Here is a 123,998-nt window from a genome sequence, read left to right as displayed (position 1 = left end):
GCCTGGGGCATAATGGTGATCTTTAAGTTCCAACCCATCTCCACACAGCCTTCCTTTTCTTTGAAGACAACTAGGCCACTTCTGCCAGCTCTCATCTCTCTTATTTCATGGTAGTATTTGAGAGATCACAAATCTATTTCAAGCACAGTTTTACAGATGACAACAGAAGACTTAGAAATATTCTTTGATTTTACCAGTAATACATGGCTAATTTGTGACAATACATGAGAACTAATCTCATGATTCCCAGTTCTGATCTGGGTGGCTTGCAGTGTGACTGACCCCAGAGCACTGCAAGAAAGGAGGAGGTTAAGAGGAATGTGGGTCATGGTAGACCAGGGATAATGAAAGAGTCTATGTTATCAGACCATAAAATCAGAGAAAGGGAAAGAGGCTTCTCACCTGAATCAGATACCTGGGAAGGTGAGATATAGTTGCAGTTATGCACTGGTACCCAAATAGGTCTGTGGAATAGGAAAGAAGCCCCAAGGAGAGTTCTGAAGTGCGGAGTTGAAGGAAGGGAGTACAGAAGGGAGAATCAGGAAGCCCAGAGGATACACAAAATGCCTGACAAACAATTAAATGCAAAGTTCCCCATTTGATTTTACTGATGGATCTTAGGAATGGCCAAACTTCCTCCTACGGCCCTGGATAGTAGCAAGAACTGGGTTGCTTCTGTTTTGCTTCATGTTTCCAGAGACTGATGCATTCTTATGAAAAGCTAGTGATTTACATCCAACCTGATCAAAGATATAAACAAACAGCCCTGCAAGTCACCTAATCACAGGTTTAAAAAAAGAACTTTAAAAGAGTCTTTTTTCACTAGTAATAACTGGAAAGTAGAAAAAGGGGACTAGAAGATCATTGAGTTTAGATTCCAATTGATCACATGTATATCAAATACAAATGCCAAGTCTTTTAGCATCAGTTTTATTCACCCTTCCTCACTTCCAGTCCTGTATGGATGCTGGCTATTCCTCCAAAGCCACACTCCACGCTTCTTCACCCTGCTGTGTGCCTCAGATGATGTCCCTTGGTGTCCTTGCCCTCTAGTTTCGGTTGGGTCCAGCCCAGCGTGGGGCCGGGAAAGGAGATTTGAAGATGGAAATTAAGAAAGTTTGGAGGTTTGGGTCCCCTTGGCTCCCTCCTTGCCTTGCTGGAACCTAGCACTGGCCACATTCCTCCACTGGGGATACAGTGCCCAGTCACCTTCTCCTCTCCATAGCTTCAGTGTTTTCCAGATCCAGGAACAGCAAACACACTGCCTCTTCAGGCCTGGGGTGGTAAAGGCGCTCTGCAGCATGGAGCTGGCGGGGGAAGGGGTAGTTCATCATCCCTTGTTACTTCCTTTAACCTTTTCACACCTTTATAAATACAGTAGTCCCTTTAGTAAACTCTCTCTGGTGACCACTTCCAGCAAGCCACCCATTTCCTGGACAGCCCCTACTGATACAGCAAGCTTGCAAACATGGAACATGCTTTTGATATTGGAATGGCTCACTATTTAGCCATCTTTTTGTCCCCAGCTTTCCATTTCATTTTTGTGGGAAGCTTTTCCAACAAAACAACATAAAATTCCAATTAAACACATGTTCAGCCCTACTAGACTCTGAGAGCAAGCATAATAAATCATTCCCAAGTAAGCCATTCTTGATCTAAAATAAGAGTGGACACTAAAAAAAAGTTATTATAAGCCCAAACTGCTAAATTATACTTTCATGACTGAACACAACTGTAATCCATATTATTATTTTAAATTACACTATAAAAAGCAGTCATTTATCGCCTTTCCAAAACACAGTGATAATATATTACCAAATTATCAAGGGTTCTTTATTAAATCTCTTGAATTTGATTTATAATACACAAGGTAGCTTATCCTTGAGAAAGATCTACTAAAAGGTATACTTAGTCTTAAAGCTAGTGAAATAAAATTTCCCTCTAATCAGCTGCCAGAAAGCTTCCGCTTCAGTGCTTTGTTGATACTGGTGTCAGCAGGACATTAAAAGCTTGAAGCTTTTTACGTTTGATCAAATACCAACATGATGCTGAAGCAGAAGTATTAATTCATAGAGTAAAGCTTCCAGAACCTCTCCAGCTCTCCTCCATCCTTCCTCACCCCACCAAAAAGGTCGCATCAAATCAGGGATTCAGGGACAAAAGAAAGACGGGCATTTTGTCAGTGTTTCATGTACACAAAACCACTCTAGAACCCAAGGGAGAGACAAGCACTAAAATATACTTTTCTAAAAATGCCAATCACATCTAAGAAAGGGGAAAGTAACTGGTGCTGAAAAATAAGAAGGTGACCTGGTTATTATTCTCATCTTATAATAAGAAATGGAGCACCAGAAAGGGTCAGGAATTTGCCCCAAATTTTCAGCTAGTGTTTGGGGAAGCTGGGATCCTTGTCAATCAGATCGTATTACTACAGTCCCTTCCCGAACAAAATCTCTCAACAAAGAAATAGGAAGCCTCCAAGGTTAAAGAAAAAATCATTTTTTTCCACAACTTTTTTTTTTTTTTTTTTTTGCTTTGATTCCAGGCCTTCTAAAAGAAAGTTTTTATTATGCTGCCAAATTCACAAAAATGCTCAAGGGAACAGATTGAATTTTAAGTGTGTCTCAGAAACCTGCAGGAAAGTGTCAACAATAAAAACAATGTTTTCAGAAGATTATTTATACATAAGAGCCCAAAATGTATTTATATTGACATCTACGTAGTTGCTCTAAATGCTAATATCAGTCATCTTTTACATGGCTCTCTCGCCCTTGTCAATACACACGTACACACACCTACAATGGAGAAGTAATGCGGACACGGTGCAGCCTGTAAGATGCCTACCATTGCATCTTAATTGTGTTGTGTTACAACACAATTAAGACATGCAAGATCCTAATTGATGGCCGGGCGCGGTGGCTCACGCCTGTAATCCCAGCACTTTGGGAGGCCGAGGCGGGCGGATCACAAGGTCAGGAGATCGAGACCACGGTGAAACCCCGTCTCTACTAAAAATACAAAAAATTAGCCGGGCGTGGTTGTGGGCGCCTGTAGTCCCAGCTACTCGGGAGGCTGAGGCAGGAGAATGGCGTGAACCCGGGAGGCGGAGCTTGCAGTGAGCCGAGATCGCGCCACTGCACTCCAGCCTGGGCGACAGAGCGAGACTCCGTCTCAAAAAAAAAAAAAAAAAAAAAAAAAAAAAAAAAAAAAGATCCTAATTGATTATCTGATTTTTTTATAACAGACTGACTTGGAAAACAAGAGTTAGCACCATTATTTTTACCAGGTATACAGGTGAGAGGGGCTGGAAAATTCATTGCTGACATGGAGAAATACATATGTATCAGGGAAAGGGGACAGATACAAGAAGGATCATTTTGGTTTGTTTGAAAATCACATATCAGAGTGTTGAGGAAACAGAAGTTGTCCACATTGTATTGCCCAAGTCCTTATTGCCATAAATGTATTGGACAATGTGGGGCACCACAGGCATAACATGCCTCAGACCAGATAGGAAATGGGATGTACCACGACATACAACCAAATGTTATTCTTAACAAAATATAGGATCTAATCGAATTGTCCATACTGGAGTCTGGAACAGATATTTCCTGGGAGCAAAAAAAGAACAGGACCCTAAATCCATTTCTCATGTTTTTACTTTGGTTTTTTCGTTTGTTTAGTTTTTGTTTTTGTTTTTGTTTTCACCACCACCACCTCCACCCCCATCCCAGAGTAAAAGAAAATTGTTTTCTAGGTGGATGGTCTTTCCTTAGCAATGCTTGCATGGCTTGACATTTGGTGCCCAAAGCATTCAGCAATAGGTAACTTCTTTCAGTTTAAAGATTCTGGCTGGTCCATTACATAGAATTTCATTTTTATGTATCTTTGAAGACTATTTTACTTGATATTTGAGATTCATTTTGGTTGCTTTCATCTTTGAACACCTTTCCTAACATGAAGCTACTTCCCAGCCTCCCTTGCAGCTCAGAAGCAGGCATTGGACATGGGCTCCACCAATGAGATCTGTACAAGTGAGACTTTGATTCAGAAGCAAATGACACTGTCCTAGGCTGAAGAGTAGTCCCTACAGATATCAGATCTTAATCCCTGGAATCTGAATGTTACCTTATATGGTAAAGTCTTTGCAGATGGGATTCAGTTAAGGATGTTGAGATGAGGAAATTATCCTGCATTATCCAGGTGGGCCTCACATGCAATCACATGTATCCTTAAAAGAGGGAGGCAGAGGGAAATTCAACATGCATGCAAATAAGGAAGTCATATAAAGATGGGCCAGAGAGGGATTTGAAGATGTTGGCCCTAAAGATTCTGGTTATGCAGCCACAAACCAAAGAATGCTGGTAGACCCCAGAAGCTAGAAAGGAAGAAATGGGTTCTCCTCTAGGGCCTCCAGAGAGAGAGCACAACCCTGCCAGCACCTTGATTTCAACCCAATGATACCTGATTTTGGACTTCTGACCTTCAGAATTATGAGAGAATAAATTTCTGTGGTTTTAGGCAACCAAGTTTGTGGTAATTTGTTACACACTGAAAACTAACACAAACGTAAAGAAGTAGGCCCCATACAGAATGCATTCTAACGAGGTTGGTGGCAGCCACATACAGCTTTCAGAAGCAGCAGTGGCAAAGTTTCCAGGACTACCTTCTGGTTCACGGTGAGCTGCAGAGTCTATGTCCACAAGGTCTGGCCACGTAGTGCTCCAGCATAATCTGTGCTTTGCTTTTGCTGTGTTGTCTCTGACCCTTTCTGCAATCCTGTGAGCTACTGAGTATACTTTAATAAATTACTTTTCTGCCTGAACTATAGTGCATTCCATTTTTTACAATTGAGAACCCTGGCTATAACAATAATTAAATTAGCATTAACTTCAACATGTTGGGCCATCCTCACCTATGGTAGATCATGTGTAGGTCATCTCCTTCTCCCAGATATTTATCCATGTGAAATCCAGTTAAACTAAGAAGTAAGCAAAACCATGTGGTGGGAAAGAAAAGGAGGTGATGTCAGAAGCATATTCAATTAAGATAAACTGATCAAGTGACTGTATTCAACAAAAATAATGATGAATGAAGCCCAATCCCTGTGTTCAAGGAGGCTAAATGGGTACTGTAAACATTGTAGAATATTGTAAGTGAATACCACATAGTTCCTGTCCTGCTGTCTTGCCCTGTGGTTTAATAATAGAGCATGCCTCACCTTAGGGCCTCACGACCCCAGGTGTGTCCAGGGACCTGTGGCATCACTCAGGAACTTGTTAGAAATGTATTAATAGACTCTCAGACCTTAACCGAGACTTATAAATCAGAATCTGCATTTTAACAAGATGCTTAAGTGATTCATATGCACTTTAAAGGTTGGAAGCTCTTTACAAGGTTACAAGGTGACAAGGAGGAGGACATTTTGGAGGAGATGACACCTGAGTTGCAACTTGGGTTGAACTGAGAGAAAGACACTCCAGGTAAAGAAAATACCCTGAACATAGGCATGAAGGTGGGAAAGTATGGGACATGATCAGGGATCGTAAGGTGTTTTATAAAATTCTACATATAAGATAAATAAAGGGGAAATAGTTTAGGATTCGGTTGTGGAAGGTAAAGGTGGGGTTTCACCTTAGCCTGAGGCGTTGAAGGTGTGTGGAGGGGCAAGTGGGAGGGTGACATGACTAGAACTGTGTTTTAGGAAAATTACACCGACCACATGTTGTCAAGTTGACCCAGAGGGACAGCTAGAAGCAGGCACTCAGAAAAGAGCATACTGCAATTGTTCAGGCAAGAACAAAGTAGTGACAGTACATGAGAAAAGAAGAATGTAAGAGTTACTGGGCAGGAAAACATAAACAAAACTTGGTACTGTTTGTTTGGGGATGTAAAAGGCAGAGTAGATTTTAAAAATTTAAAGTCTGGGTGTCCAGCAAGGAAGACAGAAACTTGGAGGAGAAGTAGGTGTATCAGCAAGATGAAAACTGGTGAGTATGAGTTTTAGTCCTGTTGATTTTCATGCATCAGAGGACATGCATGGGAAGTGCATTGGAAATGTGAGATTAAACCAGCGCTCAGGAGAGAGGTGGAACCTGGGAAAAGATTTGGGGGAAGTTGGTGCAAAGGTGGTAACTGATACCCAGAAAATAGATTAACTTTCTGGCTAAAAGAGTGTGGATGGCGGAAAAAAAAGAGCCAGGAAAAGAACCACTGGGAATACTCTCATTTAGGAGATGGAGGAAGAAAATGTGCCAGCCAGGGATCTTAGGAGCAAATCACAGAACACCCAACTCTGGCTCATCTAAGCTGAAACAGGATTTACTGATGGGATATGGTCTTGCTCACACAGAGCCAGAGCTGGAGAACCAGGCTCAGAAAACAAGAGGCAACCAAGTGAGGCAGGCAGCCCAGAGCTGCTACAAGCCCACGCCGGCCACAGGAGCCTTTGGTGCGAATGCCACCACGATGCTGCCTGCCCGGGGAGCTCGCCAGGGCTGATGCTGCGCACTCGGCCCCGAGACAGCGCTGCTTCCACCTCCAGAAATGATTTCTGACTGTCCCAGGCTGAAACCTCTGACTGACAGGGGGCAGGTCACATGCCAGCTCTCCAGCAGGGAAGGAGCGGAGGGGAGTGGGAGGGAAATGGCCCCTACTACCTTCCCCCGGGTCCTGCCTGCCTCACAGCCCTAACCCCGATGATTTTCCCAAACAGGCTAGGAAGGAGAGGCCGAGCAGCAGAAAGTGACCACTGTTCAATAAAGCAGTGAGGAAGGTGGGAACCCCGAAATATCTGAGACAGGTCTCAATCAGTTTAGAAAGTTTATTTCGCCAAGGTTAAGGACGCATCTGTGACACAGCCTTCAGAAGAGCCGGATGACATGCCCAAGGTGGTCGGTGCACAACTTGCTTTTGTTCACTGTAGGGAGACATAATACATCGATTAATACATGTAAGATTCACATTGGTTCTATCTGGAGGGTAGGACAACTCAAAGCAGGGTGGCGGGGCTTCCAGGTAGATCTAAAAATTTCCCAATTGGCAATTGGTTGAAAGAGTTGTTATCGGTAGAAAGGACTGTCTGGGTTACAATAAGTGGTTGTGAGAGTAAGGAGAAGGGGGTGGTGGTGGTGGGAAGTGTCGGGAACAGACAGGGAAATGAGGACAAGCAAATCCTGGAGGGGCTCCTTTAATACAAGTTAGTATTTAAAGGTGTTTATCATAAGCAAGTGTTACTCCCACAACTGTGGGGTGTTCAAACATGGAGAAGACAGGTCATGACTTCAATGAGCTGATGAGCTACCGGGCATCGGAGTAGATGACCTTTAATGTTCGTTCAACCTTAAATATGCTAGAACTTAATATTTTTAACGCAAATATCAATACAAATCAAGTGAGGATTTAATAAGGTCAAATAATAAAAATTGCATTGGGAGTTCAGAGCAGGAGGCAGACACTTCCAGCTGGGAAGGTTTCAGGGAGGAAGCGGAATCTTAAAGGATAAGGAGACTTAGTGGGGACAATGAGCATTTGGAGGGTTTGGCAAAGAAAACAAAAGGTACAAACTATGACACACACACAGAGACACACACACGTATACAAACTGGATGTCAGAGTACACATTTACCAGTTGTGAGGCTTCCCAGCATTTGAATCTCTTGTTTGAGGTTCCCCATCTTATGAGTCACAGCTATGACTCTAAAAGCTGAAAGATCAGATGCTCACTTTCCCTGTCATCTTTAAGTCTAGGGCACAGGGGCACAGCTTAGCTTTCTCAATGAGGGACACTCAGGGGCCGGGCGCGGTGGCTCACACCTGTAATCCCAACACTTTGGGAGGCCGAGGCGGGCAGATCAAGAGGTCAGGAGTTCAAGACCAGCCTGGCCAACATGGTGAAACCTCATCTCTACTAAAAAAATACAAAAATCAGCTGGGCGTGGTGGCATGTACCCGTAATCCCAGCTACTTGGGAGGCTGAGGCAGGAGAATTGCTTGAACCCAGGAGGCGGAGGTTGCAGTTAGCTGCGGTAGCACCACTGTACTCCAGCCTGGGCAACAGAGTGAGACTCTGTCTTGAAAAAAAGAAAAATAGGGACGTGCAGCCTCTGAGTTCAACAGGGGCAGTTGCTGCCCTGGTTCTATGGCATGATTTTGCTTGTGTCCCACTTTCCCTAGATTCATTCTCACTGCCTGGTTCTCCACCCTTTCCAGCAATTCTGCAAGCTTTCTGAAATCCTTTCATTAAATTTCTTTTCTTTTTCAGTTAGCTGTATTTATTTTCTGTTGCTGGCAACTAAAAATACTGACTGATAGAAATGTGATCATCCTGACTGATGAATGTGATCATGGAAAAGCTCATGATCCAGCTTAATTGAAAAATTGGGAGGATATATTAGCCAAGGTTATATTAGAGAAACAGCTCTCTAAATATGTCAAGTAAAACATATTTAATATGGAAAATTAGAAGATTATACAGTCTGGAAGGTCCAAGGGAGCAAAGATCTGAGAAACCACTGTTGCAATTCAAGAAATTTAGGGTTGCATGGGTTGCAGAAACTACTACTGAGGATCTCAGCTCTGCAGCACCAAAGTGATTCTCAGGAGCATGCCTGGAAATCTGAGGGAGGTCTTCCCAGATGTCTGCCATCTGCCAATGCTGATGAGCTTGCCTCTAGCTGCAGCTGGAGAAAAATGACTTCTCCTTTATTACCTTGCAAATCTCATGCAAGTGTCCCCCAGTCAGTAGATACTAAACTGAAACTCCACTGACAAAGGGAGTCTGGGAAATGTAGCTTTCCAATTTCCAGCCCTGCCATAAAAGGAAGAGTTTAGAAGGATGGTCACCGGGAGAATGGGAGATAACCGTTCCCCTTCCAAGGTGTGGGGTGGGGCACATGCAAAAATGCCTGGATTCAACTCTCTTCTCTTCTTTAAGCTTCCTCACTCTCCTACTCCCCCTACATCTGCCAAACCAGTAATTTCATTGAGGCTTCCAGACCATCGATACCCCAATTTTCTCTAGTCCATCAGCTCCTTGCACCTTTCTTGCAGTCTTCAACTCCCTTGCCACCTTTTCTTCTAACAGTTGCTTCTCTATGCTGCATAACATCCTAACGTTGTTTCAATCTACCTGTTTGGTTCTTAGGTACAAGCTGGCAGGCATCATTGGGGGAAAAAATCCTATACCATGAAGGTTGGTGTCATTCGTAGTTTATAGCTTCTAACCAGTCCCAAGTAAGCTACAGTTCTCATTCCCCACAGCTACTGTTTCAAGTTTAGTAATATACCTATCAAGTCTGACTATCCCGTCTCCTCCCCAGCCTGCACACTCTCTAAGCAATGGCCTTGTCTCCTACTCCACAGGGAAAATAAGTAACCTGCACTTGAACTCTTCCATGTGTTCCCTTCCTCCCCCGCACGTAAAACCTACATACTTCTCTGTACAGTTTCCAGTCTTACCACTTTCCTCCTTGTGGTGGAGGAGGCAGCCTTCTCCTGCTTAAGGCTGAATTTCCCATCTGTGCTATAGATCATTGGCAATCTTCCTTTTTTTTTTGAGACGGAGTCTCGCTCTGTCGCCCAGGCTGGAGTGCAGTGGCGCGATCTCGGCTCACTGCAAGCTCCGCCTCCCGGATTCACGCCATTCTCCTGCCTCAGCCTCCCGAATAGCTGGGACTACAGGCGCCCACAACCGCGCCCGGCTAATTTTTTGTATTTTTAGTAGAGACGGGGTTTCACCGTGGTCTCGATCTCCTGACCTTGTGATCCGCCCGCCTCGGCCTCCCAAAGTGCTGGGATTACAGGCGTGAGCCACCGCGCCCGGCCATTGGCAATCTTCCTATCAGTTATCACCTCTCTTGCAGAATTGCCTCAAATGCTCTCTCTTTCCTGCCTCAGTTCCTTCACTGTATAACAATGCTCAATTCATGCACGTCTTTTAAGAAAGACGGGAGGAGGGAATGAGGGGAAGTTCCCTTAACTCTATGAGTTCCCATTTCCCTTTTTTCCTGCTCTTACCCATAGGCAAGCTGCCTGGTTTCCTGGCTACTCAGAAGAGTCATTGTCTACATTCAGTCACTGTCTCCACTAACCTCACGCTGGGAGACCTTAGAGCATATTATTTAAGAGCTCAGTTTTTGAGACGGTCAACGTGGGTTCAAATTCTGCTAGGATCACTTACTTAGCTTTATGACCTAGTACAAGTCACTTAGACTTTGCAAGTCTCTAATTATTATCTTAAATTAGGGATAATCATAACTTCTCAGGGTTGTATGCAAAGTCCTAAGCACAGTGTCTGGAATGTGGTAAGTATACATTCAATGTAACCTGCTACTATTTATTCCTTGAACCTCTACAACCTGGTTGCTCCTCTTCTACTGTTGATACTGCCCCCATGAAGGCCTCCAGTGATCTTCTAGTTGCTAAAGTTTATTAATGTTTTTCCATTTTTAAGACAATATTTTATTTAGTTTCTTCAAGATGTTACATACTGTTGACTCCTCCCTCTTAAAACCAGTCTTTTTTTTTTTTTTTTTTTTTTTGAGATGTAGTCTCACTCTGTCACCCAGGCTGGAGTGCAGGGGCGGGATCTGGGTTCACTGCAACCTCTGCCTCTCGGGTTCAAGCAATTCTCCTGCCTCAGCCTCCTGAGTACCTGGGATTACAGGTGACCGCCAAAGCACCCGGCTAATTTTCGTATTATTTTTAATAGAGACGGGGTTTCACCATGTCAGCCAGGCTGATCTCAAATTCCTGACCTCAGGTGATCTGCTTGCCTTGGCCTTCCAAAGTGCTGGGATTACAGATGTGAGCCACCACACCCGGCCTAAATCCAGTCCTTAAAGTGAGGCACAATAGAGGATCCACTGGGGTGTGGGAAGAAAACAATTTCTATTGATTGTAAGATGTGCCATTACTATACCAATCTCTAAGAAGGAAAAACACTGCTAATTAAATGAAACAGTTTCCTCTGTCATTTAGAAGTTTAGTTAATATTTATTACAAGAATTATTTTAGATGTATTTAAACTTATAAATTTATTTAAACTTACAAATAATGACACTATGATTCATTGTGACTAAGTTCATGTATGCAGAGATACAACATCATCACCATTCCCTTATGGACAGACAATAAAATTGGGAAAATAAGCATTTTACAGTAGAAAAGATATATTTAGTTTATGTCTAACTTTGTAAGAAATTGAATTTTACTAATAGTTATTATGTGGATTAAAATATATATATAACTTGTAAGTATACATATATGGAATTTTCTCAAAAAAACTTTATTGATTGGGTATCAATTTAAAAGGTTTGGAGACCATCAAACCAATTAAGTCGGCCATTAAATCAATGGTCTCCAAACCTTTCAAATTGTAATTCTCCTCATGGTTTCTTTATCCACTCCAGTGTTTTCTTCTTGGCTGCCTTCTTGCCGCCTCGTCCTATCTCTTTTCCTGACATGTTAGTATTCCCCAGATTCTTCATTGTTTAGACACTCCTAGAACTTATCTACTTCTGTGCACTGATAATACTCAAATCTCTGTCTCCAACATAGTTCTCTCCTGCTTTCCAGACTGAAGGGATTAGTGAATTTTTATCGTATTCATTCAGTGTATATCTAAAATTCCTCAAATCTGAAAAATAAATGTACCTTCCTTTAAATCTTCCCCTCCTCCTGAGTCCCTCATCATAGCAAATGGCACCATCATTTACCAGTTGGCCACTTCAGAAGCATGGAATGCATCCTCCCAACAGCCATTTATACTTCTGGATATTATACCTTCCAATAGCTCTAGAATATGTCACCTGCTCTCCTTCTCCTCTGGTACTGCTCTAATTTAGACCTTGGCTGAAACAGAAAATAAGTTATAATAAAGGCCAATAGCTCCATCTACAATGCAAAATTAAAATGAAAAAATAATTTGCATCGTTAATTCATCATGCTAGAGTTACCAAGATAATCAAAATGGTCCAAAACAAAGACATCTGCTATGAGCGGGTATGTGCCAGGGCTCAACACAATATTGTTTTAAGCCCATAATTACCTGGGATGCTGAATTGATTGTTTTTATCCCATAATTTGGTGTCTAGTGACTTAAGTATCTGGCTATTAGAGAAAATCCCATTACTGTTTGGCAAACTATTTCAGACTGGATTGATTAGCCATGAAATGAATGCAAGAGACTTGCACGGTTTAAACATGCACTTAATAGTTTAAATATGAGATGACGTTGACGGCTTTCCAAATAGTGCTGATACTCTAATAGAGCGATTCACTAACATATATCAGTATACTCCTTACATATTCTCATTACCATCCCATTTTTTCTTTTATACTTCTAGAATTCTCCATTTTTAACTTGACAGTATTTCTAAATTCTTCATTCTGACACCTTTCATGGACAATAAACTATGGCAAATACAAGCTAAGCTACCATGATCATCAAGGGATTGCTGACTTTATTCTCCTCTTCCAATTTTTACAATATAAATGGAGACAAGTGTAGTTGGAAAGTGCAATGAAACCCAAGAGCACAGTATACAATTTGAAGAGAAATGTAAGGAGTCTCAATTGTACATGGATTGATCATCATTAAAATGAGAAGTTTCTTTAGAATAATCGGGAGAGTCTTATTGTACCTTAAATATCAGTCATATCTCTAACCTTTTCAATAGCAGCTTATTATAGCCTATATCCTACTAAGATTTCTCTTACCTCTTATCTCACCTATATCCCATTGATACTGTCCTAGTTAACTCTCTCAACATCATCTCTTGCCTGGCCTTTCCTAATAGTTCTTCCAGTCTTATCAACTTTAAAGGTATCCACAACTGCCAGAGTTTTTGTGTAATCTTTTTAAGTTTTACATCTGATTATATCTTTTTGGGTGGGGGAGGTCAAAACCCTTCAATGATCTGCAGTGTACAGAGGATGAGGACGAAGCCCCCTAATGTTGCACACAGGACCTTTCTTGACATGGCTCCACCTTACCATCCAGTATCACCTTTGGATGTTACTGTACAGGCAGACCTTGCTCCACTGCTAGGTATCCATCCGCTCACAGATCCCAAGAGCACTACACTGTGTCATATCTCCATGACGCTACATATTCAGTTAATGCAACTACCCCATATGCCAACCTTCCCAAGTTCCCAGTGTCAATGTGCTACCCCATGGCCTTCCATTCTGGAAAATCTGCCATGACATACTCAAGAAAAATTAGCCAGTCCCTCCCTTAAACTGTGACCCTAACTTCAATATGTCTCTTTTGTTGCACTAAATCCTACCAAATCATAAATGCTCCTTCATACATCTCATTTTCCATTAGCCTCAGAACTACTTGAAGATAGGGAGATATCTTGTCTATTTCTTATCGCTCCAATGCTAACCTTAATAGCTAACAATAATAATAAATATCAGTTATTACACACCAGAACTATGTTTCAGATTCTGATCTAAATGCCTCCTTCATTTAATTCTCACAATAACTTTATGAAGTGAATATTACTATTAGTCCAAATTTATATATAAGAAAAGCAAGACATAGAGTAGGTGCTCAAAAAATGCTAATGAATGTTGTTGCTTTTTAAAAAAATGTAATGTAGTCCTATCATCATTACTCCTGGGAGCTCCCAGATACTATTACAACTGGAAGTTGAAATCTTGGTGCAGGTAAGGTGTGTGCAGTGATATGGATACAGCTACTTGGTTTTAGAAGGAGCTAGATTATCTGCCATGCTGAAGGTCCATGTGTACTGGGCCTCAAGGTTAATTGTGTTGTTTTGTTTTTGTTTTTGTTTTCACATGCTGTACTGGCATTGTAAATCACCGTTCCCTTCCCCAATCTCATCTGGACCTGACCATTATCTACATGAAAGGTTACATGAAGTCTTACTTATGCATTTTCTTAAAATGTCAGACACATAGATAAAGTTACTAGGCCTGGGCAGAAAAAATGCTCACCTCCATATCACAAAGTGGGTAGTCCTTGCACTAATTTAATGTTTATCTACTTGAAGTTCTCTCTCTGGCAAGTCACTACTAAGACAGATTTGAGGGTTACTCTAGATTATAAAAAATAATTGTTCTGTGGAACCATAGTTTTGCAATTTTTAACTGTATCATCATACATGAGCACATGAACTTAGATTATTAACTGATATGGGTCATTTCCAGGAAACATTTGCATGAACATAATAAATGAGAAGCTGGGGGCTGGGTAAAAGACCAGAAGTTGAAGTACTTATAGTACAAGCCTTGGCACCAATTCACACAGTTTGTAGGCAACTGCTTACTACCCACCATGAAGCTGGCCCTTCCAGTGAGGTAGAGAAGTGTTACAAGCACCTTCAATTTCTAGACTAATTCTACTGAGACATCCATAACTCATACTGAAAAATCACAGAAGGTTGAGTTCAGTGATGATCTATACCTCACCTGACCTAGACAAGTAAGGAAGAAACAGAAGGAAGTGGAATAATAAAGTAGTTGAACCCAAGGATTTGACCACCTGGTTCTTTGGGGGAGTCATGCCTGCTGTCCTAACTTTATATTTAAGACATTCTGTCATTACAAAAGGCAGTGATAGAGTAATGAAAGACCACTGCCCAAGGGGAATTAAAGAGTGCAGCTGAGCGAAACCAGGGCACACCCACGCACGCATAACAGTACACTTTTGCTTCTATTCTTTTTAACTCCTTGAGTTTCTTCATGCTCCTAGATGCTGCTGCTTTATTAATTCTTGCTAAATGTGTAGCTCATACCCAAAATCCCTAAAAGAGAGGATTTCATTAGTTCCAATAATCACAGTAGTTTCTGCTGAGAAACCTCTCATACTGGGCCTATAGAACCCGGTGACAAGGCTCCATGCAGATCCCCTCTGATGGCTGTACTCTTTGTGTACTTCTCTTCCAGCATGCTTTTACTCCCAACAACCAGCACCTGCATCTCTTTGTCAGAGGGCTGCCCTCAGACTGCGTGAGGCAGCTTTTTCTGCATGCAGAGATAGCAGACAGTGCCTGGGAATGCATATCCCCCCAGGTTCAGCATTAGCCAATGATTGACAAGTATAGAAGTGTAAATACCCCAGCTCCCTTAGCCCTGGTGGAACTGTCTATGATGTGACCCCTGCATCTCCAGACCCACTCCCTGTGGAATTGAGACAGTTACCTTCCACAGCGCTTTGCTTGATTCCACCCTTGTTTGTCTTACTTTTCTTTCCTGTTGCATGTTCCCCACTACCCTACTAGTGGTTTTCTGGGAATATGTCCTACCTCAAGAGTCCTGTGGCAACAAGACAAACTCCCTGGATTTTATTTGCAGATTTATTTTCACCAGGGCCTGTTTATACAAATCTTCATCCCAGTACCTGCTTCTGGGGAACCCATCCATCTCAGAAAAGGCCATTTCATATTCTGTTAAGCCACTTAGAGATTGGCTTGTCTTTCAGGCAAGCACCCATCCCTCATCCAATCAGCTATGATGAGGGTTGAGGGTCATGTGGAATGGAGAATTATAATATGTGCCTCATCAGGGGCTTTGAATATGGGCCATGGCAACCTCTCAGAGTATAAGAAGCACAAGGCAAGAACCAGAACTCTCTCCAGATAATGCATTCATATTCATTTGGATAGTGTCTGCTGGGCTTTAGAATGGCAAAGTGATAACAAATGCAGGCAACAATTGTGAACTGAGTGTGTCAAATTAAAGAAACTAAAGTACTCTCTGTATCCAATGTGGAAATGACAATGTGTCAATGTCATTTAAATATGAGATGAATTAAATATGAGACATATTTTGTCTCAAAATATGAGACAAGAATATAAGAAACAAACCTGGGAATATAACTTCAATAGGAAACACACACATAACACACGCACACACATAGAAAGCCTCCATAAATCAGCCTTTCTCACTGAGAACAATGTGAGTTGAACCACGCTTAAGAACCTTAATAATATATTCTTAGTTTTTCATTAACTCACAGGCGAAGTCTGAGCACCCATGGGACAGAAACCTATTACAGCTATTTACATGGTAGACAGGATACACTTTTATTTATGATTGTATTCTGTTTTTAATTTTTGAATTGTTAGGTATCTATCTTTCATTCTACAAATTGCATACAGTAATATGGTAGGTGATTTATACCTTACATTATTTCACTGTAAGAATAATAAAACACTAAAAAAATCCTTTAAACCAAATAACTATTGAACTCACACAAATGTCATCATATACTAACAACATTATAAAACAATAGAACAATCGATGAAGTCACAAAATATACAAGGTGTCTTTGAAGGAATTGAGGATAGAAGGACCCATAAAGATTCTGCCCAAATTCGCTTGTAGTGGCCTCATTTAGCACAGTGGTCCAGACCCCACTCCCCAAAAGGGAGAAGAAACACCCAGTGTCATTTATAGAATAAACAAAGGTTTCCATTTTTATTCTTGAGTGATCATCCATTGTTACTCGGTATTCTTTCACTTGTATTAAAACGAATTGTGCCAGAGAGTAGGGAATAAAAACGTAAGACTTGGTGCCAGCTCCCATGTGAATGACAAGTATCTACATAATTGTCATACAAAGGAAAATCTGTCAGGCATCCTCATTCTAACTGATAGAATCAGGGTTGGCTTCATGGAAGAGGTCTATTTGAACTAGAATTCAGGGAACAATATAATTTCTGAAAAGAAGCAGTAGGGAGGCTGGGCGCGGTGGCTCACGCCTGTAATCCCAGAATTTTGGGAAGCCGAGGTGGGTGGATCACCTGAGGTCAGGAGTTCAAGACCAACCTGACCAACATGGTGAAACCCTGTCTCTACTAAAAACACAAAATTAGCCAGGTGTGGTCACAGGTGCCTGTAATCCCAGCTACACGGGAGGCTGAGGCAGGAGAATCACTTGAACCCGGGAGACGGAGGTTACAGTGAGCCGAGATTGCACCACTGCACTCCAGCCTAGGCAACAAGAGTGAAATTCCACCTCAAAAAAAAAAAAAAAAAGGAGAGAAAAGAAAAGAAGAAGAAGAAAAAGCAGTAGGGAATAGGATGCTCTAAGGGCTTATTCCAGTGATTATCATTTTTCACTATCTCAGGTGAAAGTAACCCCTGCAAGTCTTAGCATCTTTTTCTTTCAGAGCTTTTCATTCATCTGTCTTTAGGAAGAGAAGCAGGAAGGCTGATTGGCTCTTTTTCTTACAAAAGAGAGCAATTATGTTATTTTTGGAAAGTCTCTCACAGCTATCTTATCTCCATTTCCACTGCAGCCACTAAAATTCAGACTTCCATTATTGTTCCCCTAGACCTTTGCAAGAGTCCTGATCGATTTCTCTATCTCTTGTCTCCCATCAAATTGCTACCACTTTCAGACCAATATTATCAAAACAAGGCTCTCATTATGTCATTCTTTCCACTCAGAAACCTTTAGTGAGACCCAAACAACTGCCAAATCCGGTACCTATCCCCTGTTTAGCATTCAGACAGATGCCAAAGAAGACCAGACTGAAGAAAGAGCAAGGCCAAGATCACAAAGAACGAACGACCGGCATCATTAAGATGTTATCTTTCTCAAATTAGTTCTTAAATTAAATGCAGTTCCAATGAAAAGCCAAAAAGGTTTTTCATGAAAGTTGGATGCACTGATTCTAAAGTTCAGATAGAGGAGCAAAAGGGCAGGAATAGCCAAGGTAATTTGAAGAGGAAAAACAAGTGAACTGTTTCACTCTACCAGAAATTGAGACTTATTCTAAAGGTATAATATATAAAAATATTATGCTACTATTGGTGCAAAGATGGGGAGAAAACATTTTAATGAAGCTATATACAAAGCCCAGATACTGTCCCATTAATTTATGAATGTGTATGTACAACAGAAGCAGACTATGAATCAATGTAGAAAGGATAATTTGGGATAATTAAACATTTAAAAATTTCTATTTTTCATCATAAAGCCAAATGTACCCCAGGTGGATTAAAAATCTAAAGGTGTAAAGGAAAATGTCTTAATGTTTACAAGAAATTATAGGAGAATAATTTTATGATCTTCAAATAGGAAAGGAATTCTTAAACAAGGATGAAATGCATCATCACAAAGAAAAGATTTATACAGGTGAATAAATCAAAGCTTAAAATGTCTATACAATAAAATACACCACAAAGAAAAAAGACAGTCCTCAAATCTGGATTGCTTGAGCCCAGGAGTTAGAGACCAGTCTAGGCAACATAGCAAAACCTTGTCTCTACAAAAAAAAAAAAAAAAAAAAAATCAGCTGGGCATGATCGCATGCACTTGTAGTCCTGGCTACTCAGTAGGCTGAGGTGGTAGTAGAATCACCTAAGCCCCAGAGGTCAAGACTGCAGTGAGCCAAGATTACACCACTGCACTCCAGCCTAGGCTTTGGAGTGAGACCCTGTCTCAAAAAAAAGATTTTAAAAAATGGTACATCTATATAGAGCATTTAGAATTAATGGAGCTTGCCAGACTAGAAGTTGTTTGGGGTGAGTCAATGAGTGAGTGGTGAGCAAATGTAAAGGCCTAGAATATTACCATACGCTACTGTAGACTTTATAAACATTGTACACTTAGGCTACACTAAATTTATGAAAAAGTTAAAGTTTAAAAATAAAACATTTAAAACATGTATAGCGTCTCTGTTTCTCTGAGTCATGGAGAGGGAGAGACTAAAAAATACTAGAGAGAGGAGGAACATGGTTGGGAGTACAGAAGTTGCTTTGTTAAGACAGGAGGGATGCGGGGCATGTGCACGCCTATAATCCTAGGACTTTGGGAGAACAAGGCAGGTGGATCACTTGAGTCCAGGAGTTCCAGACCAGCCTGGGCAACGTGGCGAAACCCTGTCTCCACACACACAAATAAATACAAAATTTAGCCAGGTAGGGTGACACGTGCCTGTAGTCCTAGCTACTCAGGAGGGTAGGGTGGGAGGATCGCTTGAGCCTGGGAGGTCTAGGCTGTAATTAACAGAGATCATGCCACTGCACTCCAGCCTTCGCAACAGAGAGAGACTACAAAAAAAAGAAGAGAAGAAGAAGAAGGAGGAGGAGGAGGAGGAGAAGGAGGGAAGAGAAAAGGAGAAAGAAGAGAAGAGAGGAGAAAAGAAGAGAAGAGAAAAGAAAAGAAAAGAAAAGAAAAGAAAAGGTGGCTAAGATTTATTCCAGGGAGGTGAGGATGGTTCAACATATGCACATCAACAAACATGAGCATCACATCAACAACATAAAGGACAAAAACCATATGATGATTTCAGGAAATGCAGAAAAAGCATTTGATAAAATTAAACATCACTTCATGATAAAAGCTCTCAACAAATTAGGTATAGAAGGAACATATCTCAACATAATAAAGGCCATATATGACAAACCCACAGATAACATCATACTGAATGAGGAAAAGTTGAAAGCTTTTCCTCTAAGAACTGGAACAAGACAAGGATGCCCGTTCTCACCACTCTTACTCAACATAGTACTGGGAGTCCTAGCCAGAGCAACCAGGCAAGAGAAAGAAATAAAGGGCATCCACACTGGACAGAAAAAAGTCAAACTGTCCCAGTTTGCAGATGACATGATCTTATATATAGGAAAGCCTAAAGGCTCCATCAAAAAATTCTTAGCACTGATAAACCAATTCAGTAAACTCGCAGAATACAAAATCAACATATAAAAATCAATAGCATTTCTAACACCAATAGTGAATTAGCTAAAAAAGAAATCCAGGATGCAATTCCAATACACACACACACACACCCCCCCTTAGAAATAAATTTAACCCAGGAGTCTAAAAATATATACAATGAAAAATTTGAAAACTCTGACTCAAAAAGTTGAAGAGGACACACAAAAAAATGGAAAAATGTCCCTATTCATGGATTGTAGGAATTAATAGTGTTAAAATGATCATACTGCCCAAAGCAGTCTACAGATTCAATGGAATTCCTACCAAAATACCAATGACATTCTTCATAGAAATAGAAAAAAATCCTAAAATGTGTATGGAACCACAAAAGACTCCAAATAGCCAAAGCAATCCTGAACCAAGAGTGCAAAGTTGGAGGCATCACACTACCTGACCTCAAAATATTCTACAAAGCCATAATAAGCAAAATAGCATGATACTGGCATAAAAATAGATACATAAACCAATGGAACAAAATAAAGAACCCAGAAATGAATTCACAAATTTATAGTCAACTGATTCTTGACAAAAGCTCTAAAAACATTCACTGGGAAAAGGACATCTCTTCAATAAATGGTGCTGCGAAAACTGGATGTCCATAGGCAGAAGAATGAAACTAGACTCTATCTCCCGCCATATAGAAAAATCAAATAAAAATGAATTGAATATGTAAATATAAGTCCCAAAACTATGAAACTATAAGAAGAAAACATAGGGGAAACGCTTCAGGACCTTGGTTTGGGCAAAGATTTTATGGATAAGGCCTGAAAAGCACAGACAGCAAAAGCAAAAATAGGCAAATGGGATTATACCAAACCAAAAAAACCTTCTACATAGCAAAGGAAACAAGCAACAGAGTGAAGAGACAACCTACAAAATGGGAGAAAATGCTTGCAAACTATTCATTTGTCAAGGGATTAATATCCACAATATATAAGGAACTCAACAGGAAAAACACAAGAACCTGATTTAGAAATGGGCCAAGGATCTAAATAGGTATTTTTCTCAAAAGAAGACATACAAACATCCAACAAACATATGAAAAATGCTCAACATCGCTAATCATCAGAGAAATGCAAATCAAAACCACAATGAGATGTCTTCTCACCCCTGTTAAAATGGCTTCTATCCAAGACAAACAATAACAAATGCTGGCAAGGATGCAGAGAAAGGGGAACACTCATAAACTGTTGGTAGGAATGTAAATTGGTATGACCATTATGGAAAACAGTATGGAGGTTCCTCGAAAACCTAAAAATAGAACTATCATATGATCCAGCAATTCCACTACTGGGATTCCAAAGGGATGAAATAGGTATGTTGAGAGATATCTGCACTCCCATGTTTATGGCAGTACTAGTCAAAATAGCCAAGATGTGAAATCAACTTAAGTGTCCATCAATAGATGAATGGATAAAGAAAATGTGGTGTACATACACAATGGAATATTATTCAGCCATAAAAAAGAATAAAATGAAGTCATCTGTGGCAACACAGATGAACCTGGAGGACATTATATTAAGTGAAATAAGCCAGGCACAGAAAGATAAAAACTGCATATTGTCACTCATAAATAAAAGCTAAGTAAGTTGATTTAAAAGTCAAGAGTAAGATAATGAGGCTGGGCATGGTGGTTCACGCCTGTAATCCCAACACTTTGGGAGGCTGAGGTGGGCAGATCACTTGAGGTCAGGATTTTAAGAGCAGCCTCACCAACATGGTGAAACCCCGTCTCTACTAAAAATACAAAAATTAGTTGAACTTGGTGGTGGGTGCCTGTAATCCCAGCTACTTGGGAGGCTGAGGCAGGAGAATCGCTTGAACCCAGGAGGCAGAGGTTGTGGTGAGCTGAGATGGTGCCACTGTACTCCAGCCTAGGTGACAGAGTGAAACTCTGTCTCAAAAAAAACGAGAGAGAGAGAGTAGGATAATGGTAACTAGAGACTGGAAAGGGCAGAGAGGAGGGGGACATTTGGAAGGGGAATACAGAGAGGTTGGTGAATGTATACAAAATTATAGCTACACAGGAGGAATACGTGCTAGTGTTTTGTAGTACTGTAGGGTGACTATAGTTAACAATTATTTATTCCATATTTTCAAATAGCTAAAAAAGAGGATTTTGGATGTTCTCAACACAAAGAAATGATAAATGCTTGAGGTGCTAGATATGCTAATTACCCTGATTTGATCATTATACGTTGTATACTAGTATTGAAACATCACACTCTACCCCATAAACATGTACAATTATTATGTGTCAATTAAAAGTAACGAAAAGAAAAGAAAGGAAAATGAAAAAGACTGCTGGCTCTTTCTCCAAGATTGAGAAGCAGACGAGACTACAGAGAGGTGGTGAACTCACATCAGGTGGCCTTGAGCCTATCAGCAAAGTAAGACCTGAAAGAAGCCCATAGGGAGCTGGAGCTGGGTCTTGTTTTGAACAGGAAAAGGATTGGACCATCTGCCTCAGAGAGAGATATTGGGCAGGTCAAGAAAAGGCCCACAAATGGCAACATTGATAAATACAGTAATTTCGTGATGTCATACTTCTCAGTGCTAAAATTTTGTAGTAGGCTCTCACTATTACCCTTCAAAAATGTTTCTAAAAATCAGGAATTCAGCATTCAGCTAACAGGTTAGGTGGTCCTGAGACTTGACACTGGGTTATGAGTCCGCTTGGAAGAGGGTCACATCACACTCTGATTTCCAAAACTAGAAAATCTGACCTTTTCTATCTTCTGTGAAAGTTGGGAAAATAACTGTCCTAAAGCGCAAACCTGATCAGTATTCCCAAGGAGCAGAGACTCCTGGGCTTTGATTATTTATATTCCAACTGTTGTTTTCTTGGAACACATATCAGCAATGAATTTAGTTCATCCTGAGGAAAGAGCCTCCAATTACATAAGTAAAAGGCAAACACATCACCCCAGTTCTTGCCTCTTTGCCAAAATATGATGAATAAATGTCTCTGCCAAAGTAAAAAACTTGTCTCTTCATCACATTTCTCACATCCAGAAAATCCTCTTTACCACTGAAATTGTTTCCTTATTCTCCAAAACATGCACATGGGATGAAAAAGTCTCCTAGAGAATTCTACCATGCTAGTGATATTACACTCCACCCAAAACACATTATTGATCCTTGTAACACACTCTTACCAACACCAGCATTTTTTTGACCTGTGATCCACCATTGGGTGCCCAAATTTCACTTCTACCCTCATCAGAAGCATGAAACTAGCCCTAAGATGCTCTCATTGGTACTTCTGCAATCTTTCCATCAATCTCAGGGGTCTACATCTAATCTCTCTAATGCTTCTCATGTCCACAGTGGTCACCAAAATTTCTGCACCTCAGTTTCCCTGTCTTAAAGGGAGAGGACAAGGAATAGACTAAGTGAATGAGTCAACCACATCTCCTCCTTGTCCAGTCTCTGCTGTCACTGTTCGGTAGATATGCTAGTTGGGTATTTGCTTGTCTGAAATTCTTTCTAAAGTCTGTGGAGAAAGTTCAGTTTATTCTAATAAGATGAGTTGCTCAATTGTTTTTGTTTTGTTTTTGTTTTTTAAGTGGTTGAATTATAACCTTATATTTGCCCTTTGAGGTCTACATCCATGACTACAGTCCTTAAGAGTTTACTTATGACCAGGAATAAATGCAGATCTTAATTGTTGTGGTGTAGTGGGAATTGTTTAAAATTTATTATTTGACAAAGTCCTCATCTGGGCCTCCGGGTCCCTTCTTACTAGACCTGGAAAAATCAGTGGGCATCGTCATAATTGCAGTTTATGTGAATCCCACACTGTTTCTCTTCATGCCACAACTCTCCAGGCGGTTGAATATGTTCCATGTGTTATTTCTCTAGTCCACATCTAACTCAATTTTGGATGCTGTCCCAAGGTACTATTCTGTTGTATGTAAAATCAATATCTTCAAGGTCCAATAAAGAGAACAAAACCCATTCTAGGTAGTTCAATTGAAGAAATTTAATATAGGGAAATACTGAGTTACAGAAGTGCTGGAAGAGCTAAAAATAAGTGCTTATGAGGCTACTCTGAAAGCAACGACTACAACAACTACTGTCGTCCATGGGGCTTGAGGACAGGGAAGGGATGTTATCAGTGTAGGAACCAGGGATACACTGTAGGAGCTAGAACATTGGAGAACCCAAAAGGAGCTGGTAGCAGGGCAGGGGTTGCCTGGTGAGAGTTGGAACACAAAGGTTGGGGCTTCCAGGCAGGAGCTAGAACCACAAAGAGGCACAGCCACTGCTTGGTCTTCTCCCAAAGCAGAGAGGAAAGAAATACCCTGGGTTCTACTCCTCCCAAACTCCCATCTCAGGCCATTGGCTGACCCTAACCAGAAGGAAACAGGTAAGGGGGGTCTGGGAAATGCAAGGTAGCCACTTGGGATTCAAAGCAGAAAAGGGCAGGGAACAGATCTACGAGAAAACAGGCAAATAACCTGTACAAGAATGTGAAAAGGAAATACCAATAACCAATACACAGAGAAAAATATGTCCAACCTCATTAGCAATCAGGGTAATGCAATTTTAAACCACTAGGAGATACCACTTTACACCCCACCAAAAATTTTACAATGCCAATGTTGATGAAGATGTTTAGCAGTGGGAATGCTTACATACACCAATGGGAGTGTAAATCAGAAAGCACATTGGCATTGTCCAGTAATTGTAATGCTACACATACCCTATGCTCCAGGAATTCCACTTCTAGGACCATATCCTCAGGAAACTCTAGCAATGCGCACCAAGAGACAGGTACAAAAACTTCACAGGAGCATTAAGAGCAGCAAGCTACCCAAATGAAAACTACCCAGCGGGAAACTACTCAAACATCCCCCAACAAGAGAATGCATAAAGTGTCCTTTATTCTTATAATGAAATGTTACATAAAAATGAATGTACTACAACTACACACACCAACACAGAAGAATGTCACAGACAGAATTGAGAGCAAAAAGACAAGTGACAAAAAAACCCAACCCTTGAAATGATTCATTTACATAAAATTCAAAAATATGTAAAATTATAGGTACTCTTTAAGGAATGAATGATACATGGGAAAACTGTAAAGAAAGAGTGATGAGTAATTCAGAGGAGAGGTTACCTCGATGTGGGAGTAAGGTGAATATGATCACAAAGGCCAACAAGCATAGCTGTTCTTTTTTTGGGTATGATTTATGTTATAATTAAAAAATATGACTTCAGAGGTTCTAAAAGCTCCTTTACCCCTCCTCCCTAATTGTGATTGGGAATAAAATATTACTAACACTCTCACACACTCATTCAAGTTCTATAGTTAGATTTCCATCATAGTGTCTTCACTTGTGGCTATTAACCTGGTCTAGGTATCAGTCTTCTCTGTGTTCTCTTAGTTTCCACATTTATAAAATGAGGATTATAGGAATACTTACTTTGTAGGATGATTCCTAAACAAGAGAGTACATGGGAAATGCTTAGCACATGGCCTGGCTCCCAGTGGGTGGCAGATGTTTGTAATTTGTTTACACCATTGTCTCAGCTTGTAGCATCCTCATTGCCTCTATCTACTGAATGCTTCTCATCCAAGGACATCCAGTTCAGTGCCTGATAACTGCTGCTCCCACCCAAGCCAATTTTCCCCTCTTTTAAATGTCTAGACCTTCCATTGCCTACATCATTTATGAGGCATTACTATATATTTACTTATTCATTCATGTAGCAAATCATGTGCCAGGTATTAGGGACACAGAAGTGAATGAAGCAGGCATAGTCACTGTCTTCATGGAGCCTGCAGCCTGGTGAGGGAGATACACATTAAACAAATGAGCAAGCACAGAATGATCTACTCCAGCTGTGCTAAGTGCTATCAGGAAGAAGTGTGGAAAGCCTGGAGAACCTGTTATAAAGGAAGCTCACCTAGACCATAGAGTAAAAAAGAAACAAAAAAAAAGATTTCTTTGAGAAAGTAACATCCAAGGTGAGACCTGAAGGACACATTGCTTTTTATTGTCACCATTGACAATATTTACTGAGAATCTATAACCTAGGTGAAATAATCAGCGCACGTCCCTGAAGAAAAAAATCGTGGCGAGAGGTAATACATGTTAAATGCCAAGTGAACGGAATGCACACTATTATGTAGATTTTTGGAAGAGGGTTAACCCCTTGATAGAAGTGTTTTACATAAAATGTCAGATCTAAACAGAAACTTCAAGAAAGGTTGGAACTAAGTACAGGGAAAATGGCATTCTGGATATGCATATATGGGCAGAGATAAGAAAAGGCAAGATAGGTTCAGACAGGTAGCTTGAACCAAAGTGACATATGAAGGCAGTAAAGAGAAAGGGTCAGATTAGGCCAGGCACAGTGGTTCACAACTGTAATCCCAGCACTCTGGGAGGCTGAGGCGGGCGAATCACCTGAGGTAACGAGTTCAAGACCAGCCTGACCAACATGGACAAACCCCGTCTCTATCAAAAATACAAAATTAATCTGGCTGTGGTGGCACATGCCCATAATCCCAGCTACTTGGGAGGCTGAGGCAGGAGAATCACTTGAACCCAGGAGGTGGAGGTTGCGGTGAGCTGAGATTGCGCCATTGCACTCCAGCCCGGGCAACAAGAGTGAAACTCCGTCTCAAAAAAAGAGAAAGGTTCAGATTATAGAGGTACTTGCTTTTTGTCTTAGAGTTTTCTTTTTGTACCGTGGGCTTCTCTGGGATTCTCATGAAAGCCTTGTACCCTTCTTCCTCCTCCTCAAAAAACAGTGCATTTATAAAGCTGCATAAAATTTCAGGGTTTCATAATTCCCCTTAAGTAGCATTTAGGAACTCCTGCTATATGCAAATAGCACTGAAAGGATTTGAGTAGAAAAGTGGCATGTTCCAAACAGTGTTTAGAAGGATTCATTTGCCAGAGAGGATAATAACTGTTGGCAGTAAGGTCAATTGAGAAATTATTGCAATATAATGCAAGTAGGAGCTCATACAGCCCTAGGCTAAGGTGGCGGCCCTAGGAATCCATTCCTTGATTAAACTAACATTTATTGAGAGCTTACTTTGGGACAGGCCCTGTGCCCAGTGTTGAGGATGTGATAATGAATACGGCAAGACCACTGCCCTCAAGGATCTCCAAGCTGGGCAGGATCAGAAAGAAAGGCAGGCAGCCACAGAGGCAGAGGGGATCAGATCAGTGGCAGGTTCTCCTACTCAGAAATTCCCACCATGTGTTCCTTAGAACAAAGTCAAGGCCCTTCACAAAACAGACACAACTCACCTTTCTGCTGTCATTTCCACTGGGGCCCCCACCACAACTACTTTGATCTCTCTCGAAGGCACACACCCTGCAGGGCAGCTACCCTGGACTCTTGACTGTCTTCTGACTCTGCTTGCATTTTCTAGTCTCTGCCCTGTCACTAGTTTTCTCCCACCAGCTGTGCCTGCTGAAATTCCTACCCATTCTTTAAGACCCAGCTAAGATGTTGCCTTCCTTCAAACTTTGTCAGAGTCTCCCCATTCATTCTGCCCTGTGTCACTGCGTGTGCCTGTATTAGGGTTCTCTAGAGGGACAGGACTAATAGGATACATGTATATATGAAAGGGAGTTTATCAAGGAGTATTGACTCATACGATCACAAGGTGAAGTCCCACAATAGGCTGTCTGCAAGCTGAGGAACAAAGAAGCCAGTCAGAGTCCCACAACCTCAGAAGTAGGGAAGCCAGCAGTACAGCCTTCAGTCTGTGGCCGAAGGCCAGCGGTCCCCTGATAAACCACTTTTATAGGTCTAAGAGTCCAAAAGCTGAAGAACCTGGAGTCCAATGTTCAAGGGTAGGAAGCATCTAGATGAAGATGAGGAGATGAAGGACAGGAGACTCAGCCAGTCAAGTGCTTCCAGCTTCTGCCTGCTTTTATTCTAGCCATGCTGTCAGCCGATTAGATGGTGCCCACCCAGATTGAGGGCCAGTCTGCCTCTCCCAGACCGCTGTTAATCTCCTTGGCAACACCCTCACAGACACACCCAGGAACAATACTTTGCATTCCTTCATTCCAATCAAGCTGACAATATTATCCATCACAGTGCTCCAGTCTCCCCAGTATTAAAGGGAGGGCAGAGATGTCTTTTTGTCCTCCTGTTCCATGGAGTGCCCAGATCCTGGGATGGTAGGTGCTCACTATATCTACGGAACTGAAAGGCCAGACCCTGGGGAGAGGACAGAGCCAAGGCAGGTTTGGGAGCCGTCTGTGAAGCCTCAGCAGTGGAAGTCAGGAAGAGCAACTAGGTCTCTGCGTCCTCATGCAACAAGGATAGAGGCCACCTCAAGTACACATTATGTGTTCAGCAAAGACGGATTTAAAAGTATAAAACATTCACTTTTGAGCAACTTAGGTCATTAATAATTTGGTCTCTTTTTAATGATAGCAGTGTCCACAGGAAGAGAGTGGGACATGAAATTTCTGGTTCTGCGTGCAGACTTCTACATTTCTACCAGCTAATTATTATTATCATTAAATTATTACGCAAAGAGCTTACTCGCAAAGCTCAAATTGTTATAAAGCGTAAGTCATCCTTGGAAGTGTCGTTTGGTCACTCTAGTAATTCTTGCTTTTAATTCTTTAACAACTATGGGTAGAACTGCAGTATACCATTTGCACTATCAAAATACCCAAGACGTTGCCAAGGACGACTGAATTCTTAGGTTTGGCCGCAGTCACCCACGCGGCAGGTGCTCACTTCCTTCTCCGGGGCAAGAGACACCGTGGGTCTCTTTCCAGTCCAGGCTGGAATGGAGAAGTCGTACCTGACCACAGTGAGCTAGGCAGAGCCCAAGGTTCTAAACTGACAGAACCCACCCACCAGGGCGGTGCCAAGTCCCAGTAAGGGCCGCATCTCCCCAGCTTGGCTGATGAAGAGGCGGGGACCAAACCGTCCAGTGCAGGAGCCTGTGCGGTGCCTGGCTTTCCCACCGACCCGCACGTCCCTCTTCCTCGCGGGTCCCACCCCACGCAGGTATCTAGCGCCCCGCCCTGTTCATTTCCCACACCCGGCCCGCTACGCCCCGGGGCCGAGGAGACGCACGTCTGATTGGTCGGGGTCGGCGGGGGCGGGGCCGGGGCGCCCCGAGAGGCCTGATATAGGAGCGGGCGGGGCAGGCCGAGCTCAGCAGGAGGGGCCGGTGCCGCGTGCGCCCGAGGACCCGGCCGGAAAGCTTGCGCCTGCTCAGGATGAGGACAGACTGGGCGACCCCTCGCCGCCCGGCGGGGCTTCTCATGCTACTCCTCTGGTGCTTCGAGCTCGCGGAACCCTCTGGCCGCGCAGGTAACCGCGGGCGCCTCCGCCCCGCAGTCCACTGGGTGCCTCGACGCCGCAGCTCTGCCGCCTTCCAGCCAGGAGCAGGGCTGCGCCCCCGGCGCAGGTCACGGCTGCTTTGCTGTTGGGGGTCTCTGGAGCCGGACGAGTGAGCCGCAGGGGAGGTCTGGCGGAGTAGGCGCCCCAGTGCCCTCGGGAGCCCGGAGGAGGGCGCGGTGGATGTGGGAGGACAGGGCCCTTCTGGTGCAGAGGGGACGCGGTCCACCGTAGAGTAGGCTCACTGAGGCTTTTTTGACTAGGTGCCCTGCTCCGTCGTCTGTCTTATAAAATGTTGCTGGAGTATGGGGTTCCCCATCTGCCCTCTGCGTCCTGTCCCGCCCGTTCTCGCTTTTCCTTCGCCCCTTGGTCACCTTGGCCACAGGGCCAAGAGGAGCCTCCACCCACAGTGCTAAGGATTCCCAACGATTCCCGGATTTCACTGCGCCTACGGTGCGCATCAGAAAGGCAGTCAGGTTAAGTAAACCATCTCCTCTGAAAGTGACCAAGACCAAGAGTCAGCTATGATGCCGCCACCCACCGTCTAGAGCAGCAAACCTTTCTTCTCTTTGTTTTATCAGTTCCAAACGACCCCGCTCCCCCAAGGCTGACAGCCCCACGCTGAAGGGCAGGTCGCCTGGCTGGGGACCTGCTGCCTCTCAATGGGGAAGCAGGACCAGTTCACTGATGTTCAGGGTAGTGCCAGCGCCACCCCACCACACCCCTTGGCAGCAACCGGTTGCTTTTACTTTCTCTTTTTGCCTGGGCGAGAGGTGTGCAGAGGACTTTGTTTCTTGGTTGGGCCGCATCATAGGCACTCAATGGGCCACCCGCCACCGGCCACTTCTGTTATCGTGCCTGTATGAGGAAGGAAAAGACTGTCCAGGCAGTTTGAAAAACACTAAATTGCTGGTGGCTCTTATTTTCTTTGCAGCTAAGCTAAGTTACCATCTGGTTTAGACTTCGTTCGGAGAGTGATGGGAAGAGATTTCTCAGAGTGTGAGTGCCATCATCCTATCTACAGCAAGGACCTGTAAATGAACCCTGCTCTGAGTCACACTTCTCTATTCTCCTTTGACCCTGTGTGCTATTAACTACCAAAGGAATCATTTAAAATAAGATCCTTTATTGCCTTGAGAATTTATCTGCCTGCCCCACAATCCAAGGTGGAAAAGTTCACTGCAACAACTAACTACAGTGAAAATGCACTAACTTTTCAATCACTAACCTCTTGGTTCCCATCTACATCTGCTTCAGTCCTGTTTTTATCTCCTTCACAAATTTCAAGGTTTCCTTAATTCTTGCAATCTCTGCAATCACTGCCCTTTATCACTGACCCAAAGCAAAAAGCACCAGGTTTAACTCTATTCGCCCTGTGCTAGGTCTCCACAGGTTTTGTTATCCTGTATCCTTCCTTACTCCTAGCAGCTACTCTGATCGATGTTCTCTCAACCTCAGAGCAGACTTGTGGCCTTGTTTGGGGAAGCACTGGAATTTTGAACCCCCAGCCATTTGGGTCAATTGTTTGGCAAGAGTGTCAGCTTCATGATGCTGGTGATGGCATGCACCTCGTCACGTGCATGGCTAGGCTTGTGCAGGTGGCCTCTATCACCCAAACACTGAAGGAGCACCTCTGTGTCCTTGGGGAGATGCCAGGTGCTTAGTTTACATTTTTGCTGCTTGGAGAGCTAACAGCTTGAAGTAAACCAATCCGTCAGGGACTCCTGAGGTTTTCACCAACCAACACCACCCAATCATGCGTGAAGACTTTCTGACTCCCTGGACATTGCCATGGACTCAGCTGTCATTTCAGGACCTGCTTTTGAACTAACAAACCTAGACTTCTGATTCTCTCTTGCTGCGCTTACCTGTACATTCTGAACACATGGTAGAGACTCTACAAAATGCTTAATATGTGATCTATGGATGTTCCCCTGAAATTATAAATGCTGCCATCTTCATCCTTCTTGTTTTCCCAAGCTATTTCCCTATCCATTTGTCTATGGCTATATATGTCAATATCCAGCTCCTCTTTGGAATGCGTGAAGCTATTTGGTCTAGAGTTTATAAGGCAGGAATTATTTAGTGATCAGACAATAAGAAAACACTGAGAGAGATGATTTTCCTTTGATGGATGTAAAAATACTAAAAATTTATTTTCAATTTTTGGTAACGCTACTTAGCCATTTTCTCTCAAACACTGGAGAATTTATATCAAATGAAGCATATACAAATGTATCTAGAGGGTAATGAGGCTTCTTTTCATCAAATTCTGCCTTTTAGATTTGCCCCAATGTTGTATTTGGAGGTAAATACTAAAACTCCATTGAGGACTGGTATAAAGTTGTAAAATGAACAAAATCTAATAGGAAGCTATCTGTAAAGAATCTATTTTATAAAATAAGTTTTATAAAATAAAATCTACTCTGTAATTACCTTTTCAAAGTATAATATATTTCTAAAATAGCTTGTATGCCCTTCTATACCAAATTTTCTAAATAAGGGATTATGTTCACTCTTTCTCAGTCCTCCTTCCGGCTCTTCAACCTACTATCCCAATAAGGGTCGTAAGACTGAGGCAGTTTGAACAGCTCCTGCTAAAGGTAAAGAAAGATACAGGGAAGCATCATGAAAGGATAGGACTCTCCCTATCTAATATATGCATATACGTACCTTATATATGGAGGCTAATAAGTTTCCTTTAAGTATATGAATAATTAAGATCTGTACTAAGTGACCACTATAAGTGTCAAACATTGAAATTGCATACTTGGTTCAAACAAGGGGTTAGTCTGAGAAGAACGTCTATATTCAGAGATGTAGCAGTTTGTTAGGAAGTTTGGCAGCTCCACTTTAACAGAGCTACTCCACACCTCTCCTGCAGTGTTTTAATATTTCAATCTAGGACTCCTAACTCCTGCTTTTTCCACTGTACAAAGAAATGTAGCTAATCCATTGGATTCTACAAAAACTTTGAAAAATGCAGAATTGCAAACTGCAAAGGAAGGCAAAGCTGCTGCTTCCCCAGTTCACCTGTTTGGGATCGAACGCACAAAGCAGAATGCCCGGGAAAGACAGCAGCAAGACTACAGGGCAGGAGAGGGGATGTTTCCAACAAGGGTGATGGGCACGTCTCCTGCAGGAGCAGACTTCTTTTTTCTTCTGTAATTTTTGATACTTTGGAATGCAAGATTTATTTTGGAGAGGCAAGAGAGAACAGTTTAGAAAAGATGTAGATCAGAGGTCTGAGTAGCTATTGAATTGTGGGAGAAGGCCATGAGAGAAAGTGTAAGTAGTAATCTTATAGTACATTTTCTTTTGTTGACTGTCCTCCCAGCCTGTGTCCATCAAGCAGAAAGTGGCAGAGGACTGTCAAAGGAGAAACTGTGAGGGATGTGGCCGGGCACAGTAGCTCATGCCTGTAATCCCAGCACTTTGGGAGGCCGAGGTGGATGGATCACCTGAGGTCAGGAGTTCGAGACCAGCTTGGCCAACATGGTAAAACCCTATTTCTACTAAAAATACAAAAATTACCCGGGTGTGATGGCAGGCACCTGTAATCTCAGCTACTCGGGAGGCTGGGGCACAAGAATCACTTGAACCTGGGAGGCGGAGGTTGCAGTGGGCTGAGATTGTGCCACTGCACTCCAGCCTGGGCAACAGACCAAGACTCCATCTCAAAAAAAAAAAAAAAAAAAGTGTGAGGGAGGAAAGCTGCTATGGCAAACATCAAACATCCTTAGCTGCAACCCTGTGGAATACTTTTAAAATTCAGATTTAAAATAACTTTAAGCTTTAAAGGATTTTTGTTGCTGTTCTTGTTGTTTCCCTTGTTGTTGCTTCTGTTATTGAAAACAAAACAAAAAAAAAATCCTTCCAAAGTTCAAGCTGCAGTCAGACTTAATTTTATAGTTATTATTTACATGGTAAAAATCCCCTCAAGTCACCAGTCCCTGGTATGGGAATTTTTAACTCTGAAAGCCTTTGAATTATTACTAGGAAAAGCATCTGGTGTTAGTGAAACCAGTGACTGTGACGCTGGTATCAAAATGAAAGTGTCTTTGGGGAACCAAAATTTTATAGGTCTTTCTGCTGAACTCTGGTTCATTGACAGTGATTGCTTAAGCTTGTCTAAAATATTTCAGCTTTACTCTTATCAACATGATGATCTCTGCTATAATTGTTTAAAATTTTCCTTTGTAAAAGAACTAACCAAATTATCCGATTATAGTTTGTTGTAACAGATGTGAATCTTACTCCACAAATTCAGGTGTGCAAGAAACAATGCATTACTTTATTTTCAGAAAACCAAATTAAATTTGGTGCTGAGCTCCCATTCCACCAGGTTGCCAGAACTTCAATAATTGTCCTTATTGGGGTCTTTCCCAGCTCATGCAGAGTGCCAGGGGAACATTCAGGGAAGATTCTTCTTTAGTCATTGGATCCCGCTGGTTACCTCTGGGTTTCCCCTTGTCCAAACCCACAGGATCTTGAATCTGGTGGCTCAAGACTCATCAGCCATCACTCTGGTAGTTCCTGGAGTTTGGGGTTCAGCCTTCTTAGGTGATCCACACAGTCAATCCCCCAGGCTTTCCCCAGGTCCTGTCACCTTCCTGAGGGTGCCACAATGCAGCTGGCCACAGGTTCCCCTACCCTCAGAACCCAGATCTCTATTTCTTCTTGTTTCGGTACCCCCATTGTTCTGCTGCTCCCCCAGAAGTTTCCCCGTTTCCTCTGACATACCTCAATGAATTTAGTCCTCCAAAAAAATATCTAGGGGGAAGTGGTCTTTAAGAAATTTGTCCTTAAATTTTCCTTTTTAGTGGCCACACTAACTTGCCCTAAGGCAGAGGACCACAGAGGCCTCACTATGTACTTAGATCTGAAGAAAGGAACATATATATAGTGAACATGCTGTGTTAAGCATCGACTTTTCATGTAATAATTTACCCTGTCATAGTAGCTAACATGTAAGCAGGCAGAATTATGGTCCCAACTAGACTTTTCATTGAGATGAAAACTAAAGAGCTTCTTTTATCTCATTAAATGAGAAGGGAAATATCTTTCATGAAATAGCAACAACAAATATACATGCTGCTCTACATGCTTTACATGGATTAGCTCCTTTCATGCTCACACCCATCATAGGAAAACTGGAGCACACAGGTTAAATGATTTGCCCTGATCATATGGCTAATAAGTAGCAGGAGCAAAATATGGACTCAGGTGGACTGGCTCCAGAACCCGTGCTCTGACCCTACAGACTGCACTGCCTCTCTGCTCACCACTGTCCCACCTTGTGTAGTGCCCTGCAGCTTATAAAGAGTGGGAACAGTCTGAGGATGGGAACAGTCCAGTAGTCTCAGACTCTCCTCAGCAAGTAGGGAGCAAGGCACTTCAACCACATAATCCACAATCTGTCTATCCATTTGACTCAGCTAATGACCCCTTCACCATCGTCCATGGAAATACGGGCAAGTGCATCAAGCCAGTGTATGGCTGGATAGTAGCAGAGGACTGTGATGAAACTGAGGACAAGTTATGGAAGTGGGTGTCCCAGCATCGGCTCTTTCATTTGCACTCCCAAAAGTGCCTTGGCCTAGATATTACCAAATCGGTGAATGAGGTAAGAATGTTCAGCTGTGACTCCAGTGTCATGCTGTGGTGGAAATGTGAGCACCACTCTCTGTACAGTGCTGCCCGGTACCAGCTGGCTCTGAAGAATGGGCATGGCGCAGCAATCTCAAATGCATCTGATATCTGGAAGAAAGGAGGCTCAGAGGAAAGCCTTTGTGACCAGCCTTATCACGGTGAGTAGTAGAGAGGGACTTTGACCGATTTGCTGTTGTGCTTGTCACATGTGATATTGAATGTGCACAATTTAGTAAAAATAGAGTCATACATTCGTAAGGGCAGTGAGTGAGCTCTTCAGTTCCAGGCACTGTGCAGTTACTTTGAGCGACATTCTTATGAGTGCATATTTGCCTCTACTTTGCAGGTAAGGCTGAGAGAGGTTAAATGCCTTGTCTGAGGTCACACAGCCATGTTATGATAAACCTGGGATTTCATCAGATAGATATGTAGTTCTTATGATGGTCTTCTAAAGCCTAGAGGAAAGGAAACATTTGATTAACAGGAAATCTTTTTACAGGCTAAAAGTCAAATGATCTAATAATGTTGATCTTATTCTAAGTTTTAAAAGAAGAAGAAAGGCCAGGTGTAGTGGTGCGTGCTTGCAGTCCCAGCTTCTCGAGAGACTGAGACAGCAGGATCACTTCAGCACACAGGAGTTCAAGGCTGTAGCGTGTAATGATCACGCCTGTGAATAGCCACTACACTTCAGCCTGGGCAACATAGTGAGACCCCCATCTTTTAAAAAAGAAAAGAAGGAGAAGGGGGAAAAATGTATTTTTTCTTGCCTATGGATTTTGATAAAATGGGAAAATTTTGAGTGGATTTTCCTATTTATTTTCATTTTTGGCATAGCAACCAAATTTTGATGTTTATATTTATGATTCAGCGTTTTAAGAGTGGAGTTTTTCAGTTGCTTCCAAAAATAAGTATATTAATATTGCCTTGTGGGGAGCTGACCATGGACTTAGCTCTGAGTCTAGGCACTGGACTACAACTAATTTCCAAGTTAAAGAATGAGTAGATTTATTTTTTTAACCACTAAACGTAATTAGCTATCTCCCAAGCAAATATTTTTCATTGTGTTGCTCTAAATTACACCAGATGTCAATATGCATATAATTATGTCCTCTAAGTCCTATTATTTCTCCTTGCCTTTCTTTAAAAATTTCCCTAGCTTTATGGTGGCTTTCTTCTTCTCTTAAAGATCATTGAAGCTAAATTTGACCTCAAAGGCAGGATAGCAGCTTTGCTATCCTTTATCCATCCACACAAGTTTTTCTTTCTAGTCTTTCTATTTCCTAGTGAGGATGCAGAAATTATTCTGAGAATGTCAAGTTCTGTTATGGAGAAATATTAGAGAATTAGAGATGGGGTTTTCCTTTTCATCAATCCCTAACCTTTGAATAGTTGACAGTCTGTTTCTGCGAGCCAGTTTCCTCCTAAAAGTAAAGCAGTTGCTTTCTGGATATGACTTAATGGCAAATTTAAATTCTGTGCCACAAAAGCCCTTCTCTAACTTGCCAACTAAGAGGAAACACAGAGTCAAAAAAAAAAAAAAATGCCTTTTAATTGGATTTAACTTGTTTCATTGTATTTGTCCAGGGATCAGAAAGGATAATTTTCTTGACAGTGTTCTTTTAGCCTCCTGATCTAATTCTTTTGAGGGGCATAGTTGTAATCTTAAACTCCCTCAGTTCCCAGAGTGTCTTCCTTTCAATATAACTGATTTTCCTTTTTATCCTATGTGTTTTATTTATGCATTTCTAATGTTCTTCTAAGACGGGGACTATGGATTTCACCCAGCTGCCAAAGAGATCAGTAGCACAAAAAAGGTTAAGGACCTACCCAGGGGACCACCCAGAGAGAGCTAAGCAACGCCACCAGCATAGCCCACAGGCATGAAATGTTTCTTGACTTTTTCAAATATAATATTTGAAACACTAAATCTTTTTTTTTAAAAGCATACACAGTTGTGACTAGTCAAGGCATACTTCAAGTTTTAATTTGCACAGAAGCCAAAGCCAAACCTGCCACCTCTTCTCTGTTTCTGTCGGGGTGACTGGTACCATCTAAGTTCTACATGTCAGAAATTAGCAAGTCACCCAAGAGGTTTCAGGCTTGCCTCTTCCACCACTCCAGTATAATCAAACATGAAGTCCTGGCAATTCTACCCTTTTCAATTTATGTATATCCCTTCTGTTCTTAGGTTAGGGACTGTTGTCTTAAGTTAGGGACCTTCTCTAGGACTCCTTTACTCAGACTCTCAATACTGATTGTTGTCCCCACCTTCTTATCTAGCAGTATATAAACAAAACATACAAGACAACTGAGTCCCAACAAAGTGAAATCCAAGGTTACCTAGCTTGTTACAGCAAAGCTAGGGCTCAAAACCAGTATTCCTTTCCCCCAAACAGCTTCTTTCTTTCCCCCTTGGCTTTAGCAGTATAAACAAAGTTTTCACTTGTGATACAAGAACATTAATTTATCACTGTGCCTTGGGTTGCCTCTCACCCCAACTCCCATCCTGTGTGAGTCATGTTCATCTCAGAGAAAACTGAAATTGTATAAATTTTATGAGTGAACTGCTTTTACCTAGCACCCAGGTGTACATTTATACCATTAAGATACCTTGATCTCACTAGGACTTTTCAAATTTTGAATGTTTGGTGAATCATGAAGAGGAAATGGACTTTTTGTGGTAGGGTGGCTGCAGAACTATCAGAATTCTGGGCAACTCTTAGAAGCCTGCCAACAACCCCTTTATCCATTGAAACTATTTTGTCTCACGTTACTGATGACATTAATTTGCTAGTTTTCTGCATAATCACCTCATCTCACAAATTTGTACCTATTGCATAATAAAGCTGTTGTTTTAAGGATGCTATCACCATAAATTTGCACATTCAGAGAAGAGTCTTCCCAGGAAAGCCTGTCTTGCTAAGGAAGCCCATGGCATGTAAGAGGTCCAGCATCAGCAAAGAATGTGTGGGAGCAAAACGCTTAGTGAACAGTTAGCGCAATGTAGCTGCTTCTGGTGTGGTGGTTGTATGCTTATCATTCTTCAAAGCATGTATTGTGACTTAGAGAGCTTATTAATTGAAGCCCAGCTTTGAGCTGTGAAATTTAACTTGAAACTTGAGAAGGCACCCACTGATGTCACAAGTTGTCCTTATAGGTCAAGAGTCCAATCAGAGAGAGCCCATTTTCATCCCTGTCACTTGCGGCTGAGTGCCTGAATGTCTCACTTGACTACTCTGCAAAAATGGGGATTTCCCAGACAAATATAATACTTCCCCTATGATCTCACAGGTTTATGATAAAGAACAAATGACAGAAGTGTATACCAAGGCACTTTGTATTCCAAAAATCAAAGGTTTTAGAAAAGAAAACTGATGGTTCTACAAGGAACAGTCCTTGTGTTCAGGGACTGTCCTCTTAGGTTTGTAATATGGGAAGAGAAATTGGTCATGAGCTATTGGGGGGTTTTTGATGCAGTTAAACTGAAACATAGGTAATAAGCAGAATCCTTATAAAATGTAAGGTCAACATACTCTTTAACAGAAGTACCCTTTTGAAACTATTTATATGACATAGCAAAATAAAGCCAGTGATCTTTAAAAGACTATTTGTGAAGAAAAGCATCCAGATTATTACTACCTTTTGCTATAGTTCTACTTAATACATTCTAAGCTGTTAAATGGCCTCACACTTTAGTTAGACAGATACTTGAGAAAAAGAAAGTAGAATCAAATACTGTCTTAAGCACACTTTTAAGCACATCTGTGAGACATTTTGGGGAACCCTAATTGCCTGGTAAAGGGTGATAAGATTTGATTACTATGATTTATCTAATGACCATTACTTGATCTGTTAATGACTGAGGTTTTTAGCAAATTGAGGATTTGGAAAATTGTGGCAGAAAGAGATACAGAGTTAGCCGTTCTACAAAAACACCTTTCCAAGAGAATTAGTATTGATATAAGTATCAAACACTCTTTCCAGCATTTCCAGGCATATTTGAGGTTGGAATCACTTTTCAGTTCCTCCCCATGTACCAGGGAAAATGATTAAAATAAAAGCCAAACCTACTACCTCACTGGCCACCAGCCAGTCACATGACTGCCCCATTGAAGTTGCTGCTGCTTTCACACCCCAAATCACCATGCCCTGTGCCTCCCCAAGAATCTACTCAGAAATTCAGCAGCTCTTCCTTTTACTTGCTTATAAACCACAGTCTCAATTCTACTTCCAGTCTCTGAACAATGGGACTATTTGTCCATCTTTCTAATTCCGCAGGTGGTTCCAAAGTCCACACCCACCCTTAGTGGTTCCAAGGTATTTTTCTGGCTCCAGCACTTTCTAAAGAAAAGAAAATAAAGGTAAATGTAACCTCAGCCAGGGCACCCTTTCTGGTGAAGTGCTCTGCGGCCCACAGCAGAGTTAGTAGACCCTCACCTGACCAAGCCAGGCTCTTTCAGCTCCTCATTACACCACAGTAAGTGAAGCTTCACATGGATGATCACTGAATGCTATCCCCAATTTGCAAAAGCAGAAACAGAGGCTACCAGAGGGTTGGATAGCTAGCCCACAGGCAAACAGTGGGTCAGCAGGGAGCTGGCATTCATGTGCAGACCTGACAGCACCCATGCTCCGAATTCCTACATTCGGATATTGTATTCTAAACAACAATGTTTGTTTTTCAAAGAGTTTTAGAAATGAGCCAACTGAAGCTGACTACCCAGTTTTGTTTTGTTTTGTTTTGTTTTGGTTTGGTTTGGTTTTGACTACCCAGTTTTTAACTCTCTTTTCCCCAACTTCCTCTCCAACCCAGAGATCTATACCAGAGATGGGAACTCCTACGGGAGACCTTGTGAATTTCCATTCTTAGTTGATGGGACCTGGCATCATGATTGCATCCTTGATGAGGATCATAGTGGGCCATGGTGTGCCACCACCTTAAATTATGAATATGACCGAATGTGGGGCATCTGCTTGAAGCCTGGTATGTATGGGCTGGTAAACTTTATGTGGAAAGGCAGTACATTTATATGAGGCAACAGGGAGAAGGAAGAGTTCAAAGCGACTCAAAAGTGACTGCAAAAATATCATCCTGGATTAAGGAGTGTATGTTTGGAGGAGAAGAGAGAGGTAATGTGTAGCCATGAATTTGCCTTCAGAAGCAGGCCTGGAAGTGAACCAAGGCGGATGGTGTCATGGAGGAGAAGGAGGGAGTGTTCCATAGCACAGACACCTCAGGGAGAGGAAGTGTGGAAAAGGCATGCACAGTTAGGAAATTGCTGCTGACCTTTAGTAGTTTCAGAAGACTAGAGGGGGTAGAAGCTGGGTTGTAGTGGAATGAAGCATGAACAGAAGGAAGTAAGCCTCGCAAGTTTCACGGAGCAGAAGAGACAGTTGGCAAAGGACAAAATTGCAACAAATTTATGTAGTTACAATCTCATTTGGCTTTATTGCAATTCTAGAATCAGGCAACACCTCATTTCATAAAAGAGTACTATAAGTATTCCAGTTCGTTGAACAGAGAGGATTGGCTTTGTAGACAGAAAAAGGGCTGAAGAAAGCAAAGACAAAAACCAAAGAGTGGATTGGTCGTTTCAAAGTAACTTTCCTTGTAAGAACAATAGAGAAATAATCGATTGGTTAACATCAGGTGAGTTCAGGTTAAGCATTAAAACAGAGGGAACTTCATTTTAATTAGGCCAATTAAAGATTGAAACTGGCCTGTTTGGGAAATTAGGCAGTTCTCTCTCTCTCTTGATTTCTCAAAAGGCCGGATAACAACTCTGTTTCAGTTTGGTGAGTGGAACTTTGGCATGGGTGACTCTGTTTTGATTTTTGAGTCCTAGATCAGGAGCTTAGTCCAAAACAGTGACCTCCTGTAATTTTTATTTAAAAATGCAAAGGGTAGTTTAAGAAAGAGATCAGTTGAAAAACACTTTTAGAATGGTGAAGTATTAAGCATGTTTATGGCCTGAAGCAAAGAGCAGGAAAGAGAAGAGATAGATCTTCCTGGGGCTCTCAAAATTGGTAACACTGTTCCTTCCACCATTCCTGTGTGTTTGTCAGAGTGCTTTTTCTCATTACTTCTTACCAGAAGCAAACTGAGAGTTGCTAAAGAATTTGCTGTTCTTTAGAAAGACAGAGACCAAAGTAGCAATTACATCATTGTCTGGCACATAACAGAAACAGTTTCTTACCAATTAGGTGAGAGTTACAGGGGATCATGGTACCTGACATGTGATAGGTACTCACAAAATATTACTTAATAGACAATAGATTGAAAGAATCTATAGCAAAGAGAAAGGAAAGAGCTCCAGACCTAAGTAATAATAGTTAATACTTAACAGGGCTCTGCCAGGTGTCAGATACTGTTTCAGGCTCTCAATATACATTAACTCATTTAATCCCCCAGCAACCCTGAAAGGTACCATACTTTATTCCTATTTTACAGATGATCACAGTGAGGCACAAGGGAGCTATGTAACTTGCCTAAGATCACATAGCTAATAAATATCAGAACTAGGATTCAAACCCAGGAAGCCTGGCTATGAAGTCCTTGTCCCAAACAGCCACACTACACTGACTAATTGAGCAGCCAGCCAGGTGGTATTAGTAATGCTGATCCCTCCTTTGGGAATCTGAGCTTCAGCATGCAGAGTTCTAAGCAACTTGAAGAGATTATACTGGGTTAAGACTTCAGATTTCAGGGTGCAACAGAATTACGTGCAGAGTTTGTTAGAACACAGGTATCTAGGGCCCAGAGATTCTGATTCAGTAGATTTTTGGTGGCACCACCAAATTTGGCAAGTTTCCAGGTAGTGCTGATAATGCTGGTCTGGGGACCAGTCTTTGAGGATTATGTATCTAGTTAGAGGCTCAAGCTTCTCAACACCTGTAACCTACCTACTAAAATAGAAAAAGCCAGTATTTTCTTCAGCTGTAATTGATAATAAGCAGAGTTTGGTCAACCAGGTATCAACTTCATTTAACTCTCCTTATTTGGATCAGAAATTTAGATGTGAAAGGTTGTTTAGAGGTTATCCAGTGCAAAACCCTGTTTCTCAGGGGAGAGGCAGCAGGCCCAGATCCATGAAATGGTCTGTCAGGATCAGACTACATTTTTGTGGAAACTAGTGAAGGATTCCTTATCCTCCTTCCCCACTGTACATACTTACCCCCACTGTACCTTGCTGCCTTGACAGGGATGTGTCTTGGTGCCTTTAGCCTCCTGTGGGTGTTGTGTGTGTGCTGGGGGTTTGGGGGTGTGACACATACAGTGTTGTTAATGCATGCATACGCTTCCTAGAGTTACTTTTTATGGAAGAAGCAAGACTGAGTTTCTCAAACCTGAGGGCTGCTAAATCATGGAGGTCATGTTGTATAGTGAACACACGGCCATCCCACTCCTGGAAGCTTCTGGATTTACAAAAGTAGGGCCTCAGTGGTAATAATGAACCTTTAGACAATGTGCTTTCAAATCCACCCTATTTTGTTTTTACCAAATGTCAGAATCTCTGTTGCTATTTATGCCATAGAAAAATGGCTAAAGCAGCAGGATGTGCCATTCAGAGGATCAACAAGACCAGTGCCCTCATTATAGCTCTGCCACAGTCACTTCTAGATCTTTGTTCGTGTGTGTGAAATGAGGACATTAGACAAGATGATCTCTAAAGGCCCTTCCAGCTTATAGGATCAGGAGTATAACATCTGATATGTAAGTGGCTATAGGAGGCCTTTTGGAAAATCCCCCAGTTGGAGCCTGGGATGCACTTGACACAGCCTGCACTGGACTTCCCCTCTTGTGGGGTGTACACAGAAGGCTCTGAATATATTTTGAACCAGTTGTCAAAAAACTTTTATATCTCATTCAGGAAACAGCTTGCAGTTTCTTTGTCTGAAATTATGTATACTCTACAAACACATATGTATACGTGTTTGTATGCACATATATACACACATATACATGTATAAATCATATGTAATGTGAATTATATATCATATATTCGATTCTTTATTAAAATATTAAGGAGAAATTTGGACATAGTTTCCCAAATAAGGCAGTCACTTGGGCTCAATATCTTGGCCATTTAAGCAGCATGTCTGTGCACACACGTACACATACGGTGGTTTCTATGCAAGCTGTGGGCAGACCCTCTGTAGTCTGCCACTATGTTCAAATGAGCTTGTTTTCCATTAGCTCAGTGTTCACAACATGTGCACACTGAGACTCATCTCAGGCAGAGGGCAGGCAGGGACATGGGCGAAAACACAGCATTGTAATTGATAGGGATAAAAGGAGAGTGGAAAATAAGAAAGAGTGGAAGCTTCAACCAGCCTGAGTCATTTGGTGTGTTATGATTCCAATTGTATTGTGATCAAAATATGGTCTAAACGAGTGATGGCAGTCTCCATTTGGGCATATCCTAAGAGTATGCAAATTGACTTGCAGTATTTGTAAGCATCCTAAGTAATGGAAAACATTATGTCCTTACTTTATGATCACTAACGTGTCTTTATCAACAGAAAACGGTTGTGAAGATAATTGGGAAAAGAACGAGCAGTTTGGAAGTTGCTACCAATTTAATACTCAGACGGCTCTTTCTTGGAAAGAAGCTTATGTTTCATGTCAGAATCAAGGAGCTGATTTACTGAGCATCAACAGTGCTGCTGAATTAACTTACCTTAAAGGTAGATTTTATTTGCATGTGATAGAGCAAATTGGCTAAAATTGTAAAGGTACTTTTCTGTTTTCATATCCAGATGTGTTTCTTTGTATGTATCTTTTCTGGCCTCTCTTGGGATTTAAACTTCTGCACTGAAACCCATAAGCAAAAAAGTACCAAATGTAATCATATTTCACCATTGTGAAATACATCTTGTGATGGAAAGTAAAGAGAGATTGATGTTCAGAAAACAAGTTTGGGTAGCAAGATTAGACTGATACCCTAATCCTAAATGAAAGGATTTTTCAAAAAGTGAACAATTAAACTCTTTGAACATTGAAAAATAGAGAATTAAAGGAAGGGAAGGAAGATGGTTACGTTATACTATATGGCCTCAGTAAAGGTCCTCCCCCTGAGTGAAAGGGTACAGTCCTCGGGGCAAGGAGTGTTTTACTAAATCTTAAAGTGGGTTTAATAACATGGATACAGAGTGGATAGGACTTTGTTTTGTTTTGTTTGGGGGATGGTAGTGGTAATTTTTTAATTTTTAATTATGAAAACTTAAATTAATAGGAATAAATAAAAACTTTAAAAGACCACTTATCCTTCCATAAGAATTTAAGGATCACCTTGTTAATTTCAGTAGCAAACCCTATTGTAACTTTAGTTGGAATCGTATTGAATTATAGATTCATTAAAAAGGAATTGGCCGGGTGCAGCAGCTCACACCTGCAATGACAGCACTTTGAAAGGTAAAAGCAGGAGGATTACTTGAAGCCAGGAGTTTGAAACCAGCCTGGGCAGCCAAGTGAGACCTAGTCTCTACCAAAAAAAAAAAAAAAAAATTGGCTGTTGGCATGTGCCTGTAGTCCCAGCTGCTCTGGAGGCTGAGGTAGAAGGATCGCTCGAGCGTAGGAGATTGAGGCTGCAGAGAGCTATGATGGCATCACTGCACTTCAGCCTGAGTGACAGAGCAAGACCTTGTCTTAAAAAATAAATAAATAAATAAAAGGTATTGCTGTTTCAATATTGTCTTCTCAACCATGAAAATTATATGCTTTTCTATTTATTTAGGACTTCTTTTATGTACTCAGTAAAATTCTATAACTCTTTCCAGAGTCTTGTATATCTTTCAAAAGAAACTATATAAAAAGAAATTTTAATATTATATTTAAAAATCAAGGAACCCAAGTTACTGAGTCCGTGATGAGTTATTCTTTGAATGAAAGACAAATAATTATAATATATGATAATGATGATGTGCCAGACAGACTACTAAATGCTTTTTATACATTATCTCATTTCATCCCCATCTAACTACCTTATGAGGTGGACGTTATTGTTATCCTCATTTTGCCAATGAGGAATGCGAGGCTCAGAGAGGAAATATAACTTGTCCAAAGTCACCCACAAGTATTTATCAGAGCCTAAATTTGAATAGTCAGTTTGACTTGAAAACAAATTGCATCAGACATATAAATGGATTCACCTTTTATAAGACTGTAAGTTCTTTGCAGGCAGAAATGGGTCTCATGGGTTGTTTTTTACTTTTGCACAAAGCTGTAAGCTTTATTGCTATATAGTAAACAAGCATGTATTGTCTAAGAATTCAGATATATTCTGTCACACTATTTTATAATAACTGGAAATATTTAATAAATGCTTACTGTAAGCAAGCCCTACTTTCTCCAGATAAATCCATTAATCATTACTACAACCTCATCAAACAAATGGTTTATCACTAGATAAGGAAATTGATCCTCAGAAATAATATACCCAACAGCATACAGCTAAGAAGTATCAGATTGGGATTTGAATATCGACATATAGAATTGCAGAACCCTATTTATTTATTTGAAACAGGGTCTCAATACGTTGTCCAGGGTGGTGTGCAGTGGATATTCACAGGTGTGATCAGAGCACACTATAGCCTGGAACTCCTGGGCTCAAGCGATCTTCCCACCTCAGTCTTCTAAGTAGCTAGGACTACAGGAGCACAGGATTACGCCCAGCTTTCTTTTTTGTTAATACTACGTACCCCTCTTAGATATCTTTATCTCTTTTTATCATTAAAAGGCCACAAGCCTTTTGTCATTCTTTTTGTTTACAGCTTTATTCAGACCTCGTTTCTTACTCGTAGCTTTACCCCTTTCTTGTATTGTTTGGCACTTGAATATTCAGATCTTTAGAATGAAAATCTGCCAAATAAGCCGAATGGGCTAGTGTTTGGCATTGGAGTTCTATTCCAGACCTCGCTGAAGACTTACAAAAAATATTGTTGAGAATGAAAAGTGCCAATAAATTAAAGATTCCTAGAATATTGACATTTGGAAACTGGTGACTTCAATCAAGGAGAAAAGTGCCTAAGTGTGACAATCAACATCCTACTAAACAATCTAATGATGCATTTGGAGGAACAAATGTTGCCTGATTCTTTATGCATCCGTTTTCTTTAATAACTAATGAAAGTAAGGTAATATGGTAAAGGGCCTTATTGCACCCTACTCCTGGCCAGACATGCCCCATATTTAATACATACCATTAATTTTAGAAGTATATCTGTTTCTAATGTTTCAACTTCCTTTTCCAGTATGAAAGCTTCTTAGGCATATCAATATGCCTAATTATGACTATTGGTTTCCCAAGACCCAAGAAAACTGTGTTTTAACCTCTAAAACTCACAATATGCAAATCTGGAAAAGAAATTTTTATTAAGTGCCCCTTTACTGAAAACTACCATGTGTAAATACTGATCTAGGAGTAGTGACTTCCTAAGCAGTATCGAAAATCATTACCATCATTTGCACATTCTTTTTCCAATATACAGGAACCCATACCAACATGATTGCATCCATTTTTTTGTGGGCATATGCACATTGAATCGCGTATCAGAAACTGGCCTCACTACCTAAATTATATCTGCTTTCCATCTTTCCTTCCTTCCTTCCTTCCTTCCTTCCTTCCTTCCTTTCTTTCTTTCTTTCTTTCCTTCTTTCTTTCCTTCTTTCTTTCTTTCTCTTTTCTTTTCTTTTCTTTCTTTCCTTCCTTCCTTCCTTCTTTTTTTTTTTTTTAGACAGAGTCTTGCTCTGTCGCCTAGGATGGAGTGCAGTGGCATGATCTTGGCTCACTGCAACCTCCGTCTCCTGGGTTCAAGCATTCTCCTGCCTCAGCCTCCCGAGTAGCTGGGATTACAGGCACATGCCACCACACCTGGCTAATTTTTGTGTTTTTAGTAGAGACGGGGTTTCACCATGTTGACCAGGGTGGTCTTAAACTCTTAACCTCGTGATCTTAAACTCTTAACCAGGTGATCCACCCACCTTCTATCTTTCTTAATTGCTGATAGCATCTGGTCATCAAATAATAAATTTGAATGATCTATCTCCATTGTACCACGTGTGTGTGCATGTGTGTGTGCATGCATGCACATGCGTGCATGTGTGTGTGTGTGCACGTGTGTGACTCTCATTCTGTATCTGTAGTCTAAACTGGACCCTTTGGGACCTAGAGCCATGAGTCATATATATGTATTTCATTATCTATGAAACAGCTGCTATACATATTTCTGATCCAGTCCCAGAAAAACTTGATCATTTGAGGGATCCATGTCTGTCTCCTTCTACTAGATTGAAATTCTCATGAGGGCAGGGACTTTGTCATTTCAGTTTTTATATCCCTAGAACCTGGCAAATAATATGTGTGCCTAATGAATTTAAATTGTCGGTCTAGAATCCAGTCAGATCTTCCAAATCTAGAAGTACAATGGAAACTGCTTTTGATAAGTCTTCTATGTTAATACAAGAGGATTAAAAATAGATAGTGAAACAGCTAGTCTAAGAAGCTTCTGTTCTTACCTTAGATGAAAGCGAATTTGACAAGCTAATAGGAGAGAAGAATTGAATTAACTTATCAGCCTTTGGGTTTCTCAATAGTCTGAAGACTTTTGTCTATTAGCATTGCCTGCCTTTGATGTATAGACAGCCTCCTACAGGGACTGCTGCCTTACAATCAAGGTCTGCACATTTGTTTGTTATTAGTAGAATAAGTCTAATTTAGATAATAACTTAGGCAACTTTGTCACTTTTTAAAATTTTTTAATTCTTACAGAAAAAGAAGGCATTGCTAAAATTTTCTGGATTGGTTTAAATCAGCTATACTCTGCTAGAGGCTGGGAATGGTCAGATCACAAACCATTAAACTTTCTCAACTGGGATCCAGGTAACTGCTCCTTCCCCACCCCTCTGCACAGAACAAATCTTCAAAAAAGCAAAAGCTTCTCACTCACCAATAGCTTAGAAAAGTTTCACATCTTGGCAACTCTTACTATCGTTACCTCTCAGAAGAATGTTTTCTTCCTAAACCATTCTTAATTGTGATACTGTTATTGCCAAGCTGAACCACACCATGGACAACTGGGCATTTGAACCTTTAGACCTTTAGAACAACCCTGCATTTTTATGTAAGAGCAGAAGGAGCTCCACCACATGGCCCAGAAGCCATTCTGTGTCCCTAAAGGACTTGGCATGGCTGTGACTCACCCATGCTGTGTTTCATCTGCAGCTTAACTCTAATATGGACATATCCCTTCATTTTCAAACTCCTGGGGTCTCTCCCCACTATAGCATGCAAGTACTGACAACATCATGGTTGTATTTTCTAATACAAATAAATACTTCAAAGAGAGTCTTTTAGGGAATAAAACAAACAAAATGCCATTTAGCCAAAAGATTTTCTCCCCAAAGGAAGGATTAGACAATTTTGAAAAATAAAATAAAATCTTTGACTTACAACAAATGTAGAACCTAAAGTTAACACTGATTTCAGTATAAAACTGCTCTGTACACATATAGGAAAACTGAGTTAAGAGCAATAAAATTCCAATTAGTCACTTTAGTTAATTTAGTTTGCTAAATTTCCTTATCAGCAAATGAAGTAATACTTTTATTATTTCACTAAATAGAATCTTTAAAGATAATTTAATCTTTAACTCAAGGCCTTAATGGCATGACAATGATAAATTAATATTTTTATTTTATGGAGTAGCAGATTAAGAGCTACTAACCATAGAATATGACCTGGAAGTCATTTAAGGAAAAAGTTTTTGTTTTTGTTTTTAAAATTAACTACAATGTATCATAATATTTTCCCCTTAGATCCTATATTTTAGAAGAAAGACATATTTAAGCACATAATTATTCATTGAGGCTTATACATTTCAATTTAGCTAAGTTTTAACTATACTATGAGTTCCCATAAAAGCATAAAATTAGGAGTACAAATTATTCTTTATGACCACCATCCTGGCCCTAACTTTCTCATTCTAATGCTTTGAAAAATGTTCCCTTTTAAGACAGACCCAGTGCACCTACTATAGGTGGCTCCAGCTGCGCAAGAATGGATGCTGAGTCTGGTCTGTGGCAGAGCTTTTCTTGTGACGCTCAACTTCCCTATGTTTGCAGGAAACCATTAAATAATACGGTGGAGTTAACAGGTATCTTTCTTACATGCTTATACAAATAGGTCTTAAAATCATAGTTTTGTGAAAACAAGTAAATCTTTTCCGACATCCATTTCCACCTTTCCTTCTCCTGATACTGATAGTACCAAAAAGTACTTGATTTTTAACCCTGTGGTTAGATGTTATCAACCATATATGAGTAAAGCTTTGGTTGAGGTATTTAAAGCTTTGCCAGCAGGAAAATACAAAGAACAAAACCAAATGATATTCCTACTTATCATTTTAATCTTGTAAAAATATTAAATAAAAGGATGTACTTGCCCAGAAGAAGGCAGAGATATTCGAGATAGGAAATATACTTCTGTTCGTGTGTGGCTCTTTTTTCTCCAGAGCAGCGGTTCTCCAGGGGTGGTCCCCAGACCAACAGCATCAGCATCACCTCTTCCTGTTAGAAATGCAAGCTCTCAGGACCCACCACGGATTTGCTACATCAGAAACTAGAGGATGGGGTCCAGCAATCTATGTTTTAAGAAGCTCTCCAGGTGGTTCTGATGCATATTCAAGTCTGAGAACCACTACTGTCCATGCCTCCGTAACAAGGCAAAACCTATGGACACAGGAGTAATCCCAGGCTTCTTCACCCTGTGCCCCACAGCACCCAGCCCTCTTCTGTCCTTCTCTACCAGGCAGGTCTTTGCCTTGAAAAATCAAGTAAAAAAGGAGAGATGCAGAGGGACAAAATGTGTACAATGAGGGGGGTTTTCCAGGGAGTTTGGGGATGAAAGAGACATAAGAACAGCTGAAGTTTTTGAGGAGTGGAAAGGTGTGAGGAGTTTTTGAAAGAATGGAAAAGAGGAGTGCCTTGACTGTCAAGCACAGGGCCTGATGTATACCTGGTATTTAATTACATCCTCACCAAATGAGAGAAACTAATACTCAAAACTGGAGGGGTGTATTAGTCCATTTTCATGCTACTGATAAAGACATACCCAAGACTGGGAGGAAAAAGAGGTTTAATAGACTTACAGTCTCACATGGTTGGGGAGGCCTCACAATCATGGCGGAAGGCAAGGAGGAGCAAGTCACATCTCACATGGATGGTGGCAAGCAAAGAAAGAGAGCTTGTGCAGGGAAACTCCCCCTTATAAGACCGCCAGATCTCGTGAGACTTATTCACTATCACGAGAACAGCACGGGAGAGACCTGCCCCCATGATTCAATTACCTTTCACCAGGTTCCTCCCATAACACATGGGAATTTAAGGTGAGATTTGGATGAGGACACAGCCAAACCATATCAAGGGGAAAGGATGATTTTTAAATGTCCTGCTTTAAAAGGAACTATGAGTGAAGGGAATAAAGCATCCAAATGTCTTGTCATCTAAAAAGGAGCATAGAGCAATTTTTAAGGAAAAACTAGATATAAAATAAAGAATGTAAGGGGATATTTTAAGATAATAGGGGAAATGAACATTTGTCTTCCAAGTTGATTCAAACCGCATTTAGTCCATACAACAAAAGGCATAATAGAAAAGCCAGCACAAATGAAAATAAGCTAGAGCAATTGATGATAGATTAAGTAAATATCTCGCAGTAGCAATTATTAAGTAAATCATGATGTTCCCACATGATTGAATAATATGCATTTACTAAAATAACTGTGCCAGCAGGAAAATACAAAGAACAAAACCAAATGATATTCCTACTTATCATTTTAATCTTGTAAAAATATATATTCATTGAGACAAAGACTAGAATATGAAAATGATTGCATTAAGTTCCATTGTGGGTGATATTTTTCCTCTGTTCCTTTATCATAATTATAAAATATAACAATAATACATGCTATTTCAGAATATTAAAGTTAATTGAGTTATCTTGCAAGTGTAAGAGGTTAGCTGAATCTGAATCACTTTATCCTTCAGTAAGAAAACAAACTGTCCACATTTTTAAGATGCTGTGCATTCTTACAACAGATATTCCAAATGGTTCTGAATCAGTGAAGTCTGAGTAACCAACTCACTTTCTGGTTTTGTTAACAGGGGTAGAAGTATTCCGTAGGGTTTTATACTTCATTATTTTTTTCTAATCTGGAAAAATTAGACCTTTGATTGTGAGCTTTATCATGGTCAAAACAGAATCACTAATTCCATGAGGTCCATCTGTCTAGCAGAGGGAAGGAAAGAAGTGCAGGGGTAACCTTTGCCCTTTCCCTCCATTGCTGCCATCTCTTGGATGCGAAGTATATAAACGTCTTATTCTGTCCCTTAAATCTCTGCCTGTTCTTTGTTCAACAGTGAGCATTAATCTACATCCCCTTGCTAAGCTGACCATACAAGAAAACGAGGCTCGCCCTCTTACAATCTTCTCAAGGACAGAGACTGGAGGGAAACCTAACAAATTCCATACCCAGGAAAAGATTTGTCAGAAACTGACTTAAGGCACGTCTTTCTGCTGTCTACTTGGACTAAGGGCAATCTCTCCCTTGATTGTGTCCAAACCCTTTAATAGCCTGTGCTCAGCCATATAGGGCATTGAAGCACGTTAAAGTCACATCATTTTCTGAATCCCAGTGGGAATTCCTACGATGCCATATATACCTCATTTATGTGATAGGCACCACATGAATTCATGTCACTGTAGCATCTGACATCACATTCCCCAGTTTTCCAGGACCCTCATTATTCAAGAAAAAATAATTTGCAATGTTATTGATTCAAATAGATGTATCTTTACTGGAATATAAATAGCTGCTTTTCCCCCAGATGTCTGGACATACTCAGATACCCGCTGTGATGCAGGCTGGCTGCCAAATAATGGATTTTGCTATCTGCTGGTAAATGAAAGTAATTCCTGGGATAAGGCACATGCGAAATGCAAAGACTTCAGTGGTGACCTAATCAGCATTCATTCTTTAGCAGATGTGGAGGTGGTGGTCACAAAACTCCATAATGAGGGTAAGTTTTTAAAAATATCCTATTTGAAAGGCTTAAGGCATTTTAAAGTATCCCTGGTTTTAGACTCTTGGTGGGAATGAAAAGCTTACAGTCTGATCCCACAGGTCAGCACTGTCAGATAGGATTGTCTCTGGTGATGGAACTGTTCTACAATTAGCACTGTCTAGTATGGTGGCCACTAGCCACATGCAGCTTTTGAGCAGTTGGCATGTAGCTAGGGCAACTGAGGAACTGAATTATTACTTTTATTTCATTTTAACTAATTTAAGTGGCCACATGTGCCTAGTGGCAACCAATTTGACAGTACTACCATTGATTGAATGATCTCCCTCTTCTCATGAGCTAAATTTTATTTAAGTTGCTCAGAAAACTTAAGTGATAATTACTTCACTTTTGTAATTACTTGAAAGCTAAATACTGGTAAAGGAAAATATACTAGACTGACAGTATTATGATCTCTTCCTAGAATTCACTAATAATAGCTGAGAGTAGATACCTACTCAGTGCCAGCCTGGTGCTCCTTGTTTCACTTGTGAAGGCAGCAGAGTCATACCAGGGCAGCAGTGGACAGTATTTCTGTTCAAACTGGGATATGTATGATTGTATTTGTAGAATTTCATTCATCCCACAAAGCAAAGTTTATCTACACCAGATATCAGGAACACTCAGCCTGCAGATGTTCTACCCGTGTACTTTACTGGCATAAGTGACTTAAAAAGCCTTCATTACCCAACCTGCCTGTCTTATCAACATATTAATAACCAAATTAAGAGTACTACAAAGGCTCTTAAAACTCCGTATCAGAATGTAAAAATTCGTATAACAATATAAATATTAAAGTATGTAATTGAGCAAAACCAAAGAAATAAAACATTTTTCTTTTAGATACCAAAGAAGAAGTATGGATAGGCCTTAAGAACATAAATATACCAACTTTATTTCAGTGGTCAGATGGTACTGAAGTTACCCTAACATATTGGGATGAGAATGAGCCAAATGTTCCCTACAATAAGACGCCTAACTGTGTTTCCTACTTAGGAGAGGTAGGAAACCTCCTACGGTTTCTTTATATTCTTATTGTTTCACTTAATGATAATATTAAGATTTCTTTGGTTGGGAAGTTTGTGTATAAGCTGGAAAAGAAAAGGTAAGAGCCCTCTGGATCAGGGTACAGGGCCACGGACCATTACCTGTTAAGAATCGGGTCGTTGGCCGGGCGCGGTGGCTCAAGCCTGTAATCCCAGCACTTTGGGAGGCCGAGATGGGCGGATCACAAAGTCAGGAGATCAAGACCATCCTGGCTAACACGGTGAAACCCCGTCTCTACTAAAAAATACAAAAATCTAGCCGGGCGAGGTGGCGGGCGCCTGTGGTCCCAGCTACTCGGGAGGCTGAGGCAGGAGAATGTCGTAAACCTGGGAGGCGGAGCTTGCAGTGAGCTGAGATCCGGCCACTGCACTCCAGCCTGGGCGACAGAGGGAGACTCCGCCTCAAAAAAAAAAAAAAAAAAAGAATCGGGTCGCACAGCAGGAGATGAGTGGCGGGTAAGCAAGCATTACTGCCCGAGCTCCCCCTCCTGTAAGATCGGCAGCACCATTGATTCTCATAGGAGGGCGAACCCTATTATGAACTGCACATGCAAGGGATCTAGGTTGCACTTCCTTGTAGAACAGTTTCATCCCAAAACTATCCTCTTCGCCACCCTCTGTGGAAAAAATTGTCTTCCACAAAACTGGTCCCTGGTGCCAAAAGTTGGCAAAAAATAATCTCAAGTCTAGATTGTCTTTCTGGTAGTTACTTTAAAAAGGTAAATAAAAGCAATTACTAAGTAAGCAACCTACATCCTATCTGAGAGCATCTTTTCTGGTCTCAAACAGATACAGAGAATCCCTTTAGAACTCAGATTCTTGTGCCAGACTGATTCTAGCAACCTGCTTTCTCTCAGGACCAGGGCCTCCACCCACCTTTCTGCCATCAATGTGATATTTGGCTAACCACAATTTAACCTGAAAAATCCCATCTTCCAAATTCATGTTCAGATTGTTTTATATCGATACTACTTTGAAAAGTGAAAAAAATGATTTTATTTAAAAATTAGGCCTAACATCTTTCAGAAACCATCTTACTCCTATAGAGTGCTCAGCCTTAATAATCCAAAATAGGCTGTGTCTTGAGCAGAAAAGATATATGTACCTCTATGTTTTGTTTGTATCACTTTCCCGTGGACTCCTAATTGGTTATTGAAAGTGACTGTGTCACTTAGACATCTAAAGAGACCTAAGTGGAAGCAATAAATATTATGTGTGTTTAAAAGAAATTTAGAAAGGTGTCACATTTGAAGCTCTATTCAAAATGATATCCAACATGTCTTTAAAAGAACATCAGAAATGGAAAGGGGTTCCCATGGGCAAGAGTGAACTGATGGCATACCTAGACAGCATTCCAATGTTCAAAACTGACCCTTATCACAATCGTCTTATTAAAATTTAATTCGAAGAAAGCAAAGTGACTTAGTCAATTAAGCAAATTAATGTTAAATAGCATATTTGAAAGAGAGAATTTTGAAGTCCAGGTTGAATTAGAGTTGAAAGAAACTTTTGACCTAGAATTCGTGGAGAATAGCTATTTTAGCCACCGTCATCATTTTACACGTGAGGAAACTGAGAAAGGGAGGTTGATGATGTGCCTAAAAGTTTCAAACTTTGGCTGTGCCTTAGGGAAGAAGATTAGAATGCTGAAACTGCGGGCTGAGTTCTTCTCTCTTCAGCTTTTATACTAAGTGTCCTTTGATGGTTTTATTGCTACTCTTATAAGAAAATGAAATTTATCCACAATGTGACCTGGAGGTGATGCTGAGGTAACTGGTTGTGAGCCATCGCTTTGCAGGCCTGTTGAGTAGCATTTTCTAGCAGTGTGTTCTCACATTTGATAATTCATTTATATTAATTCTCTTTCTCTCTCTCTCTTTCTCTCTCTCTCTCTCTCTCTCTCTCTCTCCCTCTCTCCCCCTCTCTCCCTCTCCCTCTCTCTCCCTCTTCCTCTCTCTCTCTTTGTCTCATAGTTTTTGTGAGTTCAGTTTTGAATATGCGGTAAATAATTTCCTTTCCAAGCAAATGTTTTTGTCTCCTTTCAAAGCTAGGTCAGTGGAAAGTCCAATCGTGTGAGGAGAAACTAAAATATGTATGCAAGAGAAAGGGAGAAAAACTGAACGACACAAGTTCTGATAAGATGTGTCCTCCAAATGAGGTAGGTGAAATCCCTATGTAAATTTTCTCAAGCAGTGTTACAACTTCTTGGTTAGAAATGGTAGCTGAGACTTAAATAATTCAGACTTATAAAATTGAGGAAACTACTAGTTTCTGTTCATTTATGTTAGAACAAGCCAGAAGGCAGTGAGTTACAGCATATTGCTTCTTACAGAAGCAGAAGTTTGAAAATTTCTATAAATATTTGTAGAATTACTAGCCTCAAGGCCGATGTCTTTACTTCCCCCACTAATATTATCAATATTCAAAAATAATTCATCCAGTGACTATTATACTCTTATGATGAGCCAGCCTCCAAGGATAAAGAGAATTAACCCATACCTTTTGTCTGACACAGGCTCACAGTCTTGTGGAAGTTATCTGTGAAATTGCATCCCACCCCCATCACATGTGTGAATTCAATAGCCATGTCCTCAATTTCCACATGTTCTAAGATGCTATCAATGTAACAGAAACATGCTTGACAGACGGGTCACCATCAAGTCTGGCAAACAGTTTGACAGTATTTTTCCTCTGATTTAGGGCTGGAAGAGACATGGAGAAACCTGTTACAAGATTTACGAGGATGAGGTCCCTTTTGGAACAAACTGCAATCTGACTATCACTAGCAGGTGTGACCATCAGTCAACTTGTACTCAGAAACTTTCAACTCTGAGTTCTTTTGCTAAACAGTCTTCATAAGAAAAAGGTGCATCTTCAAATAGAGTCAATCATTGTGAAACGCTTGCCAATTTGATTCTTCTTTTGTAGATTTGAGCAAGAATACCTAAATGATTTGATGAAAAAGTATGATAAATCTCTAAGAAAATACTTCTGGACTGGCCTGAGAGATGTAGATTCTCGTGGCGAGTATAACTGGGCAACTGTTGGTGGAACAAGGCGGTCTGTAACCTTTTCCAACTGGAATTTTCTTGAGCCAGGTGAGTGTGTTAATCTTTTTTTATATATATACTTTAAATTCTAGGGTACACGTGCACAACATGCAGGTTTGTTACATAGGTATGCATGTGCCATGTTGGTGTGCTGCACTAAAGTAGCAGTATACTGTGACTAGTGAAAGGCAGCACTCCTCTCAAAGGTGTTCCTCACTTACTTTTGAAATGTGAGGGACTCGATGATCTTCAGGATTGGAGGCTATCTATGGAAAAATACACAGAAGCACTGGCTGTGTCTTCCCTATTATGTCCTTGAGAATAATCCAGTGAAAGAAGTTCAAAAACTTAGTTCTCCCAAACCACCGTCTAATGGCTCAGAGCTAGAAGCACCAGTGCGAGTTTTTAAAATCTTTTCTGTGTAAATCTCAAATAGAATCTCAAAGTGCCCACGTGGGGCTCTTTACATTTTCATCTCTCTGCTTCCTAACCTTTTATCAAAGCTCAATGTGTTTTCTTCCATTATTCTCAATGGGTAAGAATTATGGAGGCTATCTTGCATTATTTATTTTAATACTGTTTCATACTTTTAATACTGTTATGAATACATAAAATTATGACGGTCATAAAATAAACAGCAAACAAATGTATGTTACCACATACCTCCTTCTATCTTTATTATACCAGCTTTTCCTTTGGATCAGAATCTGGGAGAGTTGTGTTTTGAGGTTTACTAGGTTGCTTAAAAACTGCTCAAAGTTGTTAAGCTAATTTGAACCACTATCCTAAGCAGCAATAGTATTTAGGGTACAGCTCTAGAAACAGACCACCTGGGCACAAATCCTGGGGGCAACCACTTACTAATTCTATGACCTTGAACAAGTCACTTAATTCTCACTGTACCTCAAATTATGACAATAGAATCCCCCCTATAGGTTTGTTGTGAGGATTAATCTTTTTCAAAAAGTACTTTACAAATAGTAAACACCTATCATTATTATTCTGAACAACACATTTCTTTCCTCTCTTTGTTCCATGTCTTTTTATTCTCTCTCCCCAACTTGGCTGAAATAAAGAGTAGGAACACTAGAAGATGTTTGAACTTTAACATTTTAATTGTTAATTGAGCTTTCCACTTCAATCCCAGCTTCCCCGGGCGGCTGCGTGGCTATGTCTACTGGAAAGTCTCTTGGAAAGTGGGAGGTGAAGGACTGCAGAAGCTTCAAAGCACTTTCAATTTGCAAGAAAATGAGTGGACCCCTTGAGCCTGAAGAAGCAGCCCCTAAGCCTGATGACCCCTGTCCTGAAGGATGGCAGAGTTTCCCCACAAGTCTTTCTTGTTATAAGGTAAAGTGACATTCTCATTCTATCCTTTAATGAAGTTATTTTTCCACTATCCTAGTTCGTGTCCTTGTACAAATTATGCTCTTCTCCATAGTCCTATGTAACCTAACTAAAGTGCTCTGGAGCACAGAGTCCTTGGCAGGGCGTCACCGAACCTCTGGCATGAGGTGGTCAGCCCCACACCCTGCACGTGTCCTACCCGAAAAGGCAGGCCCAAGAACTGGCTCCTTCCCAAAGTCTTTTTTTCCCAGTAAGTTGGTATACTATATGCCATACTGCCGCTCTGCCTATGATCCTCATATTCCTCTAATTCTTGTTGTCAAATTGATAGCTCCAGCACTGTTTATAGTGTAAAAAATTATATATATATATTTATATATGTATTTATATTTATATATTTGGGTCTGCATCAGTCAGCTAGTCCCACAAACAAACCATTAGATGCCACCCCAAAATTCGGTGGCTATGACAACAAACATATAGCCTCACATTCTCACAGATCTCCAGGCCATCTAGGGTTTGACTGATCTAGTTCGGTGACCTCTGCTCCCAACTTCAGGTCAGCTGTGCTGGACTCCAGCCCTTCATTCTAGGGCTCAGGCTGAAAGGGCAACAGTTTGCAGGGGTTGGTTATTCTCGTGGTATATCGCTGGAGCCCAAGAAGGCAAGCCAACCATATAAGCACATTTCAGGCCTCTGCTCACTTTACCTCCACTAATATCCCATCAACACAGTAAGTCACATGGCCAAGCCCCATGCCAAGGGACAAAGAAGTGTACTCCACCCACCAGGGGGTTGTGGCAAGACCATCTAATTATATTACAAGGAACTGAAAAATTGGGACAAATGTAATTTGGCCTGTCCTTGTGTCATCATCTCTTCTTCCGCCTCCTCCTCTTCTTCTTTCTTCTTTCTTTTTCTCCTTTCTTCTTCTTTTGAAACAGCCCAAGTTCCAGGTTTACTTTTGCCACTTTCTGTCAATGTTCACACACCAGTGCAGACTGCTCTTTGGTTCTTCCTCGTCAGAACATAGTTCTATTTCTGTGTGGGTCACAGTGTCTTATATTCAAAATTTCTATTGTTAGCACATTTCTTTGCCAAAGCCTACTCCCAAAGCATGTATATGTATCGTTTACAGCCTTGCCTACTGGTTCATTTTATCTTTCAAGATCCTAGGAATACGGGAGAACATGGATCTTGTTGGACCACTTCCCCAGTCTGGCTGAGGAAGGCCATCCATCTGACCACAGCGACTGGCATCTGTGCTGGCCCTCAGTTGAGTTGGCACTTTCAGCCGGACTAGTCTGTGTCTCAGTATCTGTGCATTTACCTGTGCCTCCATTACACCTTTCAGAATTCATTTCAGGGGCCCACACATGTGACAGTAATTGACTTTAACACTGTGAAACTTTAAGATTATACCAGAAAACAAATTAACGTTATATTTTGCTAAGGTATTCCATGCAGAAAGAATTGTGAGAAAGAGGAACTGGGAAGAAGCTGAACGATTCTGCCAAGCCCTTGGAGCACACCTTTCTAGCTTCAGCCGTGTGGATGAAATAAAGGAATTTCTTCACTTTTTAACAGACCAGTTCAGGTAATGCTTTTAGAATGAGAATTTCTATGCTGAATTTGATGTCCTCTAGATATTCAAAATTGGCACGTCCTTACCCTCTCTCCCTGTTGGGAAAAAAAAAAAATGGACATGTTTTATTATCTGAAAGGTCATTTGTTGCTTAGCAGTCATGCAACATCAAGCACTCTTAATATGCAGACACTATGAGGAATCTAAAGGTGAATGAAATGTATTCCCTACCCGTTGTTTAATAAAGTGCAACAGCAATGTGTGGCAGAAAATCTAGAACATAGGCAAGGAAGGGCCTCGGGAATTCAGAGGAGGGAGGGAGTGTTTCTGGGAGTATAACCAGGAAAAGTGTCATAAAGAAGGCTGATTCTTGGAAGGTAGGTATTATTTCAAAAGGCAAGATAGGAGAAGGAGAAGGAGCCAGAAAAAAATCAGAACATAAGCAAAGGAACTGAGACCAGAACGTACAGATATGGTCAAGGAGAAATGAGTCATACAGATTAGCTAGAGGCCGGGCACGGTGGCTCAAGCCTGTAATCCCAGCACTTTGGGAGGCCGAGACGGGCGGATCACGAGGTCAGGAGATCGAGACCATCCTGGCTAACACAGTGAAACTCCGTCTCTACTAAAAATACAAAAACTTAGCCGGGCGAGGTGGCGGGCGCCTGTAGTCCCAGCTACACGGGAGGCTGAGGCAGGAGAATGGTGTGAACCCGGGAGGCGGAGCTTGCAGTGAGCTGAGATCCGGCCACTGCACTCCAGCCTGGGTGACAGAGCGAGACTCCGTCTCAAAAAAAAAAACAAATTAGCTAGAAAATGGGATTTGGATATGAAATTGGAATGTCCTTGTTTGCCAGGGAAGGAGTTTGATCTTAAGTCATTAAGCACAACCAAACAAAAAACAAAAACAAGGTGCCTGTGTGTGTATTTATATCTATACACACTCACATATACCTGCATATATACATATATATACAGAGAGGAAGGAGTTTCACCATGTTGGCCAGGCTCGTCTCGAACTTCTGACCTTAGGTGATCCGCCCACCTCGGCCTTCCAAAGTACTGGGATTGAAAGCATGAGCCACCACGCCCAGCCCGTTTTCAGTTTTGATGAAGTGCGAGTCTGCAAATTTGTTCAATAATAAAGTCTGCGCTTTTGAAAGAGACTTAAAACAAAACTTGCCAATTAGTACTTATCCAGCTCTAAGACTATAATGTTCTTTTCCTGGGAGGAAGGGGCCACAAAATACTACAAAATTGTGAAATTCTAATAAAAATCCTTTAAAAATTAAATTTTTAAAAAAATTTTTTAATTTTAAAAATTAAAGCAACTAGCAACATTTTCATTATGCAACAAATAAATTAGTACTGAGTAGCTGGTGGCCTCCAGAAATGGGTCTGACTCTCCAATTTGCCATGGTCTCTAATTTATTACCTCTTGTCCCCACTTCCCTTGCTTATGTTATGTGCTTGTCTCATATGTACTCAAATAGCAATTGAGTTAATAATCACAAGTCATGTGATCATCTTAATAGGTGCTGAAAATGCATCTGGTAAAATCCACTATTCATTCCTGGTTTAATACATAAATATACACTTACATTTAATAAATATAACATATATAAATTCTTATTAGAATAGAAGAATAGTTCAAATTAATAGCCATATCACACTTAATGATGAAGCATTGTTAAGTGCATTTCCCTGAAAGTCTGAAAAAGGTAAGGATCCCTATATCATCACTATTGTTAATCTTGGTTTGAAATTCATCTCCTGCACATTAAGATAAAAATAATACTATAATGCGTAAATGTTTATATATATTAAGCAGAGGAAAAGATAAATTATCAGAGTAAAGCGTATACTATTTACACTTAAACTAGACTTCAAAAATATATCAAAAAGGGTAATGGCTATTATATCTCTAGGAAGTAAGATTTTGAGCGATTTTTAAAGTCTTTTCTTTGGGCTGGGTGTGGTGGCTTACGCCTGTAATCCCAGCACTTTGGGGGCCTGAGGTGAGAGGACTGCTTGAAACCAGGAGTTCGAGACCAGCCTGGGCAGCATAGGGAGACCCTGTCTCTATAAAAAAACAACAACAAAAAAACCCAAAAGATTAGCTGGGCATGGTGGCACACACCTGTAGTCCTGGTTACTCAGGAGGCTGAGTCAGGAGGATCACTTGAGCCCAGGAGTTCAAGGATACAGTGAGACAAGATAGTGCCACTGCACTCCAGCTTGGGCAACAGAGTGAGATGCTGTCTCTAAAAAATAAATGAATAAAATATTTTCTTTGGAAATTTCCATATCTTCCAGATTTGCTTTTTGTTTTGTTTTGTTTTGTGTTTTGAGACAGGGTCTTGTTTTGTCACTCAAGTCCAGTGGTGTAATTACAGCTCACTGTAGCCTCAACCTCCCAGACTCAGGTAATCCCCCTACTTCAGCCTCCCAAGTAGCTGGGACTACAGTCACATGCCACAACACCCAGCTGATGTTTGTATTTCTTTTGTAGAAACAGGTTTTTCCATGTTGCTCAGGCTAATCTCAGATTCCTGGGCTCAAGCGATTCACCTTCCTTGGCCTCCCAAGGTGCTGGGATCACAGATGTGAGCCACAGTGCCTGGCCCAGATTTGCTCTAATATAGCTTCTGCTGTGTTTTTCTCATTAGAGAATGTAGTTTCACTACAGTGTACTGGAAACCTAATGTAAAATACAATACCTGTGTTCCATAAATATTTATTTATTAAGCATCTGTCATAGAATCTCAGGTATTCTAGACATCATTGTCTAGTGTTAGAAATTAATATACAAAATTTCACTGCAGACTGACCCAAGGTAATTTGTATATACTAAATACCAACTCTCGGGTTCTTTTTGAGGTGAGTGTTAGCTATTCCCTCAACCTTGAGAATAGATTATAACAAATACAAAATTCAGACCAAAATTTTCCATACATACAGACGTTTGCTATGCAAACATTTATTGAAGCAGACACAAAACATCTTATACAACCTGTTTTGTAAGCTTGACAACATCCCAGCAATCTGTCCTTTTTGGTGTTTTAACTATCACCTTGCACAGGTTTACTTGAGCAGATGTGGCAGCATTCTGTTCCCATTGTAGTGAGTATCAGGCCGTCACAGTCACAGGACCCAATGACTGGATGTGGGATTGTTTAGAATCAAGCCCTACTAAGATACAGGCTGTGGCCTCACAAAATTCTAATATATTCTTGAGAAGTGTGAGAGTTTCTCTAAATATTTTAGCTAATCCCCGCATCTCAAATAACTTATATTTCACCAATGAGAGCCCAATCCTACTATCATGCCGATGAACAAGCTTCCAATTTCAGCGACATTAACCCAGTTCTCACATTCACTCTGCTCATGACCAAAGCTTCCAGCGTGACTTTGGTGATCATGGAAGTCCTCATGATGGCCACCTCTGGAGCATGGCCTTTCTTTTTTTTTTTTTTTTTTTTTTAATTGTACTTTAGGTTCTAGGGTACATGTGCATTTTTTAAAATTATACTTTAGGTTCTAGGGTACATGTGCACAATGTGCAGGTTTGTTACGTATGTATACATGTGCCATTTGGTTTGTTGCACCCATTAGCTCATCATTTACATTAGGTATTTCTCCTAATGCTATCCCTCCCCCATCCCTCCACCCCATGACAGGTCACGGTGTGTGATGTTCCCCACACTGTGTCCAAGTGTTCTCATTGTTCAGTTCCCACCTATGAGTGAGAACATGCAGTGTTTGGTTTTCTGTCCTTGTGATAGTTTGCTCAGAATGATGGTTTCCAGCTTCATCCATGTCCCTACAAAGGACTCGAACTCATCCTTTTTTATGACTGCATAGTATTCCACGGTGTATATGTGTGGGGCATGGCCTTTCTAATACACCACCAATACTTCCTGACATGTAAGTTTCAAGCAGGGCAACTTAACGGCCCTTAGATTTCAAGCTTGACACAGACAATATCATACTATCCAGGTAAAGTATTTTTAAGTAAAATGCTGATATAAGGTCTAGATTCCAAGCAAGCGGTTAGTAACCCTAACTGGAACGAAGAGCCGTGGATAAGTACTAAGCAATGAGGTTGTAGATATTTGTGAGAAACAATAAGCAGAAAACATTGGAACATCATATGTGATAGAAATGACCATTAAGAGCATCCATATACAGAATGAATTACACCAGGAAACAAAACATGAAAGGAAACTTTTATGATTTGTTTCTTTGTTTTGAATCACACTTGTTGAGCACTCCCTTCTTTAAAAAATTAATACAAGTTCATTATATAAAATTTGGAAAAGATAAAAACAGATAATGAAGCAATCACCTCAAATCCTAGCTCCTGATTATAAACATAGTAAACACTTAATGTAAACCCTTTCCATTTACTTACATCTCTACACATATAGCTTTTACAAAACCTATTTTCCATAGAATGTACTATGTTTAATTTTTTTCTAATAAAAATAATGTATATTGAATTTAGAAAACAGAACAGCACAGAGAAAAAACAAATCTCCATAATCCCTTCACTCGTAGGAACTGTGTTTTATTTGTACTTGGATCCTAGCAGCTAACACAATGCCATAGTAAGCATACTGCGTTGTTTGCTTAATAACTTCTCCATAATAAAGAAAGTGTTTGCCTGTGCTGTGCTTACAGAACATATTCTAAAACCAAAATTGTAACTATGGCTTAAAGGAAAGAAGGAAGCAAACCCATTTATATTAGAAAATGATTCTAAAGCGTACTCCTTGATGCCTTGGCTTTTTATTGCAGGAATTGACCTTTCTCAGCAAGATATCTATTGCCTAAATTGTGTATTGCATGCCAAGGAGTTAAGTCAGATTACTGCTGTACCTCTCACAATCTAAGTTCCACATCTCTATTTGTATTTCAGGGAAAAAGATTCATGGTGCACCAAATCATTAAGGCTCTAAGATCTTTGCAACTCCTAATGGTAGCCCAACAGGGAAAGCCATTGTAGGGCAGAAATAGCCATAGGATTAGAGAAGAAAGCCTTGTTTGCGATGCCATTGCTGCTGTGTACACTGCCTCCTGTGATGTGGCATGAATGGATTTAGACATAAATCTAAGGCTTTGTAGAATAAGCACCCTCATCAAATAGTATTTATTGGGGCTTATGGCTGAGATACTGTTTTCCTTAGCAACCAGATGCAGCAGGAAATTTGATTGAGAATAGGAATTTTAACACAATTACACATATTAACCTTTTATGCAATCTCTTCATAACCCAGTAGTTTTAAAACCATATACTTAGTGCTTGGAGTCCCAGGAATTTGTAAAGAGAAAGAGGGAATCTCAGTTTGACTTGATTCCCTGGTTATGATCGGGTACAATTTTTTCCTTCACATTTTCTAAAATTAACATTGGAAGTGTGCAATGATTAATGTGATAGCCAATTTCTTCTTCCCTTTATCTTCCTACAGCTCAACTAGGTCAAACCAGGAATGAGTTACAATTGAGGAAATATTTTCCACTTCTGATCCCGCACACACAAAAAATACATACACGTAGCTATTATTTTCTGTATTTATGACATGTTAGAGAGTTCTTTAAAATGAAGCTGAAATCTGTAAATTTCTGTGTTCAAATGAAACTCAGTTTCAGAAAGTAGTAGAGATTAGAAATTTTGGACAATCGAGCAAACTCTTCTCTAGGAAACTGTCCTCTGAGATGCAGTAAAGGAGCCAGAAATGGGCTTGAAAGCAGAGATGTTTCTAAGTAGAAGGAAGGGGAGCTATTAGCTGAGAGAAGACTGGGTAAGGGCTTAAGGAGCCTAGAAAGTTGAGGACAAACCTCTAAAAAGGCTGCCAGTGGGAGCCTCTGCAATGCAGGTGACAAATGATCTTTGATTGTCTTCCTGGTTGTATTGTGGATTGTGTAAAGAAGATAAAATAGCTAAGGCTTACTTTAGGGAAACACAAAATTCTACACGAATTCCCCAGGCCCAAATATACAGTATGCAAAGATTTGGGAGAAATGAAGTTATTTCCCCCAAATAAATATGAGGAAGAATACTTAACTGACTCTCTATTTTAGCCGTCTGGCTCTAACTGTGCTGTATATGCCAGTTGTCTAGACCCTGTGGTTTAGAAATCCAGCACTCGGGTGGTCTGATACACTCAGAAGCCTGTAAGAGAGCTCTGATGAGCAGAAGGCATAAACTGCAAATTCCTCTTTAGCTGCTAAATTTAAACTGGACTTGATTGTCTCCACTGGATATATCTTAAATCCACAAATTGGTGGATCTTTCTCTGTGGAAGAAAACAGTATAACAATGAAAACCAAAACAGGACAGTCCTCATTCATATTCCATTGCATTAAGTCAAAAACCTTGAGGTTGAAAAGATGAAAAAGTACTTATTGTTGTTAAAATACGAGGGAATGTTGAATAAAGGTAAGAAATAAAGAAAAGCAATTATTTATTTAAAAATAAGAAATTAGTTTAAAATTCTTTGTTTCAGCCTTTGATTCACTAGTACATTTTATTAAAATGAACTTATGATATTTCTCTGTAGACTCGTAGCTATATGTTCCATATATTCCATATATTCTGCTGAACTTGAGAATATGCATTGTTTTTAGATTTGAAATCTACCCCTTCTTTAAAATGTATTCTATATTATACTTACAGGCATATTACATTTATATATGTATACACACATGTACTGATCATACATATGTGCCAACAAAAAAGGTTAAATTATATGGATTATTATTTGTCACCCAAAAGTGTAATAAATTTTAGAAAATATTTTCAAATGGAGTTAGAGGCAGAGAAAAATTTCTATGCTTATATCACGTCTACTTATGCTGTATATTTATCCCTGGCCAGAGCATAAATGTATTTGAGGGGAAAGATTACTTAGATATATGTTCCTGCCTCCATATGCTTGTGTAGATAGTCTTCCTTGGAAGGCCTACCCTTCTTCCTCTTGGCCAATCTGATTACTGGCATTCGGATCGTGTCCAGAAAGAAATGTTAACCATCCCTTGAAGAATATCTTTTGTCCTACCAACCTCATGAAGTCTTTCTTCATTTTCTGCAGTCCACAGTGACCTCTCCTTTCTCTGAACTTTTGTATCATCTAAAATGTGTACAACTCATTTGATAGCTTTCATAAATGGCCTTTAGTTTTTTGTTCATATATATCTTATCGCTATTTCATATTACATTTGAGGGTAGATGTAGGTCTTAAACTTCTCTGTGTCATCATTGCTCCTAGCTCAATGCCTTTTACATAAAAGTATAATACTTATAGATGATAAGCATAATCACTTAAATGATTACTTAATATATTTTTCTGGTGTATTTCTTTGGCACATAAGCAATACTCACATTCTTGTTTACTTTAAACTTGGTGGGTAGTAGGAACTCAACTATGTTTCAACTATTGTTTAACAAAAATTTAGCCAAATAGTTCTGCATTTTAAAGAAGATTATTTGATAGTGTTATAGACAAACACTTTAAAGAAATGCCATTGTTGCTTTTGAGTGTATCTGAAAATATTCTTTAATATTCAAGCACTACAGTAAAAGTCTTTTTTCCTCTTAAAATTCAAAGAATGGTTTTTGCCTTTCATATGAAGAAAACAGCTTAAAATGTAGTTTTAAAAGTATGGTACTTTTTATGTAGCTACCCCATATTAAGGACTTAGTTTCGTTTCAAAAGACTTCTTTATGTTGCTTGAAACTGTGCTTTTCAATTAGTGACGCACTTTAGACATGTGAGTGCTAAATATTTTTGCCAAGCATTGTCCTCGTATTTTTAACACTTGCTTTTTACATAGTGGCCAGCGTTGGCTGTGGATTGGTTTGAATAAAAGGAGCCCAGATTTACAAGGATCATGGCAATGGAGTGATCGTACACCAGTAAGTTAAAACATTTTTGTTTTAGGTAGTATGGAAGCACTGTTTCAATAACAAGTTGTTTGTTAAATAATACAGCCACACCTAAAATTTATATGGAACCAAAAAAGACCCTGAATAGCCAAAGAAATATTGAGCAAAAAGAATAAAGCTGGAGGCCACCACACTACCTGAGCTCAAAAATATACCTCGAAGCTATAGTAACCAAAACAGCATGGTACTGGCATAAAAACAGACACATAGACCAACAGAACAGAATAGAGAGGCCAAAAATACATCCACATATTTATAGCCAACAGGTTTTCAACAAAGATACCAAGAACACACAATGGGAAAAGGACAGTCTCTTCTATAAATGATAGTGGGAAAACTGGATTTCCACAGGCAGAAAAATGAGATTAAGCCCTTATCTCATATCATATACAAAAATCAACTCCAAATGCATTGAAGTACTAAATGGAAGGCCCCAAACTGTGAAACTACTAGGAGAAAACATAGGGGGAAAGCTCCATGACGTTGGTCTGGACAATGATTTTTTTGGATATGAACTCAAAAACGCAGACAACAAAAGCCAAAATAGACAAATGGGATTACATCAAACTAAAAAGCTTCTGTACAATAAAGGAAACAATCAACAGAGTGAAGAGAAAACCTACAGAATAAGAGAAAATATTTGCAGAATAAGAGAAAATATTTGCAAATCCTATATATATATATATATATATATATATATATATATATATATATATATATCTGATACAAGATTAATATCCAAAATATAGTCATGCATCACTTAACAATGGGATACATTCTGAGAAATGCATTGTGAGGTAGCGGTTTTGTGCAAACAACATAGAACATACTTAAACAAACCTAGATGGTATAGCCTACTACACATAGGCTACACATCTAGGCTCTGTATTGCTCCTAGGCTACAAACTTGTAGAACATGTTACTGTACTGAATCCTGTAGGGATTTGTAACACAATGACAACATAGAACAGGTACAGTAAAAATATAATCTTGTGGGAACACATCTTCAAGGGATGGCTAACATTTATTTCTAGCCATGATCTGAATGCCAGTATTCAGACTGGCCTAGAGGAGGAAGGATAGACCTTCCAAGGAAGACTATCTACACAAGCATATGGAGGCAGGAACATACATGTAGGCCATCTGTGGTTGACTGAAAGGCCATTATGCAGTGCATGACTGTAGATAAGGAACTCAAACAAATCAATAGCAAGAAAACAACCTGATTTAAAAATGGCCAAATGACTGAACAGACATTTCTCAAAAGAAGACTTACAGATGGCCAACAGTCATATGAAAAAATGCTCAACATCACTAATCATCAGGGAAATGCAAATTAAAACCATAGTAAGTTATCACCTCCCACTTGTCAGAATGATTGCTATAAAAAAGACAAAAGATACATGTTGGTGAGGATGTAGAGAAGAGGGAACTTTTGCACACTGTTGGTGGGAATGTAAATTAGTACAAACATTATTGCAAACAGTATGAAGATTCCTTAAAAAATTTAAAATAGGCCGGGCACGGTGGCTCAAGCCTGTAATCCCAGCACTTTGGGAGTCCGAGATGGGCGGATCACGAGGTCAGGAGATCGAGACCATCCTGGCTAACACGGTGAAACCCCGTCTGTACTAAAAAGTACAAAAAACTAGCCGGGCGAGGTGGCGGGCGCCTGTAGTCCGAGCTACTCAGGAGGCTGAGGCAGGGGAATGGCGTAAACCCGGGAGGCGGAGCTTGCAGTGAGCTGAGATCCGGCCACTGCACTCCAGACTGGGTGACAGAGCGAGACTCCGTCTCAAAAAAAAAAAAAAAAAATTTAAAATAGAACTAACCACATGATCCAGCAATCCCACTACTGGGTATATATTCAAAGGACGTGAAATCAGAATGTTTAAGAGACTCACAGGATGACTGCAGCACTATTCACAATAGCCAAGATATGAAATCAACCTAAGTGTCCATCAACAGATGAATGGATGAAGCAAGTGTGGTACATGTACACAATGGAGTACTACTCAGCCATAAAAGGGAAGGAAATCCTGCCATTTGTGACAATGTGGATGACCCTGGAGGACATTATGTTAAGTGAAAAAAGCCAGGCACAGAAAGACAAATGCCATGTGATGTCACTGAGATGTGGAATTAAAAAAAAAAAATGGATCTTATGGAACTAGAGAGTAGAATGGTGGTTTCCAAGAACTGGGGCAGATGAGGTGGGGGACTGGGGAGATGTTGGTCAAAGGATACAAAATTTCATTTAGATAGGAAGGATAAGTTCAAGAGATCTGTTGTACAACAAGTTGGTTATAGTTAATAATATGTTAGATTCTTGAAAAATGCTAAAAGTGGATGTTAAGTGTTCTCACCACAAAAATGATAACTATGTGAAATAATGCATTTGTTAATTAGCTAAGTTTAGTCAATCCACAATGTATATATACTTCAAAACATCATGTTGTGTATGATAAATGCATATACTTTTATCTGCCAATTTAAAAAATAAAATAAATACATTCACATATCATACAACCATTAAAATTATGTGTCAAATGAAAATAGAGTCATATACAGGCAGTAAGGGAAAGACAAGTTACAAATCTTCTTTTTATTTTTAAAAACTCATATGTATAGTCTTTCTATATATAGTCAAAAAGTAATAAAGCTATAAATATAGTAGTCATCTTTGGGTAGTATGAGTGATTTTTTTCTTTTTCAAATGGGGTCTCACTCTGTCACCCAGGGTGAAGTGCAGTGGTGCGATCTCAACTCACTACAACATTCACCTCCCAGGCTCAAGCGATCTTCCCATCTCAGCCTCCCCAGTAGCTGAAACCACAGGCGCCCACCATCACACCCAGCTAATTTTTTTTTTTTTTTTTTTTTTTTGAGAGGAGTCTCGCTCTGTTGCCCAGGCTAGAGGGCAGTGGTGTGATCTCGGCTCACTGTAAGCTCTGCCTCCCGGGTTCACGCCATTCTCCTGCCTCAGCTGCCCGAGTAGCTGGGACTACAGGCGTGTACCACCACGCCCAGCTAATTTTTGTATTTTTTTTTGAGACGGAGTCTTGCTCTGTGCCCCAGGCTGGAGTGCAGTGGCGCGATCTCGGCTCACTGCAAGCTCCGCCTCCCCGGGTTCACGCCATTCTCCTGCCTCAGCCTCCCGAGTAGCTGGGACTACAGGCGCCCGCCACCTCGCCCAGCTAATTTTCTTGTATTTTTAGTAGAGACGGGGTTTCACCATGTTAGCCAGGATGGTCTCGATCTCCTGACCTCGTGATCCGCCCGTCTCGGCCTCCCAAAGTGCTGGGATTACAGGCTTGAGCCACCGCGCCCGGCCTAATTTTTGTATTTTTTAGTAGAGACGGGGATTCACCATATTGGCCAGGCTGGTCTCTAACTCCTGACCCTGTGATCCACCCGCCTCTGCCCCCCAAAGTTCTGGGATTACAGGCGTGAGCTACCGTGCTCAGCCATGCCCAGCTAATTCTTATATTTTTTTGTAGAGACGGGATTTCACCATTTTGCCCAGGCTGGTCTCAAACTCCTGAACTCAGGCAGTCTACCCATCTCAGCCTCCCAAAGTGCTGGGATTACAGGTGTGAGCCACCACACCTGGCCACAAGTGATTGTTTTCAAAGCTTTCTCTTTATGCTATTTATTTTCATTTTTATAGTGAGAAGCTATTCTTTTTATTATCTAAATATGGAAGAGTAATACAAAAAATAAAATATCTTTTTTTGGGGGGACTAGGTGGGGATGAGAGTCTCGCTGTCACCCAGGCTAGAGTGTGGTGTTGCCCTTGTGACTCACTGCAGCCTCAACCTCCTGGGTTCAATTGATCCTCATGTCTTAGCCTCTCAGGTAGCTGGGACCACAGGCACATGCTACCACATCCAGCTAATTTTTGTATTTTTTTGTAGAGATGGGGTTTCACCATGTTGCCCAGGCTGGTCTGGAACTCCTGGGCTCAAGCCATCTGCCAATCTTGGCCTCCAAAAGTGCTGGGATTACCAGCATGAGCCACTGTGCCTGGCCAAAAGTATCCTTATTGGAGGAAATTATTTGTTTGAAGAAACCTCTAAAAAATCCTTGCTATTATTCCACATGTTTATATTATCCTAAGGAGATATTAATGTAATGGTTATAGGAGCAAGACTATTCTCAGATATTCAATATTTACTCCAAATTACAGTTGTGTCACCTCGTTTTTTATTCTTTCTAAATGTAAAACTCCTTGAATTTATTTTTAAATTGGAGCATACCTGAGATTAGTTAATCAAATAACAAGCATTTCAACACGTGCAAAAAAAAATTGAGAAAAGCATTTTGCAAGCTTGATTCTCTATGACTCCAGTGGCGAACTTAATACACCATTAACCTCAACTTCTGAAACTGTGGCTTCCATTGTTTGGAAACTTATGACATTATGCCATTTGCTAAGTCCTCTCATGATTCAGCATCATGATATAAAAAAGAGATGAAAAAGTTTTCTTTCTGTGGCATATGAACACACTTGAGTGATTAAGGCTGCCTAAATTACATCTAAATTGCAAATATTTATACATCAGTCTTAAATTCTCAAGCGTCTCTTGTCTTTTCAGGTGTCTACTATTATCATGCCAAATGAGTTTCAGCAGGATTATGACATCAGAGACTGTGCTGCTGTCAAGGTCAGTACAGTGCTGGAAAATCTGCATATTTAAAACATAAATCCATCATCATATGCAATCAAGTAATGGATCCATGGAGTGTCTTTGTGTGTGGAGCATGATGTTAGATGTGGTGAGAGATAAGCACACCCATGGCCTGGCCCTCAGCAGCCTAACTTACACTTCATTTGAGAGGATAAAATTCATATTCAAGAAAACCTCCCTCATTACCATGCAGTAATAAGCTCCTAATGAGTGGGCTGAGGAAGGCTAATGAAATTCAGAGGAGGAAGTGAGTCCCATGGCCATTTCCAGAAAGAGGTAGGACTTGAACTGGGACTTTAAGGATGGATAGAGTTTCTACAGATGGGATAGAGTAAGGCTTTCTCATGAGGGGATGGTATGAGAAAGTGGCATAAAATAAGGTGGGAGTGGAAGGAAGAGGGCAGTGAGGAGAACAGCATACAGATCAAGAAGTGTTCATTGGTGCTGTCCTTGATAACAGTATTAGGAAATCAGATTGATGCCACGTTCAGGAATTTCTATACTTCTAGATAGGCAACAGGGCATTTTTTAAAGTTTCTGAGTAGGGAGAGTCACATGAACTAAGGAGGGTATGAGGAAGATTCATCTTGAGACAGATGACAACATGCAACAGGTAAGATTGGAAGGCATAAAAGACCGGTTAGGCATCTTCCTTTGCAGAATGCATTCATGTATCCATTTCATAAACAGTCCAAGGGGTCAGTGAGGCACTGGGGGATAGAACAGTGACAAGGTGCAAGGCATAGCCATTGTCTTCACAAAACTGAAGTCTAGTAGAAAATAAAGACAAGTAAACAAGCAATTACGACACCATTGAGTAAGGACTTTGCCAGGCGAAATACAAGTTTTATGCAAGAACAAGACTATTATGAGACAATAATAATGATGGTGATGGTGATGGTCTATGGTGGTTGTGATGATGATGATGGCAGCAGTTAACACTGATCTGATTAATTCCTTTATCAGGCAGCCACTGTACTAAGCATGTCACATATGTCACACAGCACATAAGCAATCTTGTGAGGTAGGCACTGTTACTATATTCATCTCACATGGAAATTCGAGCTGTGAGTAATTTACTTCAGCTTACATGGAGTAAATTTAAACTGAAAGAACTGAGATTTACACCCAAGTGTGTCTGGGTGTGGTACTCTTAACCACTATGCTATATGACTAGGCATTTATAGAAATAGAAAGGGTACTGATTTATGGAGAAAATTGTATGTTTTAGTTTAGATATTTTGAATCCAAGCTAGCTATAAGATGTATGCTATGGTAAGTTGAGATCAAGAGTCCTAAGTTGAAAGGAAAATGTATATTTTTAAAAAAAAAAAAGGGCCAAGAAGTGAATTTGGAGGAACTGCCAACATATAGAGTGAAAAAAGATGAAGATGGAGGAGACATCAGGTAATATCTTTGATTTGTAGTCCAAGAAAGAGATTGAACAAGGTGGCTGACCAGAAATGTTACAGGAAGGCTGAGGCAAATAAGAACTCAAAGCCACAGGAAAGCACGATTTTCAAAGTAACTCTTCTAGTAATAAACTGTGTAATACATGGCATTTTTATAGATTCCCAATTTAACATAAGAAAAGGTGAGAACTTCAGAGAAGCTTATGGAATTTTTAGGAGTGTTGAGAACACTGGTACAATAAACTGTTCTAGGGAAATAGAGTTGCCAAGTATGGAGAGATTTGAAAATCTACCAAATAAATAAAGAGATATTAATGCAACCTGCATCAGGAACAAGCCCAACCAGGGCAGTGTTCTGTAAGGAAAATCTTACCTCACCTGCCACAGAACCCCCACAAACTTGGTCTTGAGAGAAAATAGTCCAAGAAGTGATGGATGCTCTCCCGAGTAATGCCTTCCCCTATCCTTTTTCTCCTACTTGTTAACTGGATTTGTAGTGAGCCATCCTGGAGAAGGGCAAAATCCTAGAAATGGCATGGTAACACCAGAGAAGGAGCCTGAGCCGCTGAGGCTGGACTTTTATGTCACTCTCTGATCTAATTTGATCACAGCTTGGTGCTTGGATAGCTCTGAAATAAATATCCTAACCAAAATTGTCAGGCGTGGGGGAGAAAATTTGCATTTTGGACATAAACATGACCTTACAACATATTTCCCTTATTAGCCCCTTTGAAGGCTCTTGCTCAGGGTATTACTGTTTAAATATTACATTCATTCATGTGTTCATTTATTGAACAAATATATTAGGTGCTAGAGCTAAAATACAGATCAAGATCATAGGGCTTACAGTTTAGTGTTCCATAAGGGATGTATCAACTTCAAAATATTCTGCAATACTTTTCCTCTTTTAGGTATTTCATAGGCCATGGCGAAGAGGCTGGCATTTCTATGATGACAGAGAATTTATTTATTTGAGGCCTTTTGCTTGTGATACAAAACTTGAATGGGTGTGCCAAATTCCAAAAGGTAAGTGGTAATTGTTACTTTTCACAACCTTCTCATGTTAACATTGTGAATGCTTAGTTCAAAGTACCTAGGGGAGCATTGTGATCTATAATTCTAAGGTCTAAAAGCCTATGATGATGCAATTGATATGTGGAGCACCCCCTGCCTGACTCTGGCTTCCAATAGAAGGCTAGCTTATTGAAATTTGGTGACATCTTACTCTTGATCATGCAAAAATTTGCATAGAAGATAAAATGTAAGGTTCATTTAGGGAGATTAGATTTTGGATGAAATTATTTTAAGCAAAAGGAGAAATGTAGAATCATTTTAATTTTTATTTTGATGCAAAATGAAAAAATAAAGATAATCTTGGGAATAATAAGGCAGAAGTCAAGAAATAAAAATGTGGCAGGTCCCTGTAAAATTTAGAAGCAATTTTCAATGAACTACAAAACTGCTAATACTTTATATAAATTCAAATTTGAGAAGCCAGTTAGATTGATAGTATAGCCTTTGGTAACAGAAAGGAGAGTGGGGAGAAATGTAGATACCATTTTACTTCACTTTTTCCAGGAAAATATGAAATATTAAGAAAAATGTCAAGAAGATCTTAATTCTCAAATTATTATTATTATTATTATTATTATTATTTTTAAGACAGAGTCTCACTCTGTCTCCCGGGCTGGAGTGCAGTGGCGTTATCTTGGCTCACTGCAGCCTCTGCCTCCCAGGTTCAAGTGATTCTCCTGCCTCAGCCTCCAGTATAGCTGGGACTACAGTCACCCATGACCACACCTAGCCAATTTTTGTATCTTTAGTAGAGTCAGGGTTTCATCATGTTGGCTGGGCTGGTCTCGAACTCCTGACCTCAAGTGATTGGCCCGCCTCAGCCTCCCAAAGTGCTAGGTAGGATTACAGGCATGAGCCACCTCACCCAACCTCAAATTATTTTTAAGCAGACATTGGCTATATTAAATTAATTAGCAGAAAACCCATAGAAGGTTTTAAAATAAATCTCTGAACTGAATGTAAACAGATCGTTGAAACTAAAGGTGTATCCTCCTACAAGTTGTCAAAGAACCCGAAGTTCACATCATGGAAGTGACTATTAGAAGACTGTTTTCCCTAAAATAGTTAAAAGAGCTTCAGATGTGACATCAGGTAGTAGCGAATCTCTTTCACAAAGGCAAACTGTCAAACCATTTGTAAAAGAGAGAGAGAGAGAGAGTTGTGTTGATGGGTTTTTCTAAAGGATAAATTATGCCTGAGTTATTCTTGATTATTTTATTAAACCCGAAAAAGGGACAAAGGAAAACCAGTTTGGATATCCTTTAAACAAGTGGAAAAGTAACTTGTACATAATTAATTCGGACAATGTCTCTGTTTTGAAGTGTTAATGTAAGCCTCCCATTACTCTCTGGCATTTGTTAGCATTCCACAGACAGTGTCATTGTTCCAACCAAGGTGCCCTCGATGGGAGCTGCTACCCCCACCTCCTGTTTGAGCAGCGGAGCAGACCCCAGAGTTTAAACAAGGGCAACCTTAGAAATGGCAAATTAGTCACCACAGAAAATAGTATGAAGGGCATGTGGAGGAGTATATATATTTTTAAACATATACTTTTAACAAGAGAGAAAGGAATTAACCCACTTAGCAAATATAAATCAATTAATCAAACAAACCTAAAGAATTCCACCTCTGTGATCCCCATGCAGAAAGAAAATAAAATACTAAGCTCCTGTTCTCAGTCTGTCTCAATCACTTGAAGCAATCAATGATTGCTTGCTCCAGGGTTTAAATGCTATGTTCAACCTTTTTTGACTATACTGTATAACTTTCTAAGTTATGATGTGATGCATTCAGCTGGTTGGATATTTTCTTCGTTATTAGAGCAGCCTAAGTTTTCTCAACTTGTATTCATCTGTATTTTCTGGTTTTCTTAAAGAAGTTTTCCTCTTATGTATCCTAAATCACCATGCCTCTTCTCTGGCTCTTCCTTTTTATTACTTGGTTCTAATGAATCCTGTCTTCCCTAAAAGAGATATTTTGACAACCTGTAAATTTGAAGTAACCTCAACCACAGTGGATATTTGTACTTTTTAAATATTCTTTTTTTAATTGAGAAAACTGTGTCAAAAATAAGGCTCATAAAAGTGTTTTTAGGAATATTACCTATGATGCCATTACCCAAACATAGCTATTTTTATTGTATTTCTTGATGCCTTATACACACATACATGTTGTAATCTTGTATAAAAAACACCTTGCATCCTACTTTTCTCACAATTTAAAGATATTTAAAGGTTAGACATAGCTTTCCCTCCCCCACACACAAATAATCAGAAGCCTTTGACAAGATTACAGACAAGAAACTATGTACATTTTGAACTGACTTGCAACGTTATTGTTGGAAATTATCCAATACGAATCGAATTGGCTCAGAGAGACTAAAGATGCTGGCTATGCAGGCAGTCCTCTGAGTCGGGTCTTCTGATGCCTGCCTGAGGCTCACATGCCACACCAAAATTAAGACTAGCTATTTTACTCTGTAATTTCTAAAATTAAGCAAATGATGTCTTTGACTTGAAGCCAATGTGATCTGTGGCCAGAATGAAAAGGGGGAGGAAAGCAAATAGGCTCCCATGGGGAACTGCTCTGTGCCTGGCCCTGTGCTGGCCGCTTCCTCCAGGGCGTCACATGTGACCTCACTCTCTGTGAGTCAGGTAGCCATCTCGTTTTCATAGAGGAGAAAATCAAGGCTCAGAGGGAGTTAAGCAATTCATCGGAAATACCATAGCAGCAAAATGCATAAGGGCATTTGCACACTGACCTGCCCAGCTTCCAACCCGGAATTCTGTGTAGCATGCCATATTTCCTCCATTTCCATCTGAGAATCCTCAGTGACTTTTATTATTTTCCTCTCAGTTATGTCTCATCTTCTCAAAAGATTCAACATTGGAGCATTGTACGTTGTTTCCAAGGATATCTTGGAAGACAATAGACTCTATCAACCTAAGTTTATAGAATAGTTATTTGTTTCATTAGATGGAGAAGTGGTTCCTGAATAACTTCACTTTACAATGATGATTATTTTGGTTCCTATTTCTTATGCTTCTGTGTGACACATACAATATCATTATTTACTTGTTTTTACTTTCTAATTCTTAGCTATGTTTTATCCATCTGCACTTCTTTTGTGACCTCTGTGACACAAGGTAAAAGACTGCTAGAAATACTTCATTAATATTTAACAGATATGCCTTTTGGATTGCTCCTAAAGCAGCTTTAGCATCGGCCCCACAAAATACAACTAAAGTGATCAAAACATGAAATGGCTTGGCTAGAAATGGACAAGCCTCAACAATACTGCAAGTCCTTTTGAGCTACATTAAAGGCCTTACTTATGGTATACCCTGATCAGTCATTGAGTACTAATGCCACTTGCTTTCTTCCTCATACAGGCCGTACTCCAAAAACACCAGACTGGTACAATCCAGGTGAGTTAAGAAAACTGAAATTTAATGAAAGCTGCTTGTCACTAATGCATTTAGTTAATTATTTAAGTGCCAGCTTCTTCTCTGTACATCTTCAAGTGAGACAAAATTTCTCCAGGCAAGGAAGGTAAGTGACTGGTATGGGATGAGGTGATGAGAATGGTTTCTTCTTTCCCTGTGAGTGCAGGGGAATGGCAGAGTCACTGGCTCAGGAATCTCTTGTTCCTTGTAGTCAGTACTGCCCCAGCCAGAGAGGGCTAGTAATCTGAATTACTATTTATAGTTCTGAACATTAACTCATGCTTAGAGGACACAGTTTGCTTTGCATAGTCATAACACTAATCTCTTTCTTCTTCTTCTTTAGAGCGTGCTGGAATTCATGGACCTCCACTTATAATTGAAGGAAGTGAATATTGGTTTGTTGCTGATCTTCACCTAAACTATGAAGAAGCCGTCCTGTACTGTGCCAGCAATCACAGCTTTCTTGCTACTATAACATCTTTTGCGGGACTAAAAGCCATCAAAAACAAAATAGCAAATGTAATTTAAAAGAATCTATTTTAAATATATTTCTTATTTTTATATTTATTCCATTTAAAAATATTACAAAAATTTTGCCACAATCTACAAAAGTTAAATTTTTCTTTAATGTCAGATCTGCCTCACAACATCCAAATTTATTTCATGTTAGAAAAATTAAGTAGAATTGCTTATGTTTATAATATACAAGATTAATAATAAATGTCACTTTATAAGGTAAACATCAGTAGATAATATAAATGATTCTAATTCCCTGTCACATTTTTTACTAAAAGTCAACTTTACAGTTAACTTGAGTTTCTGTTTCTACTAATAAGTAACTTTGCAAAATAGCCTTTGGGAAGAAAAATAATTTCTGTATTTTTAAATTTACAATTAATTGCAATAGGATACTGTATGCCCACTTAAAGTATTAGTCTAACTAATATATGCCCATAATTACAGCTACCATGTTTCCTGTACCCACAATAGGATCTGTAAATATACAGAGAGTTTTCAACTACTCTTTGGCACAAGGTCCTGGTTTGTATAATTTTGAAATCTAAGTAAGGAATGTCTAGAAATTATAGTGGTTAGTGATTACAGTAAGACAAGGTATTTGAATCAAAACCCTCAAGAAAGCTCAGCACATATAAGCATGGATGTTTGGCTTGTTTTTCAGATATCTGGTGATGGGCAGAAGTGGTGGATAAGAATTAACGAGCAGCCAATAGATGATCATTTTACCTAGTAGGTGACATCATTGATTCTACCTTTGTGAAGTTATCACTTAAAAGAAGCAGTTCCTTTTACTAAATGGATTTCTATTTATAAGTAGTTTGAACATTAATCCATAAACTGCCTGAATTAGAGAAACCAAGCCCTTTTGCATGTTAGCATCAAGAAAAAAGGGGTAGAGAATGATGGTATTAACATTAAATTTAGAAATAAAATAACTTACAGTAAAAAGAAAAAAAAATGAAACACCTAATTACATTACGAGTTGTCAAATCTGTCATTTTCTTTTAGCTCACGATATCCATGGCACCGCTTTCATGTGACATTTGGAGAGGAATGCTTGTACATGTCTGCCAAGACTTGGCTTATCGGTAAAGTTAATTCAAATCCTTTAATGCTGATTTTGTAATATGTGAACTTCAGGTTCAGTTTCTAGCTTCATCTTGTTTTCCTTTTGATTATATGTTTGGTCACTTCATCTTATTCTGATTTATTATTAACAACTATAGCTCAAATCCCCAATGCAAATAAAGGTACTTTTCACTGTGAATATTTTAACTTCCTTTATCCTAAAGCAGTTACTTAGAAATAAACTTACCACTTTCCTAATTGATAAGTGTCTAAGCAAATTTTCAAAGATAAGCAGGCAGCAGTTCTAAAATATAGTTTAGGTCCCCTTCCCCTGATTACACTGCCCCTTCGATTTCCTACCTCCTGCCTTCACCCTGGGATGGTATGGTAGTCACACAAAATGCGTGCTGTTTCATAGACAGTATTGGTATGCTGTAACCTACAGATAAAAATAATCATAGAAGACAGAAGTGGCTAGAGAAGAAAGGGAATATATCTTAAGCATTTGGGAAAGATTGATTTCAAGAACCTTTCTTTACTACTGGGGTTGCTTTTAAAATGTGCTGACTTAGCCAGGCGTGGTGGCTCACGCCTGTAATCCCAGCACCTTGGGAGGCTGAGGCAGGCAAAACACTTGAGGCAAGGAGTTCGAGACCAGCCTGGCCAGCATGGTGAATCCACGTCTCTACTAAAAATACAAAAACTAGCCAGGTGTGGTGGCATGCACCTGTAATCCCAGCTACTTGGGAGGCTGAAGTACGAGAATCACTTGAACCTGGGAGGCGGACGATGCAGTGAGCCAAGGTTGCATCACTGCCCTGCAGCCTGGGCAACAGAGCAAGACTCTGTCTCAAAAAAAAAAAGCACTGACTGAAAAATTCTCACCATAGTAATGCTTGCTTTTCATTTCTCAGACTTAAGTAAACCAACAGACTGTAATACCAAGTTGCCCTTCATCTGTGAAAAATATAATGTTTCTTCATTAGAGAAATACAGCCCAGATTCTGCAGCTAAAGTGCAATGTTCTGAGCAATGGATTCCTTTTCAGAATAAGGTAAAAAGAGAATTGCTACATTATGCAACAATGATTGCTTCCATGCTGGTTATATAGCCTATGGCAGAATGGCAACCCATTAGTGACATCATCACTGAGATAAACTCTACATGTTTCAGGATCCCACCTGGCCCTCTGTGTTGCCAGAAACCGTGGATGATATCAATAATTAATTCTCAAGTTGGTCATGCCTACAGGTCTTTTAAAGTGCAGCATTTCTATTTTGTTGCTACCAACACTTAAATTGCTCAAGTTGATCTGTTGATGGATTGGGAGGCATTGAATAGTCAGGACTATCTCTATGGCCTTGTAGGAAGCTGACTTAATTTCTGGCTTGTGTTTTCTTTTTCCCCTCAAGGAGAACATCCAAGCAGCATCTGCCAATCAAATTAGACTGGCATTTCACAAACTACTTTTTGGGGACTACACATATGCTACAAAATGTTAATCATTGATCTTGCCTCCAAATGGGGGTTTCATGATTAAATAGGTTAGAGAAATGCTGCATTCTGTATCTGCCTCTTCGAGATGCATAATCCATTTTGGTATACGTATCTATTAGGAAATGCATTTGGCTGCTGAAAAGAGGTTGCTACAGTATGTTAAAACATTTATTCTGTCACATTAAAGACATTTGAAGATAAGCAGGTTTGTGTGGAAACACCATGAAGTCTTCAAAATCAGGCTTCTTGTGATTTTGCTCTGCCATCCTTAATATAAGGCTTCTGAGCTTAAATTCAGGGTGTTCTCTCTAGGGTCTTTTCTAGAAGTTACCCGATGAGGTTGTCCATGTTGGGTAGCTTGGCTCATTGACCACTCCAGTCTATAAGAAAGCTGGAAAAAAATTTTTTTGTAGGATGTTTCAAGGAACACAATTTGGGACATACCACTCTATACCGAGGTGATCATAATGTGAAAAAGGGAAAAAAGATGTGTCTGACAGCTGGAAGGATCTGTAGTAAAGTTAGGGGTACATTTTAACTTTTTAAAATTAGGACAATCTTTTTAATTCCTTGAGGTAATAGTACTGTGTTAATTTGCATAGCTGATATAAATTTGAATTAATATATCCTGCCAAAGATGAATTTTTCAGCAGTGTTTCTTGATATAAGGAGATGATGATTAAGGACACAGATTTTGAAATCAGGTGGAACAGAGTATAAATACTGACCTTACTATTGTGTGTCTATTTCACTTATGGATCAAGTTATTTAATGTCCCTGTGCCTCAGTTTCTCTCTCCGTTGTGAGAATTAAATGAGATAATACTACGCAAACTGCTTAACACATAGGAAGCACTTAATAAATGAGAGATCTTTAAATATATATATTTAAAGATATTATATATAAAAGATATTATATGTTCTATATGTGTCTTATATATAAGATATGATATATATTTATATATATATGAAAGTTTGAAGACCGCTCTTTGGTTGTTTCAATTGAGAAGGTAGCTTGAGCCTAGGAAGCTCAAGGTTACAGTAAGCTATGATTGCACCACTGCACTCTGGCCTGTGTAACAGAGAGAGACTCTGTCTCTTAAAAAAATAAAAAATTAATGAGAGCATAAACTTGATTTCTTATGGTACTACATTGCAAATTACCATATCTCACAGACCGAAAATTAGCAGCCCTCTAAAAGATGAAGCATTTTACTTCCTGTGTGAGCTTTCCTGTGTCTGGAATCTCATGTTTCACATATGTCTTTGTTTGCAGTGTTTTCTAAAGATCAAACCCATGTCTCTCACATTTTCTCAAGCAAGCGATACCTGTCACTCCTATGGTGGCACCCTTCCTTCAGTGTTGAGCCAGATTGAACAAGGTACTGGAATTATTTGAGAAACATGTTTTATTCTGATCTGGGGCCAGGTTAGTTTTAGGAGGCTATGAGGAATTAATATACAAAAAATCTTATTAAACTTCTTTTTTTATGGAACAGATAAAAGACTATCTTGATAGATAAACAAAAGATATTCATTGGCATTTTTAGTATATCTTTAATTTGAATAAATCAAATGCTTTTTAAAAATCTCTTTCTAACAGACTTTATTACATCCTTGCTTCCGGATATGGAAGCTACTTTATGGATTGGTTTGCGCTGGACTGCCTATGAAAGGATAAACAAATGGACGGATAACAGAGAGCTGACATACAGTAACTTTCACCCATTATTGGTTAGTAGGAGACTGAGAATACCAGAAAATGTAAGTTTTTTTTAATCAGTACTCTTTACACCTCTGTGAAATACTTGAGTCTTTCATACATTTAAATGATCTGATCAAGGTAATTACCATATTCCTCACTTTAAAGATTTATCATTTCTTTGTAAAGATAACATTCAAAACTTTCTCCTCTATCTATCTTGAAATATACACTACATTGTTCTTTGCAGAGATCATACTCTAATGATAAAGGAATTTGGTGCAACAGTGAAGGGCCCAAGCTCTGGAGTCAGATTGCCTGGGTTTGAATTCCAGTTCAGCCATTTACTATGCCTTTGGAAGTTTACTTAACTTTTCTTAAGCCTCAATTTCTTATCTGCAAGCTCTAATACTGTTGTACTACCTCATAAGGTCAACATAAGGATTATATAAGATAATTTATTTAAAGTTTTAACAATAGTACCTGATAGTATAAAAAAAAATAGCCATTATTAATTTTCCATTTCTTTCAAAGTCATTGGTACATTTTGGTGTTTCCACTTTTCCTTATGACAATTTTGCTAATTGGCATTTTTCAAGAAAGTTGTCTATTTAATTTAGATTTTCAAATGTATTGAAGTAAAGTTGCTTATGGTATTTTACAAATCTCCATTATCTTTGCTTGCATTTTTACTTTGCATTATTTACATTTTTACAGAACAGATGCATGTTATTTGTTTTGTTCACTCTCTTTTCCACCCTCTACTCCTATTGCTTGACCTGTGTTATGAATACTATTTCTACCTTTTTCTACCCCATTTTTCTTGGGGTTCTGTTTTTGTTCATTTTCCAATCTTCTATATGAAATTCAGTTCATGTTCCCTTTAAAAAAAGAGAATACATTTAATAATACACATTTGGCTCCACATAAAGTTCTACCCATACCTCTTTTTTTGACATTTCTTGTTTTATTCTTTCCTATAATTATTTTCGTTCATTTTTGGTTTCCTATTTATTGAGTAGCATTTTTTTGGTCAGTATCTCCTGATATAAACTTACTTTTCTTATTTTTCTAAGTGCAATATGTTTGAAACACACAGAAAAGTATAGGGATAATACACTTAGAAAAAATTTTCATATCTAATATTATTGATTGCGATCAGAAAATGAAATCTAGATACTTTTGTTTTAATATATGGAGATTTTTATAGTGACTAGTATAGGATCAAAGCTTTAAGGTATATTCTGTTATGTGGTACGCAGCTTATTGTTACAAAAAGTTTGTAAAAATCTAATAAGTTGAATCATTATGTTTTGCTTACTTACACTGTAGTCGAGTGTTAAATGTGACTGGAGGTGTTTTGTCTTATTTCTAACAGTTAATCTGTTTTAAAAATATGTTTATCAAGATTGCCACTATTTTGTTTTTTATAAAGTTAATTGCCCTTTATCCATGCTTTGAAAGTTTATTAAGATTTTCTAAGAAATGTCATGGTCAGGTCCTTCATGGAATTCTTTTATAGGGGGACAAATTCAATCTAGAATCTAAACTTTTCTTGCTAGGATCTCCAGACCATTGTTACATGATTGCATCTATGTATTTACCTTTTCGTTTAGTTATTTGAGGAAGAGTCTCACTACCACTGTGCCCTAATTCTCAACCTCCAAAAATCACCGTTTATTGGGACGTGGAATTTTACATCCTGCAGTGAACGCCACTTTGTGTCTCTCTGTCAGAAATATTCAGGTAACAATCATTATCTAGATAACTATGGTACTTTATGCTATTAGATATATACAGTCACTTACTATAGGGAGGGAGGGGAACATGGGTTGAAAAATTACCTATTGGGGCCTGCCTTCCTTCCTTCCTTCCTTCCTTCCTTCCTTCCTCCCTCCCTCCCTCCTTCCTTCTCTCTCTCTCTCTCTCTTTTCTTTCTTTCTTTCTCTCTTTTCTTTCTTTCTTTCTTTCTTTCTTGCTTGCTTTCTTGCTTTCTTGCTTTCTTGCTTTCTTGCTTCCTTTCTTCCTTTCTTCCTTTCTTTAAAAAAGAAAGAAAAAAAAAAGAAAAATTACCTATTGGGTACTGTGCTTACCACCTGGGTCTAATACACCATGTAACAATCCTATGCATGTACCCCCTGTATCTAAAATAAAAGCTGAAAAAAATTTTTAATACTATAAGTGAATTTATATTAATTTATAATCATATGGCTTAAAATTTCAGCATGGCTAAATCCATATTGGCTTAGTGAGTCAGAGTTTATCAAATGGGATGTGATTTTTTTAAAGGATCTTTGCTATAATTTAATTAATTAATTGTATCTGATGGAATTTGTTAATAGGAGTTATCCCATGATAGTAACTGAATTTTGTTCTTTTTTCTACTCTGGCATTTTTCAGATTTTACATTTTATTATGGGAAAAGGAGAAGAAAAAACTTCATATTTTTAATTGAGTGCAGTATTGAGCTTTAAGTCCACTAATAGTATTCACTGTTAAATTTAGCATTAAAAAATAAACAAGTGGGGATTTGAAACATTATAAAAAGATCACTGTGCCTTTCCATAATCCAAATAAAAGTAGAATGCATACTTAAAAGTATAAATCATCCATATTTTGAAAAATATATTTTTTAAAAAGTATTACATTATTTTTCATTGATCACAATGTGTTTTTAAGAAATGATCAAGAAAATATTTTGTCATGTAATGAGAACTGTAAGTAGATATTTCATGTGCTTTGGCGGAATTTTTTTTGCTAAATTAATCTTTACCCATTTTTTCCATGTTTTTAACTAACTCCTTTATTAGCAAAGTACTACTATAAAGCAATAATTCAAATACCTCCTCTCTGGATGGTTTCTTACATTTCTCCATGCTAGCCCTCCCAGGTGAAAACTTTGTAAGGAGATATCTTAATACATTTACTTCCTTGTTGAAGTAGTTCAAACAAAAGAGGTATTTAGCACCAACACGACATGATCATGCAGGTTACATTTATTTGCAGATTTTCTCTTTTGTAAATCAGACAAACGAAACAGAATTTTGTTCTGAATGGCGTAAACCCAGGAGGCGGAGCTTGCAGCGAGCTGAGATCCTACCACTGCACTCCAGCCTGGGCGACGGAGCAAGACTCCGTCTCAAAAAAAAAAAAAAAAAAGAATTTTGTTCTGATTTTAGAAAATAAACGTTGCAGCTCACACATTTTACTTAAGTTATACAGTAAGACATACCTAATTCTGTCACCCAAAATATAAAATAAATAGGTAAATAATATCTAAAGTAGATTCGTATGGGGAGAAATGTGAAAAAAATGTCCCATAACTTGCAGAGTGTGGGGAAGGGTTTGTTGTTGTTGTTTTCTTTTACATGCAGAAGTTAAAGGCAGACAGACCTTGCAGAATGCTTCAGAAACTGTAAAATACCTAAATAATCTGTACAAAATAATCCCAAAGACTCTGACTTGGCACGGCGCTCAAAAGGAATGTCTGAAAAATAATATGCAGCTGGTGAGCATCACGGACCCTTACCAACAGGCGTTCCTCAGCGTGCAGGCGCTCCTTCACAACTCTTCCTTATGGATCGGACTCTTCAGTCAAGATGTAAGTTTTCAGTCCCAGCTGCCAGGACTGGGAGATGGAAAGCAACATTTTTTATTGTGCATAGCGTCTCTCATAGCAGACTAAAACAAACAGGAGACCTGAAAATCTTACTCCAGTAAATTTCATGGAATATGTCAGGTTTTTTTTTATTTTGTTTTGAGACGAGAGCTCACTCACACTGTCGCCCAGGCTGTAGTACAGTGGTGCGATCACACGTCACTACAGCCTTGACCTCCCAGGCTCAAGCAATCCTCCCACCTCAGCCTCCTGAGTAGCTGGGACTGCAGGTACACACCACCATACCTGGATAATTTTTGTATTTTTTGTAAAGACAGGGTTTTGCCGTATTGCCCAAGCTGGTCTCAAAGGCCTAGACTCAAGCAGTCTGCCCACCTCAGCCTCCCAAAGTGCTGGGATTACCAGCATGAGCCATGGCACCTAGGAGCAATATGTGTTTTTTTTTTTTTTTTTTTTTTTTTTTTGAGACGGAGTCTTGCTCTGTCACCCAGGCTGGAGTGCAGTGGCCGGATCTCAGCTCACTGCAAGCTCCTCCTCTCGGGTTCACGCCATTCTCCTGCCTCAGCCTCCCGAGTAGCTGGGACTACAGGCACCCACCACTTCGCCCGGCTAGTTTTTTGTATTTTTTAGTAGAGACGGGGTTTCACCGTGTTAGCTAGGATGGTCTCGATCTCCTGACCTCGTGATCCGCCCGTCTCGGCCTCCCAAAGTGCTGGGATTACAGGCTTGAGCCACCGCGCCCGGCCGCAATATGTGTTTTTTAGAGACAATTATCTTTCCACTATTGAAAGATCTAGTACTTTATTGTTTAAATGAGGAAAAGGTTCTAGTGGAGATATATATATATATATATATATATATATATATATATATATATATATATGTATATATATATTTGAGCACTTCTTTTTATTAATTCTAATCAAAGACTGAGCTAAAATCTGAAGCTGCCATATCTCTTCAGCCAATGAAAAGATAAGAGAAGAATTTAAAAATCAGATGTGGTTGGGTGTGTGGAAGCACTATGGATAGTTTTAAAGAGTCCTTTCCATCCTTTCACTTTTTTTCTTTTTCTTTATCTTTTTTTTTTTTTTTTTTTTGGAGACAGGTTCTTGTTCTATCACCCAGACTGGAGTGCAGTGGTGCAATCTCAGCTCACTGCAACCTCCACCTCCAAGGTTCAAGTGATTCTCATGCTTCGGCCTCCTCAGTAGCTGGTATTACAGGCATGTGCCAACATGCCCGGCTAATTTTTGTATTTTTAGTAGAGATGGGGTTTCACCATGTTGGCAAGGCTGGTCTTGAACTCTTTACCTCAAGTGATCCGCCTGCCCCAGCCTCCCAAAGTGTTGGGATTAGAGGCGTGAAACACCACACCCAGCTTCCATCTCTTTCAACATCAGCAGCACTGCTGGGCACCTGGTGTACACCTGTAGTCCCAGTTACTCTGGATGCAAGAGGATCACTTGAGCCCAGGAGTTAAAATCCAGCCTGGACTACATAGCAAGACCCCAGTCTCTAAGAAGACAAAATTCAGCAAAGTAAAATTAAGCAACTCTGAAAAGGAAGTTGAATAATGTTTTCCTCCATCTTAAGTGCTGATCCTAGATAGATGTCTCAGGGGCTTCTCATTCATTTCATAGCCCAACAAAGAATGCTAGTCTCGAGGCAGGAGAATTACTTGAACCGGGACCTAGGAGGCAGAAGCTGCAGTAAGCCAAGATCGCGCCACTGCACTCCAGCCTGGGCTACAGAGCAAGACTCTCTCAAAAAAAAAAAAAAAAAGAAAAGAAAAGAAAAAAAAGGATGCTAGTCTCCTATTAATTCCCATCACTAACCTCTGCACATGTAGCACAAACTGGAATCGTTACACAGCTGAAGTTTTGGCTATAATTAAATAAGGGATTTTTAAATAAAGCTGTGGTATTCCTATTGGCATTATAGGCCACCTTTTTTCTCAGCCATGGTATATCCCAAAGTATACCAGGGCTGTATATCTAGGGCTGCATGGAAAAAATGTGATTGAAGACTCAGAATTGAATTGAAGAATGGGTGGAAAAACAAGAATTGTTATCAGAAGCTCAATTAAAAGTAGCATTTAGGAATAGCTTAAAGAATAGTCTCTCTGAGTCATGGCGTATTCTAAAGTTAACCCAGTTTGGCCAGGCATGGTGATTCACGGCTGTAATCCCAGCACTTTGGGAGGCCAAAGCGGGTGGATCACTTGAGGTCAGGAGTTTGAGACCAGTCTGGCCAACATGGTGAATCCCTGTCTCTACTAAAAATACAAAAATTAGCTGGGTATTATGGCAGGTGTCTGTAATCCCAGCTACTCAGAAGGCTGAGGCAGGAGAATCACTTGAACCTGGGAGGTGGAGGTTGCAGTGAGCCGAGATTGCACCATTGCATTCCAGCCTGGGCGACAGAGTAAGACTCCATCTTTAAATAAATTAATTAATTAAATAAATAATTAAATTAAATTAACCCAGATCAAACCAGGAGATTGGAAGGCTGCTTACCCAGTCCTCACAGTCTCAACTGTTTCATAGCATTGCTTTACTTGCTTTATCTTCAGTACTGGAAATTCTGTGAAATGCGTCATTGTGGCTGTTGTGAGGAAGCAATGAGTGATTACATTTCCTAGTTTCAGTCACCCCAAATCTTTTGAGACAAAAACAATATTGCAATGTAGAAAATTTGTCAGTAAATTAAAATAACAAAATTAAAGTCACCTGTAATCCCAGTACCTAAAAATAAACATGATTCAATATTTTGGTATGGATCTTTCAAGTTATTTTTCTATGTGTACCTATTTATTTTTTAGATAGCTGGAGTCAGACTATTTTGTAACTGCCCCCAACTTAATGATTTGGGTCTTACTTCTTATCCTATTTCCAACCTTTACCTATGGTTCTCTTTTCTCTTTCACCCTTAATTTTAACATATTCTGTATAGCTGTTTAACTATATATCCTAATAGCTGCCTTAATTCTTTGAAAATGACAGGATGTTAATAAATACTTTACATTGAAAGCAATGATAAGATACTGAAAGATTTTAAACATAGTAGTAACAATATAAGACTTCATTTAAGTAGAAGACATTGTGTGGAAGGCTGGGGAGGACCAAGCAGCTGGAGAGAGGGAGAGCAGTTATTTTTCTATAAATTCATGCAGGAAATGATGTTGGCCTTTACAGTGTCTGAGGGGAGGCAGCTCTGGGTTATGTAAAGTGCAGAGTGTGGCCATGCAGTGGGTCACTCAAGTACCCAGCTTGAAGAAGTAAAAATACATAGAATTAAAGGAAGTCAAGAAGGCTTGGAAACATGAACACAGGCATCCCAAGTTAATGGTAGGGCCGGGAGGACAGCAAGAATTGGGACATCTTAGTGAATGTCAGGGAAGAGCAGGGCGACCAAGTCCTCAGTGAATGTCATGGGGAGTTTGCAGTGATACAAAGGGAATAATCCTCAAAGGAAATAAAAGGAGATAAAAATATCCACTACTCCTTTCTCACAGCCCCTGTGGTATCTGAGAATAGAATCTCAAATAGCCTTCCCGTGGGTGCTGAAAGGAGATTATTCCCTTGGAAAAGCCAGATTTATGTATTTATTTAAGATTCAGGGGGTACATGTGCAGATTTGTTACAATACATACACCGTGGGATGCCGAGGCTTAGGCTTCAGTTGAACCTGTCACCCAAAGAGTGAACACAGTACCCAATAGGTAGTTTTTCAACCCTTGCTCCACTCCCTCCCCACTTTTGGAGTCCCCAGACACTATCATTCCCATCTTTACGTCCATGTGTACCCAATATTTAGCTCCCACTTATATAAGTGAGAACATGTGGTATTTGGTTTTCTGTTCCTGCATTAATTCACTTAGGATAATGTCCTCCAGCTACATCCATGTTGCTGTAAAGGACATTATTTTGTTCTTTTTTATGGGTGCACAGTATGCCATCATGTATGTGTGCTACATTTTCTTGATCCAATCCACTGTTGATGGGCATCTAGATTGATTCCATGTCTTTGCTGTTGTGAATAGTGCTATAATAAACATTTGAGCCCAGGTGTCTTTTGGCAGAACGATTTCTTTTCCTTTGGGTGTATACCCAGTAATGGGATTGTTGGGTTGAATGGTAATTCTATTTTTGTTCTTTGGGAAATCTCCAAACTACTTTCCACAGGGGCTGAACTAATTTATAATCCCACCAACAATGTGTGAGCGTTCTAGCCAGAGTTAAATTAAGATCAATTAAGATCAAGAATTTAGTGAAAAGATGTTTATAGTCTTAATATTTTGTGTTCAATGAAAAGATAAAAGGTGTGGGATGATTTATTTAGATGGAATGGAAATTCCAAAGGATCAGGGACAGGGTTAGGTGGGGAGTGCCTCAAAGGGGAAGAAATGCAGGGCAGTATGGATGAGTGCAGGCAAAGTCGCACGGCCTCCACACCGGAGGCCACAGTGGCTTAGGCCCTGACTGGGTTAGGGTTAGGGGCTAGGATTACAGCTGGAACTCTGGTCATGAACATTTCAGAATGAAGCAGCCAGTGGTGTTGAAGCTTGACTGTGTTGCTGTTTATGGTTCACTAAGTGTGGCTTCGTTCAATATTTCAAATAAACTAGTGATGTAGATTGTCTTGGGATTCAGGAAAGCTTAGCTCAGTGGGTCTGTTAGGCCAGCACCAGACTCAGCAGTTGGTATGTAAGGCCCGGTGCTCTGGCAGCACCATGGGGAAGCTCAGACAGGCCTGTACCCCACAGTCCATCTCCTGTACCTAGATGGGTGGTCAGGACCTTGGCAGGGTGTAAAGGCAGATGTTCACAGACTTCTAGCACACAGCAGAATCTAGTGAATGAAGAAGCTTCTCTCCCCAACAAGTGTGAAAACAGCGGTGTGACATCCATGTGCCTGAGGACTTCAGAGGAAGGGAACCACCAGCTCTCTGTGTGCCAGCTAGCCCCTGAGTTGCAGGCTTTACACATTATCCCATTAATTCCAGCCCCACGAAGTTAAGTGTCACACTGGTTTCATTGATGGGGGATGGAAATTTGGAGACGTGGCACACAAAAGCTAGTAAGTAACTAAATCAGGATTCAAAACCATGTGGGCTTAGCTCTGTAGCCCATATTCTTTCCACTATACCAGTTTGTCTCTGATCTAATCAGTGCCGATAGTGATCCTCATCCCATTTTAGTTTTCTGATTTCTGATAACCAGCGGATCCAATTATGTGTGAGACAGCATAGCATAATGGTTAGGACATAGACTCTAGGGACTGACAGCCTGGAAGAGAGGCCCAGCAGTGTGGTTTGTATTCGTGGGACTTTGCAAAGTTGCATACCTTTAGTTTCCTCGTCTTTAAAATGGAGATAATAATAGTACCTCCCTTATATGGTTGTTACAAGGATTAAGTAAGCCAATATTTATGAAGCATTTAGAACAATGCTTGTCATGTAGTAAATGGTATGTAAATGTGTGTTAAATATAAAAAAATAAATAAAAATCATTAGATTGACCATGGGAGTCAAAATAATACAAAGGGATAACATGAATATTGCCACTTGAAATGTATTTCTGCTCCTTACAGGATGAACTCAACTTTGGTTGGTCAGATGGGAAACGTCTTCATTTTAGTCGCTGGGCTGAAACTAATGGGCAACTTGAAGACTGTGTAATATTAGACACTGATGGATTCTGGAAAACAGCTGATTGCAATGACAATCAACCAGGTGCTATTTGCTACTATTCAGGAAGTATGTGAATTTCAGATATTTTAATTCTTAAATTATTAACAGTCTCATAAGTGGTAAAATTTCTGAGGAGTGGTTTTGTAAAATCTGGTTTTTGAATTGTGAAGAAATTATAGTCATGTCTTTTTGTAGGAACATTTGTGAAAATTTGTATTCAAGCAGAATTATATATTAAATATATTATTATTAATGGGTTATTTTAAGCATGTTTTATTTTTACGTTAGCCGACAATGGGGATTAACACTTTAAAGTCCCATTGTTACTCTACCTCTTTCTGCATATCTTTATACTTGTAGAAAGCTTACACTTGTGAGAATTCTTTTGTGATTCATAACATCACAACTAACATGATTTTTGTGAGTCACTCTTAAGATTCAGTTGGTTGTGGCCGGGTGCGGTGGCTCACACCTGTAATCCCAGCACTTTGGGAGGCAGAGGCAGGTGGATCACTTGAAGTCAGGAGTTCGAAACCAGCCTGGCCAAGATGGTGCAACCCCCTCTCTACTAAAAATACAAAAAATTAGCCGGGCATGGTGGCACATACCTGTAATCCCAGCTATTCCAGAGGCTGAGGCAGAGAATTGCTTAAACCTGGAGGGGCAGAGGTTGCAGTGAGCCGAGATCACACCACTGCACTTCAGCCTGGGCGACAGAACGAGACTCTGTCTCAAAAAAAAAAAAAAAAAAAAAAAGATTCAGTTGATTGTTAAGTAACAGCAACCACCTCAAGCTAGCTTAAAACAAGGGGAAATTCAGGATCCGCAAAACGGGGATAGAGCTGAACCTGTAACTGGAGATGAGTTGAGACAATTTCTAAATTTCACTTTGTAAATCCTTAGAGAAAATCTCATGAACTTAGCCTGAGTCAGGTGTGCCATCTCTAGCCCAGTCAGAGGAAGTGTTTTTGCAACTGTCAAGGTCACATTTGTGGGTTTGTGGTAGAAAGAAGACACTGCTTCATGGACAGAGGGACTTATTGTGATCCAGAAGAGATACTGAGTGATCTCTGCCACATATTAAATCCGTTTAATTTATTTGAGTGGAATATGTTTATGTTTGTTTCTTTGTGAATGTATGGCGTTTTCAGAAAATGGAAAAAGATCATAATCAGATACTGTAGATGTCAGATTTTAAATATTATTTCTGTTTTACTTAGTTAAAGCAATAACTTACTTAGAACATCAAGTGTTTCATTTAAATGTTCCTTTAAAATTAATAGTGTCAGTAGACAGAAACTTGAAAATGAATTCTCAAAGTTATAGTTAGGTGACTTTTAATAATGAATGTGTTTGTACAGTATCTCTAGGGGTGGTCCCTTGTACTTGACATTTGGTAATGCAGGAAGACAGAAATTGTATTTAACCTAATAGCACCTCACTTTTTACATTCTTCCACGCCACAGCAGGGGTAAGAAAATTGTGTCAAGTAATTTCCTTCCTATAGAAAGCTGGCTTTTGTGTGCTGTATCTGAGTATAAACAGAGATAGGCTTCACTAGGATATTACTTCTTGGCTTCCTGAATATTTCCTACAAATCAAGCCTAATGACTGCAAACAGGATTTAACATTTATATCTCAAATTAGAATTCTTACCATTAACTCTTTTTCTAGATGAGACTGAAAAAGAGGTCAAACCAGTTGACAGTGTTAAATGTCCATCTCCTGTTCTAAATACTCCATGGATACCATTTCAGAACTGTTGCTACAATTTCATAATAACAAAGAATAGGCATATGGCAACAACACTGGATGAAGTTCATTCTAAATGCCAGAAACTGAGTAAGTATTATATTAGTCCATTCTCACGTTGCTATAAGGACATACCCGAGACTGGGTAATTAATATAGAAAAAGAGGTTTAATGGCCTCACAGTTCCACATGGCTAGGGAGGCCTCACAATCATGGCAGAAGGCGAAGGAGAAGCAAAGGTATGTTTACATGGCAGCAGGCAAGAGAGCATGTGCAGGGGAACTGCCCTTTATAAAACCATCAGATCTCGTGAGACTTACTATCACGAGAACAGCACGGGAAAGACCCATCCTCATGATTCAGTTCGCTGGGTCCCTCCCATGACACTTGGGGATTATGGGAGCTGCAATTCAACATGAAATTTGGATGGGGACACAGCCAAACCATATCAAGTATATTGTACTGTCATTACTTATTGTATTTTGCTAATTAAAAAAAATTTTCTGTGTTATAAATGTTTCTAATTAGCACTAGTAACTAGATGTCAAAAATATTCGTCTCCTAATATCTACATTATCAGTGACAAAGTATTAAAATTTGTGTTAGTTAAAGTGGAAAGTATAGGCATAACTCCTTTCTTTACTCATCCATTCAAGAACTAGTCTATGTTTGTAAGGAAGGTGGGTTCTTCTTTAAAAGGAAAAGAAATGGGCTAGGCACATTGGCTCATGCCTGTAATCCGAATTCTTTGGGAGGCTGAAGTGGGAGGATGGTTTGATGCCAGGCATTCAAGATCAGCCTGGGCAACATAGTGAGACTTTTTCTCTGCAAAAAATTAAAAGCATGATGGCACATGCCTGTAGTTCTAGCTACTTGGGAGGCTAAGGAGGGAGGATGATTGAGCCCAAGAGGTTGAAGCTGCAGTGAGCTGTGATTACACCATCTGCACTCCAGCCTGGATGACGGGAGACCCTATCTCCAAAAAAAAGGAAGGGGGAAAGAAATGGCACACAAGAGAGGAAGTGAAAATAGGTTAGTTGGAGCAGTCAAAAGCTTAGACACACCACAAAGCAGCAGCTAAGCTTAAAGATGTGCACATTTCACACTTTGAGCTCTCAAGAGTCTTCAGATAATTCCTATGAGATCCACTAAGGATTTGTGACTTCCGAATGATGGAACTGTTGGAACCAATGGAACAAGGAACTTAGTGAAAGTTGCTATAGAAAATATCAAACCATTATTTCCCAAAGCATGCTCTATATAACATTAGTCTTGAGAGATGTTCTGCAAAAAATCCTTAGAATAAGGTTGAAAAAAAAAAACCAATAAAAAAGAAAAAGATTGAGAAACACTAGACACCATAGCTTCCTGTTGGACATTAACAAATGTACATTAACATATACCTTAAGAAATACTGGCATAAATAAACGAGTTTAACTTTGTTTAAACCAATGTTTGCAAACTTTTTAAAAAATCCATGTAGATCTTTTCTGGAACCTCCTTGTTAATTTTGTGAGGAACACCCTTTGGGAAATATTAAGCCTTTTAACCCTCATACTGATAACTAAGGAAAAGGAAGATCTGTCATATAGGTCAGCAGTCCCCAACCTTTTTGGCACTGCCAGGGAGGGGTGGATGGTTTCAGGATGAAACTGTTCCACCTCAGATCATCAGACCTTAGTTAGATTCTCATAAGGAGTGTGCAAGCTAGATCCCTCGCATGCATAGTTCACAAGACAGTTTGTGCTCCTCTGTCAATCTAATGCCACTCTGCTCTAACAGGAGGCAGAACTCAAGTGGTGATGCTCGCTTGCCTGCTGCCCACCTCCTGCTGCATGGCCCAGTTCCTAACAGGCCTGGTTCCTAACAGTACCAGTCTGTGGCCTGGGGGTTGGGGACCCCTGTTATAGTTCATCTAAGAGGTTTTAATTATTATAGAGTAATCTTTGACAGTCTATCATTACTATGGGTGATTTATACCAACTGAAAATCACCTTTAAATAGGGGAATGTGAAGTGAGTCAATGTTTTAAATTCTCTACTCAGCTACTAGTTTTCTATTATACCATAAGACCAAATTTAACATCAAACATTTGAAAACTCCTTAACCTATTAGTACAATGGCATAATTTTATTTTACATATCTTTCTAATTGTCCGATATTGTTTAAGTTTGAAGTATATTAAAGTGAGAATTAAAATGTTTTAAACCTATCAAAGTGTTCTAGATAAGTAATTATTAAAATTATTGACTATTTTTTATTTAACAGATCCAAAATCACAAATTCTGAGTATTCGAGATGAAAAGGAGAATAACTTTGTTCTTGAGCAACTTCTGTACTTCAATTATATGGCTTCATGGGTCACGTTGGGAATAACTTATGAAAGTAAGTTGTAAATCTGCCAGTTTTCTCTATTTGTTTTTGTGCTTCATTATAACATAATTATCAAGCCGTAGTTCTTCAAAGTACATGTCTATCAATACATGAAAGTATAATGACATACTTAACATAACTTACATAAATACCAAGACAGTTTTTGTGTCTCTGCTCTGCCGTTAACATACCTTTAGAGTTTAAAGTTAAATGGCAGAAAATAATTTTCTGAATTAGTTTGTTCCCACACTCCTATAAAGAACTACCTGAAACTAGGTAATTTATGAAGAAAAGAGTTTTGAGTCACAGTTCCGCAGGCTGTACAGAAAGCATGGCTGGGCAGCCTCAGGAAACTTACAATCATGTCAGAGGCAAATGGGAAACAAGCAGATTTTACTATAATGGAGCAGGACAGAGAGTGAAGGGGGAGTTGCTACACACTTTTGAACAACCAGATCTCACGAGAGCTCACTCACTATCACAAGAACAGCAAGGGGGAAGTTTGCCTCCATGATCCAGTCACCTCCCACCAGGCCCCTCCTCCAACACTGAAGATCATAATTCAACATGAGATTTGGATGAGGACACAGAGCCAAACCATATCAATTTTCTTTTACCACTCTTTCCTCTAGCAATTCAAGACTTATCACTCTTCCATCCAGCAACTCAAGACCAACTAAAAATGATCACCATCCCATATAAATCTTCAATACTTACTTTATGTTTCCACTGACTATGTGAGATGAGCAGAGAACTGAATCACTCTTCTATTAGTGTTGCACCTTTGGGTTTATAACCCTGACTTGGGTTATATTGGCTCACATATGATAAGCATTAGAAAAATGAGACACATGGCCAGGTGTCATGCCTCACGCTTGTAATCCCAGCACTTTGGGAGGCTGAGGTGGGTGGATCACCAGAGGTCAGGAGTTCGCCACCGTCTCTACTAAAAATACAAAAATTAGCCAGGTGTGGTGACATGTGCCTAGTTACTTGGGAATCGGAGGCAGGAGAATCACTTGAACCCAGGAGGCAGAGGTTGCAGTGAGCCAAGATCATGCCACTGCACTCCAGCCAGGGCAACAGAGCAAGACTCAAGACTCCGTCTCAAAAAATTTAAAAATGAAAAGAAAAATGAGATACATGGTCTGACAATGGGATCGAATATTTGGAATGTGGGCTAAATACCACGAATTCAAAATATGATCGATATGAATTTTTTTTAAAACAGAGTCCAGTATAGAGGAAACAAGACCAATTTAGAAAGATGCTCAGAAATGTCCTGAAAATCATAGACATTTTGGAATTAGGAAAACCTTTCCATGGCCATAGAGCATCAAAAGCATACATTTACTCTAAAAAGGGTTTGATAAGGGGCACAGGACAATGATAACCAGGGGTAGGGAAGGAAAAGAAACTAAATTAGTTTCTGTCTGTTTTAAAAATAGGCTTCTCCTTTGCTCTCTAACCCATCTGTTTTGTGGGGTTACCACTGTTTTCCTGAAATGTTTATGGTTTGCAGAAGGGTTAATGAAAATTAAACTACCAAGCAATAAAGACTTGGTTTACCAGGTGAGGATAAGTTCATCATAGTAGGACTTAGTTGGCCCAAGCCTTTTCTCTAATGACCCTTAACTACCCTTGAATTAAAATGGAGAGAAACTAGCTGGAAAGTTCTGAGGCTTCACCTGAAAGTGACTGAAGAAACAATGGTCTTGTATTGAGCAATGGAGACCACACCCAGTACAGAAATTGAAATTGTACCCTTTGATATACATTATATTATCAGAAACAACTGAAAATGTGTTATATATTCTGAAAAAGCATTTTTAGATCAGAAGACTCCCTTGTTTTGTTTTATCTTCTTTTATAAAATGTTTGAGTAATAAAATTTCTATTAAAATATACAGACATATACATATAGAAAGACATTTCAGGCAAGTTGCAAATTTGGTTTGAATCTCATTCTTACTGACTTAATTTACATCTGTAAGGTACTGTTTTGGGTTATTTTGATATACTTATAAATATTTAATTTATTTGCCCCCGATGCAAGGAATTCTGTTTTTTAAAGCAGTTTTGGCTTTTCAATAGCAGGGCCATGAATAGAAATCACTGTAAGTCACTGTTTTTGGTTATGTTGATATACTTATAGAATATTTAATTGTATTTGGCACCTACACAAAGAATTTTGTTTTTTTGAAACATTTTTGACTTTTCCATAGCAGGGCCATGAATAGAAATTACTATGAGAAGCCACAGTATGTCAACTGAGAGATACATTAAGCCAAGTGAAAAAAGTGACTTTTTCTTAAAGCAACTTTAGAAATCTACCATTACATCATATTGGTCAGAAAATTGATAACTTTGAAGTTTGGGAGAGGGGAGGAGGAACTGGTAGGCATGAGATAATACAAAGCAGCAAACAATAACCAAATCGTGTGTGCAGTGCTTCTAACGTGTCATTGCTGCAAGCAGATGTTTAGGGGTCTTGCCTTGGGAGGTGGTAATCAGTGAAAACCAGAAATAACCAGGACAACATTGGATATGTGTAGGTAGTGATGGCATCAATCTTTATACCAATTTATAATTGTAATAGACCTAGTACCCTTTTTTTAAGCCTTATTGCAACCATCACTACCCTAAAAAGAAACACAATACCCATTAGCATCCCCTCCCTGTCTCCCAGTCCTCAGCAACCACTTGCTATCTCTACAGATTGCCTGAATGTAAAATTCTGGACATTTTATGTAAATGAGATCATACAATGTGTGCTTTTTGCGTGTGACTGGCTTTTTCCATTAGCATAAAGATTTCAAGGTTTATCCATATTGTAGCATGTATCAGTACATTATTCCTTTTTATAACTGAATAAAATTCCATTCTATGGATATAATACATTTTATTTATCCGTGTATCAGTTGATGGACATTTAGGTAAAACAACCTAGATTTTAAACCATTTTTAGTTATTATGTATAATGCTTCTCTGAACATTCACATACAAGTTTTTGCATGGACATATGTTTCCCTTTCTCTTGGGTAAACCCCTAGGAATGGAATTGCTGCATCTTTTGTTTAACCCTTTGAAGAACTACCAGGTTGTTTTCCAAACTGGCTATACCATTTTCCATTCCCGGTATATGAGAGTACTGATTTCTCCATATCGATGCCAACATTTGTGTGTTTTTCATTATAGCCATCCAAGTGAGTGTGAAATATCTCACTGGGATTTTAATTTCATTTCCCTAATGGCTAATGATATTAAGCATCTTTTCATGTGCTTATTGGATATTTGTATATCACATTTAGGGAAATCCCTATTCAGATTTTTTGCTCATTTTTTAAATTGAGTCTTTTTATTGTTGAGGTGTAAGAATTCTTTATATATTCTGGATATAAGTCTTTTATCCAATAAATAATTTGCAAATATTTTCTCCCATGACTTGACTTATACCACAAAACTGTTTTTCTTTTTTTTTTTCTTCTTTTTTTATTGTACTTTAAGTTTTGGGGTACATGTGTAGAACATGCAGTTTTGTTACATAGGTATACACATGCCATGGTGGTTTGCTGCATCTATCAACATGTCACCTACATTAGGTATTTCTCCTGATGTTATCACTCCCCAACCCCCCAACCCCCGACAGGCCCAGTGTGTGATGTTTCCCCCTGGCCCTGTGTCCATGTGTTCTCATTGTTCAGCTCCCACTTATGAGTGAGAACATGTGGTGTTTGCTTTTCTGTTCCTGTGTTAGTTTGCTGAGATTGATGGTTTCTAGCTTCATCCATGTCCCTGCAAAGGACATGAACTCATCCATTTTTATGGCTGCATAGTATTCCATGGTGTATATTTCTTTATCCAGTCTATCCCTGATGGACATTTTGGTTGGTTACAAGTCTTTGCTATTGTGAATAGCGCCACAATAAACATACGTGTGTATACATCTTTATAGTGGAATGATTTATAATCCTCTGGGTATATCCTCAGTAATGGGATGGCTGGGTCAAATGGTATTTCTAGTTCTAGATCCTTGAGGAATTGCCACACTGTCTTCCACAATGGTTGAACTAATTTACACTCCCACCAACAGTGTAAAAGTGTTCCTATTTCTCCACATCCTCTCCAGCACCTGTTGTTTCCTGACTTTTTAATGATTGCCATTCTAACTGGCATGAGATGGTATCTCATTGTGGTTTTGATTTGCATTTCTCTAATGACCAGTGATGATGAGCATTTTTTCATGTGTCTGTTGGCTGCATAAATGTCTTCTCTTGAGAAGTGTCTGTTCATATCCTTCGCCCACTTTTTGATGGGGTTGTTTGTCTTTTCTTGTAAATTTGTTGAAGTTCCTTGCAGATTCTGGATATTAGCCCTTTGTCAGATGGATAGACTGCAAACATTTTCTCTCGTTTTGTATGTTGCCTGTTCACTCCAATAATAACTTCTTTTGCTATGCAGAAGCTCTTTAGTTTAATTAGATCCCATTTGTCAATTTTGGCTTTTGTTGCCATTGCTTTTGGTGTTTTAGCCATGAAGTCTTTGCCCATGCCTGTGTCCTGAATGGTATTCCAGGATTTCTTCTGGGATTTTTATGGTCATAGGTCTTACATTTAAGTCTGTGATCTATCTTGCGTTGATTTTTGTATAAGGTGTAAGGAAGGGGGATCCAGTTTCAGTTTTCTGTGAATGGCTAGCCAGTTTTCCCAACACCATATATTAAATAGGGAATATTTTACCCATTGCTTGTTTGTGTCAGATTTGTCAAAGATCAGATGGTTGTAGATGTGTGGTGTTATTTCTGAGGGCTCTGTTCTGTTCCATTGGTCTATGTATCTGTTTTGGTACCAGTACTATGATATTTTGGTTACTGCAGCCTTGTAGTACAGTTTGAAGTCAGGTAGCGTGATGCCTCCAGCTTTGTTCTTCTTGCCCAGGGTTGTCTTGGCTATGCAGGCTCTTTTTTGGTTCCATATGAAGTTTAAAGTAGTTTTTTCCAATTCTGTGAAGAAAGTCAGTGCTGGCTTCATGGGGATAGCATTGAATCTATAAATTACTTTGGGCAGTATGGCCATTTTCATGATATTGATTCTTCCTATCCATGAGCATGGAATGTTTTTCCATTTGTTTGTGTCCTCTTTTATTTCCTTGAGCAGTGGTTTGTAGTTCTCCTTGAAGAGGTCCTTCACATCCCTTGTAAGTTGGATTCCTAGGTATTTTATTCTCTTTATAGCAACTGTGAATGGGAGTTCACTCACGATTTGGCTCTCTGTTTGTCTGTTATTGGTGTACAGGAATGCTTGTGATTTTTGCACATTGATTTTGTATCTTGAGACTTTGCTGAAGTTGCTTATCAGCTTAAGGAGATATTGGGCTGAGGTGATGGGGTTTTCTAAATATACAATCATGTCATCTGCAAACAGAGACAATTTGACTTCCTCTCTTCCTATTTGAATGCCCTTCATTTCTTTCTCTTGCCTGATTACCCTGGCCAGAATTTCCAATACTATGTTGAATAGGAGTGGTGAAAGAGGGCATCCTTATCTTGTGCCAGTTTTCAAAGGGAATGCTTCCAGTTTTTGCCCATTCAGTATGATATTGGCTGTGGGCTTGTCATGAACAGCTCTAATTATTTTGAGATATGTTCCATCAATACCTAGTTTATTGAGAGTTTTTAGCATGAAGGGCTGTTGAATTTTGTCAAAGGCCTTTTCTGCAACTATTGAGGTAATCATGTAATTTTTGTCATTGGTTCTGTTTATGTGATGGATTATGTTTATTGATTTGCATATGTTGAACCAGCCTTGCATCCCAGGTATGAAGCCGACTTGATCCTGGTGGATAAGCTTTTTGATGTGCTGCTGGGTTCAGTTTGGCAGCATTTTGTTGAGGATTTTTGCATTGATGCTCATCAGGGATATTGTCCTGAAGTTTTCTTTTTTTGTTGTGTCTCTGCCAGGTTTTGGTATTAGGATGAAGCTGGCCTTATAAAATGAGTTAGGGAGGAATCCCTCTTTTTCTATTGTTTGGAATAGTTTCAGAAGGAATGGTACCAGCTCCTCTTTGTACCTCTGGTAGAATTCCGCTGTGAATCTGCCTGGTCGTAGACTTGTTTCCGTTGGTAGGCTATTACTGCCTCAATTTCAGAACTTGTTATTGGTTTATTCAGGGATTCGACTTCTTCCTGGTTTAGTCTTGGGAGGGTGTGTGTGTCCAGGAATTTATCCATTTCTTCTAGGTGTTCTAGTTTATTTGTGTAGAGGTATTTATAAGTATTCTCTGGTGGTAGTTTGTATTTCTGTGACATCAGTGGTGATATCCCTTGTATCATTTTTTATTGCGTCTATCTGATTCTTCCCTCTTTTCGTCTTTATTAGTCTTGCTAGTGGTCCATTTTGTTGATCTTTTCAAAACGCCAGCTCCTGGATTCATTGATTTTTTGAAGGGTTTTTTTATGTCTCTGTCTTCTTCAGTTCTGCTCTGATCTTAGTTATTTCTTGTCTTCTGCTAGCTTTTGAATTTGTTTGCTGTTGCTTCTCTACTTCTTTTAACTTTGATATTAGAGTGTTAATTTTAGATCTTTCCTGCTTTCTCTTGTGGGCATTTAGTGCTATAAATTTCCCTCTCTACACTGCTTTAAATGTGTCCTAGAGATTCTGGTACGTTGTGTCTTCATTCTCATTGGTTTCAAACAACATCTTTATTTCTGCCTTCATTTTGTTATTTACCCCATAGTCATTCAGGAGCAGTTTGTTCAGTTGCCATGTAGTTGTGTGGTTTTGAGTGAGTTTCTTAATCCTGAGTTCTAATTTGATTGCACTGTGGTATGAGAGACTGTTATGGTTTCTGGGTTTTTTTTTGTTTTGTTTTTTTTGTTTTGTTTTTTTTTCTTTTGCTGAGGAGTGTTTTACTTCCAATTATGTGGTCAATTTTAGAAAAAGTGTGATGAGGTGCTGAGAAGAATGTATATTCTATTGATTTGGGGTGGAGAGTTCTGTAGATAGCTATTAGGTCTGCTTGGTCCAGAGCTGCATTCAAGTCCTGAATATCCTTGTTAACTTCCTGTCTCGTTGATCTGTCTAATATTGACAGTGGGGTGTTAAAGTCTCCCACTATTATTGTGTGGGAGCCCAAGTCTCTTTGTAGGTCTTTATGAACTTGCTTTATGAATCTGGGTGCTCCTGTATAGGGTGCATATATATTTAGGATAGTTAGCTCCTCTTGCTGCATTGATCCCTTTACCATTATGTAATGGCCTTTTTTATCTCTTTTGATCTTTGTTGGTTTAAAATCTGTTTTATCAGAGATTAGGATTGCAACTCCAGCTTTTCTTTGCTTTCCCTTTGCTTGGTAAATATTCCTCCATCCCTTTATTTTGAGCCTATGTGTGTCTTTGCCCGTGAGATGGGTCTCCTGAATACAGCACACTGATGGGTCTTGACTCTTTATCCAGTTTGCCAGTCTGTGTCTTTTAACTGAGGGCATTTAACCCCTTTACATTTAAGGTTAATATTGTTACGTGTGAATTTGATCCTGTCATTATGATTTTAGCTGGTTGTTTTGCCTGTTAGTTGATGCAGTTTCTTCATAGTGTCAATGTTCTTTACAGTTTGGTATGTTTTGCAGTGGCTGGTACTGGTTGTTCCTTTCCATATTTAGTGCTTCCTTCAGGAGCTCTTGTAAGGCAGGCCGAGTGGTGACAAAATCTCTCAGCATTTGTTTGTCTGTAAAGGATTTCATTTCTCCTTCACTTAGTTGGCTGGATACGAAATTGTGGGTTGAAAATTCTTTTCTTTAGGAATGTTGAATATTGGCCCCCACTCTCTTCTGGCTTGTAGGGTTTCTGCAGAGAGATCCACCGTTAGTCTGATGGGCTTCCCTTTGCGAGTAACACGACCTTTCTCTCTGGCTGCCCTTAACATTTTTTCCTTCATTTCAACCTTGGTGAATCTGACGATTAGGTCTCTTGGGGTTGCTCCTCTTGTGGAGTATCTTTGTGGTATTCTCTGTATTTCCTGAATTTGAATGTTAGCCTGTCTTGTTGGGTTGGGGACGTTCTCCTGGATAATATCCTAAACATTGTTTTCCAACTTGGTTCCATTCTCTCTGTCACTTTCAGGTACACCGGTCAAATGTAGATTTGGTCTTTTCACATAGTCCCATATTTCTTGGAGGCTTTGTTCATTCCTTTTTATTCTTTTTTCTTTAATCTTGTCTTCTCTCTTTATTTCATTAAGTTGCTATTCAATCTCTGATATCCTTTCTTCTGCTTGATCAATTCAGCTATTGATACTTGTGTATGCTTCATGAAGTTCTCGTGCTGTGTGTTTCAGCTCCATCAGGTCATTTATGTTCTTCTCTACAGAGGTTATTCTAGTTAGCAATTCATCTAACCTTTTTCAAGGTTCTTAGCTTCCTTGCATTGGGTTAGAACATGCTCCTTTAGCTCAGAGGAATTTGTTATTACCCACCTTCTGAAGCCTACTTCTGTCAATTCATCAAACTCTTTCTCCATCCAGTTTTGTTCACTTGCTGACTAAGAGTTGTGATCCTTTGGAGGAGAAGAAGCATTCTGGTTTTTGGAATTTTGGCCTTTTTGCATTGGTTTCTCTCCATCTTTGTGGATTTATCTACCTTCGGTGTTTGATGTTGGTGACCTTCGGATGGGGCCTTTGAATGGACATGCTATTCATTTCTGTTTGTTAGTTGTCCTTCTAACAGACCCCTCTGCTGCCAGTCTGCTGGAGTTTGCTGGATGTCCACTCCTGACTCTGTTTGCCTGGGTATCACCAGTGGAGGCTGCAAAACAGCAAAGATTGCTGCCTGTTCTTTCCTCTGGAAGCTTTGGAAGCTTCTTCCCAGAGGAGCACCTGCCTGATGCCAGCCAGAGGTCTCCTGTATGAAGTGTTTGTTGGCCCCTACTGGGAGGTATCTCCCAGTCAGGATACATGGGGGTCAGGGACCCACTTGAGGAGGCTGTCTGACCCTTAGCAGAGCTCGAAGTCTGTGCTGGGAGGTCTGCTGCTCTCTTAGGGCCGTCAGGCAGGGACGTTTAAGTCTGCTATAAGTCCCTGACTGGGGCTGCTGCCTTTTTTTCAGACACCCTGCCCAGAGAGGAGAAATCTGGCAGTCTGGCCATAGCAGCCTTGCTGAGCTACAGGGGCTCCACCCAGTTCGAACTTCCCAGCAGGTTTGTTTACACCAGAAGCGTAAAACCGCCTACTCAAGCCTCAGCAATGGCGGATGCCCCTCCCCCAACCAAGCTCTAGTGTCCCAGGTCAATCTCAGACTGCTGCTGTGCTGGCAGCAAGAATTTCAAGCCAGTGGATCTTAGTTTCCTGGGCTCCGTAGGGGTGGGACCCACCGAGCCAGACCACTTGACTCCCTGGCTTCAGCACCCCTTTCCAGGGGGGTGAACGGTTCTGTCTTGCCGGCATTGCAGGCACCACTGGGGTATGGGAAAAACAGAACTCCTGCAGCTAGTTTGGTGTCTGCCCAAATGGCTGCCCAGTTTTGTGCTTGAAACCCAGGACCCTGGTGGGGTAGGCACCAGAGGGAATCTCCTGGTTTGCAGTTGTGAAGACGGTGGGACAAGCGCGGTGTCTGTGCCAGAGTTCCTCACGCCCAGTCCCTCGTGGCTTCCCTTGGGTAGGGGAGAAAATTCCCCAACCCCTTGCACTTCCCAGGTGAGGCGTTGCCCCACTCTGCTTTGGCTCACCCTCCGTGGGCTGCACCCACTGTCCAACCAGTCGCAGTAGGATGAAGCCGGTATCTCAGTTGGGAATGCAGAAATCATCCGCCTTCTGCATCAATCTTGCTGGGAGCTGCAGACTGGAGTGGCTCCTATTTGGCCATCTTGCCAGCAATCCATCACAAAAGTGTTTTTCTTTTGTCATTTGTGCATATGTAAGAAGGCTTTGCTTACCCCAAGGTTATGAAGACTTACTCCTATGTTTTCTTTATTTTTTTTGAGACAGACTTTTGCTCTTGTCACCAAAGCTGAAGTGGTGCAGTGGCGTGATCTCAGCTCACTGCAACCTCCGCCTCCTAGCTTCAAGCTGTTCTCCAGCCTCAGCCTCCCGAGTAGCTGGGATTACAGGCGCCCACCACCACGCCCAGCTAATTTTTGTATTTTTAGTAGAGATGGGGTTTTACCATGTTGACCAGGCTGGTTTACTGACCTTAGGTGATCTGCCCACCTCAGCCTCCCAAAGTGCTGCAATTACAGGGGTGAGCCACGGTGCCCGGCCTCTTGTGTTTTCTTCTAAAGGTTTTATAGTTGTAGCTCTTATATTTATGTCTGTGATCTACTTTAATTTTTGTGTGTGGTGAAAGAAAGGGGTCCAACCTCTTTTTTTTTTTTTTTTTGCTTGTGGATATCCAGTTTAGAAGACTATTTTTTTCCATACTGAATTGTCTTGGCATCCTTCTTAAAAATCAATTGACTGGCCAGGTGCAGTGGCTCACACCTATAATCGCAGCACTTTGGGAGGCCGAGGCAGGTGGATTATGAGGTCAGGAATTCAAGACCAGCCTGGCCAAGATGGTGAAACCCCATCTCTACTAAAAAATACAAAAGTTAGCCAGCTGTGGTGGCGGGCATCTTAATCCCTGCTACTCGGGAGGCTGAGGCAGAGAATTGCTTGAACCCTGGGGGTGGAGGTTGCAGTGAGCTGAGATTGTGCCACTGTGCTCTAGCCTGGTTGACAGAGTGAGACTCCGTCTCAAAGAAAAAAAAATTAATTGACTGTAAGTATGCACAGTTGTTAACAGTTTATGTCCAGAGAAGAGATTTCTTTGGCGACTTTTATAATGTATCAATCATGTTTTAAATAATAAAATATCATGTTCATTTCCATTGCAATTAAATGTATATGTAAGATAAAATATTTTTTATTTCAATAGGTTTTGGGGGAACAGGTGGTGGTTGGTTACATAGATAAGTTCTTCAGTGTTGATTTCTGAGATTTTGGTGTACCCATCACACGAGCAGTGTACACTGTACCTAGTGTGTAATCTTTTATCCTTCACCCCCTCCCATCCTTCCCCCTGAGTCCAGTGTCCATTGTATAATTTTTATGCCTTTGCATCCTCATAGCTTAGCTCCCACTTGGTGAGAACACACAATGTTTGATTTTCCATTCCTGAGTTACTTCACTTAGAATAATGGTCTCCATTTCCATTCAGTTTGCTGCGAGTGCCATTATTTCATTCCTTTTTATGGCTGAGTCGTATTCCATGGTACATATATACCACATTACCACATTTTCTTTATCCATTCATTGGTTGATGGGCATTTGGGCTGGTTCTATATTTTTGCTATTGTGAATTGTGCTGCTATAAACATGCATGTGCGAGTATCTTTTTCATATAATGACTTCTGGAAAATAATATTTGATGACAAAAATGAAATGTTATTACTGAAGGATGGTGGAATTATAGGTCAATATTTGTAGTTTGCATTTATAGTCAAATTAAAAATGAGCATGATTTACTGTTATAATCAGAAAATATCTTAAAGGGTTATACATAATCATACAAACTTTTAGAAGGTTGGGAAAAGATAAAATCAGTCAAGTTTGAAATCTTAACTATATAACTGTAATTCAAGTATTGATTTAATCTCTAAGCATAGGAAAACAATGTTTCTTCTCTAGATAATTCTCTTATGTGGTTTGATAAGACCCCACTGTCATATACACATTGGAGAGCAGGAAGACCAACTATAAAAAATGAGAAGTTTTTGGCTGGTTTAAGTACTGATGGCTTCTGGGATATTAAAACCTTTAATGTTATTGAAGAAACACTTTATTTTCACCAGCACAGCATTCTTGCTTGTAAAATTGAAATGGGTAAGTATAGTAATATAGAGTTTTCTTTCACTCCAGGGGAAGAATATAAGGCTATTAGTTCCACTAGCGGGAATCATACAATCAAATGCTTCCTCTGTGTTCAGTCCTGTGCGAGGTGTTCCAGAGGTTAACGAGGAAGGAAAAGACACGGGCCCTGCTGTCAAGGTTTTGACCCTAAGGAGTAAAATGTAGTTGTGGAGATAGCATTAAATTCCTTATTATTGTTTAATGTAAATTAGCCTTAGATTAATTGATACAGGCTTCAATTGTGGGGAAGTCAAAACTGATACATTGGAAAGGGGAATGACAGAAAAAAGGAAAGGCTTCAAGAAGAGGTGAAACTTGGTTGGGGTTTGAAAAATGCATAGGGTTTGTATAAATAAGAAAGTGGGGGAAGAGTTTTGACATTCTGTGCAAAGTGAACGTCTCTCAACCTTGCCTAATTTGTAAATAAATCTATTTTTAAATATATGTTAGTTTTAATTTTTTCACAGCTTAAAAACTGTTAATTATTACCACTGTGCCCTAAAACTCTCATTACTCCCACTGTGCCCTAAGCTTCCTGCTCAGTGGGAGCCCGTAATGGTGGCGTGCTGGCTAGTCGGCTCACTTCACAGCGCCGCAGTCACTTCCCAAGACCGTGTCCACCAGCAACCTCCAGGGATTCCTTATTCTAACCTACTTTGAGTCAGTGTAAACTTGTGAGACATTTTAGAAACTAGTCTCTATCCCCAATTTCTAGGCCTTCTCCCAGTTCCCTGTTTTTCCCCATTCTTGTTCAGCGAAACATCTTTTTCTCAATCAAGCTGGTCTCTCATTGTCCCAGGCACAGGGTATGCCCATCCTCATACTTGCACCTTTATGTTTTCCTCCTGCCAAGAAGTTTAGCAACTTCTTTCTTTCTTTCTTTTTTTACATCTTTAATAAACTTTTCATTTTAGGATAGCTTTAGAGTTACAGAAAAGTTGCAAAGATAGTACAGAGTGTTCCCATCTATCCTACAATTTCCCCTACTGTTGACATATTACTTTAGTATGGTACATTTGTCACAACTAATAAACCAATATTGATCATTATTATTATTATTAACTAAAGTCCACACATTATTCAAATTTCCGTAGTTTTTATTTAACATACTTTTTCTTTCCAGGATCCCATCCAGGACCCCACCTTACCTTTAGTACTCCTGCCTCCTTAGGCTCCTCTTGGCTGGGTGGTTTCTCAGACTTTTCTTATTTTTGATGGCCTTAACAGTTTTGAGGAACACTGGTCATGTATTTGGTAGAATGTCCCTCAGTTTGGGTTGGCGGATGTTTTTCTCATGATTCAACTGGGGTTATAAGTTTCTGGAGGAAGACCAAAGATGTGAGGGAGCATTCTCACTTCACATGGGCACCATGTACTATTCATGTGACTTATCACTGGCCACCTGGCCCAAGGTAGTGTTTGTTAAGTTCTCTGCTGCAAAGTTATCCGTTTTCCTCCTTTCCATAACTGTCCTCTTTCTAAGGAAGTCACTATGTAGAATCCACACTTAACAGAGTAGAAAGTTATCCTCCACCTTCCTGTGAGGGGAGTATCTATATAAATAACTTGAAATTCTTCTACACAGGGTATTTGTCTATTTTCTCCAATTTTTATTTTATTTTATTTTTTATTTTTTTTTTGAGATGGAGTCTTGCTCTGTCACCCAGGCTGGAGTGCAGTGGTGCCATCTCAGCTCACTGCAACCTCTGCCTTCCAGGTTCCAGCGATTCTCTTTCCTCAGCCTCCCAAGTACCTGGGATTACAGGCATGCACCACCATGCCCGGCTAATTTTTTATATTTTTGGTAGAGATGGGGTTTCACCATGTTGGCCAGGCTGGTCTTGAACTCCTGACCTCAGGTGATTCCCCTGCCTTGGCCTCCCAAAATGCTGGGATTACAGGTGTGAGCCACTGCACCTGGCCCCAATTTTTAAATTTATTCAGTTATTTATTTATACCCTCATCATTGTGGTTTTTTTGTTATTTGTTAGTTTGTAGCGCTTCCATACTTTCTCCTTCTTTTTGTTCTTAATTTCCTCCAATCTTCTAGACCTAGTATAGGTTCATGGTTATTTATTTTATACTTTGGATTATAATCTAACATACTGCATTCTGTAATATTTTGCTCAAGTCTTTCCGCTTTGGCCTTTGGTAGCTCTTTCACTTGGCTCCCATGTCCCTTGAAATAACCTCATCATTGTGGCTTTGTTGTTTGTGTTTGTTTTAAGCACTTCCTTACTTTCTGGTTACCTTATTTCTTTTTAGTCTTAATTTCACCTAACCTTTGAGACCTGGTTTATCAAGTAGTCTTCCTGACTCCTCTCATTCAAATGAATCTCTACCAATTTCACAGTTCCTACTGGTTAATAATTTTGCCATCATTTCAGCCATTGTTTCTGTCTCCAACTAATATATAAGCTTCTTAAATGAAAGAAAATGTCTATGCCTTTTAAAAATATCAACCAGAGAACTTTAAGAGCCTAAGATATGTGTCATAGCAGTAAGAAAAATAAAATATGCATTTGACCTCCCTTATTAATAAGAAACCCAGTTTTATTTAACTTTTCAAATGATTGCATGTTGTCTCATCCAAAAGGTATATTTGAAATACTTTAAATTTTAATCACCAGTGCTTTTAATTATTATAGTTGACTACAAAGAAGAATATAATACTACATTGCCACAGTTTATGCCATATGAAGATGGTATTTACAGTGTTATTCAAAAAAAGGTAACGTGGTATGAAGCGTTAAACATGTGTTCTCAAAGTGGAGGTCACTTGGCAAGCGTTCACGACCAAAATGGCCAGCTCTTCCTGGAAGATATTGTAAAACGTGATGGATTTCCACTATGGGTTGGGCTCTCAAGTCACGATGTAAGTCTTGCTTTGCTTTCCAGAAACTTTTCAAATGTGTTATTTTGAGGGTTAGAAATCTGAACGTAAAGTATTAATACAAAGTACAACAATAGATGAAGTACTGGGACTCCGTTTGCATAGCATGGTGCTTTCTTACCTTTTACAACATAGAACAAATAGAAAATTTTGGTGCAGAATGCACTAGGGCAAATGCTCAGGCCATCCCAAGGGCCCAGTGGATGAATATCTCAACAACACCTCTATAGCCTAGTTGGGACAGACAAATTGGAAAGCTGGTAAAAATGAAATAGCATAGAATCAGAAAACCCTGAGTTTCAGTACCAGTAGTGGATCTTCTATTTATATGCTGGGTGATCATGAGCAAGTTATTTAGCCTTTGCAACCTTATTTCCTCATGTAGAAAATCAGGGTAATAATAATTTCATTGAGACTTTAACACAAAAGTTTATACAAGTTACCATCTAAAATTCTCCACATGGTTAGGACTAATAAATGCATACTTTCTTCCCACTTTTCCTCTAGAAAATTACACTACTTAAGATTAATTCTGCTAGTAAACATATCTGTGCCACTATTTGAATCATATTATTTAATCATTTATGTACTTACAATAAAGTCTTGTATACAAAAAATGGTTATCTATTGAGACTAGAGTTGTAGTTCTAATTTAAATAATCTTTAGAACAAAATTTAGGGCAAAATTTTTTAAAAGGATAGCAAGTTAAGATAAATTCAAGGAAAACTCAAAAATAGTCTTCCCATTTTGAGTTTCTTGGGAAGTATTTCTCTTTTCTAGCTCCCTACTGCTTGATGTCCTCTGTAGTGTGAAAAATGTAGCCAGAGACACAAAACACAAAACTATATAACATAGAAAACAATATTCAGAACAATATGAAGGTTGGGATTATAAATTTGTCATTGTGACAACTCGAAGCCATTTGCATGTTGTTTAATTTCAAGTGTTATGTAAACTCATCCTTTAAAAAAATCTAAAGACCAGGTATAATAACTCTGTCTCTAAGTTTAAAATCCTCCATAAACGGTGCCAGAGCAAATGTCCTGAATCAATGCATCAGAAGTCAGTCAGACCTACAATAATAGTAGGTTCAGACCTACAATACTGGAAGCAAATAATTAATATTCCATTATAATATTTCTTGAAGTATGTATGTTGTTCTTTATATTCTTTTTAAAGTCATACATCTAGGTTCAGATTATCTCTATTATTCTTACAACAGGGAAGTGAATCAAGTTTTGAATGGTCTGATGGTAGTATATTTGACTACATTCCATGGAAAGGCCAAACATCTCCTGGAAATTGTGTCCTCTTGGACCCAAAAGGAACTTGGAAACATGAAAAATGCAACTCTGTTAAGGATGGTGCTATTTGTTATAAACCTACAAAATGTAAGACTTGAATTTCAGTAACAGTACATTTACTAAAATGTGACATAATTTATGCACATAATTAAATGCTCAGTGGAATTTTTATTTAAAGATTTATTCACAAATTATATGAAAATGATTTTGATACTTTGTAAATGGAAACAAATACAATATAAGCACTCAGGGAATTTGTTCCCAAAGACTTTCATTTGTTCTGTCACCAGGTAAATTCTACCCTAGAATTTGTGAATTCTAATTTCACTTAGCAATGTTTTACAAAGGCTGAGATGCTTATTTCAAAAAAGGGTCCCACACATATAAATTTGGGAAACACCTCATGTGATTTATCATATTAAAGGTTCTTATCTTTTCTTTTTTTTTTGGACAGTGTTTTTTGCTCTGTTGCGCAGGCTGGAGTGCAGTGGCATGAACATGGCTCACTACAGCCTTGACCTCCTGGGCTCAAGCAGTCCTCCCACCTCAGCCTCCTGAGTGGCTGGGACCACAGGCACGTGCCACCACACCCAGCTAATTTTTAAAACATTTTGTAGAGATAGGGTCTCACAATGTTGTTGAAGCTGGTCTTGAACTCCTAGGCTCAAGCAATCCTCCTGTTTCAGCCTCCCAAAGTGCTGAGAGTATAGGTGTGAGCTACTGCACCCGGCCAAAGGTTCTAAGAGAGTTTCTGTAATAATGAAGTCTGTTTAACCTTGTGTAACCAAGCATTTTCCAAACTTACATGATCCTTAAAATTTAAGGGAAGAGCCCCTTCCATTAGAGGCTGGACTTAGGGTCACCCCTGGTGGATAAAGCATGAACCTTGAGGAAGATCACAAAAAAAAAAAAAAAAAAAAAAAACTACCAGAGGCTGCAGAGGCCTGCAGGATAGGCAGGGAGGTGGTGGCATTAGTTTCCAAAGCCTCTGGTTCTCAGTGCTCACCATGTTTTCTGCTCTGAAGAATCTTGAACGGCAGATTCAACATTTGGTTGAACAGATTCAGGCAGAAGAAGATGTGAAAACTTTAGAGAAGCAGGTTAATAAAAGAAAGGGAGAATGATATAAACAATGAGGAATCAAGGTACAATCAAGAACTGACTTCTCAGTTGTTAGGCACAGAAAACAAATGTAACTTTTTAGAACAACAATTGGAATCCATGAGAAATAAGGCATGCAGAAATAGAGAAACAGACTTTATGGGATAGAGAATGATAAGATGACCAGACGTAAGTTCTGTGCTCTGCCAGGTTGAATAATGCCTCCTCCCCAAAGATTGCTGTCCAGTCAGAACCTTAGACTGTCACTTTATTGAGAAATAGAGTTTACAGATGTAGGTAGTTGAGATGAGGACATACTGGATTATGGTGGGCCCTAAATCCAATGACTAGTGTCCTTATAAGAGGGAGATACAGACATACAGAGGGAAGAAGGCCACGTGATGACAAAGGCTGAGATTGCAGTGACAGAGTGATAAGCCGAGGATTGTCGGCAACCACCAGAAGATGAGAGGGAGGCACGAGACAGATTCTCCATTAGAGCCTCCAATGAGAACCAATCCTAACCCCTTCAATTCAGACTTCTAGCCTCCAGAACTGTGAGAGCATACATTTCTGTTGTTTTAAGCCACCAATTTTGTGGAATTTATTATGGCAGCCCAAGGAAACTAATACAAGAGCTAACTTTAAAAACTGGATCTTCAAAAAAACCAGAGAATAACAAGCATTAGTGAGGATGTGGAGAAAATGGAACCCTTATGCATTGCTGGTAGGAATATAAAACCGTGTAACCACTGTGCAAAATGGTGTGGCAATTCCTCAAAAGCATATACATAAGATTACTATGTGATCCAGCACTTCAGGTATATACTCAAAACATCTGAAAGCAGGGATTCAAACAGGTGTTTGTCCAACCATGTCATAGCAGCATAATTCATAATAGCCAAAGATGCAAGCACCCCAAGTGTCCATGGATGGACAAATGGGGAAGAAGCCTTAAAAAGGAAGGAAGTTCTGATACGTGCTGCAACACAGATGAACCTTGAAGACAGTATGCTAAGTGAAATAAGCCAGTCACAAAAAGACAAATACTCTATGATTCCATTTATATGAGGTAGTACCCAGAGTTCTCAAATTCATAGAGACAGGAAGTAGAATGGCAGTTACCAGGGACAAGATGGAGGGGAATATGGGGAGTTATTGTTTAGTGGGTATAGAGTTTCAATTTTGCAAGATAGAAAAGTTTTAGAGATGGATGGTGGTGATAGTTGTACAGCAGAGTGAATGCATTTGGTGCCACGGGACTGTACACTGAAAAATGGTTAAGGCCAGATGTGGTGGTTCATGCTTGTAATCTCAGCACTTTGGGGGGCTGAGACAGGTGGATGGCTTGAGCCCAGGAGTTCAAGACCTGCCTGGGCAACAGAGTGAGACTCCATCTCTACAAAAAAAATTTTAAAATTAGCTGGACACAGTAGTGCATGCCTGTAATCCCAGCTACTTGGGAAACTGAGGCAGGAGACTCTATTGCACCCAAGAGTTTGAGACTGCAGTGAGCTGTGATTGCACTACTGCATTCCAACCTGGGTGACAGAATAAGACCCTGTCTCTAAAAACAAAACAAAACCAAAATGGTTAAGATGATAAATTTTATGTTATGTGTATTTTACCACAGTTAAAAAAAAATGGATCTTCTTGAACAGGAATATAACACACTTACCATGATGCAGGCCCTTCCAAAAAAAAAAGAGTTGGAAGCAAAACTTCATGAAGAACAGGAAGAAAAAAAAATGTATGCAACCTAAGAGACCCCAGTTGCAGACTATACTAGAAACAAATAGACCAAAGATAAGGCATTTCCTTATGGTGCCAGTGTGAGAAATAAAAAAAAAAAAAAAAAAAAAAAAGAGTCAAACCCTTCAGAAAAGTTCCCTATCCTAATGATGCCGTGATAGCCAATGTTCAAGAAGTTTTGCATTAACAGTTGAGCCCAGTGCAACACTAAGTAATCAGCAATATACCTTTGCCCAACCATTTTCATCAGAATAGAAAATGTCAAACAAGAACTTACTAGTAACATTTCTTTTCAACAGCAGCATTAATGAGGAGTTGTGAGAAGTTCTATAGATTGTATAGATGAATTTGGCAAATGCATTTTGATCTGCAGCAGCTGGGAAACTTACCCAGGAGTCCAACTGCTGAACTGAAGACTTAGTACTCAAATTGGTAGCATTAGTGAGAAGAATGGAGGCAAACGCCAATCAAATAACCAAAGTTCAAAAAGATCAAGTCTGGTTTCTAACAGAAGACAGAGAAGCAGCAGAAGGAACCAAGGGCCACTAAAGAGTCTCTTGATGATGAAAGAAACAGCAGCCGCCATCCTTCTCTAATCACAGAGACCACAAGTAAGGACTCTGCCAAGCAGAGATTTGGAGAAAAAAACAGGAAATGCCTTTACTTACTGAAGGACATACAGACCATACAGAATGCATCACAAAGCAATAGTCTGGGTTGAGATTACTGACTGGTACCAGGTCAGATATTTGATTCAGATAATCTGTACCTCACTAATACAACATTGACAATTTACTTTCCAGTTTTCATATGCTCTTCTGTTGGAATTAAAAACAGGTGTTAAGGGGCAAAAGCTGCATTCCCCAGGCTGCTTCTGTTACTCAGCACAATTAAAAATCAATTTAAATGGAAACCAGGGGCATTTTTAAGAGCTAAGAAGCCACTCCTAGTCTTTTTTTGTTTGAGTGATGTTGTGGTGCTGATATATTACGCTTTGTAAAACAAATTAGCAATTTAAAAAAAATATTTTTTAAAAATAGTTCTTTTATGACTAAGTAAAACTAGATTTATTTCGATTATCAAAATAAAAAGGAATCCAAGGGGCTAAGCACGGTGGCTCATGCCTGTAACCCCAGCACTTTGGCAGCCTGAGGAGGGCAAATCACTTGCGGTGAGCGAATCACTTGAGGTGAGGAGTTTGAGACCAGCCTGGCCAACATGGTGAAACTTCGTCTCTACTAAAAAAAAAAAATAAACAAAAAAAGGAATCCAAAGAAAGAAATAATTGTAATTATTATTTCAGAGTAGTTTCAGGTCTGCTTGGCCTGTCTTTACTTCTTTTTCTAGTCTTTCTCATTGTTTTTACTTTAGTCCAAATCAGTCTTAGAAAGCTAAGGCATTTTCTGCTTCTATCATCTACGTTTTTTAAACGGTATTCCAAAAAATTAAAATATGTATTTATAGAGTGTGGGCTGTGGCTTTCTCTGGTATGAATTAAATGCTTCTTAACCGCAAAAGCAACAGTTCCAATCAGGGACATTGAATTAGATTTTGAATTAGACATTGAATTAGTCTGTTTTTTCCATGCATTGTTATAACTGTGTCTAACATTTTTATAGCTAAAAAGCTGTCCCATCTTACATATTCATCAAGATGTCCAACAGTAAAAGAGAATGGGTCACGGTGGATCCAGTACAAGGGTCATTGTTACACGTCTGATCAGGCATTGCACAGTTTTTCAGAGGCCAAAAAATTGTGTTCCAAACATGGTGAGTTAAAATTTGTTGATTTTCTTATGACTCAATAATTTTTAGAAATGTTTGTTAAGGATGTAATTTGAAGCAATGATTATATTTTTGAAAATATTTTTAAAGCACTTTCCATTTCTAATAGCACTATAAACTAATTGCCCAGTGGTAGGGAAATGGTTAAGCATCTTATGACATAGGAACTCAATGAAATATTGGAATAGCCATTAAAAATGCCAGTAATCCCAGCACTTTGGGAGGCCAAGGCGGGCGGGTCACAAGGTCAAGAGATCGAGACATCCTAGCCAATATGGTGAAACCCTATCTCTACTAAAAATACAAAAATTAGCTGGGTGTGGTCGCACACACCTGTCGTCCCAGCTACTCGGGAGGCTGAGGCAGGAGAATCACTTGCACCCAGGAGGCAGAAGTTGCAGCTAGCCGAGATGGTGCCACTGCACTCCAGCCTGAGTGACAGAGCAAGACCCCATCTCAAAAAAAAAAATTATCAATGTTAATAATAAGTACATGGAAACTAGTAAGTGGGAAGAAGTAGAATTTTAAAGTGGTGGCTGGGCGTGATGGCTGACGCCTATAATCCCAGCACTTTGGGAGGCCGAGGTGGGAGGATCACGAGGTTAGCCATTCAAGACCAGCATGACCGACATGGAGAACCCTTGTCTCTACTAAAAATACAAAAATTAGCTGGGTGTGGTGGTATGCACCTGTAATCCCAGCTACTCGGGAGGCTGAGGCAGGAGACTCGCATGAACCAGGGAGGCAGAGGTTGCAGTGAGTCAAGACTGCGCCACTGCACTCCAGCCTGGGTGACAGAGCAAGACTCCATCTCAAAAAAAATAATAAATAAAATAAATAATAAAAAATAATAAATTTAAAATAAGAAAAGTGGCTAAGTGAACTGCTAAGCAAAACTACTGACGAATTGAAATGGTTTTACCTATAGCTAGACATGCTTAGAAAAAAGAATTAAGAGGTAAAATTTTTGTAACGTTAACTAAGTAGTAAATAAAAATTATAGTTGTTCCACTGCTTGGTTATTAATACATAAGCTTAGCCTCACCAGGGTAACAAATCAAAGTAGTATGGTTGTCCATCCGTTCTGCAATAGGATTGGCCGCATCCTCTGACCACCACAAAGGACAGGGATTTTTGCCTTCAGATTTAGCTATTTTAGAAAGAGTAGCAATGATCGGCTCTTTCCCATGACAAATTTGATCCATAGTCAAACTGTAAAATGACTTCCAGGGAAACTACCTAGAGTATTTCAAAGACCAAAATTTGTTTACCTGCTTCCTTGGGTAGCAAATTAGCCAGGTAGATGGGTGGCATTTATCTAATTTATTCTGATAACCATTGTAGAGACACTTGACTGATTGAAAAATCTTCTAATTACTGGGAACTTTTGTGTGGGAACCATTGGGTGTTATACCTGTATACACATGATGGGAACTGTTGTAAGCTATATGTATGTTTTGAAAGTCAGAAACCTTTTTCTCCTAAAGGAGAAAACAGAGTGGTTTACTGTAAAAATAATATGTAGGTTAAGCACTTCAGACTTGGAGGCATGAGGGTCTGGGTTCAAATTCCAGCTCCCACATATCCTAGCTAAGTGACATTGGGAGGTTATATAACTCTTTCTCTTTTCTCATCTGAACAGTGAGAGAGAGCTCATGGGTAGGCAGTTCCAGGGCCAAAAAAATATTGACAGATAAATAGTTTGAAGAAGCACAAAATTTATTTATACATGTTTGGAAGTGATTTTTTTTTTTGGAAGTACTTATAAAATTTTGACCTAAATACCAGTTTTTAAAAACTGTCTCTGTGTAAGGCTTGAATTTATCAATGATCTTGTTAATAATATATATATTTTTCAAATGGTTAGTTGAGAATAAACTACTTCTCTAGTTTCCATAAAGCTAATTGAGAATTTGTTTTCCTTCAACAGATCAGTCTGCAACTATCATTTCCATAAAAGATGAAGATGAGAATAAATTTGTGAGCAGACTGATGAGGGAAAATAATAATATTACCATGAGAGTTTGGCTTGGATTATCTCAACATTCTGTTGGTAAGTGAAATAATTGTATGTGTAGTGTGCAAAGAGAGTTCTAACTCATCCTAAATAACAAGTCATCCTTGCTAAAGAATGTTAAGTGATGGCTAATTCAGGTGCCTCTTATGGATAAATAAACTAGGTCGCTGGCTGTTCTGGACGGTTATAAATTTTGAATGAATCCATGAGTTAACTTAGCAGTGATGGAAACCACTAATGACACAGAAAATCATGTTTAATAAAGTAGAATCATTCTAGAGGCTTATTTCTGGGATCCTTGGATCAACATCAGGATATTTTCTTCTCAGCAATGTCTGTGTCCCCACAAGGAGCCCATGCCTGCCTTCTCTTAGAGTTCTAGTGTCTGTCACCGCGTGGATTTGCAGCTTATAACTTTGTTGTTCAGACAGTTATCTTCTTGTTATTCCCTTCTCTCTAAGAATATTTTTTACCATTGGTTAAAATTAAATCTTAATAGTAATCTTTAAAAACCGGCTTAGTGTTAGGTTGATGCAAAAGTAATTGCAGTTTTTCCCATTACTTTCGTGCCAACCTATAAAATTGCAGATAATTGATTCAAAGAAAATTTTTGGAAGGATTTTTTAATAAGAAATAGTAGATATAGATAAATGCTTCTTATATGATTCCAAAGTTATTTCATACCAATATTATGTAAATAGGGTTTGGGTGAACTTGGAATTGGTAGAAACAAATTAAGAGTACAAATATGACAGAAAAGAAAGTTTTTTCACATTTTATGCAAAGTTGAATTTTAAATTATTAAAATGTGAATTCTAAAATGTTAAGTACTTGTCAAAAAATACAAGGATTCCAAGTTGTCCAAATGAATCCTAAATCGTGTTTACACTGTCACCACAAGGTGGTGCCACTTCAGCTGGAAAACAAAGATGAAGTCCTGGTGGTGGTGTGGGAGAAGGCTGGGGATGGAGGTTTCGGCACCCTTCGTCTTCCACCAGCATGTCTTTCATGATATGACTTTTTGAAATTAGACTAGGGGAAGTATATGGGTCCTTAGAAATCTCTCCCTCACAAAATAAATGTGCAAGTATTCTACACTTTAATCGAAACACCACATTCTCTATCTGTGTTGTCCAATAGAACTTTCTACAAAGACAGAAATGTTCTATATCTGCACTGTCCAATATAGTAGTCACTGGTCACATGTGGCTCTTGAGCACTTGAAATGTGAGTAGTGCAACTGAAGGACTGATTTTTTTTTCCTTTTTAATGCATTTTATTTTAACAAGTAGCTATCATATTGGACAGCACAGTTCTGATGAGTTACATGAACCCCAGTTTAGTGTCAGTAAACATAGTTATATTTAATTTCTTTCTTCAGACCAGTCTTGGAGTTGGTTAGATGGATCAGAAGTGACATTTGTCAAATGGGAAAATAAAAGTAAGAGTGGTATTGGAAAATGTAGCATGTTGATAGCTTCAAATGAAACTTGGAAAAATGTTGAATGTGAACATGGCTTTGGAAGAGTTGTCTGCAAAATGCCTCTGGGTAAGTATGGAACCTGTCCTTAGGAAACTTTTTGCAGAACAGTCAGGAAATAAATGCACAATCCAATTAGTACAAAATTCTGTACTTGGTCTTGAAGTATTTAGTCCTTAAAGTATATCCAAATATCTTGATTAAGTCATAGAGATTTCCCCCTGAAAAATAGATTACAAGGGACAATAAATGCACAAGATGACTAGGACTCCAGTCTACATTTCATATAATTCTTTCCTAAGAAAAACAGAAGTTGCCAGGGTATTAGGGAAGTAATTTCTTTTAAAATGCTCTTGAGATGTATTTTATTCTATAGTTTGATTATATAAAAGCTTAAAGGTCTACTTCTGCAGTTAATTTGCTTCCTTTCTTCCTAATCCTATAAAACTCATGGTTAATTTTAAAACAATGCAAAACTGGATTTAGTTATTGAAAACATTCAGGGTATCTATAAAAAATCATAATTTGAACTTACATTTCATTATGAATTAATACATAAAATTACCATTAAAATATTATATTAACTTCATTTCTGGAGAAAGAGCTCCAAATTTTTCACAGTAACATTTTTAAAGATCTTGCATAAAAATTTCGCTTCTGGTATGTAAATATTAAAGATAAAACCTCAATTCTAGGTAATCAGTATCCATGTATACACACATTGAGTCAGTAAACAGAGTGTCTACTATATGCCATGCCCTGTTTTGCACACTGGGATGCACCTGAGAACAAGACAGATAAGGTATCTGTTCTCACAGAAATTACAATCTGGTGAAGAAAGAGAAGTAAATAGGTCAATTTTTTGAAGAGAGGAAAATATCAAATTGTTATAAACTCTATGTGATGGAGACTAGGTGGATAGCTACTCTAGGATACCAGGGAAGACGCCTAGAAGCAGGAGACATTGAAGCTAAGATCTAAAAAATCAAGCCAAGCAAATATCAAGGGAAAGGGCATAACAGACAGAGGTACCAGTTGGAGCAAAGAGCCTAGGGCAGAACGAGTTTGCTGAGCGCTCAGGGAAGAACTGACAGGTAGGTGCTAGACATACAGAGCTTTGGAAGCAAGGCTTGAGTTCTGGTTTTATTCTGAGTGGAATGGAAAGCAACTGGAAGATTTGGGGGTTGGGTGGGAGCAGAGTTAGGTTGTTGTAAATCAAAAGTTCTATGTTGGCCATTTTGAGTTATCCATAGAGGGATGAGATGTGTAATGTGCATAGCAATGGTATGTAAAGTCATGGAACAGAGCGAATCCATCTGGGCAGCATGCAGATAAGGGGCTTGGAACAGCAGCTGCACTAAATGAACTCATCTGAGAGGCTTAAATCATTTTGAAGCAAATAATACTTTATTTGGCCCCAGGTAAGTCAATCACAAAAATTTATAGCTTTTAGCGATTTGCTATCAAAGTAGGATAATATACAGGTGGTGATATTCCCAAATTGGTGTTAGGAAGGGAATGTGAGAATAATCACAGCACATTAATGTCTTTGGAAGAAAATTCCTATCTCAATGAAGAGGATTTGAATGAAAAGGAAAACACTTACATTTGAAAAGAAATCACTCAAGTGTTTCTTTTGATCTGATGATGAGTTTGAATTCTATGTTAGTGCTATGAAACAATCAGATTTATTATGTCTGTACACAGCTTACAGGTTTACGTGTGTGACACAACCCATAATGTATAAAATCAATAATGATCACTTTTGTATTCTGTCCTCCAACATCAAACCTTTTCCTGTTCCAGGCCCTGATTACACATCCATAGCTATCGCAGTTGCCACACTAAGTATCTTAGTTCTCATGGGCGTACTGATTTGGTTCGTCTTCCAAAGGCACCGTTTGCACCTGGCGGGCTTCTCAGCAGTTCGATATGCACAAGGAGTGAATGAAGATGAGATTATGCTTCCTTCTTTCCATGACTAAATTCTTCTCAAAGTTTTCTAATTTGCACTAATATGTTACAAAAAATTAGTCACTTAAAATGTTCCAGTGTCAGTATTTACTCTGCTTCAAAGTAGAACTCTTAAGTACTTTTTCAGTTGTTTAGATCTTAGGCATGTGCTGGTATCCACAGTTAATAGCCTGCTAAATGCCATGTTTATCACCCTAATTAATAGAATGGAGAGGACTCCAAAGCTGGAACTGAAGTCCAAATTGTTTGTACAGTAATATGTTTAATGTGCATTTTCTCTATATGAATGTGATTGGTAACTAGGATATGTCTATTTTAATAGAAGTTTTTTTACAAAACCTCTTAGAAAATTAAAATTGGCATATTACTAGGTGACATGTCTACTTTTTAATTTTTAAGAGCATCTGGCCAAATGCAAAATTAGTACCTCAAAGTAAAAATTGAACTGTAAACTCTATCAACCTTGTTTCAAAATAGTCATTTTTAGCAATGGAGAAAAATAAACAATAAGACATGCTTACTTTTTAATTTTAATTTTAATTTTTTTTTTTTTGAGAGTGATCTGGAGTACAATGGCGTGATCCTGGCTCACTGTAAATCTTCGCCTCCCAGGTTCAAGCGATTCTCCTGCCTCAGCCCCCTGAGTAGCTGGGATTACAGGTGCCCACCACCATGCCCGGCTAATTTTTATATTTTTTAGTAGAGATAGGGTTTCACCATGCTGGCCAGGCTGGTCTCGAACTCCTGACCTCAGGTGATCCTCCTGCCTCGGCCTCCCAAAGTGCTGGGATTACAGGCATGAGCCACCGCACCTGGCTTCTGCTTACTTTTTATACAGCAAAATGATTCCTCTTGGCAAAATGCTTCTTATATTATTCCAAAGTTATTTCATACCAATATTATGTAAATATGAAGAGTTTTTTCTGTTTATAACTGTTCATAAAACAATGACTTTTAAAGATTTAGTACTTAACATTTTCTGAAGTGTGGGAACATTATTTTTAGATTGAGTAGGTACCCTGTAGCAGTGTGCTTTGTATTTTCTGATGTATTACATGACTGTTTCTCTTGTAAAGAGAATCAACTAGGTATTTAAGATTGATAATTTTGCAATTTATGTACTTCACATAGCATGTCAACTTTGGACTAAGAATTTTGTTTTACTTTTTTTACACGTGTTAAACAGAGAAAGGGTCCATGAAGGAAAGTGTATGAGTTGCATTTGTAAAAATGAGACTTTTTCAGTAGAACTCTAAACCTTGTGACGACTACTAACAGATTTAAAATTATGAGTGATTAAGAAAACATTGCTTTGTGGTTATGACTTTAAGTTTTGACACCTAGATTATGTTCTTAGTAATAGCATCCACTGGAAAAGGTGAATGTTTTATTCAGCATTTAACTTACATTTGTACTTTAGAGTATTTTTGTATAAAATCCATAGATTTATTTTACATTTAGAGTATTTACACTATGATAAAGTTGTAAATAATTTTCTAAGACAGTTTTTATATAGTCTACAGTTGTCCTGATTTCTTATTGAATTTGTTAGACTGTTAGACTAGTTCTCTTGTCCTATGATCTGTCTACAATTTTAGTCATTAAGACTTTCCTCCAAGAACTAAGCCAAATTGATGTGAAAAGCACAGCTGTATATAATGGTGATGTCGTAATAAAGTTGTTTTATCTTTTAAGTAAAAGTAAAAATGCTGGAGTTGATCCTTATTGAAAAAAAAATCTCTAGATTGGGTTTTTTATGTTAGGCATACAGTACAAGAAATAAATTGACCACCAATTGTGAAGCGAGGCATTTGCTAAGAGATTTTGTGTGCATTTTTTAGAGAATAAATAGGCTGGGGGTAGTGGCTCACACCTATCCCTCTTCACACTTTGGGAGGCCAAGGCAGGGGGATCATTTGAGCCCAGGAATTCAAGTTCAGCATGGGCAACAAAGCAAGACCCCATTTCTACAAAAAATAAAATAATTAGCCAGCTGTGGTGGCACCCATGTGTACTGCCACCTACTCAAGAAGCCAAGGCAGGAGGATCCCGTAAGCCCAGGAGTTTGAGACTACAGTGAGCTATGAACGTGCCACTGAACTCCAGTCTGGGTGACAGAGCAAGACCCTGTTTTGAAAAACAAGTCAATATTGATCCAATTGCTGAATACTGGAGA

General features: G+C 39.4%; 1 protein-coding gene across 3 annotated transcripts; it reads left to right on the top strand.

Moving 5' to 3' along the window:
* The first annotated feature begins 28,842 nt into the window (after nt 1-28,842).
* On the top strand, nt 28,843-123,529 carry LY75 (lymphocyte antigen 75). 3 transcript variants are annotated; one of them, XR_013401991.1, is made up of 36 exons: nt 28,843-29,020; nt 34,486-34,857; nt 39,513-39,683; nt 43,223-43,387; nt 47,470-47,580; nt 48,713-48,853; nt 51,585-51,776; nt 52,662-52,819; nt 54,912-55,022; nt 55,565-55,653; nt 55,793-55,962; nt 57,062-57,261; nt 58,713-58,855; nt 66,680-66,761; nt 71,390-71,458; nt 73,806-73,920; nt 77,361-77,396; nt 77,758-77,933; nt 78,595-78,662; nt 78,942-79,021; nt 79,916-80,055; nt 81,774-81,879; nt 82,101-82,261; nt 83,816-83,945; nt 85,574-85,800; nt 91,413-91,578; nt 93,187-93,354; nt 95,533-95,649; nt 107,295-107,489; nt 110,165-110,391; nt 111,633-111,801; nt 114,867-115,178; nt 116,187-116,336; nt 118,282-118,404; nt 119,750-119,917; nt 121,655-123,529. XR_013401991.1 is itself a non-coding variant. In XM_001093552.5 (35 exons), the coding sequence occupies exons 1-35, from the start codon at nt 28,927-28,929 to the stop codon at nt 121,831-121,833; spliced, it is 5,169 nt and encodes a 1,722-aa protein (XP_001093552.3). In that variant the 5' UTR covers nt 28,843-28,926; the 3' UTR covers nt 121,834-123,529. The 3 variants fall into 3 exon arrangements, 2 of the variants coding, with proteins under 2 accessions (XP_001093552.3, XP_077813198.1); XM_001093552.5 differs by lacking the exon at nt 114,867-115,178; XM_077957072.1 differs by lacking the exons at nt 107,295-107,489; nt 110,165-110,391; nt 111,633-111,801; ... (3 more) ...; nt 119,750-119,917; nt 121,655-123,529 and adding an exon at nt 104,737-104,922.
* Nucleotides 123,530-123,998: the final 469 nt, after the last annotated feature.

Source organism: Macaca mulatta, chromosome 12, assembly GCF_049350105.2.
Source record: "Macaca mulatta isolate MMU2019108-1 chromosome 12, T2T-MMU8v2.0, whole genome shotgun sequence".
Classification (NCBI taxonomy): domain Eukaryota; kingdom Metazoa; phylum Chordata; class Mammalia; order Primates; family Cercopithecidae; genus Macaca; species Macaca mulatta.
This window is presented reverse-complemented; position numbering and strand designations above follow the sequence as displayed.

Bases quoted from the DNA above. Each gene is read 5' to 3' on its own strand.
- LY75 (XM_001093552.5), top strand. From the start codon at position 28,927: ATGAGGACAGACTGGGCGACCCCTCGCCGCCCGGCGGGGCTTCTCATG. The intron at 51,777-52,661 runs GTAAGTTTTTAA...TTTTTCTTTTAG, and splicing joins CACAAAACTCCATAATGAGG to ATACCAAAGAAGAAGTATGG. The intron at 107,490-110,164 runs GTAAGTATAGTA...TAATTATTATAG, and splicing joins TGCTTGTAAAATTGAAATGG to TTGACTACAAAGAAGAATAT.